The 144,179-nt window shown below is 42.8% G+C and overlaps 3 protein-coding genes and 1 pseudogene across 3 annotated transcripts; 3 read left to right on the top strand and 1 right to left on the bottom strand.

The window, feature by feature from the left end:
• Positions 1 to 3,567: 3,567 nt before the first annotated feature.
• Positions 3,568 to 4,056, top strand: LOC148896214 (hepcidin-like). Its single transcript, XM_088998146.1, has 3 exons — positions 3,568 to 3,726; positions 3,801 to 3,869; positions 3,946 to 4,056. The coding sequence occupies exons 1-3, from the start codon at positions 3,634 to 3,636 to the stop codon at positions 4,051 to 4,053; spliced, it is 270 nt and encodes an 89-aa protein (XP_088854272.1). The 5' UTR covers positions 3,568 to 3,633; the 3' UTR covers positions 4,054 to 4,056.
• Positions 4,057 to 12,020: 7,964 nt separating this feature from the next.
• Positions 12,021 to 13,009, top strand: LOC148896213 (hepcidin-like). Its single transcript, XM_088998145.1, has 3 exons — positions 12,021 to 12,197; positions 12,281 to 12,352; positions 12,831 to 13,009. Exons 1-3 carry the CDS (start codon positions 12,105 to 12,107, stop codon positions 12,939 to 12,941), a joined length of 276 nt encoding a protein of 91 aa, XP_088854271.1. The 5' UTR covers positions 12,021 to 12,104; the 3' UTR covers positions 12,942 to 13,009.
• A 22,716-nt stretch (positions 13,010 to 35,725) lies between these two features.
• On the bottom strand, positions 35,726 to 126,731 carry rspo2 (R-spondin 2). Its single transcript, XM_088998144.1, has 6 exons — positions 126,331 to 126,731; positions 125,819 to 126,133; positions 86,155 to 86,343; positions 71,850 to 71,993; positions 71,434 to 71,622; positions 35,726 to 38,178 (listed from the first exon to the last, which is right to left on the bottom strand). Exons 2-6 carry the CDS (start codon positions 125,916 to 125,918, stop codon positions 38,063 to 38,065), a joined length of 738 nt encoding a protein of 245 aa, XP_088854270.1. The 5' UTR covers positions 125,919 to 126,133; positions 126,331 to 126,731; the 3' UTR covers positions 35,726 to 38,062.
• An 11,689-nt stretch (positions 126,732 to 138,420) lies between these two features.
• Positions 138,421 to 139,732, top strand: LOC148896211 (uncharacterized; annotated as a pseudogene).
• Positions 139,733 to 144,179: the final 4,447 nt, after the last annotated feature.

The raw sequence follows: 144,179 nt of genomic DNA, 5'->3' as shown, positions 1-144,179 counted from the left end.
ATTATAGAGTGCAGTGTATTTCTTTCATTACAATACAATAACACATTTATTATACATAGAATAAGGTATTTTGTGTGTAGTTTTAAGGCTTATTTCGTTGAAAATTATATTTTATGGAGACCTGGGAATGGATTATTCCCATTTTAATGGTTTCCGATGGGAAATAAGAATAAGAATAAGAATAAGAATCGGATTGGATGGTTTGCATTGGATTGACCTTTATTCGCATTGGAGGAATTTACATTTCACAGCAGCAAACTTATGAAAGTAAGATGAAAGAAGTAGAAAAACAAAATACACGAGCTGCTGGAAAGGCAACCACTCACGCGACACAACCTTGAAGTGAAAAGAACATCCATCCATCCATCCGTTTAACGTACCGCTTATTCCTCATTAGGGTCGCGGGGGGTGCTGGAGCTTATCCCAGCTGTACTCTTGTTAATCATTAAACAAAAGTAGTGATAATAAAAGTTGATAACACTTGACTCAAACAAATAAAAGTGGGAAATCCAAAATTGGTCAACCAACATTTTTGAGTACATTAAAACATGGTGGATGAATTGGTATTCTTGTCACACTGATTTAAAATAACACATTTTCCTTTTCCTGCAAATACTCACGCTGAGGATCAGGATTCACTGAGACAGAAATGTAGAATAAATTCATGTTGCATCAGTGAGTCCATAATATGTTTTTTAATACCGGATCTGGAAATCATAGGAGTCTGACCAGCAGCTGCAGAGATCCCAACAGACTAATGGATGATATAAGACAGTATTTTCAATCATCAAGCAGGATGAGTGATAATTCCAAACAGTGTTCAAATGTGTGTTGTTCAAACAGGAGGCAGAAACGCTATTGTGGAACTTTTTCTGGAACTGCTGCAGTCATACGCATTTCTGTGCCTTTCGCTGCAAATGATAATTCTCAGAAGCATCTGCATTGTCAAATTAAAAAAAAAGTGTTAATTTTTATTCCGACTCTCAGCTATTTCATTTATTTGAATTAAACAAGGTAACATATTTGATGGTTTGACTATTTCAGAATCATCTTTATTGCCAAGTATGTAGAACACACAAGGAATTTGTTTCCGGTAGAACACGCTGCACTAGTATCGTCGTCAAAAAAAAAAAACTGCTAAGTGGCACTATACAGTTCCATTTTGGCTACTGTTGAAAGAGTTCAAAGAGTTCAAAGAGTTAATGGCTTGGGGGAAGAAGCTGTTTAAATGTCTGCTGGATTTGGTGCGCATGGATCGGTAGCGCCTGTCTGAGGGGAGTAGCTGGAAAAGGTGGTGGGCAGGGTGCGGAGGGTCCAGTAAGATTTTCCGCGCCCTAGTTTGGATTCTTGCAGTGTGCAAGTCCTCGAGAGTGGGTAGGGTGGTGCCAATGATTTTTTCCGCCGTCCTAACTGTCCGTTGAAGTCGGATTTTGTCCATTTTTGTGGCGGCCCCGAACCAAACGGTGATGGAAAGACAAAAAACATCTGAGTTTTCTCTTTCCGCAATAAATGTTGATACTCTGTATGTGTCAAAGTGTTGCTTGAGTCTTAAATAAAGCGCACAAATGACAAATGTAATCTAATCTGAAAATGAACTCTAATGTGAACGGAGATCCTTTGAAAGGAGGCCAGAATTGGAATTTTGTGATCTTTTTGTGATTTTTTTGTGATCCAAAAAAATAAAAATAAACTTGCTTATTGGGCAATTATTTTCTACCCATTGTGCTTAATGGTGGTGAATAAGATTTATATTTTTAAAAATAAATAAATAATAAGAACATCATAAGGTGTCAGAGTGGGTGACTGGGTCGCACATCCACCACAGAGGTCTAAAGAGTTTGATGGTTCTCTTTATTTGTAAGTAGGTTCGTTGTCAGATCCCCCAGCAAAAAAAAGATTTCCGTTCGTCTTAAACTTCTACTGTTTTCTGATAAATGCAGCAACAGTTGTTTCCCTCACACCAAACAACTTGCCAATTGTCCTGCAGCTCATCCTGGCCTTTTGCAACGCGACTATTTCAACGCTGATGTCCTCGCACGGATCTCTGGTCTTCGACATTGAGGAGAGGTTGGAGTGTGTTTGATTTGAGTGTGTGGACAAGTGGCTGATACAGGTAAGTTGTTCAAACAGATGAATTTAAGACAGTTAAATGAGAGGTCAATGGGAAGATTTCTTAAAAAAGAACAAATATATCTGTGGGGGCCTACTTCCTCACTGGTTGATACTTTGGGTTTTCAAATGCTTGTGGCAGGCAATAAAATGCCAATTGATGCTTTAAAACTGTGATTTTCAGGGGTTTTGTTTTAAATTCTGTCACTCATGGTTGAAGAGTATCTTTGATACAAATTACAGATCTCTGCGCATCACCTGCAACCCAGGCAGGTGATGCGCAGAGCTTGATTGCGGCGTGGAGTCGAGCAAGTCGTGCTGTGAGACTCCGTGCGATGCTGAGCAGGTCTCTGCGAGCTGTGTCTCTTTGAGGCTGTGAGTCCGAGATGAGTCTGAGATGATTCTGCCCCGTGGTTCGCCCCAATCTCTCTGTCCCGCGACAGCTCCTTTTATACAATTTTCAAGCGTGTGCTATGAGTCAGGGTGAGACGCACATCAAGGAGATCAAGGAATTGAAAGACATCAGAATCAGAATCAGAATCATCTTTATTGCCAAGTATGTAGGACACACAAGGAATTTGTTTCCGGTAGAACACGCTGCACTAGTAAAACATGATATGAAAGGATTGAAAGGCGCACTTCAAAATCATACACACGTGTGACGCCACAGGTCCAGGTTTGATTCTGGGCCGAGACTTCCTGTGTGAATTTTGCATGTTCTCCCTGTACACGCAGGGTGTTCTTTTCTTCTTTGATGGATGGAATAATAAAAACAGTAACACGGATAAAATGCCACACTTTCAAATACTTATTGTTTCATATCAAGCAACCTTTCATCAAGGCCAAAAGGTGGTCAGCTCATTCTCCTTCCAAGCTATAGGCCAACACCCAGTACACAAAAGCCAAGCTGCAACTGTGTCCCCAAAACAGCAAATGCCAGAGACGAAGAAACCCGCCCCATTTGGCAAAGCAAGGCACTCAAACATATGCAGGGTGGGAAGACTCCAAGAAATGCAGAACACATAGAGAATCACCATTCACTCTGGCTCTGGTTCCTACATTCTGGTTTATATGTGAGAACACTTCAAATATCAACAGTGTATCAAATGGTTGTTTTCGCCACTGTAAGGACAATGAGGATGATATGCTAAGCGTTGGGCCACTGTTGCAGCCCTATGTAATACAAAATATCAAAACATAACTTACACATACAACCTTTTAATCGTATGAGATTTGAGAGGTCGTCAGTCAGTCGGCGGCAGAAATTGCAATTGTTACATTTGTGCCGAAAACTGCACAGCAATACAAAAAATCCCCTTTCTTTTTCCAGCCACCATTTGTACAGGGACACAAAGTCCATATTAGAAATAGATGAATAGGGTAAATATTGCCCATCATGACGAAAGAGTCACCTTGGTCACCATACACTGTATATATAAACCAGTTCTTGCTACTTTCAACAAGATTAACTGTACAGAGCGAAAGAAGCTCAACAAAAATCGACAAACACCAGATCTCGAGAAAATGATGAAGCCCTTTAGTTTGTCTGTTGCCGTGATCATCATGCTTGCCTTCCTTTTTATTCAGGAGGGCTTTACCACCTCTCTTGATAATAGGGTAAGCATTAAAAAAATCTTTGTGATCTAACTTTTTTCTCAGACATCTTTTAATACCGAACTTGGAAATCATAGGAGTCTGAGCAGCATATGGTGGAAGCAAGAGATGATGCAGTTGCTGAGGTCCAGATGGACTTGTGGAAGGTATAAGACCGTATTTTCATCGAGCAGGATGAGTGATAATTCCAAACAGGGCTTAACGTTTGTGTTGTTCACACAGGTGGCAGACAACAAGAGACAGAAACGTGATACTCAGCGATGCAAATTTTGCTGCAACTGCTGCGGTCGTTTGAATTTCTGTGGCATGTGCTGCGAATGGAGATTCTAAAAATCAACTACATTGTCACATCAATCAAAAAAATCCTTTGTTCTCCCTGTAAGCAATTGTGCTTGGTAGAATGGAATATACTGATTTTGTACAACTTAGTGGTGGGACGCTTAGGACAGACAAAATAAATATTGAATGTCTCTACTCAATAAATGCCAATAAACACAGCAAGTATGAATGTGTTGGTTGAGTCATGATAAAAATGTGGAGATGACATTTTCATTTTTTTGCTCCTGTCATGGTATGTGAGTGGAAGAACAGAGATTTGTCACATCAACATAGCTGATATGAGAATGTTAAGTGATTGGACGAATGTGTCCAAATCTCAAGTCAACCTCATGGAAAACAACCACTGCTGCATTTAAAGTACTGCAAAAAAAGACAGTACTTTTGCCAAACAAAAACACAGTGAATACAATATCAGAGTGAAAATGTGTGTCAAAAACAGTTTTACAAATAATACAGACCTGGCTTGCTAAAGATTTCATGTAAAGATGATTCCTAAGAGAGGGACCAGAAACGGATAATGACAGAATGCTATGCTTAGTCTTTGGTACTCCAAAGAGCATCTGATGTGCTGACTTGAAAAAGAAGCTGTGTGCAGTGGTGGAGGAACTCAGAGTTATGGTGGGGTGAAAGTATTAAACATTTAACTGAAAAGAGGCCAAAGCTTTAGTTTTGTGCTCCTGTCATCTTTTAATCTCGTCATTTATCCGTACATTATCTGATCCACTTAACCTAACAAGGGCTGCGAGTCTTCTGCCCGATACATATGTTGGTGTGTAGACAGCGAGCACAATCTTCCAATAAAAAACACCAAGATGAGAATCCACCGTTTAGTATTTTTATGGAAGTCTTTCTTGTAAAACTGCACACAAACAGAAAAAAATAGAAATATTGTACAGCATCGAATTATACATATAAAATTACATTAATGTAACAGGCCTATTCTCTAGGTCAATCAACAATTATATGGTAAGCATGTGAAATGCTTAACTGATAAAATATTGATGTAGGCTTATAAATAACATGCACAACAATTTTCCCGTCGTCTTGATGGTGGCAATGCGCACGATGCCCATGGACCCCTCTCCGATCTTGATGTACTGGTCGAAATAGGTGCGCGGGTCGCCTGGATCCACCACCACCTGTAGAGCCGCCCGGAACTGCTCGTGGGACACGCTCTGCGGTCTCTCTGCGGGGAGCGGGTATCGGGCGGCGCCGGCGACAGGGCGGAGGGGGCCGGTAGACATGGGGCTGGCACGCTGGGGTGAGGCGTTTGTGAGTGTTGACCCGCTTCTGGCGTCAGACTGGGATGGGATGAGGTGTGGTGAGGGTGCAGCTTGCCAACGGAGGGCTTTTGGCCGGAATATCCTATGAGGGGCACGGAGAGGCTGTTTTGAGAGGATGACTCGTGGGGACGCGCTGGCGGCCCGATGGGGAACTTTAAACATGTTGAAGAAGGCGGACTTAGCGAGTGACAAATTACTCTGGTCATCCAGCATAATATACATTTTCTTCTGCTGTTCAGGATATCCTTTGGGATACACATTGACCAGACATATTTTGGAACATGACTTTCCATGCAAGCCCTCTCCACAAACTTCAGTGCAGCTGGATGTACTTACAGCCTGCTCCCTGTCGTCATCCTTGGAAGTAACGGCCTCCTTTGCTATCCAGGGAGCTGGACCATCATGGAGAGCTGAGATGTGACGATCACTGTCACACTCTGAACAGTGAACTGCAGTCTTACAGTCTTTGGTTCTATGGTTTGTGGACATACAGCATTTGAAACAAATGAAATGCTTTTTTAAGGAAGCTCTTCCTCTCTTCTAGGGTCTTCATTCTGAAACCCCTACACTTCCTGAGAGAGTGTAGTTTGTTATGAATGGGACAATGTATTTCCGGGTCTATAGGAGGAAGGTCACCACTTGAAAGTTTGGAGGCTTCAACCTCAGTTTTATTAGCGAAGATGAGAGTCCTGACCTTCCACTGGCTGGTGGGTGGTTTCTCATCTTTGTAGGGACCTGTGCTGGAGCCTTGGAGGGTAAAACTGGGGTCCGTCTTCATTTCTGCAAAACTGTTCACAAAGTTAATGAAAAATTACAATGGCGGATTATGGACAAAGTTATCTCCCTTGTATTTGGTCCCCTGAGTAACCCGTGTGTCCTGGAGGTATGGAAGGTATGGAAGCTTCTCAACAATTGAATTTATGCCCCTACATGAGTCGAGGAAACTGAGCCCAGGTAGCTAACCTTCATTCTTTGCAGCTTCCACCTCCAGAAGGTCAGCAAGCTCCTGAAGACGTCGGCTATCTTTGGGAGAGATTTTAGGCACATTGTCAAGACGTTTGAATAGTGAAGCTTCAATAACCTCTGTAGAACCATAAGTCTTTTCCAATCGTTGCCATAGCCTGTCGAGTCCAGCCGCTGGATCGTTGACATGCACTGCCCTGATCCGCTGGGCATAGTGAAGTGACTCCCCATCAAGCCACCTGGTTAGTAAGTCTAGATCCTTACTAGGTTCGAGATTCAAGCCGTCTATGGCATTGCAAAAGGCAGATCACCATGACATATAGTTCTCAGGCCGATTGTGAAACACCTTGAACCCTGCTATGAGGTCACGACAAGCGAGAAAGGCAGCAAGGTCAGAAACATCTGTAGACCTCGATGTAAGCCTGTCACTGACTTTATGTGGAGAGCTTGCTGCACTCTTGCCCTGCGGTGACTGGGATCTGAAGGCATTAACATTGGCATGAGGGAAGACTGCCCGCCATGTGGCCTGGGGTTGCTCCGAACGCTTGGTATTACGAGATGCTATAGGCTGCAACACGCTGGGGCTGTTATGAGAAATGGCGCTGTGGAGGGTATACTGATTTCCCTTTGTTATCACCTTTATCGTCACTTTGGGGGCTGAAGGGTCCGTCAACATTGGATTGGATTTGCCTTTATTAGTCTCACAGTGGAGAAATTTACATTTCACAGCAGCAAAGTGATGAAAGGAATGAAAGTAGAAAAACAAAATACATGAGCCGCTGGAAAGGCAGCCACTCTCGCGGCGCCGTCTCATCAACGTGTTGTTTTGGTATATCCGGCGATAGAGGAGGTCCGATAGCCAAGTCAGCTTTACTACTTTCATTTTCTGCTGCTGCTTCAAGCACCTTTGCTGCAGCTCGTGCACCTTCAGCTTCACCCTTTTCTTTAAGAGCATTCAATGTTGGATCAACGCGGGTTCGTTCAACCTCCATGTCAATTTTAAATTGAGCATATTCAGCTCTTTTGCGAGCAGCCTCTGCCTTTGCCCGTGCTGCTGCAGCAACCTGGCTTGAATTTGACTTGGAAGAGCGCTTGGAAGATCATGACTGGATAGCACTTGATGATTCACACACTGACCTAACTCCAGGTTAGACATTTCCTTGGGCTCTGACATTTTCAGTGACGTGCGGTGAGGTTCATGGCTGGTGAGGCACTGACGTCATCATAGTCAGATTTACAAACATATGAACTCTACAGAGTAGTTTATTCACCATTTGTTTGGCAACAGTTAACGTATTTTGTTTAAAATTTCATGTCAGCATTCTTTATATATACAAACTGTAGCATAGAAAAAAACAATAAAAAAAAAAAAACGTTTTTATCGTGTTACCTTTAGTCCATGCGCCGCTCCTTCTGAAGAAAGGCATCGATAACTTCTTTGTAGAAGCCTTCCTTATCTTTCTTCAGTTTTAAAAGCCTCTCCGTCTCAACGGAGATCACTGCCAGTGAAGAAAGTCGTCCTTGACTATATGTCGGCTATATGTTTTCAGTGCTGAGAATGACAATCTCGTCTACTTTTACACAACAAATGGGGCTGCACCGATCTCCTTTTTAATGTCATTTCTAATGACATCACCAACTGCTTCAATTAAATCGTTCTGTATTCTGTTTCACAGGCTAGAAAATATAGTGGATGTCCCAAAATGACTCGCTAGCCGGTCATCTTTCTGAGCGAAAGCATGTAATAGTTCAACATAGTTGCCACGATGAGCAGAGCATTTACTTTCATCATTTCCACGAAATGCCAGCTGTTGTTTGGCAAGGAAGCAGGTGGCATTGATGAGATCTTTTAAAATCTCCCGGTTCTCCTTTACCTTAGCATTGTGGATGCTGATGTTGAGTCTTCGCTCATTTTTGATGAGGCTCCGTTGTAAATTTTTCAGGTCGCAATATCCCATTTGAGTCCAGACATTGTCACAAGTTGAGAACAGAAGGCAGGAAAAGCAGAAAAGGCGGTTTCTTGCTGGACATCCACACAGCCAGCCTTTTCGTGTGTACCAGTCCGCCTGAAAAGAGCGATTATTGTGTCCCGTTGTCTGAAGCAAACCTTTTAGCTCCGGTGTTGGTCTTCCTTTAATTATTAGCTCCTGTTTCGATTGAAAGTCCAGTTTAGAAAATTCTTTCAATTTAGATATGTAATCCTCCATTCTGAAAGTGCGGCCAAGCAACACAAAAAATGACTGCAGGGTTGCACTTTACTTGCTAACTGTTTACTGTAGCTTTCTGTCTCTAATTCTATTATTCTGCGGACGTGGAGTAAGAAGTATCTCTGGAATCACAAGCGCCCCCTGCCTGTCATGAGGCGGGAGAAGTGTGTGCCTCACCTACGCACAGCGTTTTGATAAAAATAAAACAAAATAAACACTGTAGTACAGTGTTTATAATGTACAATGACTCTACATTATATACACCAGCTAAACTGTAGAAATTTAGTTCATATACTAAAAGTGTTTGAACGCTTTAATAGCGATATGCAGGAGGACAGCAATGCGGTCTCATTGCAGAGCAAGCCAGCACAGTAAGCATAGTGATTGCGCAATCCATGGTGAGGATCAGCCGGCTGGTGCCTCACTGCTCGTCTCTACTTAGTATTTGAACGTAAATGTGAAAATTCAGCGATTTTGAAAAAAATCCTAAAACGGTGAAGTTAAATGGACAAGAACTTTAAAGTGCAAATCACTAAATATATATAACTGTTTAATTTATTTTTTCATTTGATATTTCCATGAGAGCTTTCCATGATGACAGGTGAGGCACTGCCTCCCCTGCCTCCACTGACTGCACGTCACTGGACATTTTGCTTTTGAAGGAGATGTAATGTATATCCAATCCAGAGCTATGCTTTCGACGTATAGGCAATCTTTTTACTTTTCTGCCCTAACCATATGTTGGTGTGTAGACAGCGAGCTTAACTATCTTCCAATAAAAAACACGAAGATGAGAATCCACCGTTTAGTATTTTTATGGAAATCTTTCTTGTAAAACTGCATATAAACAGAAAAAAACAATAGGAATATTGTACTGCACTACACAGAACTCGCTGTGGATGCGCAACAGCGGGGATGGAAAACCAAGGTATATCCAATTGAAGTTGGATGCAGAGGGTTTGTGGCTTCCTCCACCATCAAGCTGCTAAAAGACCTGGGTATCCATGGACAGGCTCTGCGGCACACAGTTAGGTCACTCTCTGAAGCGGCAGAAAGAAGTAGCCACTGGATCTGGATGAAGAGGAAGGACCCTATCTCTATCTCTCTCTATCTCTCTATATCTCTATCTCTCTATATCTCTATTTCTATATCTCTCTAGCTCTAGCTCTATCTATCTATCTATCTATCTATCTATCTATCTCTATCTCTATCTCTATCTCTATCTGATAGAGTGTTTTATGCACATTAGTAAACATATTATGTTATTTCATGTTTAGCTTAGTACACATTATGATTATTGCACGTTTAATTTCAGTCTAATAGCATTATCAATCTTATTAGTTCAATAGTCGTTGCAAAGAAGCAACGGCTCCAACTTCAATCTAAGACCCTCCCAACACTGAGTTGTCCGTAGCTGATTGGACAACAGATCGCTGCTGTGGACATTCAAAAACTTGTCAGAGCGGGAGCTCGCTCTCTTTGTTTCCTATCTTTGTCCGTGTGCTCATGTCTTCGCTCCTACCTAGACGAGAGAGTGCTTTTTCTGTCTCACTAGAATAAAGTAGTTTTTGTTCACCATCTATCGTCGTTACTGATATTTTTATCACTGAACTTCTTTGAACACCGAACCAGGAAAGAAGCAAGAATTTAAACCGAACACTATCTCTATCTATCTATCTATCTATCTATCTATCTATCTATCTATCTATCTATCTATGTTTATCTCTACCTACCTCACTACCTACCTCTCTATCTCTCTACCTCTACCCTCTCTATCTTTACCCTCTATCTCTACCTCTATCTCTCTATCTATCTCTCTATCTCTCTATATTTCTATCTCTCTCTATCTCTCTCTCTTTATACATCTCTCTCTGTATCTCTCTCACTACTGACGATGGCACACTACTGACGATGTGTCCCAATTCACAACCTCCCATCCCTGAGGCACAGCTCCCACACCACTCTCAACATCAAGGCTAATCTCATGTGAGGACCATCCATTGGCACAAATGGACAGAATAACATCACGTCCAGTGTTTCATGATTCTCTCAGCATCCAATTATACATATAAAATTACAATAATCTAACAGGCCTATTCTCTAGCTCAATCAACAATTCTATGGTAAGCATGTGAAATGCTTAACTGTATAATGCTGTAAATGTATTGACAGATTGTGCCTGAACAAGTCAAAAGAAAGAGGATGGATGTGGATGTGATCACACCACTCCACTGTTTAGTGACGTGCGGTGAGGTTCATGGCTGGTGAGGCACTGACGTCATCACAGTCACATTTACAAACATATGAACTCCACAGAGTAGCGTATTCACCATTTGATTGGCAACAGTTAACGTGTTTTGTTTAAAATGTCATTCAGCATTCTTTATATACTGTGTACAAACTGTATGATAGAAAAAAAGAATTAAAAAAACATTATTGTGTTACCTTTACTTATAAATGAAGTCCAAGTCTCTCTGTCCCAATGTACAGTGACTGTACTTTATATACACCAGCTAAACTGTAGAAATTTAGTTCATATACTAAAGGTTTTTGAACACTTTAATAGCGATATGCACAGGGACAGCAGCGATTTTGAAAAAACAGTCCAAAAATGGTGAAGTTAAATGGAAAAGAACGTTAAAGTACAAATCAAAAAATAAATATTTCTGTTTAATTTATTTTGTCATTTGATATTTCCATGATGACAGGGGAGGCACACTTAACTGATTGTCAGCCAACTGCAGGGCACATTGAGACAAACAACCATCACACTCACATTTCTGCACAATTTGGAGTGTTCAATCAGCCTGCCATGCATGTTTTTGGAATGTGGGAAAAAAACCGCAGGACCCGGAGAACACCCATGCGGGCCTGAGGAGAACATGGAAACACAGGGAGGCCAGAGTGGGATTTGAACTCACGACCTCTGCACTGTGAAGTGTGCGTGCTAACCACTCGGCTACCGGGCCGCCCCATTAATATGATATATAAAAAAAGACGGGAAAATTAGCAACAACACAAATAAAATGAAGCATGTTACAGCTTTATTATTTTAATCTAAAACCTCCAGAAAAGGCGTGAAACTTTGCAAAACACAACCAGGCAAATACGGGCAAAAAACTATCAGACTCCTTTTGGGCTTGACCAGCACTGAATGTTACACAGGAAACTAGCATACCTAGAGAAAACCCAACAAGAGACCATATATACACCATTCAACGCCAGATAGCCCAGAATCAAAATCTCAACGATTAATTTGACATGCCAAGGGATCAAACTTTTTGATCCCATGACACACTGTAAATGAGAGTTCTTCAGTCGGTAAGCAGCAGAAATTGTATTTACTACATTTGTGCCAAAGACAGCTCAGCAACTCGAAAAATCCCCTTTCTTCTTCCAGTCACCAGTTGAAGTGAAACACAAAGTCCATATCAGAACTCTGTAAATATTGCCAGGCATGATGAAAGAGTCCACTTGGCAACGCTATATAAAAAGCAGTCTTTCCAGCTACGTTTGACAGAATTAACTAATCAGAGTTTCCGCAAAGAAGCGAAAGAAAAATCAACAAACATCATATACTCTCTGAAAGATGATGAAGACTTTCAGTTTGTCTGTTGCAGTGATCGTCATGCTTGCCTTCCTTCATATTCAGGAGGGTTCCACCACCTCTGTTGATAATAAGGTAAGAACATGAAATAATGGTGTTTCTTGTTTGATCCAACTTTTTTCAGAAACATCTTTTTATACCGGATATTGAAATCACAGGAGGCTCACCAGCATATGGTGGAAGGAAGAGATGAAGCGGTTGCTGAGACCCCAGAAGACCACCAATGGAAGGTATATTACAGTATTGTCTGTGTGTGTGTACGCGGGTGTGTGTGCATGTGTGTTTACACAACCTCACTCAGCCGCAATTTTCTTTATTAAATACCACTACTACGTTAAAGAATTTGGATTCTATATTTTTTGAAATGTAGCTATTTCAAAATATCTGGCAGCATTAAATAACACAGGGACAAAACACTTATTTTGTGACAAGCAGTGTGCTTGTGTTGTTCAAAAAAGCATTCAAAACTGTTCCAAACATCAGTCAGGTGAAAATGCAAAGTCCATTGGAAAAAGAGAGAGAGGCTGCCACTGATTAGGAAATACTTCACAATAAATGCCAGTATTTATCTGACAGGCAAAAGAGCCGAGCTGCTGAAAGTTTTCAGAACTTCAAAATTGCTGTCTACTACACAATCAAAACTGTGCAAGCACTGAAGATAAAGTTATTTAACTGTGCAGTGGCTCATTTCAGTTATTCTGCACACAGATGGACAGTGGCATACGACACAAACGTTTCATCAGTGGAAGGGACTGCCGCTGGTGCTGCGGTTGCTGTGGTCGGGAATCGACATGGTGTGGTCTCTGCTGTGATTGGTGATTCCTGGAATTTGTACTCCTGTACAGCGATCAATCTATGTTATCACAATAAACCATCCATCCATCTGTTATCTGATCCATTTGTTCGACATACGTTTGCATGCTGGAGCCTGTCCCAGAAGTTTTCAGGCCGAAGAGACACCTTAAACTTGTTGCGAGCAAATTGTAGAGACAAACAACCATCAGGACAAACGCTCACTCTTTGGGACAATTTGGAGTGTTACACATGAATGCTTTGGATTATGGGAGGATATTGTGCGCTATCATAGTCCATTTTGTTTTCTACTTTACCAAATTATAACATTCTCCGGTAACTTTTGTAATTTTTGTGTTACATATTTTGGCAAATTTCGTCATGGAAATATGTGTTTACGGCCGTGCATTTTACCTCATGTACATGGTGTTACAAACAAACCCTTAACAACATATTTACTGTTTATACTGTACAGAGAAACAACATCTTACAGGCTTTGGAAGAGTTACTCAAACATGAGGCTACATGTGGGCCAGGTTCAAGGTCAAATTACGACATAATCACTGGCAATATTTCATACTGAGGCTTTAGTATCAACAAGTATTTCATTCACTCAATCATTAGTTAAAAATAATGTTGGTGGGGACCCAAAAATAATTAGAAAAAAGAAGCCAGACGCATAAATTGAAGTGTGATCGGTGACTCGGGCCGGCTGAGACTTGTTGATATCTATGTGCTATCACTGGATTTGTGTGGAGTATTGATGGACAAAAAAAAATACAAAACATGAGCATAAATAAATGTGGCAGTAGAAGGCAGGACTTGATACTTGATTCAAATCACCCCTTGAAAACTTTAAGCGTGTGCAATGTTCATATTTACAAAATCTGCTAAATACCCTCACATATCCAAACGAGTGACTCCTTAATTCTTGCCTGCTGATACACGACACTAAGCAAAATAATTGCATAGCCTGGTGAAAATATCTGAGGCAGTTCCATCACCAGCAAACATTCGGCTGGAGTTGGCTACATTTTGAGTTGATATTTCAACTTGTCTAAAAGGCCTTTTAAACCTCACCATCTATACTTCCACACGAGGAATGAACATATACCTTTGACGCCTCTGCCTCTGACAAAAAAAAAAAAAAACTACAACAAACCACAACAATTCTTGTTAGCTCGGTTCTTAGCGGAGGTTGTGGATCAGCTGGTGCAGACCTGCTGATTTTGCAGCAAGGAACAAGAAAAAAAACAGTCAGAACACCAGCCTGCGAGGAACAGAATGGAAGACTCCTGACCTAAATGGTGTTGAACAGGCTTGAGTAATCATGGTAAATAATTCTCACAGGTTTGCTCCCTTGATCCGAGAAAGAGTGGGACAGCAGGCTCAGAATCGTATTATTCACTCCCACCTTCTCCTCTTGCGTAAACTGCAGGTGATGAAGATGCAAAGGTGACATGCGATCCAAAGTGGTGCAGCAGCAGTTGCTTCAATCTTCAAGGGATGATATAGGTCATTGTGAACAACATTGTCCAACAAACTGGACAACTTCCGACTAAATTCAATTACCAGTTGGCCTTACAGTGCAGAGGTGCAGGGTTTGATTCCAGCCTTCCTCTGCCACCTGCTGGGGACTAACAGAACAAATTAATGACGCTGTTGATTTTTGTGCCACGGAAAATAGCCCCCTAAGTGGCGACGACATCTCAGGCCTGCATTAAAAAAAAAACATTAAACACAGGAAAATAAAGTAAGTCACAACACGTAGATGCATATTTTTAGTAAAAAAAAAAAAAAAGAAATCAAATAAAGAAAACTGGTTTAACTTCAATTCCGTTTTGACTAAAACGTCCCAACATTTTCGCATACAACATTCATTTGCTCTCTTTTGGCTATAAACGAGTGAGTGGTCAGTCACTGTATTAAAGCTGTGTGCACATTTTGAGCATGGTGTCTTTGATCCACGATTCAAAGGACACTTTGATTCTCTCATTTTTCATCGCAAACTGCAATAAACAACAAAGTGTTTGAGGGAAAAGTGGTTTGGAATGCACAATTGTCCATGTTTTATCTTATGTATTATGTTATGTATTATTTTACTTTATACTAACTCTTTCGTTTTTAAGTGCTTTATTATAGCTTCAGCTGTGAAAGGACTGTTTAAATCAGGAAGTTATTGTGTTGTATTGTATTGTTTTTTTATTGTTTTGCATTGCATTGTATCATATACATGTGTAACGGAGTTGTGCGCTTAGATTATTAAATTATGAAGGAAGTGACGCAACGGCGCACAGTGTGGCACTATGTCCCGCCCATAGTTTCCAGAACAATCTCGAGGAGATTCAGGGTGAGTCGCAATTTTCTGTTGGTCTCGATTAACGCGCATTTTCATGACAATATCTTATTTTGTTTCCCCTTTTGTACTGTCTAGTGTTATCTAATTAGTTCCCTTATTCATTTCGAGTCCAGATTACTTTTTGTGTCATTATTTACTTTACGTTTTGTCGAGTGGAACTTTGGAGCGCATGTGCTTCATAGTGCTTTTCTATTGCGCAGTTAATCACAAGACGAAACCCATGCGACTTCACCCATCCCTTCTGCCATACTGTGTTGCAGGTAATAATTGTTTCATTTCGTTTTTATTGAACAATATTTAGTTTCTTGTGTCGTGTTTCATTTGCCCGTGAGTGTCCGTGGCTGGTTGAACTGTGCGCCAGCCATTACAAGCGCACCGCGTGTTCTGCCGAGTCTCCGCCCATGATGCGTTCAGGGACATCTTGTAAATAACAGTGAACTTGTGTTGTATTCTCTTTTTCTGTAAATAACCACTATACGATCACACGTTGTTAATTCTGTTTTGTTATCTACAATGTTTTGCATTTGAGAACAATCTCGAGGAGATTCAGGTTAATCACAAGACGAAACCCATGCGACTTCACCCATCCCTTCTGCCATACTGTGTTGCAGTGTTGCAGAAATAAAAGAAATAAAAAGACACATCCACGAGTCTCGTCTTCATTAATACAGCAGCATCGTGGAGATGAAGACAGTCACTGTTGTGACACCCGTCACATTGGTGCCGTGACCCGGATCACAAGTGACTCTCCACTTCGGACCGGGACCGCGATGCTGCACAATGAAGACGCTGTGCAGTCCCATCACTCGGTGGACGGTGTGTCGACCCCCGTTTTGAAAATACATGTAGTGTGTTAATTGTCTGACCTGCTGTTTTGCAATTAGTGTGTTTTTTTTCATGTATGTGTTTTTGTGTGTTAAGGCTAAGAATGAGCTCCTTACATGTAACAAGTAGCACACCTATGAATGAGTGTGTTGGTAGAGGTAGAGGCTTCCCAACCGTGTAACAGTTGTGTAGTGCAATCCAGAGTGGTGTAGGTTGCACAGAGGGGAATGGGCAGGTTCAAGCTGAGGCCACTTATGTTAGTGGGGACAGAGTTCCTTCCCAGACCCAGTGCAGTGCATCTACGACGAGCGCACAGACCACTGATACACCAGTAACAGATACCTTTCTCCAGTCTGTCACAGTTATGTAGTGCTATGCTGGGTGATATAGTTTGTACAGAGGGGAATGGGCAGGTGCGAGCTGAGGCCACTTATGTTAGTGGGGACAGAGTTCCTTCCCAGACCCAGTACAGTGCATCTCCGACGAGCACACAGACCCTGACACACCGGCGACAGATCCCTTACTCCAGTCACCTGACGTAGTTGGTCAGATGAGTGACATAATTAGACAGCATTTTTGTACATCCTTGCCCGATAAGCTTGTCTATTGTGCCTGTTGGTCTTTCTGTTGTCTTCCGTGTGTATGTTGCCTCACTTCTGCATAATTTAAGGGGGGTGTATGTAACGGAGTTTTGCGCTTAGATTATTAAATTATGAAGGAAGTGACGCAACGGCGCACAGTGTGGCACTATGTCCCGCCCATAGTTTCCAGAACAATCTCGAGGAGATTCAGGGTGAGTCGCAATTTTCTGTTGGTCTCGATTAACGCGCATTTTCATGACAATATCTTATTTTGTTTCCCCTTTTGTACTGTCTAGTGTTATCTAATTAGTTCCCTTATTCATTTCGAGTCCAGATTACTTTTTGTGTCATTATTTACTTCACGTTTTGTCGAGTGGAACTTTGGAGCGCATGTGCTTCATAGTGCTTTTCTATTGCGCAGTTAATCACAAGACGAAACCCATGCGACTTCACCCATCCCTTCTGCCATACTGTGTTGCAGGTAATAATTGTTTCATTTCGTTTTTATTGAACAATATTTAGTTTCTTGTGTCGTGTTTCATTTGCCCGTGAGTGTCCGTGGCTGGTTGAACTGTGCGCCAGCCATTACAAGCGCACCGCGTGTTCTGCCGAGTCTCCGCCCATGATGCGTTCAGGGACATCTTGTAAATAACAGTGAACTTGTGTTGTATTCTCTTTTTCTGTAAATAACCACTATACGATCACACGTTGTTAATTCTGTTTTGTTATCTACAATGTTTTGCATTTGAGAACAATCTCGAGGAGATTCAGGTTAATCACAAGACGAAACCCATGCGACTTCACCCATCCCTTCTGCCATACTGTGTTGCAGTGTTGCAGAAATAAAAGAAATAAAAAGACACATCCACGAGTCTCGTCTTCATTAATACAGCAGCATCGTGGAGATGAAGACAGTCACTGTTGTGACACCCGTCACACATGTATGTTCAAAGCAAATGTGGCTCCACACAATAACAATAAACGGTAAATATCTTTTTGTCATTTAGGAAATGGGAGTTAGTATTGATGTCTTTTTGAGCAGAAATCTAGAATCTTTGAATGAATGAACAATAATTATTTCATTAGGTCAAGTAGTAAGCATGTCCTTACAGGGCCGAGGTGCAGGGCTCCATTCTGGTACCGGCCTTTCTTTGTGGAGTTTGCGTGTTCTCCCAGAGCCTGCATGGTTTTTCTCCAGGTACTCTGGTTTCCTTCCACATTCCAAAATTACTCATGGCATACAATATCAGTTTGGAAAAAATTAAGTCAAATTCATCAGAAACACATTTATACGTGTGTTCTTTTTGTTCAGAAAAGAAACACATTGTCATTTCCCATTGACTCTGTGCCATATTCCTACAAAGGTTGATGAAAGATGGCATACATGTTAGGAAATGTTACTCTTTTGTCATTGTTTGGCTGGTTCTGTAACCTTTTCTTAGGTGTGACTTGTATACATTAAAATTAGTGGTTGAACTGGCACCCAAATCCTCGCACCCTAATTGTGTTGACTTTGTGTGCACAACCACCAACCCTTTTCCACTGGCAGTAATGAATCAAAAGCATAGGCCAAGCACTAAAAACAAAAGAAAAATGAACAAAATGCAAGCAGCAGGAACATGAAGAAGAATCATAGTCGTGTCATTATTGAATGACGGAACTATGACAAAACTTTGCTTTTCGCAGCATGACAAGATGCAATGACTGACCAGGATTTATCTTTGGCCACAGTTCGATGAGGTTCAAATGGAATCCTAGATAAGCCATTTTAAAGTACAAAGAAAATGTTCTGCATTGTTAGGTGTTTCATCCAACTGGAACGGTGTGCATTCGAAAAGTCACAACACCATTCTCTAACACCATTGTGCGGATGTTTATGTGTGGATTGAAAGAATTTGCTGCCCTCTACATTTCCAAACCCAGCCTATGAATAATCAATTTACATAAACAATCAAATAAATAAAACAAATAATTAAACAACCCCCCACCCCCAAAACAATCACAAGAGCAAAACCATAAAAAAACAATTAGACATAAGCACAGTTTGTCTTTGACAAACAGTTATCAAGGGTGATGTGTTGTCTCTGCTTTTGTTTAAAAAAATAAGTGATTAAAACGGAGCAGCGTTTCCTAAAAAAAGGTTTGGATCAATGGAGGATGCAGCTCTGCCGGCACATGGCTACCAGCATTGAAATAAACTGATTAAACACCGGGTGAGCGCAGTGCCCCTCTTGCCAGCGCCTCAATGATCATGAGGAACGACTTTGTTGTCATTGAACGATGCATTAACAACTGCTTGTGTTCTCACCGTATGTGTTTGGCATTGTCTACAATTGACCTAATCAAGGGTGTCATGATGCCAAAAGAAATGTTAAATAATTTTGTGTTTTCTGGATTTTGCATTGGGAGAAAGGTGCGCAGTTCTCCCCATCCAAAACAGTAGAGTTGGGCGACCACTAATTGACTCTGAGAAGGTGATTGCAACCACCTGGGAATGGCCAATTGCTGCTGGGACCTGATTGGCCAGAAGCTCAGGTGAAGCACCTTTAAAACCAGACTGAGCCAGTCACTTGGGGGAGAAAGAAGAGGGACAAAGGACATCCTGGAGAGCAGTGTTACCTGCGGTCTGCTGAAAACTGATATCAACCACAACTTCAAATAAAGAGAACTCACAATACCCTTCCTGCATCTGGCTGCAACTTTTATAATCTTTCCACCTGTTTGGTGTCGCGGCGCACAACAATTGGTGGCAGTGGTGGGATCGTTTCACCATGCATGAAGAAGGTGGGATCGTTACGCCTTGCTGAAGTGAAAAGATAGAAGGAAGCCGAGAGGAAGAAGGTGGGACGAGTAAGAAGTTGTGTAGCACGGGCCAACCAAACTGGACTGAAGAGTTCTGAAGGGGATCAAGGAAACCAGAAGCTTGAGTTGCCCCAAGAAGATGCTGTCGTTCTTTTCCATGAGGCGTCTGACAGTTGCCAAGCCAAGGATGGAACTGAGCAGAGTGAGATGGAACCAGTGGTGAAGCCTAAGACTCAGACAAGAGGTGATGTTGATTGAACAGATCAAGAGATCAGATACACCACAACAAGCAAGAATGGACATTTGACAGTCGATCTAGTCAACATTATCCTCCTCTGGGACCGCAGCCCTAGGGCGCTGACTCTCGAACATCCAGGCCAACGAACCTTCCTCCCGCACAAGAAACTCCCAAGTTGGGTTACCTAACATGCCCAACCTCCAGAGTTTCATCATCCAAGACAAGCTGCAATTCCCATGGTTTATGAACCCAGAATTCCAGAAAGAAATGGAAGATGCAGAACGTCATAAGCTGGAAGAGGATCTCCAGCGAGAATAACAGCAAGAATTTATCAGGGAGAGATTGGCACCCTGAACAGAAGGTGTTAATATTGTTGCATACAGGATCACGTAAGGTACTGGCAAAGTGGCAGGGCCCATACGCTGTGACTAGGAGAATAGGACCTGTCACATATGACATTCTCTGCCCTGACAACAAATGTTATTGCTGATTATTTGACAAGAATGTCTGAACTCTGAGGAGAGGGGGTGAATGATGTCATGATGCCAAAAGAAATGTTAAACAATTTTGTGTTTTCTGGATTTTGGATGGGAGAAAGGTGCACATTTCTCCCCATCCAAAACAGAGTTGGGCGAGCACTAATTGACTCTGAGAAGGTGATTGGAACCACCTGGGAATGGCCAATTGCCGCTGGGACCTGATTGGCCAGAAGCTCATGTGAAGCACCTTTAAAACCAGACTGAGCCAGTCACTTGGGGGAGGAAGAAGATGGACAAAGGACAACCTCGAGAGTGTTACCTGTGGTCAGCCAAAAACTGATATCCATTGCAACTTCAAATAAAGAAAACTCACAATACCCTTCCTGCATCTGGCTGCAACTTTTATCATCTTTCCACCTGCTTGCTGTCTCGCCACACAAGTGCAACAAAGTGGTATGTGACACAAACCACCATTTATCATATAATGTATACTAAAAACACCTTACTCTGTTGTAGCATCACATCTGTCAACCACCTTAAAGGACAACCGATGTCACTTTTTTGTTTCCTAACTGACATCAGAAAAACGTTTTATAGCATCTTTTTTAGGGTATAAGTACAGTAGGGGGAAAGGCGGGGGTCTCATTGTTCTGGAATGTTTTGCCTACCTACGTTTTATAGCTGTATGATATTTTTAGTCAAATGCAAAACACCAATACAAATGACTTAAAGTGTCTAAAAAGTACTTTGAAACATGGAGTGGCCATTTTCAGAAGGTCCCACCCCCATGTTCATGGTGTCACGGCAAGATGTCTTACCTTGTTTGAGAATCAAAACAATGGCTTCAGATTCGGAGAATATGCTTTCTTGTTACACATCCAGTTATGAATATGATTCAAATAGTTCTGAAGAAGAAAGCATACATGTTTGCAATCGATTAAAGAATTTATTCCGTGTCATTTTGAGGCATCAGGGGTGGGAAATGTCGCACCCAAAAAAGGCAGAACATGGCGACAAAGCCGTGTAAGGAATCAATCAGCCTGTTTCTACAGGCTGATTAATTCCTAATATGGAGCTTTGTCGCCCTCTTCTGCCTCTTTGTGGTCCTATATGGCGTTTTCAGACCAAAGTAGAGCAAAATGCATTGACGTGATGGAAGGACTGCTACAATGTGTCCTTTTTTTTTCGGTCAGGGGCGTTCCTTCAGTGACGTAACGTACGGACTCGTCACCACCTCAAAAACAAGACTTCCGGAATATTCATAATATATAATATATTCGGAATATAGCTATATGCGGTGGAATCTTTGTAAAATACGCTCAGTAGAAGTCATTTGAAGACATTTTACAAATTATGGACACAACTTGTCGGGAGACGTCGGTTTTCCTTTAATGTTAAATTGTGAGTGTGTTAAACTGCTCACAGTTTTTCTTCTGAGAACCAGTAATGAATGGATCTCTGACATCCTGAAATAGAACTTGGGAACTGATTTGGCTTGGCCTTCCCTTTGACTACAGCTGTTTCAGACTGTTAACCGACAAATGAGTCATCACCCTTGTACAGTTAATCATCCAAACCAGCACCAGGCGAGAGCTTAGCGGGAACCAAAGACCCCACCGCAGGTCAGACTCAGCAATAAAAGCTGTGATCCATCCGCCTCTGTGCACTCCTCCGTAAAGACACAATCAATGTCGCTAACATGAGGTCAAGACCCTTTGGCGGCTGAGTTGATGAGACATACTTGTCAACCCACAGTGACGAACACGCTGCTGTGTCGAAGATCATGACTTTTTGGGATAACCAGAACTCGATCCCAGCAATTGAGGTACAATAACCCGCTTTCTGAGTTGTACTTCCACCCACTTGAGATACGTCCTGTTCTATACTTGTAAATTTATGATTGGCTATTTCCACTTCAGACCCTTCAAATGAAGGCAAATGTTTCTGATTTATTGCTCTGCTTCATATGACTCTGAATGAATGGTGGTAGGCAAAACATTCCAGAACAATGAGATCCCCGCCTTTCCCCCTATTGTACTTATACCCTCTAAAATCTGCTCACCCACTATGCGACACTTGGCTCGAGTAAACAACACCCGGAGTACCTGTGCAAGTGTCAGCCAAGCTGCAAATACATTGCTTTCCTTGCCCTTAGTGAGCACATTATATCCTCTTCAAATGGTCTTAATATATTTTAATAAGACCTGTTTTTGATTATTTCTCCCTGGAAACCGGTAGTAACGCTACTCGGCGCATATAAAATTGAATGAATGGAGCAGATTTGCCAATGAGTCAGGAGGGTGAGTAAGAAAATTTAGGATTTGTCCACACCAGCCGGAGATGGAGCCCAATATAATACTTGTGCCCATGGTTCTGAAAGTACCACTATAATGAAATATATGCCCAGACCCTATTTATTTTAAGTTGTGCATGATTCAACTCAGACCATAAAGCACTCACATGTCACATCCTGTGTGGAAGGACATAGAGGCTCAATTTCCCTCATGGGAAAAAGGACAATGGTTAATGTGTTGTATTTACAACCCACATTTTAGAGTAACACGGGCCGAAAACTGATCACACTCATGGGAAAAAATACTATACCTGTTTGCCGAGAAAAGCCTGCAGCTATATAGATAGTTATTTAAAAACAATAATCTTCTTCTTTTCCTTTCGGCTTTTCCCTTCAAGGAGTCGCCACAGCAAATCAGTGGCCTACATCTTTAGAGGTTTGATCCGCATGTTTGCTTTGGCCAAGCTTTTACGTCGGATGCCCTTCCTGACACAACCCTCTGTATTTATCAGGGCTTGGGACCGGCACAAGAAGACATATGTCCCTTTGTGGCTACAGAACAAGCAACTCGCTCAGTAAAAGGCTCCCAAACACAAAATGGTAATCGGCACAGAAACATTCAAAAAAGCGAAAACTATACTCACCATTTGATGACAATGCTCTGATCTTAACGTGAAATGGGCATCTCTTTCCTTACATTACATTACAAACAGAACTCCAGTCCTTTAAGATGCTTTATCTTCCAGTCACAGTATATATATATCTAAATGATCTCTTTCCCAATATTACACAAACAGAACTTTAAAGTCCTTTAGGCACACAAAAGCTAAAAACTGCTAAATTAACACAAATAATAATAATAATAATAATAATAATAATAATAATAATAATAATAATAATAATAATAATAATAATAATAATAATAATAATAATAATAGCAGCGATATTACTATTACTACTACTACTAATAATAATAATGATAATAAGTACAATAGCTCTGATAAACACTACACATACGTAAAGTTATAAAGTAAACTACACACACACACACACACACACACACACACACACACACACACACACACATACACACACACACACAAACACACGCACACACGCACGCACACACACACACACACACACACCTCAGTGTCCCCAATGCACCTGTTGTTACCAAGTGGAGGTGAGAATACACTAAAACACATAAAAATGAATGATATACACTCCAAATCAAATTTATATTGGAACATTGCGAGGCCAATTCCATGATTTTTGCTGAAAATTCTTCCGTTGAGCATCAAGGGAAGAAAAACAAGTCAATTTCCTCAGATACTACTGAGTGTACGTGATACAAAATGTATACTATGTTTTCAGTTTTTCAGAAAACATAATCAAGCGAGAAAATGATGAGAACAGAACTAATTAAAACCAGGATGTTTGTGTTTTATTTTGAAAGAATGAGTCTCCTCTCTTTTCACGTCTCTTATCTTCCTCCTGTGTCACACTGATTGTTCTCACATGTTGCCGTTTACCTCGTCTTTAAAACGGCTGTGGGCAAATTATGGCCCGCGGGTCACATCCAGCTCGTTGGTCTTATTAATCCGGCCCGCCGGAGGTTGAGGTTTGAAATTAATGCTTGCATTCATTTAATTGGGATTTGTAATGACAGGCAAATCATTGCCAGGTGGCACAGTTCATATTGCAGAGAACAGGGAGGAAGGGGAAGTCGAAGCGAGGAGGGGAGAGATAGAGGAAGAAATATTATCTATACCCACAGCTTGCGGAACTCTGTCAAACACACACTGACAATAAAAGTTCAGTACATCATGTGTTGTTGTTGTTTTTTTTGTGAATAATTACTGTGTGTTGAATTTCAACTCCATCACTATAATCATTTCACAATTCACTAAAGCAAAGTAAAAACGTCTGATACTGTTTACTTTTAAAGGACAACCGACATCACTTTTTTGTTTCCTAACTGACATCAGAAAAACGTTTTATAGCATCTAAAATACCCAAAACACGCAGTATGATATTTTTATTCAAATGCAAAACACCAATAAAAATGACTTAAAGTGTCCAAAATCTGCAAAAAATTGAGCTGCGAATCGGGCATTTTCAGAAAGTCCCGCCCCCAGTTCGTGATGTCACGCCAAGACGTCTTGCATTGCTCGAGAATCAAAACAATGGCTTCAGATTTGGAGAATATGCTTTCTTGTTACACATCCAGTTATGAATATGATTCAAATAGTTCTGAAGAGGAAAGCAAACACATTTGCAATTGATTAAATAATTTATTCCGTGCCATTTTGAGGCAACATTGGGGGGAAATGTATCACCAAAAAAAGAGGCAGAAAATGGCGACCAAGCTCCGTGTGAGAAATTAATCAGCCTGTTTGCACAGGCTGATTATTTCCTTACATGGAGTTTTGACGCCCTCTTCTGCCTCTTTTTGGTGCAACAGAACGTTTTCAGACCAAATAAGTACAGCAAAATGCATTGACGTGATGCAAAGACTGCTACAACGTGTCCTTTTTTCGATCAGGGGCGTTCCTTCAGTGACATAGGGTGAGGACTCGTCGATTTTTTTTTATTTTTATTTTTTTTTGAGTTTTTATTAGTCGAGTTGAGTCTTTTTATAAAATCCTGGTTCAAGTGCAACCACTGGCTGGAAATAACCCAGTGGGCTCTGCAGTGGCGACAATCTACACTTTACAACAAGTCACAAGCGGTGTCATGCTTCAACAGCATGTAATGGAAGACAGGTGAAAGAATAAAGGGAGCTGCACTCTACTTTGCCTGTTCTGTATGTTTTATTATTTATTCTGATTACTGTATCCTGAATCACCTCTTAGCCTTTGAGTTGAAGGAAATTTGGGATCACATTGGTCAGCCACAGGGCCAAAACATAGTTGAAAAAACAGCACAAGAAAAAGAATAGGACAACTAAGAAAATTGATAAATTCCAAATTTATATAGTACTGTGTATTCTAATAAAAACGATTTCCACAAATATGTGATGCAGTTCTGGAAGGAAAGAAAACGTGTAGTAAGTATGTACCAGTCATGTAATATTGAGTCCATAGGGCAGCACGTTGAGCAGATGGTTCGGCATTCACATCTGCCCCACAGTACTGATTTTCAAGAATCAAATCACCGCATTTCTGTTTTCACTTTGCATGTTGTCTCCATGCTTACATGGGGTTTTATCCTTGTACTTTGCCATATACCCAAATTCCCCAAACATACAGATTAGTTTCATTAAAGAGTCAAAATTGTCCAAATGTGTGTGACTCTGCGTGTTCATGTCATGATTGGACTTTTGTTAAGTTGACTTCTTCCACACTTTAGATTTTTTTCCCAGTATAAAGACATGGTTGAAATACATTTCGCTGCTGACCAGTATCATCATTTTAAGTGTAACACGTGCAAAACATTTCATCACATCTTTAAAGGACAACCGACATCTCCGGACAAGTTGTGTCCATAATTTGTAAAATGGCTTCAAATGACTTCTACTGAGCGTATTTTAATAAGATTCCACCACATATAGCTATATTTTACGTTTTAAGACTTGCGCTGAATATTCAGGAAGTCTTGTTTTTGAGTTGGTGACAAGTCCGTACGTGACGTCACTAAAGGAACGCCCCTGACTGAAAAAAAGGTGCATTGTAGCGGTCCTTCCATCACGTCAATGTATTTTGCTGTAATGTTTGGTCTGGGGACCTCGTGTTGCACACAAAAGCCGCCAGAAGAGGGCTTCCAAGCTCCATATGAAGAATTTATCAGCCTGTGGAAACGGAGGTGGCCACAGGAGGTCGCCATTTTGTGCCTCCTTTTCGGTGAGAAATTTCCCCTCAATATTGCCTCAAAATTACAGGGAATAACTTCTTTAATCGATTGCAAACATGTATGATTTCCTCTTCAGAACTATTTGAATCATATTCATACCTGGATGTGTAACAAGAAAGCATATTCTCCGAATCTGAAGCATTGTTTTGATTCTCCAGCAATGCAAGATGTCTTGCAGTGACGTCACAAACTGGGGGCGGGACTTTCTGAAAATGCCCAATTCGCAGCTCAATTTTTGCCAGGCGCAGTCACGCAGAGCCATGCGCCGTCGCGTGCACGTGAGAGAGGGATCGCACTCACGCCCATGACGATCCGTGCTGCGTCTTCGTCCACCCCAGGCCGAGTCCCGTTCCCATCAGGCCGCCGCCCGTCGTATGCTGGAGAGGCAGCGGTTGCCCTCTCCACCGACCGTTCACTGGCGAGTGGACCTTTTGGGAGACTGTTGGGACTTTTGGAAGCAGCCCCTTGAAGGGGACGTACTGTCATTATCTGGTTGGCGACCAACGGGCGGCGCTGTCGGCCCCGCCTGCACCTGCACAGGTGCTGGTCGTCCCGATCAGATTGGCGACCAGCGGGTAGCGACGTCAGCCCTGCCGGCAGCCTCGCAGGTGCTCGTCGTTATAATCATTGACACTTAAAAGGACACCCGGCACGATCATCCGGTGCCGATTCATTGTTTGTTTGCTGCTTGGTTGCAGCATGCATTGTGTACGTGTTTGTTTAACCTTGGCGGACTTTTACACTTGGTTTTCTTTTGCTACTTTGTATTTTTTCCATTCAGATCATTTTGATGTTTTACATTTTGTTACTGCTGACCTTTATTTTAATACAATTTGTCAAACAACCTCCTGCTGCCTCCTGCCTGCTTTTTAGGATCCGAACCCGCCATCACCACCTCGCAAACCGTGACAGAATGAATCGGCCTACCATCTGATCCCGCAGGTACATCGGACCCGTCTCATTTCCACCCTGTGCCTGGCAATGCTACGTCCACGTTAGCGCAAGCCTCGTCGAGTTTGAATTGCGTCACTCGACGAGCCGCAACGTCCACGTAAACGTCCGGCCGAGACCTCCTTCCAGGTGGCCGTCCAGGGTGAAACTGGGTGACTGGCATTGCACGCCCACGTCCAGCCACGCTGTCGTCGTGCATGACGAATTGAGTCTCATCCACGACGAGCCGTGCAACGTCCGCGTCAACGTCAGTCCGAGACCCCACTCACCGCTGGATCCCGGAGCGGCTCTGGACTGGTCTCGTTCCCCCGGAGCCGGGCAGTTCACGCCCACGTCGGCGTCCGGCCGAGACCTGGTCCCATACGGCCGTACGGGGTGCCATTCTGCGCCTGGCAGTTCGACGTCCACGCAGAGCCATGCACCGTCGCATGAACGTGCGAGAGGGATCGCACTCACGCCCACGACGATCCGTGCCGCGTCTTCGTCCACCCCAGGCCGAGTCCCGTTCCCATCAGGCCGCCGCCCGTCCTATGCTGGAGAGGCAGCGGTTGCCCTCTCCACCGACCGTTCCCTGGCGAGTGGACCTTTTGGGAGACTGTTGGGACTTCTGGAAGCAGCCCCTTGAAGGGGGGGTACTGTCATGATCTGGTTGGCGACCAACGGGGGGCGCTGTCGGCTCCGCCTGCACCTGCACAGGTGCTGGTCATCCCGATCAGATTGGCGACCAGCGGGTAGCGACGTCAGCCCTGCCGGCAGCCTCGCAGGTGCTGGTCGTTATAATCATTGACACTTAAAAGGACACCCGGCACGATCATCCGGTGCCGATTCATTGTTTGTTTGCTGCTTGGTTGCAGCATGCATTGTGTACGTGTTTGTTTAACCTTGGCGGAGTTTTACACTTGGTTTTCTTTTGCTACTTTGTATTTTTTCCATTCAGATCATTTTGATGTTTTACATTTTGTTACTGCTGACCTTTATTTTAATACAATTTGTCAAACAACCTTGTTACACATCCAGTTATGAATATGATTCAAATAGTTCTGAAGAGGAAAGCAAACACATTTGCAATTGATTAAATAATTTATTCCGTGCCATTTTGAGGCAACATTGGGGGGAAATGTATCACCAAAAAAAGAGGCAGAAAATGGCGACCAAGCTCCGTGTGAGAAATTAATCAGCCTGTTTGCACAGGCTGATTATTTCCTTACATGGAGTTTTGACGCCCTCTTCTGCCTCTTTTGGTGCAACAGAACGTTTTCAGACCAAATAAGTACAGCAAAATGCATTGACGTGATGCAAAGACTGCTACAACGTGTCCTTTTTTCGATCAGGGGCGTTCCTTCAGTGACATAGGGTGAGGACTCGTCGATTTTTTTTTTATTTTTATTTTTTTTTTGAGTTTTTATTAGTCGAGTTGAGTCTTTTTATAAAATCCTAGTTCAAGTGCAACCACTGGCTGGAAATAACCCAGTGGGCTCTGCAGTGGCGACAATCTACACTTTACAACAAGTCACAAGCGGTGTCATGCTTCAACAGCATGTAATGGAAGACAGGTGAAAGAATAAAGGGAGCTGCACTCTACTTTGCCTGTTCTGTATGTTTTATTATTTATTCCGATTACTGTATCCTGAATCACCTCTTAGCCTTTGAGTTGAAGGAAATTTGGGATCACATTGGTCAGCCACAGGGCCAAAACATAGTTGAAAAAACAGCACAAGAAAAAGAATAGGACAACTAAGAAAATTGATAAATTCCAAATTTATATAGTACTGTGTATTCTAATAAAAACGATTTCCACAAATATGTGATGCAGTTCTGGAAGGAAAGAAAACGTGTAGTAAGTATGTACCAGTCATGTAATATTGAGTCCATAGGGCAGCACGTTGAGCAGATGGTTCGGCATTCACATCTGCCCCACAGTACTGATTTTCAAGAATCAAATCACCGCATTTCTGTTTTCACTTTGCATGTTGTCTCCATGCTTACATGGGGTTTTATCCTTGTACTTTGCCATATACCCAAATTCCCCAAACATACAGATTAGTTTCATTAAAGAGTCAAAATTGTCCAAATGTGTGTGACTCTGCGTGTTCATGTCATGATTGGACTTTTGTTAAGTTGACTTCTTCCACACTTTAGATTTTTTTCCCAGTATAAAGACATGGTTGAAATACATTTCGCTGCTGACCAGTATCATCATTTTAAGTGTAACACGTGCAAAACATTTCATCACATCTTTAAAGGACAACCGACATCTCCGGACAAGTTGTGTCCATAATTTGTAAAATGGCTTCAAATGACTTCTACTGAGCGTATTTTAATAAGATTCCACCACATATAGCTATATTTTACGTTTTAAGACTTGCGCTGAATATTCAGGAAGTCTTGTTTTTGAGTTGGTGACAAGTCCGTACGTGACGTCACTAAAGGAACGCCCCTGACTGAAAAAAAGGTGCATTGTAGCGGTCCTTCCATCACGTCAATGTATTTTGCTGTAATGTTTGGTCTGGGGACCTCGTGTTGCACACAAAAGCCGCCAGAAGAGGGCTTCCAAGCTCCATATGAAGAATTTATCAGCCTGTGGAAACGGAGGTGGCCACAGGAGGTCGCCATTTTGTGCCTCCTTTTCGGTGAGAAATTTCCCCTCAATATTGCCTCAAAATTACAGGGAATAACTTCTTTAATCGATTGCAAACATGTATGATTTCCTCTTCAGAACTATTTGAATCATATTCATACCTGGATGTGTAACAAGAAAGCATATTCTCCGAATCTGAAGCATTGTTTTGATTCTCCAGCAATGCAAGATGTCTTGCAGTGACGTCACAAACTGGGGGCGGGACTTTCTGAAAATGCCCAATTCGCAGCTCAATTTTTGCCAGGCGCAGTCACGCAGAGCCATGCGCCGTCGCGTGCACGTGAGAGAGGGATCGCACTCACGCCCATGACGATCCGTGCTGCGTCTTCGTCCACCCCAGGCCGAGTCCCGTTCCCATCAGGCCGCCGCCCGTCGTATGCTGGAGAGGCAGCGGTTGCCCTCTCCACCGACCGTTCACTGGCGAGTGGACCTTTTGGGAGACTGTTGGGACTTTTGGAAGCAGCCCCTTGAAGGGGACGTACTGTCATTATCTGGTTGGCGACCAACGGGCGGCGCTGTCGGCCCCGCCTGCACCTGCACAGGTGCTGGTCGTCCCGATCAGATTGGCGACCAGCGGGTAGCGACGTCAGCCCTGCCGGCAGCCTCGCAGGTGCTCGTCGTTATAATCATTGACACTTAAAAGGACACCCGGCACGATCATCCGGTGCCGATTCATTGTTTGTTTGCTGCTTGGTTGCAGCATGCATTGTGTACGTGTTTGTTTAACCTTGGCGGACTTTTACACTTGGTTTTCTTTTGCTACTTTGTATTTTTTCCATTCAGATCATTTTGATGTTTTACATTTTGTTACTGCTGACCTTTATTTTAATACAATTTGTCAAACAACCTCCTGCTGCCTCCTGCCACGCAGAGCCATGCGCCGTCGCGTGCACGTGAGAGAGGGATCGCACTCACGCCCATGACGATCCGTGCTGCGTCTTCGTCCACCCCAGGCCGAGTCCCGTTCCCATCAGGCCGCCGCCCGTCGTATGCTGGAGAGGCAGCGGTTGCCCTCTCCACCGACCGTTCACTGGCGAGTGGACCTTTTGGGAGACTGTTGGGACTTTTGGAAGCAGCCCCTTGAAGGGGACGTACTGTCATTATCTGGTTGGCGACCAACGGGGGGCGCTGTCGGCCCCGCCTGCACCTGCACAGGTGCTGGTCGTCCCGATCAGATTGGTGACCAGCGGGTAGCGACGTCAGCCCTGCCGGCAGCCTCGCAGGTGCTGGTCGTTATAATCATTGACACTTAAAAGGACACCCGGCACGATCATCCGGTGCCGATTCATTGTTTGTTTGCTGCTTGGTTGCAGCATGCATTGTGTACGTGTTTGTTTAACCTTGGCGGACTTTTACACTTGGTTTTCTTTTGCTACTTTGTATTTTTTCCATTCAGATCATTTTGATGTTTTACATTTTGTTACTGCTGACCTTTATTTTAATACAATTTGTCAAACAACCTCCTGCTGCCTCCTGCCTGCTTTTTGGGATCCGAACCCGCCATCACCACCTCGCAAACCGTGACAGAACCGGAGGGAACGAATCTCCCACCACATTCTCATTGGAAGCCACAGTAGGTTCACCCCCCAGGTAATCGTGCATATTAGCAACAATCATGGCGTGACTTTCTTTTGGACGACATACAGGAGGCAATGAAACAGTATTTTCACTTTCACATCCTGTAGTAGCAGCATTAAGGGGTACAGGGCTGACGTTAGCTTCGGTGTTAGCGTCTGTAGCCCTGCCTTTTCTTTTAGTCATTGTAGATCTTACCTGGTCTCAGATCAAGCAGAGACGATTAAACGTTATCTTGCAGTTGCTCACATGTATTCAGGGCTCATTTGGTGTTCAGCAGTCCTAATGAAAGGAAGCACTCAGGAGTGCATGTCCTCCTCCGTCGCACGTCGCACACGCACCGCTGCTACTGCTACAGGATGTTACGACAGGTCGAAAAGCAGCAATGACGTCACACCCGCAGGTAGATTAACATGGTGGCACAATAAAGACACAATAAAGACCTTGACTGGCAGCATTGAGTTTGGCCGTGCTTAGGACGTACGCGAGAGGGTTATTGTCCGTGTACACAGTGAATGTGGGTGCATAGTAGAGATAATCTCGAAATTTGTCGCAGATTGCCCACTTCAACGCCAGAAACTCAAGCTTTCCAGAATGGAGATGATAATTTTTCTCTGAAGGTGAGAGTGTTCTGGATCCATAAGCAACAATGCGAAGTTTATCTCCCTGCTGCTGATAAAGCACAGCCCCCAGACCTTCATTGGATGCGTCCGTATTTAACACAAAGGGCAGATTAAAGTCTGGGTAGGCTAAAATAGGTGGACCGGTCAATACATCTACCAGGCGGGAGACCACAGCACTGTGTTCGGGGCCCCACTGAACAGGGCTACCAGAGGGAAGCTGGCCTAACTTGGTGACTTTCCTTTGGCGTGCAGCGGTGTTGTGAACTGGCCTCTGGTCAGGCTGAGTGGCCCCCTCTACCAGTTTAAACAGCAGCCGTGCAATCCTGGCAAAGTCCTGTACGAAGGATCTATAGTAGCCCAAGAACCCCAATAGAGCTCTGACTTCCCCTACATTGCGTGGTTCTCTCTCTTTTAACGGCAAAACGGCTTCCAGGTCTTTAGGGTCTATGCGGACACCATCACTTGACACGAGACGACCCAAGTACCTCACTTGTCGTCTGAACAGTTCACATTTATTCGGACGTAGCTTGATGCCATGCTCCAGCAGCCGGTTAGGCACTTTCCTCAGGTCCTCTACGTGTTCATGAAATGATTTTGAAAAGCGGAGCACGTCATCCAGATAAGGAGAGCAGCATTCGTCCCTCAGGCCATCAAGAACGTCCTCCATACATCTTTGAAAGGCTGCTGGCGCATTAGTTAGGCCAAATGGGACCAGAGGCAAGGAGACTAGTACACAAATGGAATAGACTGAAACTGGACAAGGGGATTTTATACAGACAGGCGGGGAAATGGAAACAGCTCGTTCTCCCTAGTAAGCTGAAGTCGACGGTGCTTAAACACCTGCATGATGACATGGGTCATGTTGGAGGTGACAAGGTGATCAACCTTGCAAGGCAGAGGTTCTATTGGCCATTCATGCAGCACGAAATAGAAAACTACGTCATTCGCCAGTGTTCCTGCATTAAACAGAAACGACCCACCATTCCGGAAAAAGCACCCATGGGCAACATCACTACTAGTGCCCCATTTGAGGTCATTTCTATTGATTATCTCCATCTGGAGCCAAGTAAAGGAGGCTATGAGTATATTCTAGTCCTGGTAGACCACTTTACTCGTTTTGCACAACCCTACCCGACTAAGAATAAGACAGGCAAGGTTGCTGCTGAGAAAATCTTTAGTGATTTTATTCCACGGTTCGCTTATCCAGAGAGACTACATCATGATCAAGGTCGGGAGTTTGAAAACAGTCTATTCCAGCGGCTTCAACAGTTGTCTGGGATTGCACACTCCCGAACCACCCCATACCATCCGCAGAGCAACCCTGTAGAACGTCTGAATAGAACATTGTTACAGATGCTACGCACTCTCCAAGAAGAAAGGAAAGCTGAGTGGAAAGACTATTTGCCTCATGTAGTTCATGCGTACAACTGCACAAGACATGAGTCCCCTGGCTATTCACCGTTCTTCCTCCTCTATGGAAGGTCTCCCCGGTTGCCCATCGACTTAGTTTTTGGTCTGACAGCGGACGAAGAAGTAAAAAGCAGACAGGAATATGCACGTAAGTGGGCCTGTCGAATGCAAGATGCCTCCGAGAACAGTCAAAAGAGCTCTGAAAAAAGGAAGAAATACTATGACCGTGGTGTTAAAGGCATTGCACTCCAGCCAGGGGATCCTGTACTTGTCAGGAACCTATCTGAGAGGGGTGGACCTGGCAAGCTCCGGGCTTACTGGGAGGAAAAAGTCCACAGGGTCACTGAAAGAATGGGAGATGGACCAGTGTACAAGGTTCAGGCAGAAAACGGAGACAAAACTACCCGTGTGTTGCACCGTAATCTCCTAATGTATTTCAATGATTTGCCAGTTGAATAGCCAAATAAACAGAAAAAACAGCTAGACAGACAGGCAAATAAGCAGAAAAAACAGCTAGACAGACAGGCTTATAGCAGGGAAGCAGTTGGGCAGGAGTCTGGATATTCAGATGAAGAGGAGGGATGTTCATACAATCTCCGACGGTTACCTGTGTATACAAGGAAGACAGGCAGTCATCAGGTGTCTCAACCTGAACCGCACAATTTAAGAGCTGTGGCATCAGAATTCCACCCCCAGGCACAAACTACGGAACCAGAGGATGGGCTGTTTCCATTGGTCGTACCAGCATCATTACCAAAACCAACACCAGCTGACAGCCTGCCTGCTGAGGGAAGCCCGGAACAACTTGTAATGGATAATGAGGGTGATGCAGGAGCGCCGGCGGAGTTGGTGGAATCGGACACCGCGTCACAAAGTGGAATGGAATCGCTGCCACGAAGGTCTACTCGTACTCTAAGACCCAGAGAGATATTCACATATGAACACTTGGGTCATCCATCATACCAGGCCTGGAGACCTGGGGCAAATGTGTTGTTTACTTGCATGCCTTACCCCACGACTCATTATCTAGTGCGACCTGAACACTATTGCGCGTTTGGGAAGTGAGGGGCAGCGCATTTTTCATACACTCAGACCCGCGCAGAAATACAGGGATTGTGTCGCTTTGTTGAACAGACATTTCGCCCCACCGCAGAGCGTGATTGTCCGGCGGATTGCCTTCCGTCAACGACAGCAAGGAACAGGCGAGTCGGTACACCAGTACGTTGCCGACTTGCGGTGTTTAGCGGGCCTCTGTCAATTCGGCCACTTGGAGGAGGAAATGATTAGGGATCAACTCGCAGAGCACACGATTGATCCCAAGCTACGGGAGAAACTGTTATTGTCCCCTGACGACCTGCCACTATCGAAGGCTGTGGAGATGGCGTTCCAATTGGAGAACGCAGCACAATTAACGGCTCGGCTCGTGAACCCACCCACACACTCTCCCGCGTTGGCCCAGATTGTTTCTCCAACCCCGCCACTCCCAGACGCCACCTCCAGTTACGAATCCACCTCTAAATATGACGGTGCAGAGATAAATGTGGCCGACACATGCATGCCCTGTGCCAACTGTGGGTCTGCCTCGTACCCCACACGTGCGCCCACTTGCAGAGCCACCGGACAACGATGCCAACGCTGCGGGAAGATGAATCATTTCGCCAGGATGTGCCGCTCTGCTCCCACCTCCACCTAGGACGTTGCCGAGGTAAATGTCGTCAGACATCAAGGGGCCAACACACGCAGGCCGTGTGCCAACTGTGGGTCTGCCTGGCACCCCTCACACGCGCCAACTTGCAGAGCCATTGGACAGAGGTGCCAGCACTGCGGAAAGATGAACCACTTCGCCAGGATGTGCCGCGGCAAGTCATTCAAGTGGTGCACAGTGGAACTGGATGGAGTGAGCTTACCACTCCTGTTCGACACTGCAGCCTCCAGGTCACTGTTGAATGTCCACAGTTCGAGGTCTATTTCCTCATCTCCCGATCAATGCCAATGCTGAGGACTTGTTTGGCTATGGCCAAACTAAGATTGGCATGGTGGGCACTGCCACCTTCACAGTGTGCTATGGCTCAAGATGGCTCAAGGACTCTCCCCCCCTTCACCTTCCAAATATCCAGTCATGGCGCCAACCTCTTGGGCTTGGACTTGTTTTGTGCACTCGGCTTTTCGATCTCTGACAATGCGGGTGCCACAATTCACCCTCAGGCCAACGGGGGTGTAGAAAGCTCCAACCAAGCAGACGGCTTCCCTACTCTTCCTCAGCCAGCAGAGGGGCCAACGAGAAGCGCCGGACGAAGCGACCCACACTTACTGTGTCGGACTGGGTTGGCATTCGCCGCCGAGCTGCTCTCACAAATTGGACTCATTCTGGACAGCACCAGTCCAGATTACAGCCCAACTCGGACCGACCACCTTCTGTCTGGCTGACGGGTCGCGTTGGCATGCCAGCCGCCTAAGGAGAGTGGCAGCACTAACCCCTTCGAACGACAGGACTGTTGCAGATATGGGCTTCTCAGGCAAAGACTACTGACGTCCTGTCACACATCCGAGAACACCGGTGGGACGCCTTGAAGAGCGTGGTGAACCAGCCGTGCCCGTGGGGCCAAAGCCTCGGCCAGCTCGCGTTCGCCTTTGCCCTCGGTATTTGGACAATTAAATCACCGATTTCGAATATTCAGACCCTAGCCAGTGCTTAGCCTATCGCGTGGCAGAATAACCCACACGGCTAAGCAGGGAAACCGGCAGTCTACCCGGTTTCCCTTGTTTACAGAGTTTTCTGGTTCCTTCGGGGAGCGGAGGTAAATGTAGCATATATCGCACTGCTACAGAATGTTGTGACAGGTCGAAAAGCAGCGGTGAAGTCACGACCGCAGGTAGACTCACATGGTGGACCCAATCAAGACGTTGACAACGCAACTCTTCTCCTCTCATTCCTCCGGACACAACAGTATTGACACTTATATTCAAGATGGAAACAATAACAATTTTCATTCAGTCACACGAAATACTTTTTAATAAAACACAATGTACACATATGCAATCCGATGACCATACATTTGTCGGCATCTAATTATTAAACTTAGAATATATAAAAGCAGAGCTGTATACGTCGTTTTTTTCTTATTCTTTGAAACAGTGAAATCAGTAGATGTAATGGAACGGATGGAATACAACACGGAGCAATGCACGACATGAGATAACAATTTCTGGCAGATATGCACATTGTGTTGAACCCAAATAATTATGAAATCGTAAGAGAGTAACAGAATGAGGTGAAAAGAAATTTTCAAATAAAAACACACATTACAAAATTTAATCAATAAATAAATCAAATGTATACCCACTATATAAATGAAACTGCTATGCGATGGCGAGGTTATTGTTTTTAATCATTTTAATCTGCAGATTGGTATTACAGCCATTTAATTCTACATTTATAATGGTGAACAAGTCGAGACTGAAAATACAGCAAAAAACCTTCATTATTAGATCAACTATTTACATGTATGTCTCTTGCCATGCGAGTCAACCAAGCTCTGTTTTTTCTCTTTCTTTCTTTCTTTCTTTCTTTCTTTCTTTCTTTCTTTCTTTCTTTCTTTCTTTCTTTCTTTCTTTCTTTCTTTCTTTCTTTCTTTCTTTCTTTCTTTCTTTCTTTCTTCCTTTCTTTCTTTCTTTCTTACTTATGCACACAATACAGTGAAAGCATATGGCGAACTGAACGTAAACAGTTTCGTGCTGAGAATGAAAATACTTTGCAACGATGCATGGCCATTTATTTAATATTACTCTCAAAAATGTACAGAACATAAAGGCCACATGGAGCAGTCCATATCCATTCAGACAGACAGGTCAGGGTTATTTGGACATAAATATAGAAATGCGGAGACAAAATAAACTGTCTCTTTCAGCTCAAGGTGCCATCTTCTTGGCCGTCAACCTCCCTTTGCACGACCGAGTCTTGTACCTCTTCATCATCCTCCATCTTTTCCTAGTTTCCCCTTTTAGGGCAGCTTCATGAACCCTTGTACGCACCTCAATAATACAGCTGGCCAAGTGTCTGCCTGCCTTTCTCTTTAACCTCCCTCTCTTTGGCTTTCCTACCCTTCCCGTCTGTGGTTGCCCCTCCATCTTTAATCACCTTAGAGAGTTAATGATGTTGTTATTGAGAGAAAATGAGTTCAGTGAGGTCAAATGTTAAAGGTCCACAAGGCAAGGCATGGGGTGGGACCGCAGCACATTGAGTCAGCTAGCTGAACAACGCAGCCAATAGGAAGTAGCAACCAGCAGGTGTCTAGAAAGTATGATTTAGTATATCGGTAATGAAGTCGCATCGGAGACAAAACAATTTGCAGTGATTTACGAAACATGGCGCTGGAAGGTGATGGGGGGCCGGGATGTTATCGGAGGTCTGAGACGCAATCGAGGTTGACGGTGTTTATGATGTTTGTCAGTCAGAGCATGGTTGCAGCTAGCAGCTTTGCGTAGATTCTTTGTTCATCATTCAATGTCATCTTCTCAGTCTTCACTGACTGGAGCGTGCTGAGGCCAAGTGGTCGCTGTGCTGGTTCTGAGCCCAAAATCGCAGCCTCTTCTTCCCCTTCTTCTTTGGTTCTTTGGATCGATGCTTCACTGAGCCTCCTGAGGAAAAAAAAAAAACGGGAAAAATGTCAGCTCATCAATCAGCTCCTTTCTCTCTCTATCTCTCTTTTTTAATGGTTGTAAAACTCATAAAACCATGAAACTCTTATGGCTTCAGTCTGAAAAGTGAAATTGCACCGCTTGTCGACTGCAGGTTAACCTGATGAGACATAGTCTACTATCAAGGTTAAAGCAATTAGCTGCAAAGACTTGTTCATTTCATTATCTTTGTATTTCCCCCTAAAAGGAAAAAAACAGACATTTCCTGCCCTTTCTCCAAACTGACACGTGTTCCTTGCGCTTATCAAACAGGCACCACATCCAGCAGGACACGCCGATTTGTGGACCTGACTTTGTCCAATCGTTTGCCAAGATTCACAGCGCCTGCCGTTTCAAAGAGTTTCCATGGACTCCTTTGTCAAGTTTTCTCTTCACCGTGACATGATACCAAATACACATGAAACATGAAACGACTCAGCAGTATTTGTTGTAAGCTCCAATATTTGCGTCTGAACATGAGGTTTGAACTATGTGTTCACCCCCACACTTTCCAGTGCCAATGGAACAGAGATGGGAGAAAATGGCAGAAACTTGTGAAACTCAATTCTTAACAACTTCGTCCCTCAGCCTGAGGTTAATCTGACCCAGGTTTCCTCTCTGGGACAAGACATGCTGGAAACCGACGTGCGCTCTCATGAAAGCTTTTGTGGTGAAGGTTTTGCACCTTCAACTCTGTGACAGGGAAAATGCCAGTTACTAAACCGCAAGGCAACAATCTGCCTGCCAAGACCTTGACCCAGATAATGAAGTACATGCGTGTGTTTGTGTGTGTGTGCGTATGTGAGAAAGAGAGAGAGATAGAGAGAGAGAGAGAGAGAGAGAGAGAGAGAGAGAGAGAGAGAGAGAGAGAGAGAGAGAGAGATAGATTTATGTAATAGAGTACGTGTGGGGGGAACTTAAGGTAAAAGAAAATCTAATGCTGCAGAGAGAGGGGAGGACAATGAGACCAAAGATGAGGGTTCACACCATGGTTCATCTGGGAGTCGGGTGGGCTGTGGGAGGGATGCTCGAGAAAAATAAATATGTTGTCGGAAAGCTCTAAAAAGCTTATGGCTCTCATTATTGGACTTTTTCAACTCTTTCTTGCGGAAAGAAATAGGTAACTGTGTGTAAAATGGTATAATCTCTAAATGCCTTCTCATATGTTCTTAAACTTGGACTCCAAAGTGACCCAACAACACAGCCTGTGCCCATTCCTGGAGTATAATTTGCACTTGTTTAAGCTGTCATGCATGGGAAGGCGAGATATTGCTCCGCTAACAGGCTCTCTTGATGAATAATACAGATGCATGCAAACATCAAACCATCTCAGAGTCATTTCCTGCAATTAATCACAATTGGTTATTTTGAGCCACATTGCCAACTTAAGCCACGGCCATAAAGCTTCTCACAACTTTCCCTGTGAGAAGAACTTTCACATCACTTCCATCGAAACTGTATGCCCTGACATGGAAGAATGTGAGCGGAAAACTCTGTACACTTGCTTAACTGATGCCACTTTAGATTTTTAGCATGGCTTGCAGCGCGAGAATGTTTGCTGAAGCAAACCTGGACCTGAAAGGTATTTGGCTCACGGGAGAGTTTTCCGAGCCTTTTAAACAGGCCATTTTCATTCAAAACAGTGTTGCTAGGTGCCCGATAAACAACGCATTTAGTGAATCAACGTAATAACGTAAATTATATGTGACAACTATAAAAAAAAGCGGTGCACCAATAAAGTCATGTAACACGGAAAGCTCAATTACTTGGAAATAACATTACATTTCAGCCTTTTGTGTTAAAAATGTAAATAAAGATTCATTGAAAAAAAACTTCTCGTGTTGGGGTTGGGAACTTCTAACAATGAAGCGTTACATGTTTATACTTTGGTGAAATATCCACATCAAGCCTTTGCCTTCCAGAAGATGTCATAGGCAGAATGTCTCTTACAAACAATGAGAAATTACACACTTTTGCCAACTTGGTTTTCAAAAGGTAATTCTGCAGTTTGTTTCAGTTTTTGTTTTTTATTTCTCAGCCATTATAGCTTCCTACTCTGTTGCGATGGAAAAGCAAAACTATTGCAAAGAACAAAATAAACAAATATATTAATGATTAGTAATGTGCAGTTGACTGGTGAGTGCGTCAGCCTCACAGTGTAGAGGTACCGGGTTTGATTCCACCTCTGGCCTTCCAGTGTGGTGTTCTCCATAGGGCTTTTTGGGTTTTCTCCGGTAAATACGGATTCCTTCCACAGTCTAAAAAAACCTACATGGCAGGTTGAACATTTTAAATTGTCCCTTGGTGTGACTGTGTATGTTTTTTTTTATCTTTGTGTAACCTGTGATTATTTGGTAACTTGTTCAGGGTAGCACTCTCCGACTATCCCTGAGGATAAACGGATCAGAAAATAGATGGATATATAGATGATTAGTTATAGTGACTGATTAGTACTCGAGTAATTTATGAAAGCAATTACAAAGCAAATACATTCTACAAGCTCATCTCTGATGTTTCCCTGGCATCAAATTCAACCTTACCCATCTTTGCAGTATATTCAAACAGTGCATCCAGTGAGACTATTGTGTTATATTTCTTGCTCCAAACACTGCAAAGTGGCTAACACGCTACACGGAGATTGGTTGCCATTTTGAGCAGTGTAGTGAACTCCAACTTCTCAGTGGTGGCAGCAAGAGGGCAAAAAACATGCACAGAAGACTCTTGCTTGAGAGATAAACCATTACACGTCTCCAAAACCACCATTTCGTTTTTTCCCCGTAAAGGCACCATGCATCCTGTACCTTTCTATCATCTTCTGATTAAGTTAGAATTAAAGGACAACCGACGTCTCCAGACAAGTTGTGTCCATAATTTGTAAAATGGTGTCAAATGACTTCTACTGAGCGTATTTTAATAAGATTCCACCGCATATAGCTATATTTTACGTTTTAAGACTCGCGCTGAATATTCAGGAAGTCTTGTTTTTGAGTTGGTGACGAGTCCGTATGTGACGTCACTAAAGGAACGCCCCTGACCGAAAAAAAAAGACACATTGTAGCAGTCCTTCCATCACGTCAATGTGTTTTGCTGTACTTGTTTGGTCTGAAAACCTCGTGTTGCACCCAAAAGCCACCAGAAGAGGGTGTCCAAGCTCAATGGAAGGAATTTATCAGCCTGTGGAAACGGGCTGATTCATTCTTTACATGGAGCTCTGCCGCCATCTTCTGCATTTTCTGTGACACCACACGTCAGTCTTGAGCCATTAAAACGACCCAGAAAACCTTCTTTAATCGATTGCAAACATGTATGCTTTCCTCTTCAAAACTATTTGAATCATATTCATTACCGGATGTGTAACAAGAAAGCATATTCTCCGAATCTGAAGCCATTGTTTTGATTCTCCAGCAATGCAAGATGTCTTGGCGTGATGTCACGAACTGGGGGCGGGACTTTCTGAAAATGCCCAATTCGCAGCTCAATTTTTTTGCAGAGTTTGGACACTTTAAGTCATTTTTATTGGTGTTTTGCATTTGAATAAAAATATCACACTGCGTGTTTTGGGTATCTGATGTCAGTTAAGAAACAAAAAAGTGACGTCGGTTGTCCTTTAAAAATGATTGCAAAAGAGTCACAGAATAGGCTTTTCCATTGAGTCAAACTACAAACTTAAATTGATCACTGTTCCACATTCAAAATATATCCAAGAAATTTCGTCAGCAAACTATAGTCTTACTGGTAGATTAGGCCCTGCTCCCCCCAACCTGGGAGCAGGGACCTATCATAGCAGAGTCCGGCACCGCCAATGCCTGGACAGTAGGGATATATATATATATGTAGGGCCTAAACTACCAGTAAGACTTTTGTTTGCTGACGAAGTTTCTTGGATAAGAAGCGAAACTTCTGACACCTTCAAAGAAGTACAGATGACGGCTGAAGAAACCTTTTCATCGATGGACCACTCCTGTACGACTGAGAGCTTACACAGACGTATCACCAATGTTTAGTTTTCCTTTACAGATGCAATGTTTTTCTGCCAGCTTGACATTTGTATTTCAGCTGGAAATGAATGTGTATCAAATGAAAAAAAGCTGAAGTACAAATCAAAATGTTTTGTATTCAAAATCAGAAGCAGAGATTGTGGGGGACGGTTGTTTATTGCTGTCAGAAACGACATTTAGTGGAATTCTTTTATGTTCATTTGAGTGTGTGTGAGTGTATGTGTGTGCTTGTGTGTGTGTATATATGTGTGTGTGTGTGTGTCTGTGTGTGTGTGTGTGAGAGAGAGAGAGAGAGAGAGAGAGAGAGAGAGAGAGAGAGAGAGAGAGAGAGAGAGAGAGAGAGAGAGAGAGAGAGAGAGAGAGAGAGAGAGAGAGTTTGAAACAAACACATAACTATAATTCCTTCTATCCCACAGAGTATAAGATCCTATGTCATCTTCATAAACTTCTGAAATACATTGGAAAAGAATTAAACTTTTTTCTGCCCTTTACGAGAATATTTCTAATAATCGGGATACATGTATGGGGAAGAAGTTGCCATCTGTAACACTCATCATACTATTGGTTATGATGATGCTTATAGATGTACCACAAACCTTGAAAATAAACGGGGAAAAAATAAAAATAACGCTGGGAAATGATCTGGAAACAAGTGCCGAGCAAGAATGTGTTGTAAAAATCACATATATTTGTAGTTGCACATTTGTACATGGATTATGTTTATTTAATATTTCACGAAAAATGAGTACTGATTGAGGTCTGCAATTCCACAGTCCAATAACACAGCTGACACTTTGATAGGATGCATGTCATGCCTCAGATGTGGCTTCTGCACCATATGATTCAAGAACATGATTAATCTGTTTTGAAGGACAACCAATGGGGAAAAAAAGAAAACAAATCTTTGGCTGATGTAATTCTGCATCATTATTTTTTATTTCAGATACATGAAATAAGAAATCTGCTTTACACAAATGGAATACAAGAGGTAGCACTAAAGCTTTGGTATCATTTTAGGTACGTCGTCTGACCCCTATGTCATTTTCAGTGCATTATCGATCCAGTGTATATTATCGCAACATTTTAAATTATAGAAGTGAGGTTAAATTTCACAGTGATTTTTACATTTTTTAAAGAGTATGGCTTATTATCAATGGAATAGATTTAAAATGGGAGAATTTCAAGTCTTGTCAGGAGGTGTATTTAGTGTATTCTATATTGGGGACACAAAAAGAAAATAGTACAGTACAATATTATAATTTCCAATTTTGAAATTCTCATTGGAAGATATTTCTTACTCTGCAACTGATATATAAACATATAGAAATGCACTGACAACATGCACGGACCAAATTATTTCATGCACTAACAGTACTGGCAGTACCGCATGCATTTAAGGCCGAATCTTACCTCCGCTGCTTGCGGTTTGAAATAAATCGATGACTGAACTCAAGAAGGCATTAAGACATACGGTAAACGGGATTCTATTCTGCTGTCAAAAAAAAAAAAAAAAACTTTCCCCTCAGTGCGGGCTGCTAATTAATATCCGTTAGAGCACAGAAGAAGGGCTTGACATGTTGCAAATCATTAAATTTGTTGGGGTGGACTGAAGGTAAATTCATATTCCGCAGCTCAGCTCTTGCATAAGCAGGCCATAGTGCAGGCCATTATTTGTGATGGGGGACGGGGTGGAAGAGAACTACTGGCGCCAGTGAGATTTGATTTCAGTGGGAGGAATTGGATTAACAGCCATTAAGGGCCTCCTCACACGTACATTTGTAACTCTGTGAAGGAAAAAGAAGACATCACCAGGCAGTGTTGTCTTTACTTCCACACTAGCAGCTGTCTGAAAAAAAAAGTTGACCTATGGTTAATACTGATTTATCTTCAAACTGCTGCCACCGTTTCATTGGATTAATCTCTGGTTTTCGGCATGGATGACATCAGGTGAGTTCAACTTCAACAAGATGTCGTCCCAAACTGGATCCAAAGGATCAATTAAGTTTTCAGAGTGCAAATTATTTCCGGATATAAACATGCAAATCATATGCATGCATAATAGTGCACTATTTTCAAAATATGGACGCAAACAAATGCTGTGAAAAAGAAGTGATCGAGCCACATGACAGGGAGAACAATCATTTACAAGTCGCCCATCCTTCCAACCAACTGACAAGCGGTTCTCTGCACAGTGTCACTAAACTCTAACAAGGTTACTGTGCATTGCAGTCTTTCATTCACACTTACACTTTGTGCACCTCTTCTCCCTCCCATGCTCTGCTTCCTATCACCGTGCTGCTGGGCTGAAATGATTGAAAACATACACATTCCAATTCAAAAAGCTAACGTCAGGATTAGCTGGGTCATTATTTTCCCATCCAAAACCTGGTGCAGGATATGCAATTGGATTAAAACCGCGTTAGTTCAGCCATTCCCTCTTTGATGCTCTTTCTTACTGACAATAAATTGAAGTGAAAACCGACGTGGAGATTAACATCTCAAAGCGGAAAAATCCCAAATGAACATGCACGAATGACAATGTGATTAATATGGCCAATAGTCAGTACAGACAGCATGTTTTTCCCCTCTGAGAAGGTCCATTATAGCGGCAGGAATAAGCCGCAAATGGTCTACTAGGGCCAAAGAACAAAGGATGACCCTGCACATTAAAGTATCTATCAATCTTCTCAAAGTTTAACATGACACTTTAGTGCATTTCACAATATCCCGACATTCCCTTGTGATGTTTGGGTTACCATATCAGGCTCCAGTGTTTAAAGGTGGATTAATAAATTTGACTATGTGCTGAGACTGAAGGTTCATTGCCTTCCCTTACATACTTCATTGCTTCAAACTTTACAAGGACAGCTGTAAGCACTGGAACATCATGACAAAAAGCACTTTGTTGCTTGAAAGTTACAATATAACCTCGATATTAAAACCTCAAAAATAAATTCAGTTGAGGAAATCAAAACCATTCTGTCGTTTTAGCGAGTCTTTCTCTGGACATACAAAGACTGCAAGTAAAATAAATAATCGTATTTTATTCATGGCATAGAGAAGTTCTCTTCTCTTTAACCCGTTTTAAAGTGAGAATGTTTGGTGTGATTTGTTCATAGAGGCTTGCTTTCTTTTTGTCCCGAATTAACTAACAGTGGTCTAAACAAGCACGTTGATCGAGTAACAAGAGATTGAGTATCACCATGAAGGATATTTAAGTGTGTGAGCATCTCAAAGACAAACCAGAGACGACGCTGCCGTTACATCCAAGATAACCAGCTCACACAACTGACAATCAATGGCTGGCTCAACACTGTTCATGTAATGTCGTTCACAATGTAAATGAAAGTCTTCTGCTTTGCATAATCACTTTACATATGTACTTCTCGTGTATTACACCTTCACCGTGTTGAACCTAACCCTCTTGTGGAATAAACTTCACAAAATGAAAAAACGGGACAGTTCACACTGTTTTGTGTGACATTTAGTGGTAACAACATTCCGAGCAGTGTGTCTGTGTGTGTGTGTGTGTGTGTGTGTGTGTGTGTGTGTGTGTGTGTGTGTGTGTGTGGGTGTGTGTGTGTGTGTGTGTGTGCGCGTGTGTGTGTGTGAATCCTGGCATTTTTTCTGATGCTCACCCGCAGAAAAAACATCCTGTGACTGTAAGTTGTGCTTGAGAATTTGAAAGGTGCTTATAAACGAAACTTACTATTATTATTATTATCTCATCTTATCTCATTTTCCGTACCGCTTATTCCTCATTAGGGTCGCGGGGGTTGCTGGAGCTCTCAGCTGTCTTCGGGCACGAGGCGGGGGACACCCTGAATTGGTTGCCAGCCAATCGCAGGGCACACAAAGACATACAACAGTCACTCTCACACTCACACCTAGGGACAATTTGGAGTGGCAATCTGCCTGCCATGCATGTTTTTGGAGTGTGGGAGGGAACCGGAGGACCCGGAGAAAACCCACGCGGGTCCGGGGAGAACATGCAAACTCCACACAGGGAGGCTGGACCGGGACGCGAACCGGCGACCTCTTCACTGTGAAGCCGGTGTGCTCACCACTCGACCCCGTTACTATAATAGAAATATGATATATATATATATATATATATTTTTTTTTTCTATACAGTAAAGTCTCGTTATATCGATATCGTTTATATTGATAATACTGCTTATTACGACACTATTTTCATTTCCCGTGCAAATTTCTAATCTTTTTATGTATAATTAGTTCCGTTTAGTAGGATTCGTGGTTTTTACGATAATCCGGTTACTACGGTGCTCTTTTTCATCTCCCGCCGGCCATTTTGCTATGTTTATATCAATACAAAAGATATTTAAGATGAATCGATATTTGCTTAGGGGTTTCTATACAGTACCACAATTATCGAAATCTGTATCGGTCGCGCCAGTGGTCGACTTGGTCACGTGACTTGGTCATGTGAGTTTGTTACGTGACCAGCTCCCGTGTAGCAGACGCCAGCTCGTATGTAGCAGACGAGATTGAAGTGTTTGTGTTAAAAGGTAAAAATGGGAAGCAGAAGAAGATTGATGACTTTTTTAAATTGCATACATAATACAGTAAGATGTAAGCGTTGCAGTTTCCCTGTTGTGTTATGTACATGCCCACTGTACTGTATATGAATGCAATCGTTTTTTTGCAACAATGTTTCTTGTTTTGTTTTGGGGGGCGGGGCTTCCTCTCCCGGCCGTTTTCCACCTGCTGTCAATTCTCTAATCACGGACACGGGGCATTTATACGGTTCGAGATCACCTCGCCAATGCCGGATGATTGACTCACCTCGCCACCGTACCTGGACTCTTCCTTCGATGCGCGAGTGTCTCCGGTCCGAGGTATTCTCCCTGCATCCCGTAAATTTATGTCATCTTCCGGGATTGCATAATTTTGCACCCTCGTGTGCCATTTGCTTTTTGGCGTAGTAAGCGGGTCGGATCACCCCCTGCCTTCTTACTCGCTGTGTTTTCTTTGATTTGTGAATAAACATCCTGCTTGCGTAGTACGTGTCTGCTTTGGGGTCCCACACATTCCACTACGTTCCGACGAGTCAGCTGCCGTCACTCTTGTGACATCTACGGATGACTCGGCTACAGGATGTTCTTTTCTCTTCAAATATCTATCCAATGACACTTGCTCTCACTCCCACAGCCACATCACTAGATTTCACAGCCCCCTTATTCTTTAATATCGTACTGATCGTAGATTTCGCCATGCTGTATTCGCTAGCCAGATCAGACACTTGCACACCTCCTTCATTTTTTGCGATTACAGTAAAGTCTCGTTATATCGATATCGGATATATCGATAGTCCCGGTTATATCGATACTATTTCTATGCACGCACGGAGAAAATTACATGCAAACAGGGTCGGATATATCGATAGTCCCGGTTATATCGATATTTTTTCGGACTCCCTTGAATATCGATATAACGAGACTTTACTGTATTTCTTTCTTAAATGCAATAGTTGTACGCACTACTTTTCTTTTGTCACTTTAAGCAGCACTTACTTTCTTTGGAGGCATGATTAGGGGCTAAAACTCTTTGTACACCTATATTAAACGCTAGAGCAAAACGCAGCAGGTCCGCAAGCGACGACAGTTGGTCACGGAGAGAGCGATACACCCGTACGCCGCTCAGCACCCCACCCTCGCGTACGCACTCACGCGTCGTATTGGCGTTCGAACACCGATTGGTGTTCGAACTACGAAGCAAGAATATCTCGAATATTTTGTTCGAACTCCGATTTCGTCGAACTGTGAGACGTTCGAGAACCGAGGTACCACTGTGTGTGTGTGTATGTGTATATATATATATATATATATATATATATATATATATATATATATATATATATATATATATATATATATATATATATATATATATATATATATATATATATATATATATATATATATATATATATATAGGGAAAACACACGCACGCGCACACACACACAGATGCTAATTTGATCTTAGGAGATAGGTTGCTTAGGGCTTCATGCCCCTGACGGAGTAATGGATGGCAAGGACTGCTGTGATGGACGGGACAAAGCAAATGTCAAAAACCCCAATGATGAATACAATTAAAGTGTATTGTTTTGCCTAAAGTGGGAAGGCGGATCACCGAGACCTCCCTCCGCAGCCAGGCCAAGAGTTCTCGGGCTCAATGGCAAGTGAAGAGGTGGATAGACGTGTCCCTTGATTATCACATGGTGGTGTGTTGCCTCACAAGGTGCTGAAAAATACCACTTCAACCACAGTAGTCTTCATATAATATAATTTGGGTTCACGTTAGGAATGATTTTTGTTATCTGGAGAGTTATGAATGTGGGGCGCCTAATTTGATGTTTCGCCCCTGGTCGTGAGCCACATTTACAACATCCTTGACGTCAGAATGTTCTTAGCAACAACAAACAAATGACAGAGCTCGATGATGAATGTGATGAATGGCTATAAGTCTTTCATTGGATCAGTTAAAGGTTTAGTTGAAAAAGTATATTTCCTTCAGCTGCACCATGTGCCGTAACTGTAATTCTTACTGAGTTGGAGGTTAACATGGGCCTCACACAGGACCAGATGGTTTCTAATCAACCGATGCAAAGTTTATTCGTTGAAAGGTACTCTTGGCACAAATTACATTATGATGAAAAATAAACCTGTTTCTTTCATTAAGAAAAATAAAAAAAAATTAATAGAAAAGAATTTTAATTTGAGAGAAGTGTAGCAGGATTACTAAAGAAGCATCTACTCGATACAGTTTCCATTGATCTATTCAACGAAAGGAAATAAGTGAAGAAATACACCCTGATCTGTTCACAAGTCAATCACACATATTGACCATTTAGAGCTGAGGTGTAGCTGCAGAACTGCAGTAAAGGTTGTATCGTAATAACATCGTGATTAAGGGTTGGATTGATTCAGACAGAGCATTACTGTATAATGTTCCCTCTAAGCTGCGCGCGTGCGCAATTGCGCACTGCTTGCACAATCGCGCACTGCTTGCACATACTCAGCACAATAAAACAGAAACACATTACTTAATATCTAATTTTAGAACTGATATAATGTAGTTAATTAAACCATATATATATATATATATATATATATATATATATATATATATATATATATATATATATATATATATATATATATATATATATATATATGCCTCCTGCTCTTTTTGTCTTAAGTTTTGTCTTAAGCTCCTTGCTTGATTTGACACAGTCAGTCATTTCATCAGGGTTACCAGGCCGAGAACAGCCATTAACGACAGGCCGGCTCAGCCTGATGCACTTTAGACCGCAGGACTCCCGAGACCAGCGCAGCCCCCTTTGTGGTTTGCTATCTCTCGACTGACTCATCGACACATCTGGACTTAAGTACATGTGGCTCTCATGGTGCACGGGCACTTTGGCAAATGAGGGATAATTAGGCTTAGTCTTGACTTTAATGAATGACTTAATGTTGTGTTTCATTTCAGACGAGGGAAAATATAAAGCCCGACACTTTTCAAAAGGCAAGCCATATTGTTGCTCCTGAAGGCGTGTTGCTCTTGCGGGCTGAAAGTTTTGTCATTGTTGTATGGATGGGGTCAAGACAAAGTGAGCTGTAGATAGCAGCAGCTCACGAGGGAGTCGTTCAAATGTGACCACATATTTGAGGACTTGGAACACACAGGGATACACGGAAGCAAATTGATCATTCTCTCTGCAAAGTGACTACAGATGCAAACTTCTCAATGACTTGGCACTCCATGTGTATTTATTATACATCAGGTAAATATGAGTAAAGAGCCTTCGATTGTCTTGTAATATTTTATATTGCAGCAAAATGTCCCTAATGTTATGTGCAAAGCATTGAGTGGCCGTTTAGGGACACGTATGAGCCAAGAGAAGCAGTTTGAGTCAAAATAAGCAGAGTGAACATGTATCAAAAACATTTCTGGAACCCATCAGCCTGCTCTTTGTTTGGCTCACATAGATTCCCAAAACATTGTTGGCAATGGATGGCCATCTTATGCTTGTGGGCGGCTCACCTGCGTTTCCTCAAGAAAGATGCCCGGAGGAGTCAATTGTCATATCATATTTTGTTGCTTTGTCACTCCATCATCTGCCTATTTGTTTTTGTGACATTGTTACCTCACCAGTGGGCACTTTTTATTTTAGAGTCTTTACGTTTCTGATTGTGTCCCCAATATCTATTTTGTTTACGGTGGCTTCTTTGCTGTAGTTCTATGGGCACTCCATGTAGCAAGAGACAATACTTATAATAGATGATTCAGATTACATCTGCGTTCGACATGTTAGGATATAAGCAGAGTAATCGATGAACGACTTCATGAAAACTTATAAACAAAAAAGAATATACAGATATATATCAAACGAGAAAATAAAACAATGAAAAGAAATCACATAGTTTGTCAAGGACCACACCAACATAATACACCTAAATACAAATACACATATGATGTACATCATAGCCTCATGAAGTCATACTTTTACTTACATACACTGACTACTCCTTGTTGTGCACAGACCTAATCATTTGATATTTAATGGACATCTGATATTATATGCCTATTTTGAAAGTGGGTGGCATTTTGTTTTTCTCAGACTGCAATAATCATATTGCACATATCATAACATTGATTTTATTTATTGTTGGTCTTTTGACTTCAAGATGGCGCCGCAAGAGTGGCTGCCTTTCCAGCAGCTCCTGTATTTTGTTTTTCTACTTCTTCTTTTCCTTTCCTGTGAAATGAAGATTTCTTCACTGCGAGACGAATAAAGGCTAATCCAATCCAATCCAATCCAATCCAGTCCAACAAGTGAAAGACTACATATAATTGCTCTGCCAGATCTGTGATAATCAATATATAATGAACTACTACTACTAGTGCTATTACTTCTACTACTACTACTTCTACTACTACTATTACTACGACTACTACAACTTCTACTACAATTATTAATACTACTACTACTGCTACTATTACTACTACTACAACTACTGCAAAGACTCCTACTACTACTACTAATAATAATAATCATATGACTAATAATACAACTACTACTATTACTAATAATAATTATTATAAAAATACTATTAATACTACTACTACTACTACTACTACTACTGCCACGACTACTACAACTACCACGACTACTACTACTACTACTATGTCTATTATTATTACTACACTTACTTCATCGTGGTTCGGTAACTGAGGCTTTACTCTATCATGGATTTTCATTGTAAATGCTCCCCTCTTTTTAATTTCCAAACACAGACTATGTCCTCAACCAATCAGCATCATGCTTAAACTGTTTCCATCTGCACTGCCTGACACACTGGCATACCATGTCCCCCAAATGGAGCGTTTAGAGTGTGCACCAGCCCTCCATTTTGTTGCACTCTGAATAACTGAACGGCACATTTGAACAATGCTCTGAAATTGGGATGGTCCGAGTGGAAAGAACCAGTGCACGCTCAGATTATGTTTCCAATGACGCCTTACAGCTCATACATATAAACTGCTTCTCTCAGATCGTCAAATATATGTATATATATACAGTAAAGTCTCGTTATATCGATATCGGTTATATCGATAGTACTGCTTATTACGATACTATTTCTATGAACTCAAGGAAAAAATTACATTCCCGCAGGAGCGGATATATCAATAGTCCGGTTATATCGATATTTTTTCCGACTCCCGAGAATATCGATATAACGAGACTTTACTGTATATATATATATATATATATATATATATATATATATATATATATATATATATATCTTCGCCGGAAGCACACGACCGAACAGCACCAGACAAACACCTCAACTTACATAATAAGTACTATTTTCATAATACACACCCACCACGGCTGGCGGAGTGATCTTCGGCGAAAGCACACGACCGAACAGCACCAGAGGTTAAGTTACCAACAGTCCTTATGGAAGGTGACTCTCCTTCCATAAGCCATCAACGACCATCAAAAAGGTAAATAAAACTTTCTTTTACACCACAGTTTATTTCTTTAATAAATAATAATAATTCCTATTTAAAAAAAAATAAAAACAGCAATTCCCTTTGACCTTCGACCTCCAACGCCATTCCATCAAGCCATCAATGACCATCACAAATGTAAATAAAGTGACTTTATGATACAATGCAGTGTATTTCTTTCATTACAATACAATAGCACATTTATTATACATAGAATAAGATATGTTGTGTGTAGTTTTAAGGCTTATTTAGTTGAAAAGTATATTTTACGGAAACCCGGGAACGGATTATTGCCATTTTAATGGTTTCCTATGGGAATTTTTTTTTACATACACACTTTTCGCCTTACACACTCTGTCTCGGAACCAAATAAGTTCGTAAGTTGAGGTCTCACTGTATATATATATATATATATATATATATATATATATATATATATATATATATATATATATATATATATATATATATATATATATATATATATACAGTAAAGTCTCGTTATAGCGATATTCTTGGGAGTTAGAAAAGATGTCGATGTAACCGTACTGTCGATATATCCGTCCTGCACTGAACTGCATTAACAAAAGCCGCCAAAAGAGGGCATCCAAGCGCCATATACGAAACGGGCTGGCCATATGAGCTCACCATTTTGTGCCTTTTTTTTGGGTGAGAGATGTTCCCTCAATGTTGACTCAAAATGCTACATATAATTCTTTAATCGATTGCAAACATGTATGGTTTGTACTAAACAGAACTAATTATACATAAAAAGACTAGAAAAGTGCACGGGAATTAATTATTAGTATTATCAATATAAACGATATCGATATAATGAGACTTTACTATATATATATATATATATATATATATATATATATATATATATATATATATATATATATATATATATATATATATATATATATATATATATATATATATATATATATATATATATATATATATATATATATATATATATATATAGGTAACATCCGACTTACAACCAGCACCCGTATTTACGACCACGACTCCCAGACACCCCCCCCTCTTTTTTTTTATTGTAAGCCTGGCACCACTACGCGCTAGCAGCCTGGCAACGCTGTTGAGATCTGCAGCATGCTTGTGATGCATTTGGGAGAACAAAGATTGTCTTTTTTTTCCAAAACAATACAATATATCTTAAACATGGTATTTCCTTCCACTGCTACGCAGATATGTGTCCCACTGAGCCAAAAAGACACATTCTCATTAAGGCCGCTTCTCGCCTTCCTGGAGGAATACAAAACCGGGATGGCACAAAACTTATTGAACTTTGAAGAAGAGAAGACAACATTGATACTGTTCTGTTCTGTGCTGTGCTAGTGGCCCGTGTATATTCCATCCAGTAGACTTGGGCTATTATTTGTTTTAAAAAAATTAAATGACAGATGGAACGGTACAAGAATGAACTTTGAGCAATGACAACAATATGTAAACGACACCATGTGTGTTCCCTCCAAATATAGAATTTGCCTAAATGCCAAAATGTTACTAATACATGTGCATGCACAGTGTACATATTGATTATCGAATTCCACCTGGAGTACATTCCCCTGTTTTTCATGGGCCTTGCAGCAGAAAGGAGCGCAGTGGTTGACAGAACAGTCGCTCAAGACTGCAGGTCCCGACATACCAACCTGTGCACAGCCTGGATTGATTACAAGAAAGCATATGACTCGATGCCACACACATGGATCAATGAATGCTTGGAGTTGTATAAGGTCAACAGGACCCTGAGAGCCTTCGTTGCAAACTCGATGAGGATGTGGAAAACCACACTTGAAGCCAATGGCAAGCCACTAACGCAAGTGTCCATCAAATGTGGCATATACCAAGGTGATGCACTCTCCCCACTGCTGTTCTGCATAGGACTGAACCCCCTCAGCCAGATAATCGCCAAGACAGGCTATGGATACCGCCTCAGAAATGGAGCTACGATCAGTCACCTCCTCTACATGGATGACATCAAGCTGTATGCTAAGAGCGAAAGGGACATAGACTCCCTGATCCACACAACCAGGATCTACAGCAGTGATATCGGAATGTCATTCGGGCTGGAGAAATGTAGTCGGATGGTGACTAAGAGGGGCAAGGTAGTTCACACTGAAGGGGTCTCACTCCCTGAAGGAACAATAGCAGACATTGAAAACAGCTACAAGTACCTCGGTATACCACAGGCCAATGGCAACCTCGAATTAGCAACAAGGAAAGCGGCTACGACCAAATACCTCCAGCGGGTGAGGCAAGTCCTCAGAAGCCAGCTCAATGGCAAGAACAAGACCCGGGCAATAAATAGCTATGCCCTGCCAGTGATCAGATACCCTGCAGGAATAATAAGGTGGCCAAAGGAAGAGATTCAGACCACGGATGTTAAGACCCGAGAACTCCTCACCATGCACGGAGGGTTCCATCCCAAGTCCAGCACCCTGAGACTGTACACAAGCCGTAAGGAAGGAGGCCGGGGACTAGTGAGTGTGAGAGCCACTGTCCAGGATGAAACATCCAAGCTCCATGAATACATCAAAGAGAAGGCTCCAACGGATGATGTACTCAGAGAATGTCTCAGTCAATGGGGAACAGAGGATGAGGTGCTGGAAGAGGGACAATCATGGGAGGAAAAGCCCCTACACGGGATGTACCACCGAACCATAGCAGAAGTGGCTGATCTCAAGAAGTCCTATCAGTGGCTAGAGAGGGCTGGCCTAAAGGACAGCACAGAGGCACTCATCCTGGCTGCCCAAGAGCAGGCCCTGAACACCAGAGCCATAGAGGCAGGGATATACCACACCAGACAAGACCCAAGGTGTAGGTTGTGCAAAGAGGCACCTGAGACAATCCAACACGTAACTGCGGGGTGTAAGATGCTGGCAGGGAAAGCCTACATGGAGCGCCATAACCAGGTGGCTGGCATAGTCTACCGAAACATCTGTGCGGAGTATGGACTGGAAACCCCAAGGTCAAAATGGGAAACACCTCCCAAGGTGGTGGAGAATGACCGAGCAAAAATCCTGTGGGACTTCCAGATACAGACTGACAAGATGGTAATGGCCAACCAACCAGATATCGTGGTCATAGATAAAGGGGAAAGGAAAGCCGTTGTCGTGGATGTAGCGGTCCCGAGTGATGGGAACATCAGAAAGAAGGAACATGAGAAAATCGAGAAATACCAAGGGCTCAGAGAGGAGCTGGAGAGAGCCTGGAAGGTAAAGGTGACAGTCGTGCCTGTGGTGGTCGGAGCACTCGGGGCAGTGACCCCCAAACTCGACGAGTGGTTGCAACAGATCCCGGGAACAACATCGGATATCTCGGTCCAGAAAAGCGCAGTGCTGGGAACAGCACGGATACTGCGCAGAACCCTCAAGCTTCCTGGCCTCTGGTAGAGGACCCGAGCTGAAATGAGGACAGACACCACCCATGGTGGGTGAGACGAGGTATTTTTATTATTTTAGGTAACATCTGACTTACAACCAGCACCCGTATTTACGACCACGACTCCCAGACACCCCCCCCCCCCTCTTTTTTTTTTATTCTAAGCCTGGCACCACTACGCGCTAGCAGCCTGGCAACGCTGTTGAGATCTGCAGCATGCTTGTGATGCATTTGGGAGAACAAAGATTGTCTTTTTTTTCCAAAACAATACAATATATCTTAAACATGGTATTTCCTTCCACTGCTACGCAGATATGTGTCCCACTGAGTCAAAAAGACACATTCTCATTAAGGCCGCTTCTCGCCTTCCTGGAGGAATACAAAACCGGGATGGCACAAAACTTATTGAACTTTGAAGAAGAGAAGACAACATTGATACTGTTCTGTTCTGTGCTGTGCTAGTGGCCCGTGTATATTCCATCCAGTAGACTTGGGCTATTATTTGTTTAAAAAAAATTAAATGACAGATGGAACGGTACAAGAATGAACTTTGAGCAATGACAACAATATGTAAACGACACCATGTGTGTTCCCTCCAAATATAGAATTTGCCTAAATGCCAAAATGTTACTAATACATGTGCATGCACAGTGTACATATTGATTATCGAATTCCACCTGGAGTACATTCCCCTGTTTTTCATGGGCCTTGCAGCAGAAAGGAGCTCAGTATAGGAGGAAATTCTCCATCAGGCCTTTCATCTGTCTTTTTCTTGACTGCGAGATTTCATGAGGAAATCCTGCACATGCTTGGACATGGAGCACAACTGTCCCAAAACAAGACCAGACCCAAACAAGTGGGGAGCCAAACTAAGTCAGGCAGGCTTAGGCACTAAAACAGAGACAGGGGCCATCCGGATAAAACAGAGACCCCTCAGCAAGAGCTGGTGATGAGGGAATACGTGCATTCTTTTTGGCTTCCCTGATTGTTATACTAACTCTGGAAGGCTCTGCTCGGTGTCCCTTGGTGATCCAACACATATTGTTTGATAAAAATAGCTCAATAGTTCACAGACTTTTTGGAAGAAAGAAGAGCGTGTGTTTGATGTATCAGCAGAGCTGCTGCTGCACAGAGTAAAAGGAGAAGCCCATCCAGGAAGAGTCTGATCCTCTTTAAGGCCTGCACTCCATCAAACACTTGTCAAACACCGGGCAGATGAACAGCTGAAAGGCTACGACAGATCGGATCACAGAAAAGGGCCAACAAGAATCACTGTTGATCAGCTCATCTATCCAGACATAGCTTTCAAACTCCTGTCAATAATCCCCCTTGCATCTCACTCAAACACAAACAGAGGGCCGTATGCCAGACATTTTCTTGTCGGCTTTAGATGTGTATGATTACAGTGCAATTTCAACGGTCATTTCAAGGCCTCACCTCACTGAGGTTTGTGTAACCCTGAGTTACAATACCGGAAGGCGAAAATAATTAAATCAAAGTGAGACCCAAGATTCCATGAATCCAAGAGAAATGTCCAAGGTCAATTGAGGTAGCGGGCCTGAACCTGGCCAGCCACCCAGCAATAAATGATATTTGTGTTTTAAAGAAGTTTGATCTGGTGCACTGACAGAGTGCAGTTTCTTGACAGTAACCACCCAATTATGTCTTGGGTTTTGCTCATCATTCACTTATGCGGTTCTCCTGTCTCTATGGCCCCTCGGTGTGAATAACAATGCTGTCCAATGTTGTTATTCTCAGGGTCATATAATAAATAAAAACAAATGACTGGATAAAGCGGCTATTGCCATTATTCAGCTTGCGTCTATCGAAGCCAAATCAATCCATTAGTTGAGCTAAATATCCCAAGCTATGGCACTATATATTGTTCTGGCATACAGTGGCAAGATCGTGCAATGTCGTAGCTCGATTTAATAAATAAATAAAAAAATGACCAAAATGAATCGTTCCAAAAGTGTTTTGGCCCTAAAAAAATCACATTTAACTTATGTTAAATACTGATATTGACTAACCCAAATAACATTAAACAGTTCTAGTAAGGTGCAGCCCTGTAGTTGAGTGGTTAGCACATCGACTTCACGGTGCAGAAACACTGTGTTCAATTCCATCTCTTGGCCTCACTGTGTGGAGCTTGCCTTAATGGGCTTTCTCCAGGTCATCTGCTTTTTTCAAAAACATGCATGGCAGGCTGATTGAACACTCCAAATTTATTTAAGGTGTGAGTATGGTGTTGGTCGTTTCTGCCTTCCTGAGATTGGCGGCTGGGAACCGATTCACGGTGTTCCCCGCCTACTTCCTGCAGACAGCTGGAATACTCTCCCTGGTTCCTAAAATGAATGAATAACTTTTCATTCCCCTTTTTTTTACTTTGGCCTTGGCAGACTGCGCTCTCTCGGTTCATCTCCTTTTTGTGGTCACAGACACCAAATCAAAAAAAAAATAAAAGAAAAAAAGAATAGTATTTTCTTTCAAGTCAAACAAGGGAAGATTATCAGCTCTAAGAGCTTCATTGATGCAGGTCGGCCTCTTCTGTTTTATGTCATCAGAAAACCCATAAAAGCCACGTTTGTCTGCTAAAATTGCTAATGTGTGACATCAGCTTAACTGTGATAGTGGGAGTGCAGGGCTCTGCTTCATGCTCTCCACTTACCACCATAAAGGGTCTACTCTTAGTTGTGCCCTGTATTTGTTCCTGTGTAGTTCACCTAACACACCCTCCTAAGTAGAGAAAATCACAAAGATGTGCACAGATCCCAAGAAACCGTGCCTATACTTGTCACTTTGTTGTGTCTCAAAGTCTCCACCCTGGTTCATTGGTCATGGACATGATTGGGCCAAAAGCCAAAGTCTCGCTCTGAATCACTAGATATAATTAAACGCTATAATGTCTCTGTAAAACTGACAGCCAGATATAGCGATAGACATGGAAGAGTAGGGTGAAAAGAGGAGGGGAGCACAGAATGAGCTTCTGGTGGCTGAGTTTGAGTTTCTTCAACTGTGCACCAGATGTTGTCGGTCACCCTTGTTCATATTTCCTCCTTCTCTCCTCAAGTCAAGATCACTGGAAGCAGACAGCATGCCGAGCTGATCTCAACTATGTGCGCCACATCCTCCTCGATGACATCCATGTTTGTTCTTGAGGCCGCCTCGCTGAGTGAAACGTAGCAAGCAAGCTTGTGTTAAGTCCGATCTGAGACAGGAAATGAGTGGAAACAAGACCAAGCTAAAGTGCTGCCAATGTCGTGACTTACTCATCCTGTGAGGTCAATTTTATTGTTTCTTGGTGACTTTTACTTGTTTCTGACAGGCAGTTTCAGAATAGACACATATGATTCCTCATCCGTAAGGTGGGGGTTGTGATGAAAGTTGTGGCAGAGATCTGGAGTGCTCAGATGAGCTTGGGTTATCTAAATATGAAGTGAAAAACCCTGACATCGGATCTACTTAAGCCACGGTTACATTGATATACAGTCCGGTGACAAATTGAGGTGAGCAAGCAGCCAGAGCAGCGCTGGCATTTATTCCACAGATTTCTGGAAGTCTGTGGGAGTTATACCAAACCATTGTTCCGAAGATATTTTCTCTTTTGGTGGTGGAGAGTATTGTCTCCAAAGATGAGCCAAAATGTCCCAGTTAAATTGAATTCAACTCGTTTCACGTGACCATTCAACCATTAAGTGGTGCACGTTCTATTTCAAACCATCTGCATTTGTTTCTGCACTAATTTCTTTATGTCGTGTGCTTTTTTTTAATCAATCAGTGGATGATTTTAGTTTTTGGATGTGACCTTTTTTCTTCAAAATAACAACTTTAAAAATAACAATTTTGAAGTTTGAATGTTATTTGATCAACAGTTAAAAATAACAACTTTGAAGTTTGAATGTTATTTGATCAACAGTTCAGATCAACTACACACCAATACATCATATAGTTTTATTATCCTCATCATCATAACCAAGTTTTAGATTGAGAAATACTATTTCAACATGTTTGGCATTTCCTTTTATGATGATAAAACATGATGAATCACTTCCGCATTTGCTTTTTTTGTAATCAGTACAGCAGGCAAAACTCAAGTTAAAAAAATGTTCAATCAACGTGGATAAATAATTTTGGGAAAAATTGTTTTTTTCTTCTAATTTTATGATGGATGCTCATAACATCTTCATTTATTTGCCAAATCTACTCTAATTAATGTAAGTTGGCTGAACTAACATCAGAGCATTTAATTGGATTTTAGAATCTTCATTTTTACTGCACAGAGTACAACTGTTTTTGAGAATCATTGTGGATGCAGGCTATGTTCACTGTAAAAAAACTGACAGAGAGTAGCATTTAAAAATAATCAAAACATATGATGCTAAGCGCAAGAAAACCTGGCAGGCTTGAATTTGACGTAGTTGGTATGTGCAAAAGTTTAAACTGCTCATCAAGTAAAATACTCTTGTTATCGGTAATATCAGCCAAAATAATGCTAGGCCAGAGTCAAGGTCTCATTAGCCGTGTATGGCATAATGGAACCTTGTGTCTTTATCCCTTCTCAGGTTTGTTGCTACTTGAAGCGCCACATGGGTATTGATACGTGCCTCTAGAGCGTGAATTAGAGAATATGCCTCACTCTGAACAATATGGTTACATTTGTGAAGTCTGAGAATATGAAGGATCCACAAATTCAAAAGTGACACAATCAGATCAAAAATGTAAACATCAACCATTGATGATTTTTAACTTTTCCAACATAATCAGGACATATATCGTCCATTTATAAGGGCGGGTTTGGCCAAAGTATTACTTCCAACATTGGCATTATTTCAAAGAATAATCTAATTTCATTTCTTTTTCATACATGGGTCTGCAAGGGGACAATTAGCACAGGGGTCGGCATCCAAATGTCCATCATTCATTGTGGAACGGTATTTGGACTTAATGATCTTCATGTAGGAAAAGGCTGACTGACATAAATAAGTGGAGCCGAATAATGCAGTCAAGGAGGTAGCACATTTCCCCATGTTGGGGTACTTTTCCTGTGTGAGTAAGTTACAGAACTGTCCATGAGTGCTGGACTTCAGCAGTGAGAACGCTCACAATCTCCGATGTCTTTCCACATTTGCTGGGTTAAATCCTCAACCATGGCTTCACAGCGCCGTGTAACTGTATGTCTAGACAGCTGCAGAGCTTTGATTGAAGATAATATCTCTGCCTTATTTTTAAAGTCGCTTTAACTAATGCTTCTTTTACCATATCTCCGTCTTCGAAGGACTTATTGTTTTTAACGATGGCGTGACTCACCCGGAAAGATGCTTCGGTGGTGGAGTTCGCTTTTGAAGTATGTTGAGTGAAAAATGACAACTGGGATTTTAGTTCGTCCACTGTTCTCTTTCTCAGCTGGCTTTTCGGCGGGAAGTCAATGTCGTATTGAACAGTCCGAAAATGCTGTTCCACATTTTCCCAATCCGTATGAAAGTAATATATTTTGCCCCCTTACTTGGTCCCGTTGGTCCCGCTTTCTCACTCATTTTGATCACCATATGTTTTAGCAAGGTCTTAAAATCTGAGGTAATTCGCTGACTACGGCCCGCGGGCCACATACGGCCCGTTAGGCTTTTTAATCCGGCCCGCCGAATTTTTCCAAATTATAGTAAAAACAGTGTCTGAAACTCATGACAAAAAGTTAGCGGACAACAGGGCAGACAACTCTGAAAAGTTGCCTGCCCCATTTTCACAACTTGAAACACAATAAGACGACTAATCGCAAAAACAAAACATTGTTGCAAAGTATAAAGTTTTTGTAATTAAGGATGTACCTACCACAAATGCTACCTCACTTAATTTACGGTAAATGCCCATGGCTATAGATTTCGCTGCAGCAGTCATTTGTCATCATGGTGCACAATGCAATGTTTGCATTGCTTGCTACAAGCCACTAAGCCCCTTTCATAACACTCAAGTACACTTCACAGTCACGGTTTAATATAAGTTTATGTTTTGTAGCGTCACATATGTTGTTAGCTTCTTTTGAATCTTTCATCTGGGCTGAGGTTCTGTGCATCTATTTTGGAAAATGATATGCAAATGCTCGACCTTAGAACGCTTGCGAAAGTCCGGAAGAAAGAAGCAGGCTTATGATTGGCTGCCGTGCCGAGTATGCAAATTTCAACTGCAGGTAGCCTATGTCTGTGTGCTTGGCGACGGTACACGTGTACTGTTTGCGCGTGAAGGCGAGGGCGTCCGTGGAGAGTTTGTAGAGCAATCATCAGGACAATCTATCCATGATTTTACGGAATTTAACACAAGTAGGTATTATTGAGCTTGAATACAGTAAAGTCTCGTTATATCGATATTCAAGGGAGTCAGAAAAAAATATCGATATAACCGGGGCTATCGATATATATCCGACCCTGTTTGCATGTAATTTTCTCCGTGCGTGAATTAGAGAATATGCCTCACTCTGAACAATATGGTTACATTTGTGAAGTCTGAGAATATGAAGGATCCACAAATTCAAAAGTGACACAATCAGATCAAAAATGTAAACATCAACCATTGATGATTTTTAACTTTTCCAACATAATCAGGACATATATCGTCCATTTATAAGGGCGGGTTTGTCCAAAATATTACTTCCAACATTGGCATTATTTCAAAGAATAATCTAATTTCATTTCTTTTTCATACATGGGTCTGCAAGGGGACAATTAGCACAGGGGTCGGCAATCCAATGTGTTGAAAGAACCATACTGGACACCACCACCCAAAATAAATAAATAAATAAATAAATAAATAAATAAATAAATACGTCTGGAGCTGCAAAACAAAAGCCTCATAATGAAGGAAACATATGCTATATGTCTCTGAATAATGAAGATCTACTCTTCGATCAACAAAGCTGCTGCGATCGACCCGTTAACGTCTATGCACGCATACACACACACTTACACTCGCATGCCGTAATGAGCAACAGCTATAGTGAACAAGATGATAAAGGAGACACGGGAGACACTTTCACAGCATGATAACTATCGCAGGACATGGATACCATTTAAAACTGCTTCTGTCCGCCGCCCAGATTCCGATTCTTTGCAAGTACTCAGTGAATTGTAGCAGAAAGGCCAATATTTATTTATTTATGTATTTATTTACAGTGAGAGCTCAACTTACGAACTTAATTGGTTCCCAGACAGAGTGTGTAAGGCGAAAAGTGTGTATCTCAAAAAAAAAATCCCATAGGTAACGACTAAAATGGGAATAATCCGTTCCCGGGTTTCCATAAAATACACTTTTCAACTAAATAAGCGTTAAAACTACACACAACATACCTTACTCTATGTATAATAAATGTGCTATTGTATTGTAATGAAAGAAATACACTGCATTGTATCATAAAGTCACTTTATTTACATTTGTGATGGTCATTTATGGCTTGATGGAATGGTGTTGGAGGTCGAAGGTCAAAGGGAATTGCTGTTTGGAAAGAGAGGCGCATTACATGACGACTGTAATTAAAGAAATAAACTGTGCTGTAAAAGAAAGTTTTATTTGCCTTTTTGATGGTCGTTGATGGCTTATGGAAGGGGAGTCACCTTCCATAAGGACTGTTGGAAACTTAACCTCTGGTGCTGTTCGGTCGTGTGCTTCCGCCGAAGATCACTCCGCCAGCCGTGGTGGGTGTGTATTATGAAAATAGTGCTTATTATGTAAGTTGAGGTGTTGATCACCATATGTTTTAGCAAGGTCTTAAAATCTGAGGTAATTCGCTGACTACGGCCCGCGGGCCACATACGGCCCGTTAGGCTTTTTAATCCGGCCCGCCGAATTTTTCCAAATTATAGTAAAAACAGTGTCTGAAACTCATGACAAAAAGTTAGCGGACAACAGGGCAGACAACTCTGAAAAGTTGCCTGCCCCATTTTCACAACTTGAAACACAATAAGACGACTAATCGCAAAAACAAAACATTGTTGCAAAGTATAAAGTTTTTGTAATTAAGGATGTACCTACCACAAATGCTACCTCACTTAATTTACGGTAAATGCCCATGGCTATAGATTTCGCTGCAGCAGTCATTTGTCATCATGGTGCACAATGCAATGTTTGCATTGCTTGCTACAAGCCACTAAGCCCCTTTCATAACACTCAAGTACACTTCACAGTCACGGTTTAATATAAGTTTATGTTTTGTAGCGTCACATATGTTGTTAGCTTCTTTTGAATCTTTCATCTGGGCTGAGGTTCTGTGCATCTATTTTGGAAAATGATATGCAAATGCTCGACCTTAGAACGCTTGCGAAAGTCCGGAAGAAAGAAGCAGGCTTATGATTGGCTGCCGTGCCGAGTATGCAAATTTCAACTGCAGGTAGCCTATGTCTGTGTGCTTGGCGACGGTACACGTGTACTGTTTGCGCGTGAAGGCGAGGGCGTCCGTGGAGAGTTTGTAGAGCAATCATCAGGACAATCTATCCATGATTTTACGGAATTTAACACAAGTAGGTATTATTGAGCTTGAATACAGTAAAGTCTCGTTATATCGATATTCAAGGGAGTCAGAAAAAAATATCGATATAACCGGGGCTATCGATATATCCGACCCTGTTTGCATGTAATTTTCTCCGTGCGTGCATAGAAATAGTATCGATATAACCGGGACTATCGATATATCCGATATCGAAATAACGAGACTTTACTGTATTTCGTTGTGTAATAATATGGTTTGAATGTTGAAAGTGATTCCATTTTTCAATAAATGTTGATTTCTTCAACTTTGCACCTTCGATTGAAACGTATTAAAAACAGACGCAATCTTGATGAATCACAGTGCATATGTATTTTAATCTATTTCCATTTCCTCCTCCCAGTATCTGTGAAATAGTATGGCTCCGTTGGAAATGGGCTGATTTGTCAGCTGGGAATTTGTGTCAGCGAATATTAAATAGTTGTCTTGGTGCAACACACAACGATTCACCATCGCGTTATTTATGTGTTTTCCTTCTAATTTCGCCATCAACACGGATCTACACGAAGTTTTCAGACCAAACAAAGTATCGCAAAATCCATTGTGTGTCGCTTTCTCGGTCAGGGGCGGTCCAAACGTGACGTCACAAGGGGATCGTCATCTACTTGAAAACAAGACTTCATGAATATTCAGCGCAAGTCTTAAAACGTAAACTATAGCTATATGCTGTGAAATCCTTGTAAAATACGCTCAGTAGAAGTCATTTGAAGTGATTTTAAAAATTATGGACATAACTTGACCGGAGGCGTCGGTTGTCCTTTAATGCTTTAGGTTTAGTATTTCCGGCCCAAACACTCCCTCCAAATACTCCTGGCCCGACCCCTCTGTCAAATTTTAGAACCCATTGCGGCCCGCGAGTGAAAAAGTTTGCCCTCCCCTGGACTAGCTTGTAAATTTTGCTGCGTTTAGCGCCGTTGTTTACGCATGCACGGCCACCTAAAGGTAAAAATTCAGTCGTCATCTGAATGGTTGCCCTGTATGTCAATCAAGTGACGGGACGTTTGGTAGGCTGACAAATGTTTTTTTTTTACTGTCACGCTGCGATCGACCAGTACTTTGCAAGACCGCAAGGTATAGCAGTGAAAAAAAAGAGAGAGAGGACCTGAAACAACAAGATATTTTTGAGGCCTTCTAACACATGAAATTAAGGCATGGCTCCCTCAGTTGCAACAAGGGGCAGTTACACACACACAATCACTATGACAGGGCAACTGTCAATTGGTTCTCACATGCTGTCTTGGAGAAAGCATTTTTCATTTGGCCAGAGATAACCCTTGATCACCAGCCACCATTTTATTATGGAATAAATCAAAGCAGAACCTTCCGGGTTGAGTGAACGCTGGCGCCTGTGGCTGCCGCTGCTCACCCACAAGAAAACTTGTGATCCTGTGACTGAAAAGTGACCTTGAGAGTTTTGAAAGGCACTTAGAAATGTAATGTATTATTATTATTATTATTATTATTATTATTATTATTATTATTATTATTATTATTATTATTATTATTATTATTATTATTATTATTATTATTATTATTCATTTACGCACCCTGTCGTGTCTCAAATTTGACAAAGCCAATCAAATCATTTATTTGAATAAGATAAATACAAACAGTGGTGTTAATATTGGTGTTAATAACACTGAAAAGAGTGCTTTCTCTAACCCGAAACAGCTCCCCTGGTAATGAAATAGCTCCCTGCTACAGTGTGTGCCACACTATCAGTGCAATTTTCTTTTTTTCTTTTTAAGACACATTAATATAGAGGTCAAATTTGGTATTTGGTGTGTATATGTGTGTATGTGAATACGTGTATATATGTGTGTGTGTGTGTGTTTGTGTGTGTGTGTGTGTGTGTGTGTGTGTGTGTGTGTGTGTGTGTATGTGTGTGTATGTGAATACGTGTATATATGTGTGTGTGTGTGTTTGTGTGTGTGTGTGTGTGCGCGTGTGTGTGTGTGTGTGTGTGTGTGTGTGTGTGTGTGTGTGTGTGCGTGCGTGTGTGTGTGTCTGTGTGTGTGCGTGCGTACATGACAAGTAAAGATTTTTCTACCGGCGGAAGGATGTTTACTAATGCCTTTGTAGTGCTGCTGTGGTCACTGTTTCCTGCATTCATGACAAGAAGACTGCGCCCTGCCATCTGTTGGAACCTCTTGATAGCACACACACTTTCAAAATGGAAACAGAGAAGAGTATTATTCCACTGCACATGAGGACGTCCTTGATCATTTGCAAACACAACCAATTCCCACTAGGCAAAATCTACATTGACGGTGAGCCCAGAATGAGGATGGGTTTCTCAACTGGATCAAGATTGGCTAGGTTTAACTGTGTATCCCAATGGAAAGCAACGCAAGAGGATTGTGGTTTCTGGCTGTAATGTCAGTACCATCAACAGAAAATGTGTCTACTAACCTGCATGAACGTAAATTTAGTGTCTGAGTTGGCCATTAATATGGGTTATTAAAGAGCATTCCCTGTTTCTGTCACTTAAAAAAAATACAGTATCATAGTGAACAAAAAAATATACGATTCCATTTGTCTAATTGACCTTCGTCACATGAGGATTGACTTAAAAATCGGAATGTGTGCAACTTCTATTTGATACACAAAAAATGCAAGACACTAAAATGGCTTTGCGTTGTCATGGGGGGATATTTTGAAGCAGATGATTCGCAGACAATACTAGTCATGGGGGCACACAACTTTGGAGAGTCACCCCAGACCCAAACTAGCTTCAGACGGAGCCAGCATGGATTCCACGAGGCAAACAAAAGCTTATGGATACGGATTTACATGAGCCCTTGTGCCAGCCAGACTTCAGCAAAGTAAATAAACAAGTACCCTTCTCAAAGCAAGTACCCTTCTCAAAGCCAATGGACTTCAAAATGGTTTTATACATTGCCCTCTGGAGGAGTGATGGGGTAGTCATCAAAATATTTAAAGTTCTCTGAACAATGTGGCAAAATAATGTCATTATCTTAATCATAGCAGAGTTCATTGTCATGTTTATTAAGACCAATGCATGTTATGACAGAAATGATTTGTGGTGATAAAATATTGAAGCTCAAATAACAGACAATTGAATATGGGGAGATTTAGCCTGTTTTGAGGTCCATAGCAAAAAGACCGTCTCACTTAAAAAGTGCCGTGACTAAAGTTAACCGATTAAGTTCAAAATGGTTGCAGCAGCAAATTAGAAGTTACATTGCTTTTTACCAAGTCAAAGTGCATGTTTTGTTTGCACAAATCCAACATGCAACACCCGGTAAACTGTAATTAATGCTGAATGCACAATTATGACATTTTGAGGCTCATTTGTAGTTTCCAAATTGTTCCAAGACAAATATCAATGTCTATATTGACCACAAAAAAAATAAACAAAATCAGAACATAAGAGATTGTTTCAAATTAGCTGCTTCCATCAGTCGGCCCCTTCATCATTCAGTCTTTTTTTCCAATTTTATGCATAACATATGTCCGAAATGAGTTTGACATCTATGCAGCAAGGACACCGGGTGCCACTATGTAGATGGAAACATATTCCTCTAAGGCAGTGGTTGTTAATCTTGTTGGAGGCAGTTTCATATCCTCATTCACCGCACCCTTCTTTCAATGACTTGTGCCCACTAACTGCAGATGAGACTGAGGATTGGACCTCTGGAGCGGAGGATCCACCGAACCCCTGACACTGACTCACCAAACCGCGAGGGTTCGATCAAACCCAGTTTAAGAACCACTGCTTTAAGGCAACGGTGGACACAGTGTCTGATGGTGAGGTAATACAGTTTCCTGAATTGGGTGTGTGCCGTGTTTTATCGGTTGCCACCCACTCACGATGTGAATCTGGGTGAGAATTGTTGTTCATCTCTATATTTGATCTTCGATTGACTGGCAACCAGTTCACGGTGTAGTCCATCTTTTGCCCGAAGTCTGTTGGACTACTCTCCCGCGACCCTCTTCATCATAAGCGGTGTTCAAAATAGATAGAGGGATAGATGGATGGGACGGGGCAATAGCCCTGACAGAGCCGCATTAAGGTTAACTACCTGCCAGGGTGTCCACCATTTCTGCCACTTTTCACATTTAATAAATTCACTTTTAACATGCCAAAGAAAACCCTGATCAAAATCACCGGGAGTTATATGAACAACATTAACAAGGATTTCCTGCCACAATAATTGACTTTTATCATTAACTTATCAGGATAGTACCTTTGGATACCATATAATGCATGATTTCGGTTCGAGTAATGTGTTCTAAACTGGAAAGAAAGGCTTAAATGTAGTTGAGAGGTGGATGTTTCCTCCCGCGAGCTTTTCGTTTTGCGCAGTACGCCACGCTTACATTAATTTGTGAATGAGCATACCATTTAATTATCAGCTCATATTTCAACTGTTGACTTTTCTTGTACTGCCTGACACACTACTCTGAATGACCAAATGGCACATTTGAACAATGTTCTGAATTTCTTAATGGTCTGAGTGAAGCAGTGCGCTCCAAGTGTATTTCCAAATATAAATTGACATCTGGGGGCGGCCTCATGAATTGGATCACTATTTGGCCAATTTCTCCAATGACTGCCACTGAATAAAATGTATCATAATACATACTTATATTTGATGGAGACAAATCATGCTATCTCTCCTTTGCAATGCTGATTTTAAGGTAACTTGGGCCATAGCACCTTGTTCAAGAACACTGCAACAAGGCAAAGTCCTAACTGATCTGAACTGGCAAGGTGTTGGTCACCGGGCAAGCCGTTCCATCACCTGAGCCTGAGTAACCCAATCAATATGAAGTGGGAAGACTCAAAAGTTCAGGCAAACACAGCAAATTTATACAGGACTTTTATTCTGGGTATTTTTTTCAACAGAAGCCTAAAAAGCTGGTCTGTGTTGTCATACAAGTGGAAAGTTACAATTATCTATACCGTACTATATATTCCTCGAATAAGTACAAACAAGCCGACGGGAACACAATACATTCCCAAACTTCAAAAGTTGACTTCAATGCAGCTTGACAGTTGTATGAAAATAACATATGGTATGCTACCATATATTTTCTACATCTTCCACATAAAGGATGCACCCCCATCCTTCGTACAGAGTGAAGAATCAAGAAACCGTTATTGTGGCAACACTAGCTGAGAACAACTAATGAATCCCAGCAGTTTTAGCGATGTGAACTGTTTACACTGACCTGCAATTTATATGGATCACATCAGACACGGTTTACATAGCTCTTAACATGTGCTGTAAAAACAAGTTGCCTCTTGACATTATCGGCAGTTCTGCACTTTACTTTCCATGCTTGTGTCTAGTGCTCAAAGGGATGAGATAATTCCGGACATAAGGAAAAGAACACGATTGGCCACATTGTTCTTATATGTCTCGACTAAACTTAAAAATAGAGATGCATCAATACCGTTCAGCGTAATTCAGCTGCTTAGAAATGCATAAGTGACACATACTTACTTCTCTTCTGCTGATTTGTTTTAATTCCCTGTCTGTATAATGCACAAAATCCATATGGGGTTTTAGAATCCTCCACTTAACAAACACATTTGTGTATGGCATCGAGAGAATTACATCTAAGAAAATGTTCATTTTTGGATTACTTTCCACATTTGACCGCTATAAATCGTTTTTACAGATCCCAAAGCTTATATTTCAAGTTGGTCTACAGATGAATGGAGAGAGGGATGTTTTTTTTCTTCTTCTCCTTTTTCTGGTCAAACTGGCTGCAACATGCCTGCCTTGCAGCCCTCTCATGCAATATGACAAAAGCAGTATGTTGTGTGGAACGTGATGATTTTCCGATGCCAAGTGAAGTCTGTCTGTCTTTTTTGACTTCTACATCCTATCCAGCTTGTGCAGTTTACAATTTCTACATCGTATTTATTTCAAGGAAAGAGTGTTTGATTTCATTGGCTTTTGTCAAGTGGGGATTTTCACAGGCAGTTAAGCAGTGGGGAATCAAGAACACATGCCAGACCCTGAAATGTACAGTACCTCTATTAGACCATGTCACAAAGTTAGGAACTGCTGGGATGTACATTCAGTGACACACAGCTTTAAACACAGAAAACAGAGATGTTACTCAGTAAGGAATCATACTGAGAGATTTACAGGGAGCGTGTTAGTAGTGGAACAAGTCACTTAGTGAGGGATGAGGACAGGGAGCCCGTAACTTGTTTCCGGGAACTGAAAATATTTCTATGATTCAGACTTTATAGCAACGTTTTAATCAGTATATTTTATCTCAGAGATTGTTTACTGTCTTTTCCATGCATACAAAAAAATGCAAATTTAAAAGAGTGGTAAATTATCTTTGAAAGGTGAAGTAGGTATGGCAAACGGCATTGGGACGTATTTGGCAGTTGGGGAAAAATTTCCCAGAGAAACAGGACAAGATTCAAGAAATACATGTGCGGTCAAATCACAGTTTCCAGCAGCAAGATCAGTAGCAGCAACTTCTGTATCATTGAAATTTGAGAAACCAACAGGGATTATTGAGGCTCATTAACTCTTTCAACACTTCATTTTATCATGCCTTAAATTCGAAAGAGTACTTTCATTTGTCAACTAGGTGTTTTGTTTTCTTTACTCAAATGCACAAAATTATATCAACCAATGGAATTGCCTCCTTATTTGGCGCGAATTAAATATTGAAACTTGTCATATGCTAATGCAACGTTTACAAGGGAGTACATTAAGGTTTAGTACATGTATTTTAAAAGCAACTGTCGGAAACTAGAGCCACCACACCAAATAGTGTGTCGACGCATTAAAAAATGACTGCTTCAGATTTGACTTCCCATTTAATAGCCCAAGTGGGTTATTTTGTGGACCGCAAATGTCTCTCAAATTGACGAGTGGAAACAGAGGCAACCATTGAGGTAACCTGCACATCGTCCTTAAGGGTGGAGGGAGAGTGGTGGGGGGCATATACCTGAGAGAGAAAACTGTCTTGAAGGCCCCGATGGAAAATAACTGAAATGTCATCCATGGAAAAGTCATAGAAAGCTTAAATAGTCGGCGAAGAAAAAAAGAAACTGATTATAAAAAATAAAATGTGCCTTGTCAATGATTCATGAGACAAGTGGAATAGTGATATGGTGGACAAGGTATGTGTCCGGAATTCAAGTCATTTGTCTTTGTTTTTACTGTATTTGCAGCAAAAGCTTTTAATTGAATGTTAAGTACTTCAACGTCATTGTGTGAAATCCCTACCTTTTCTGCAGTGTCTCATGGCCATTTTGCACCTGCGCGACTCAGCAATGGTGGGACACGGTATTGTGTCCTTTGGTGGTTTCTTTACAATGTGCCGCGTCCGTGTCTCCAGACCCCACCTAAAGCCACAGGTTTTGTTTCTTCTGGTGCAAGCTCCCCAATCACTCCACTGCCCAACCTCACAGCCATCTATAAATAAATGCACAGAGTGGTGTTCAGGAGAAGCCACAGCAGTATGTCATTTGGAAGCAATCCACAGACCCCAGGTTAAGCTTTAGTACTGACTTTACTCGGATGACACGCATTTCTTGCTTGCGGTCTGCTTATTAGGATTTAGAGAGAAAAATTCAAGAGCATACAGCATATTTAAAACTTTGATGCGAACATGCACATGTTTTTCATACTTGTGCCGTTACCTCCACACTCCATGGTGTTCTCCAGTGGGGCAAAGCCCTCGGGGCACTTGTCAAAGCATCGCCCTTTGTTGAGGTAAAAACCTGACTTGCATTTGGTGCAGAAATCTTTACTGAAGCAAGACTCGCAGTTCTCTATCCTGCACCCTGGAGAGAGAAGGGAAGACATCAGGGTCCATCTGATATGTCGTCTCATCTGGAGTTGATCCAGAGTTTTAGGAATTGGGGAGTGATGTTCGTCAAAGGATTACAAAGTCAGTGCCTCAGAAAAAGCTGCCAGTGCCCTGTGAATCATTTCCCAGCAATGCACAGTAAATCTGGAGCTATTTTTCTTCTTTTGAGATAGCAAACAAATGGTTTACAGATAAGCAGAAACCTCAACCAAGTCCTGCATGTCCACCTGACCTACAGTTCATCAGCAGTTGCACCGGGATTTAACTGTTTGGACATAAAAGTCAAGTAACCATTAAATAATTCTGTACAGAACAGTGAAGTTCAGATGTCAACAGTATGATTCGGTAGAGTAAACATAGATCTGGCTTGCATATCCTCCACGGGAACGTGTGCCAGATTGTGGTTATGAATATAGCAAGTAGCGCAACATCAAACAAACAAAATTGTGTAGACAACCAATGAATTCAAGAAGAAAGTGGTACATACTACTGGAAACAAAGGCCAACACAAATTAAGATACATTTCAGTTATTCTTATTATATTTTTGTTTTTGCAAAGACCTGCTTAATTTCAGTTTGCTTTCAATGTCTCCCTCCTCCTCTGGTCGTGAAGCAAGTCCAGTTTACGGGAATATGCTGAAGTGTGTGTGTGTGCGTGTGCGTGTGTGTGTGTGTGCGTGCTTGGCTGTGCATGTGTGTGTGGGTGTGTATGTGTGTGTGTGTGTGTGTGCGTGTGTGTGTGTGTGTGTGTGTGTGTGTGTGTGTGTGTGTGTGTGTGTGTGTGTGTGTGTGTTTGGTAAACATAGTAAAGTGAATAGAACTTTCATTGAAAAACTGCTTTATCGGAAGTTCAGGTTTTGGACTCAGGATGCTGCAATAGAGCGCCCAAACACCTGTATTCATTATACAGGTGTTTGGGCTCTGAATTGTGTGCCACTGCTGCCAACAATGTCCATTTTTGATAACTGCCAATTTCCACCTATATCCGCTTCCTGGGTGGATAATTTTGTATCTCAAGAGATAAAAATGAAAACAATTGAATCTGACACCAGGTGAGGAAAATAATGGACACACTCTTGCAAAAGACACCGTGATGAATATGGTCATGATGAATTTTGTCTGGTGTGCAAGTCACGGGATAAAGAAGACAAATGTAAGACAATGCTTGACGCATGCAATATCTGAAAAAAATAAAAATAAAAAATATATTTGAGTTGTCATAAGTCACAACATGCTTTTAATAGCATGGTGTGTTCTTGGTATTTCATTTATGACACACACACAAGTCAGGTACATTGCCATCTGTCCCTTGTGACTTATATGTAAGTGGGCAGAAGCATGTCCGTTTCTTGCAGCTTTTAAACATTGTTACTGTGATTTCCCATAGTGTATGTGAAACCAATATACGCAGACGGTTGCACATTTACAGTATCTGTGACCTATACAGGGCCCAGGAAAAGAAATGCTCTCACAATCACACCCCTTAATTACACCATCTTCAGCTAACCATCAGGCCTCCTCCTCAACATTCCTCCAAAACGAGGAGTCCCTCCCCGCATTACTTTGAACCCCAAAGTATGGCCTTAGCCCACTGACTCTCGTCTCACGCTTTCCACAGCAGTCTAAACAAACCATAGACACACACATGCGCAAACACACAGAGCAATCAAGTTTGGTTTGACAACTGATTTGTTTGACAAAGTTTCATGATATACTGAAAAGTGTTGCAACACTAAATCAAGAACATCTTTGGTTATTTCATGTTTTCACACTGTTTTGTTGTGTTTGAAATTATAATTATAATTAAAGTGACTTTTTAAAAAATACAAAGCCACACACACAATAGAGCCAGATTTGAGTAGACGTGTAAACTTGAAGTAAGAACATATCTCGATCTCCCTCTCGGCTACTCACTATTCGGGGACTATTTGCATTAATAAATCACAAAACAATTAGAAAGCACAACACTGTATTTTACCCTTTTACCTAAGGCCCGTCATCATTCCTTTCAGCCCCCCCCCCCCCCCCCCCCAAAAAAAAAAAGAGGAATAATAAGAAAGAAGAGAACATCTGGCTATACTCTCCAGCACTTGCAGCCTGATATCAAATCCGGAGGTATTGACAGTCAAATAAAGCTCGAGGACACATTTACATGATAGTTTAAACTTGTAGTTGAATACCAAAACTAAAAAAAAAAGACAGCAACTGCATTTTACCAATGTAAAATTAAAGTGCTTGGACAGTTTGTTTTCGCAAATAAAAGATAGTTAAGAATGTTCCCCCACAGATGGATGAGGAAGATGGCACATCCATGAGCCTCCCTGGGATTTACAATGCCGAGAGGTAGAGCTTGATAGTCAGAGGTCATCAGAGAATGGAATGAGTAGGGAAGAGATCATTATGACAGAAACCTATCCTGCTGTCCAGTTATCAGGCAAAAGGCTATCTAGGACAGTGTAGGCTATCTTTTACACTGGAAAAGCTCCCACAGTGACCACCAGCAACTTGACGGGCCGAGTCAGTGGATTGTTCAGCAGCTCTAGAAACAGATACAGGGGAGCGGGTTCATTCTCCCAGTGGGATGAACCTCTGGACCACCTTTCAAAACTTCCTTGAGGTGCCTTTGGGAAACTAATGAGAAATAATGAGGTCATCAGATCTCACTGATTGTCTGGTGTTCCAAAGACTTAAAGATATTATCATCATTACCTTGGGCCTGCGAGTTAGAGCACGAAGGCAAGAAGATGTTGGCACTGTGAGAGGAAATTTGTCGCGGCGATAAGATTATTGCAATGTCACTGATGCTGCATAACATGATAAATGCATATTTAACTTGAGACATGAGTCATCAGGAGTCACTTGTCACACAGTAATAAATGCTTGTCAGAAGCACTTGCACCACTTCTACCAAGGACACGGAAAACCTCATGTCAGCTTTGGTCAATTTTTGTTCCTTTGCAGGCTAAAGCATCATGTATAATCATGTAGTTCATGTATATAAATCTGCACTACTGAGAGAAAGGGTGCTAACAATAAAAAGCATTGGAAAATAAAAAAAATTGATTGATTCATCTACACAGAATTTCAAAACAGGTTTTTAATACATCTGAGCAGGTTATGGTTCGTCATACTACTCATCTCAGAATCCTCCTGAAAGCCAACTTGACTTGATGGTTGCATAGCAGTAGTGTCCATTTCTTAAAAGACCTGGCAATAGGAAAGGAAAACAAGCCCTTTTTTCCATTCATTGCTTCCAAGATGAGCAGAACAGCTCTGACCTACTCTCATGGGCTGGGGTTTGGCTGACATGGAAGCTTTGGCTTGCTCACTGCCATTCAAGCATGACATGCACAGCTATGGATGGCAAGAGTTCATGGCAAAGGCCAAAGCTGCCATGTTCCTTCCAACTCTTCCCATCCTGTTTTTTCCCACATGTGTGCACCTCTGCATGCCACTGTCAAACTAAGTGAAGCAAAGATTGTGTTCCTTTCAATCACATTATCCTAGAGAGGAAAAAAAATCGCAGATATTGCAGATATTTTAGTGGCTCTGTTGTTTCCCCACGCAAAGAAATGGTCAATGATATAGCAAGATCTGCTCTTCACAGAGAGCTGTGAGACACACACAAACATGTCTGAGGTTCAGACAGTGGTCAAACACGCATTTATGGAGTCACACAGAAGTATGCTTGTTCAATTTTTCAAAACTTGCAACTGGCCGTTATGTTCTGGGTGAAGGGTTTGGTTTGATGGGATCACTGTATTATCTGCTAAATCTGAAATTGTGGTTAGTAAGGCTGCAATAATTAATTTGAAAAAAATATTTGGTCAGGCAATGCAGTGGAAATACCCGCAAACTTAATAATTCAATTGTCACGATTTGTGAGGTGGTGATGGTGGTGGACTCCAAAAGAGCAGACAGGAGGGAGGAGCAGGGTATATTTGACAAATTGTATTAAAATAAAGTCAGCAGGAACAAAATCTAAAATGTCAGTCGTCTAAACAGAAAAGTCTAATGTACCAAACAATCGTTCGTTTTTCTACTTTCATTCCTTTCATCACTTTGCTGCTGTGAAATGTAAATTTCTCCACTGTGAGACTAATAAAGGCATCCAATCCAATCCAATCCAATCCAATACCACAAGTAAAAATATGTGTTGGGTTCTAATTCTTGTTTCTCATCTGGTTCGGTGTTCAACGAAGTTCTGTGATGAAATACCAGCGGGGACGATAGATGGTGAACAAAAAAACTACTTTATTCTCGTGAAACAAAAGGAGCACACCTCTCGTCGGAGCGGGGAGCCAAGAGCACACGGACCGCTCAGACTAGTTTTGAAAGTACACAGCAGCGATCTGTTGTCCAATCAGCTACGGACAAGTATTGGAAGTCACACAGCAGTGATCTGTTGTCCAATCAGATACGGACAAGTATGTTGGGAGAACATTTAGACTGAAAGTTGATACTTGTTACATTCTGCTTTCACAACTATTCAACTAATAAGCTTCATAATTCCATGTAGTCTAAATTAAACATGCAATAACATAATATGTAATGATCTAAACATGAAATAACATAAAATGTTTACTAATCTAAGCATGAAATAACATAAAATGTTTACCAATGTGCATAAGCACTCTATCAATATGACAAGATGAAACAAACGTGACAGGGTGATACAAACAATGACTCGACATGGGATGGTCGTGCCGGGAGTCCTTTCAACTGCCACTGATTAAAACGACCAACACTGTGCAGATGCAGGCGGGGCCGACAGTGCCACCCGTTTGTCACCAACCGAAACGTGACATCAATTGCAAGAGGGCTTGAGAGATAATGATTCAAATGTGACTAAAACTCCATTGTTCCTAAAGCCAACAATCCGGTCTTTTGCAGTACACCTTCAGAATGCGTTTCACCGATTGCCCATGATGCATACCGTATTTTCACGACCATAAGGCGCATATAAACAATGTAGCCACAAGGGGGCACAAGCCAGTATCTTATTGTGCCGGTCCCAAGCCCGGATAAATACAGAGGGTTGTGTCAGGAAGGGCATCCGACGTAAAAAAAATTGCCAAAACAAATATGCGAATCAAACCTATGAATCGCATACCGGATCGGTCGAGGCCCGGGTTAACAACGGCCGCCATTGGTACTGTTGACCTTCAGGGTGCCAGTGGAAAATGGACTACTGTTGGTCGAAGAAGGAGAGGAGGGAGGTGTGCCCGGAGGAAAAGAGAGAAATGGAACACCAAGAGTATAGAACTAAGAGTAGGAAGTTTGAATGTAGGAACAATGACAGGTAAAGGTAGAGAGCTGGTTGACATGATGCAGAGAAGGAAGGTAGACATACTGTGTGTCCAGGAGACCAGGTGGAAAGGGAGCAAGGCTAGAAGCTTAGGGTCAGGGTTTAAGTTGTTCTATCATGGTGAAGACAGAAAGAGAAATGGAGTTGGGGTTATCTTAAAAGAGGAGTTTGTTAGGAATGTCTCAGAAGTAAAAAGAGTATCAGATAGAATGATGAGTCTGAAGCTAGAAATTGAAGGCGTGATGTTCAATGTTGTTTGTGGGTATGCCCCACAAGTAGGATGTGAGCTGGCGGAGAAGGAGACATTTTGGTTGGACTTTGATGAAGTCATACAGAACATCCCGAGAAGAGAGAGGGTTGTAATTGGTGGAGACTTCAATGGACATGTTGGCGCAGGAAACAAAGATGATGAGGAGGTGATGGGCAGGTTTGGACTCCAGATTAGGAACGCTGAAGGACAGATGGTGGTTGACTTTGCAAAGAGAATGCAAATGGCTATTGTGAATACTTTCTTTCAGAAGAGACAGGAACGTAGGGTGACCTATAAGAGTGGGGGCAGAAGTACACAGGTAGACTACATTTTATGTCAACGGCGAAATCTAAAGGAAATCAGTGACTGTAAAGTAGTGGTTGGTGAGAGTGTAGCCAGACAGCATAGGTTGGTGGTGTGTAGGATGACGCTGGCAGTGAGGAAGATGAAGAAACCAAAGGCTGAAGTGAGGACAAAATGGTGGAAGTTGAAAAAGAAAGAGTGTTGCATGACATTTAGGAAGGAGGTAAGACAAGCACTGGGTGGGCAAGTGGTCCTTCCAGATGACTGGCAAACTACAGCGAACATAATCAGAGACACAGGTCGGAAAGTACTTGGTGTATCGAGTGGAAGAAAGGTAGAAAGGAGACTTGGTGGTGGAATGGGGAGGTGCAGGAGTGTATACAGAGAAAGAGGCTATCAAAGAAGAAGTGGGACACTGAGAGGACGGACGAGAGTAGACAGCAGTACAAAGAGATGCAGCGCACGGTTAAAGTAAAGGTGGCAAAGGCCAAACAAGAGGCCTATGATGACTTGTATGCTCGGCTGGACAGCAAGGAAGGTGAGACTGATCTTTACAGGCTGGCGAGACAGAGAGACAAAGATGGTAAGGACCTGCAGCAGGTTCGGGTGATTAAGGATAGAGATGGCAATGTATTAACAGGTGCCAGTAGTGTGATGGCAAGATGGAAAGAGTACTTTGAAGAATTGATGAATGAGGAAAATGAGAAGGAACAAAGAGTAGAAGACGTGACTGTTGTGGACCAAGACGTAGCAAGCATTAGCAAGGATGAAGTGAGGAGGGTGCTGAAGAGGATGAAGGGGGGAAAGGCACTTGGGGCTGATGATTTACCAATCGAGGTATGGAAGTGTCTTGGAGAGGTGGCGGTGGTGTTCCTGACTGGGTTATTCAACAAGATCTTAGATGGTGAACCGATGCCTGAAGAATGGAGGCAAAGTGTACTCTTGCCCATTTTTAAGAACAAAGGAGATGTGCAGAGTTGTACTAATTACAGAGGAATAAAGTTGATGAGTTTTACAATGAAACTCTGGGAAATAGTAGTTGAAGCTAGACGAAGAGCAGAAGTGAACATTTGTGAGCAGCAGTATGGCTTCATGCCAAAAAAAGAGTACGACAGATGCAGTGTTTGCTTTAAGAATGCTGAGAGAGAAGTACGGAGAAGGTCAGAAGGAATTGCATTGTGTCTTTGTAGATCTGGAGAAAGCGTACGACAGGGTGCCCAGAGAAGAGCTATGGTATTGGAATCTCAGTTTAAACTGAAGGCTATCAGCTACCCCGAGGAACATGGGAATCGAGCCGCCGTGACATAATACGCGGACATAAGGCAAGGTGGAGGAAAAGTTGGAGGAAAGATTCGAGCAATGGATCGCCGAGATAAGAGCGAGCGGAAGGAGCGTTTCGACTGTCACCATCCCACTCAGAGCAGTAACGCTAGCGGATGAAATGAAAATTGAACATTTCCAAGGAGGTCCGTCTTGGTGCTGGCGTTTTATGAAACTGTGCCATTTTCCCATCCGGACCAGGACTTCTGTAGTGCAGCAACGGACAGCGAATTATTCTGGAAAGCTGGCGAAAAGGCTTCGTTTCCTGTTTTGCTTGGCTGCCATGCTAACGGAGAGAAACTCCCGCCGATTGTGATTTTTTAAAAGAAAGACGTTGCCTAAAAAGACATTTCCAGCAGGCGTTATTATTAAGGCAAACGAAAAGGGCTGGATGTTGCCACAGTTTTCCAATGGATTGTGGTTGCTTGGGCGAACGTGTCTGCTGGCACGGTGGTTCGAGCTTTCGGAAAAGTCGGTACCGGTAATGTGCTCTTTTTTTACCATGCCGACCCCTATTGAGTGATGATTACAAAATGTTATCAGTTTGTAATTAATAAATAAAGCACTACCAAACTCAGCTTTGCTCCCGATCTGTTTTTTTAAATACGCACACTTGTATGCCTGTGTGTTGTAGAGGATATGTACCGGTATATAAAATTTGCGCCCTATCAGCCGGTGCGCTCAATGTGTATGTTAAATACAGAAATGGCACACATAAATGAGACTGCGCCTTTTCACACGGTGCACCCTTTGGTCGTGAAAATACGGTAAATGAAATTCAGCATAAACACAAGACAGTGACCTAAAATTTGAATGTTTAAAATCAATACCCAAAAAGACACATCGATTTCTGTGTTGGGCTCATGTGTTTTCAAACTTTAAAACACTCTTTCATTTAAGCTGCCTCCAATTTGTTAGTGATGCTGAGGGCAGTGAGCATACAGTATCTCCACAAAGGCAAAAAGAGAGACACTGAATTTATTTTGTGTGGCGTCATAGAATTTCACAGAAAACAAAGAGTCCAACCACTCTTCCAAGATGTTGACAACCCTGTACCCTGATCAAACTGGATGATGGTTGGCAGTTGAATAGTTGAGGTTTTTGTGGCGTTACTAAACACTAGAAAGGGGCAAAACCAACTATGTTCGTGGCCAGCCTATACAGTATGTGGATGTGAATAGCGTCCCGGGGGCGGGGGGTCTATGGAAATGTTCCCCATGATAACCTTTTGACAGACGTTGTTTAGTGCAGGGGTGGTCAACCAGTCAGAGATGAGGAGCCATTTTTTTAATTATCTTACTGCAAAGAGCCGCACGCGCACGCACATGCACACGCACACGCGCACGCACACGCGCACGCACGCACGCACACACACGCACGCACACATATATCCAAACTCACACTTACAATGCGACGCACAACACATGCAGACACACACATGCGCAGAGACGAAAACACACACACACACACAAAACCATGCACACACGAACATTGCATGCATGACGAGCAAAAGCAACAGGTCCTTGGGTGCTTTGTAAATTTTCGGAAAAACTATCTGCTTTTCTGTCTGACTTTTCAAAGTGAGCAACTTGTGCTTGCGCAGTTAAATCCCTTTTGGAAATTCCTGGTCGTTGTTAGCATGGGGTGAGCTAAAGTGGTGCTGAAGATTTGAAGCTTTGAAATGTGCTAATGACGCCTGACATATAAGGCAGAATGGCTTGCTATTACGTGCAACAAAAAAATATAAACACTGCCATTTTGAGAGCAAACTTGACAAAAATTGTTTACGACTCAAATGATTGATTTTCATCTCACGCACATGCGTGTTGACGTCACCTGGTCAGCTTGCTACCGTCTTTTCACGACTGTAAGTCTCCAATGTCCTCCAAAATGTGCAGTCGTGAAAATATGGTACATAGCGACTGAATGGTGTCACGTTCCGAATGAGGCAGAAAGTAACTGACTCGTAGAAACGAAGTGGGATGTTTGGATCCCCAAGCAGGCGACAGAGACAGAAGATCATTGCAGGGTGTTTACTAACGTAACAAATGGTGCTGGTCCAAAAACAGGTGAACCAGCGGAATTGTAAGAAATAAACTAACCGGCGGTGGTGCAAAAGTAGGCACAATCCCGAAAGAAGATAGACATTTCAGGGACGTGGGGGGGGGGGAAATTCGGACCGGATCAACACACACACACCGAAGCTGAGAAATGATACGGGCGAGATACGAGCTGAACATCAATAATCCGGTGCTAGCGAGATAACTGCGAACCGTATAAATACACAGTGTCTGTCGATGAGGGGATTGACAGCAAGTGGTGGAAGCGGGGAGGCACGGCCCCGCCCCCTGCTGTCAATCCGCACGTGAAAAACGAAAACGGCAGCGCCAAATATTTTTGACGCTCGTCATGTGAAAGCCCTTGAAGAGGCGCATGAAATGGGCCAAAGAGCCGCATGAGGTTCGCGAGCCGCGGGTTGGCCGGGCCTGGTTTAGTGTTTTTAAAGGACACATTTTATATACACACACCCACAGTGTGACAATTTTTCCAAAATTAAATGTTTTCTGGGGGTTATTGGATGGACACGCACAGACACGGGTGTGTGGTTGTCTCTGCACCAATGGGATACTATTATTATTACCGGTATTTCTATCCCTATGCTGCTAAAATACACAATTGCAAAGCAAGCATCCACAATAAATTCAGTACACAGGTAGCTATAAATAAGGCATCAAAAGTAACTTTGTAGGAGCATGTATTGAGCCTCTGGAATGAAATCTGTGGATAATTTTGAGTGTTTCATTAACCTGCAATGCATGTTTTTGAAATGTGGGAGGAAATCAAATTGCCTGGAGCAATCCCACACATGCACAAGGACAACACTCTTTGCACAGGAACGTCGGAGCCGGAATCGAACCCTGCTCCGATGTACTGTGAGGCAGACATGCTCACATTTGTAAATCAGGTTCAGCCTCTATTTATTTGAAAACACTAGTAATACAACATTTATAATGTTCAAACAGATAAATGCCATTGGTTCAAGTAAATAATCATTAACTTAGAATTTAATGACTGCAACAATGTCACTTGCAACTTTTGCCAAGCTCCTGCCAGTCCATGTGTAATATACATTTACACTGAGCCAACTGCAAATACAATATCAATTTACTGTATATATGGAGCACAAATGAGGAGTGTGGGTGAACTAGGAAATTTGATCAGACAGACATGAGTGAAGCCGTGATCACAGCAAACTTGGCCTCAGTCAATCATTACAATTTCATGAGGGTGAATGGAATTTAAAATACCTTAACTTGTTTTTTTACTTTGTGACATACACATAGAGTAGCGACCAGATGAACTTGTTTTGGCCGAGCTTTTACGTCGGATGCCCTTCCTGACACATAATGGCCACGCCACACATCCATTAGAAAGTTTAGGGATGAGGTGGTTGTTACGGATGAGGGTATTGGCGGTTGTAAAGGAAAGCCAAATGTCCAATTGGTAGGAGTGTGGGCAAAGCAAGGAAGGGGTGCAAGATGCACTCTAATAAAAATAATTTGTTTCCCAAGATAAAAAGTCAAACAAGGCTTGTGGAAAGTATGCACATGAACCACACATGAACCACACATGAACCACGAGAAAATACATAACATGAGACAAAACTAAACAATTTCAATAACAATCTTACTGTAACAAGCACTATGGCCATGCTGATTTATTATGTGGCGACCTTAATGTAGTTTGCTCTATTTTGTTTTTGCCAGAACAATCCATAGTGGGACAATTTTGCTTTTGATCATGAAATCTCTGCAAATATTTTTATTGGGAAACATTCACTCCTGACCTTTGAAGATTTTGGTTAATGTCTATAGCTTGAGGTCTTTTGAAGTCAGCATGGTTTGGTAAAAACATTGAAAAACCTTCCAACGATAACTAGATTACAGTATTGTGTCTAAAGGTTTTGGCTTCATTTTAGTATGCCGGCAATGAGTTTGTCTATGAGAACCATGACTTCAAATTCCTCACTTTTTTTCATAAGAAATACTCAGCCAACACCTCTTGCCCCATGTAAACTAATAAAGGATCACTCTCATGCTGTTGCTTAACCCCTCTCTCTCTCTCTCTCTCTCTCTCTCTCTCTCTCTCTCTCTCTCTCTCTCTCTCTCTCTCTCTCTCTCTCTCTCTCTCTCTCCCTCTCCCTCCCTCTTAAAATTGTGATTGGAACAGGGTGCTATATGAGGAGGTGAGGTAGACATTCCATTAATTGGCAAGTGACTAATCCTCAGTGAACTCTGCTTCTTGGCCAAAGTCAACTGGGCTAATCTCCAGCACACCTGCAACCAAAGTGTGAATAAACTGTATAGAAGATGGATGGACACACTATTTAACAAGAGTTACTGACATTTGAAATGAGATATGTTATTGTTATAGAGTTGGAGACCTAAATAAAATACAACACGTGGAAGAATTTTCATTTGCGCAATAAAAATAGATTCCAAACAAAATGATGACAACAGTCAATGTTCAAGTAAAGTAATTATTATATTATACGGTTTGTATAATAATAATAATAATAATAATAATAATAATAATAATAATAATAATAATAATACGAGGGGCGGCCCGGTAGCCGAGTGGTTAGCACACCGGCTTCACAGTGCAGAGGTCGCCGGTTCGCGTCCCGGTCTGGCCTCCCTGTGTGGAGTTTGCATGTTCTCCTCGGGCCCGCGTGGGTTTTCTCCAGGTCCTCCGGTTTCCTCCCACACTCCAAAAACATGCATGGCAGGCAGATTGACCACTCCAAATTGTCCCTAGGTGTGAGTGTGAGAGTGACTGTTGTATGTCTTTGTGTGCCCTGCGATTGGCTGGCAATCAATTCAGGGTGTCCCCCGCCTCGTGCCCAAAGACAGCTGAGATAGGCTCCAGCAACCCCCGCGACCCTAATGAGGAATAAGCGGTACGGAAAATGAGATGAGATGAGATGAGATATTAATACGTTTGTGTAAGCTCTCAGTCGTACAGGAGTGGTCCATCGATGAGAAGGTCTCTTCAGCCGTCATCTGTACAATTTTCAAAATAATAATAATAATAATAATACATTACATTTTAAGCCCCTTTCAAAGCTCTCAAATCTCTCTTTGTGGGCCTATCGTGTTGCTCTGTGACTGGGGAATTGGATTGGATTGGATTGGATTTGCCTTTATTAGTCTCGCAGTGGAGAAATTTACATTTCACAGCAGCAAAGTTATGAAAGAAATGAAAGTAGAAAAGCAAAACATAGGAGCTGCTGGAAAGGCATTTAATTTCTTTAAATATAGGATGACTCATTTAAACAGCATTATCACTCTGCAGTTACTGCTTTATCAAACAGTAGTCAAAATGTGTCTTATGGAGTGGAATCTGCATAAGTCAGCTGCATGTATTTTCACTGTGTACTCCAGTTTCCTCCCACATTCCAAAATCATTCTTGACAGGTTATTGGAGCAATCCAAAAAAATGTTGTTCGTCAATATGTGTCCTGTGACTGACCAGTTCAAGGTGTACTCTGCCAACTGCCCAAAGACAGCTGAAAAAAATTTTTTTTTTCATTTTCCAAACCACTTTATCTTCAATGAGGTCACAGGGGTGCTGTAGTCTATCCCAGCTGTCATTGGGCAGGGGATAGCCTGCCATACATATGCATGTTTTAGAATGTAAGAGGAAAGGGTAGGACCCAGAGAAAACCCACGCAAGCATGGGGAGAGCATGCAAACATCAGAAAGCCACAGCTCGAATTGAACCCAGTACATCTGCACTGTGAAATCAACGTGCTAACCGCTCGACTACCGTGCTGCCCATACGCACAGACACACACACATACACGGAGAGAGAGGGGGAGGGAAAGAGAGAGAGAGGTAAAGAGAGACAGAATGAGAGAGAAAGAGAGAAAGAGAGAGAGAGAGAGAGAGAGAGAGAGAGAGAGAGAGAGAGAGAGAGAGAGAGAGAGAGAGAGAGAGAGAGAGAGAGAGAGAGAGAGAGAGAGAGAGAGAGAGAGAGAGAGAGACAGAGGGAGAGAGGGAGAGAGAAAGATAGAATAAAACCTGTTTATTACTGGATGCTGAACAGATCATGATCATGTTTGAGATGCTCTGGATTGGTCTAATATATTGCGTGTTCAAGTTCCTACCAATGTCCACTAACTTTATACAGCCATTGAATGGTGAGTGATGTAGTGGTGGTTAATTCTAGAGAAGGCTTGGATTGGATTTGGATTTGCCATTATTAGAGAAATTTACATTTCACAGCAGCAAAGTGATGAAAGGAATGAAAGTAGAAAAACAAAATACATGAGCTGCTGGAAAGGCAGCCACTCTCGCTTGCAGGACTAATAATAAATTGGACAATATCATTCTAAGTTTATTGCTCGCAGATGCCGCTCCAGGTGCAATTTTATTTGTTACATTCTCTCTTAATCCGCTCAACAGTTTCAGGGTGTCTTCAGCGTGCCTCTTCTAATCATTGGGTCTTAATTATGAATGTCTAATTCATAACTCCGACAATCAATGTTCAATGTCATCTAACCCAAAAGAAAAAAGGTCCCAATCACTCTTTACTCCTAAAGCCTTTTTTCCAATTTGAGCATTAGTCACTCCAGTACTGTGAACCGCAAGATAAAACATTTTAAAGAACTTTGAAGTTCTGTTTGTGATCTAATGTAGGGAAAGAGATGCCCATTTCACGGTAAGATCAGAGCATTGTCATCAAATGGTTAACATAGTATCGTTTTGCTTTGCTTGAATGCTGCTGCGCCGATGACCATTTTGTGTCTGGGAGGTTGTGTCAGGAAGGGCATCCGACGAAAAAGCTTGGCCAAAACCAACATGCGAATCAAATTTGAAGATGGAGGACACTGATTCGCTATGGCGACGCCTTGGGAAAAGCCGAAAGGAAAAGAACAGGGAGATCACTTACTGGAGCACATATTGAGTTCGGGGCTACGCATGCCGTAGTAACCAGCTGGACAGTCATGAAGGCATTCGCCATACTGTCTCATCCTTTCTCTCCGTAGAAACAGGAAAAGTTTAGGCTGGCAGTTTACACAGCCGTTGTCTCTGGAGCACACTGAGCAGCCTTTACAGATGGGGTATGCTCCATAGCTAGCTGCAAGACAAAAAGGAGATGCAATCAGTAAAGGAGAACCAAAATCCCACAAACTCTCACCAGCTGAAAGTACAAAGATTTAAAAGAACATTAATGGTCATAGGGCGGCCCAGTAGTCAAGTGGTTAGCATGCTGGCTTCACAGTGCAGAAGTCGTGAGTTCAAGACACGGTCTGGCCTCCCTGTGTGGAGTTTACATGTTCTCCCCGGACCCGCATGGGCTTTCTCCGGGTCCTGCGATTCCCTCCCATATTATGGTCTAACTGTGCCTAGGTTTGAGTGTGACAGTGACTGGTTGTTTGTCTCTGCGTGCCCTGTGATTGGCTGGCAATCAATTCAGGCTGTCCCCCACCTAGTGCCCGAAGACGGCTGGGATAAGCTCCAGCATCCTTCCAACTCCCTCGCGCGACCCTAATGAGGATAAAGCGGTCTGGAAAATGGATGGATTCATGTTCATCATTTAACACAGCTTACATGTTCAAAGGGAACTCGGAACACACTTAAAGTTTTAAAGTTTTATAATCGTACCATTTGTTCTTATCTTATGATTTGTTTTATATTAATTCAATAATAGGTAATTTGTGTTGTATACCCTATATAACATATAAACCTCAACTATACAAAAGTACTGACATATGGCAACATCATATGCACATGCAGAGAGCCTTGAGTAACGGCACGAGTGAAAGGCAGGTTTAACGTAACGGCACATGATTTGAAGGAGAGTTCAGATAGCAAATGGCGATACTTGTTTAACGGTGTTGTAAAATATGTTTGTGTTCATTAGTTATTTAGCTAGAACACTTTTAAGATCTGTAATGTAAATATGTCAAAGTCATGATGTGGGACATTTTCTCAATTGACAAAGTTATGTAATTGTAATATCGACCTTGTTCAACCAAGAGTGCCAAGTGTCTGAGTTCATCTATTTTATGTCTTCACGATTGGATTGAAACATGTTTTACAGGTATCTTGTAATGTTGTGTTTTGTGAGTCCTTTCAACTATTTTATTGCATTTTGTCCTACCTTTGACACATTACCGTCTCTCATATTATCCATCTGCCGTAATAATATTGGATTTACACAACTGGATGCTAAAATAATATTGCACTGAATGGAACTGAAAGATATCTTGGCAAAAGTAATGAACTGTGTGGCTGGAAAACTCATTATGTAGCTTATTTTGGGCTGCTCAAACCTATTAATATCGCCTGTGTGCTATCAATAGAACTATTAAAATAATAGAGAAATTACAGACATGGGTGCTCATCTACAATCAAATAAAACATTTTACAATGGATGCATTTCAATCTGTATTTTGAAAAAAAAAAAAAAACAATACAAAACAAAATAAATATGTGTATGTGACCTATCATTGGACCGCTCTGTGAATTTGAATTTGAAGGTATGCTATGTTTGATCCTGTGCAGCTGATCTCATGTTCTCAATTGAGTATGTTAGTGGGCAAAAAAAGAATGGCTGGATAGAGTGGAGACAACCTTGATTGCTGATCTTGGGAGATTAGGTTCTATTTTTCTGTGGAAAAGGTTTGAGGTTGAGGCCACAGGTATGTCTTAAAGGAGGCCATATTTCATTGTCTGGAGCTGCGCTGTCTATGTCTGCTAAGAATGCCAGACAGTGTACACAAATCCACATCAGGCTTCTGCAATTGTAACATATAAACTGCTTGGAAATGTAAGTTAACCAGTGATCTCAAAACTGTATAGTTGAGCCACCTTGATGTGTTTTACAACATTTGTGAGTTGCAACTAAGACGAGATGAGAGGCGAGAAAGTCAAGTAAGCAGCTGATGTTGCATTTAGGATGACTGACCTAAACTGGCAGGAATGTGTTCTTTTAATGTGTCATCCATTGGATGCGGTCTTTTCCTCTTGTACAGTACACTTTTTTTTCAAAATGACTTTTTCATTTTGACACATGCATCCCTTTGTTTTGTCTACATCGTGTCATGCAGCGCGTCTTTCATGTTTGTTTTGTTTTTGTTTTCCTCTGCCAGTCATATTGAAATACAAGTGACTTAATTCTACAGAACGCGTGTAATGATTTTTTTGTGTGCGTGTGTGTGATTGTGTGAGTGTGTGTGTGTGTGTGTGTGTGCGTGAGTGTGTGTGTGTGTGTGTGTGTGTGTGTGTGTGTGTGTGTGCGTGTGTGTGTGTGTGTGTGTGTGTGTGTGTGTGTGTGTGTGTGTGTGTGTGTGTGCGTGTGTGTGTGTGTGTGTGTGTGTGTGTGTGTGTGTGTGTGTGTGTGTGTGTGTGTGTGTGTGTGTGTGTGTGTGTGTGTGTGTGTGTGTGTGTGAATGTGAGATTATGTTTTGCGGTTTACCATATTGAACATGTTCAAAACTAGATTGAGGCTCACATGCCATTTGAAGAGGCCCTCCCCATATTCGATAAAGTGGATCGTTTTTGGTTTCAGCCACAGAATACATATAATGTGGAGCAAAACAAGTCCACATTTCCCACTTCTAACATTCAAAGTGAAAATTCCACTGATCCCTAAAGCGCTGTATTTATGAAAAGACAGGGACCATGCAGTCATGGCAAACTTCAGTGAAGAACCCCTCGTGAAGATTTCTTACTCAGTGTGACAGGCCTGCAAGGCAAAGTAACTATTATATAAGGCCACTGGTCTTCAGGAAGCAAATTAAAACATTTTCAAATATCCTCTGCATCACCCATCAACAATCCATTATGACAGTTCCATTCTGAATTAATGTAGTGTGCTGAAGACAGATTATGTTTGACGTTGGATTTACAAAGGAACATGTATTCAATATGCACAAAACATTTGAATACAACAGGTCAGCATCTTTAGTCTTGCTTGTTGTGTTTGAGATTTATGAATTGTAATAAAATATTGAGCAAGTCAAATTAGCTTTTAATGATGATGATAAGCAGGCCGCTTCAAAAGAATAGAAACAATGACCAAATCCTGTATTTGTGTTCTTGAGGTCAATATGCAAGTGGCGATCAGTATTACTGTTTTATTACCAAGTAATTCAATAAGGATCTGATAAAAGTTATGATTGAAGCGTTAGGTGGGCAAAAGCGAATTATGTAAGCCTTCGGCGGCCACATGACATCATTGTCATTCTTAATTTATCAATGTTTGGGGTTTCACCTGTTATTTTTTTCAGTCAGTGGTAGTTGGGGATCAGTGACGTGCAGTCAGGTGAGGCAGGTGAGGCTGTGCCTCACCTGTCATCATGGAAATCTCATCTCATCTCATTTTCCGTACCGCTTATTCCTCATTAGGGTCGCGGGGGTTGCTGGAGCCTATCTCAGCTGTCTTCGGGCACGAGGCGGGGGACACCCTGAATTGGTTGCCAGCCAATCGCAGGGCACACAAAGACATACAACAGTCACTCTCACACTCACACCTAGGGACAATTTGGAGTGGACAATGTGGTTTTTGGAGTGTGGGAGGAAACCGGAGGAGCCGGAGAAAACCCACGCGGGTCCGGGGAGAACATGCAAACTCCACACAGGGAGGCCGGACCGGGACGGGAACCGGCGACCTCTGCACTGTTAGCCGGTGTGCTAACCACTCGACTACCGGGCCGCCCCATCATGGAAATGTCAAATGAAAAAATAAATTAAACAGTTATATTTAGTTGGTGATTTGTACTTTAAAGTTATTTTCCATTTAACTTGTTTTGATTTTTTTTTTCAAAATCACTGAATTTTCACATTCACTGTTGAAATACTAAACTCGAGACGAGCGGTGAGGCAGCAGCCGGCTGAGCCTCACCATGGATTGCGCAATGACTATGCTAACTGTGCTGGCTTGCTTTGCAGTGAGACCACATTGCTGTCCCTCTGCATAACGCTATTAAAGTGTTCAAAAAATTTGTAGTATATGAACTACATTTCTACACTTTAGCTGGTGTATATAATGTACAGTCACTGTACATTATAAACACTGTACAACAAATTTTTATCAAAACTGTGTGCATAAGTGAGGCACACAGTTCTCCTGCCTCATGACAGGGGGCGCTGGTGATTCCAGAGATTCTTCTTGCAACTCCTCGGCTGCAGAATAGAATTAGTGACAACAAGCTACAGTAAACAGTTAGCAAGTTAAGTGCAACCATCCAGTCATTTTTTTCGTGTTGCTTGGCCTTATTTTCAGAATGGAGAATTTTCTAAACTGGACTTTCAATCAAAGCAGGAGATAATTAAAGGAAGACCAACACCGGACTCACAAACGGTGAGGGATGGATGTAAATCTCCTGGTCAGCTTCTCAGCTTTTTGGCACAGAAGGATCTCATTGAAACTATTCCTGGGGCGACAAAGTTGCTCCAGCTCGTGCTCCCTGTTCCAGTGACTACAGCATCAGTGGAGCGGTCATTCTCAGCACTGAAAAGACTGAAAACATACAGTCGGAACAGGACTGATCAACGACGACTTTCTTCACTGGTAGTGATCTCCATTCAGACAGAGACTTTTAAAACTGAAGAAAGATCAGGAAGGCTTCTACAAATAAGTTATCGATGCCTTTCTTCAGAAGCAGCGGCGCATGGACTTCATTTATAAGTAAAGGTAACACGATAATATGTTTTAAATTATTTTTTCGACGCTAGAGTTTGTATATATAAAGAATGCTGACATGACATTTTAAACAAAACACGTTATCTGTTGCCAATCAAATGGTGAATAAGCTACTCTGTTGAGTTCATATGTTTGTAAATCTGACTGTGATGGGCAAGACCCTTCAGTGTGTAGGCTAATGCCTACCTCATACAATGGTGAGAGACAATAAATCGAATGACATGCCGGCTCAGACGTCGCCCGGCCAAACAAGGTCTGCGTCAGGTGATGAGGAACCAGAGCACCTTGATGGAAAATGGGCTACTCGAGCAAAGCGGAGATGGACGAGATGCAATAACATGGCTCTGTTGGAATGCTACTACTCAAGCAACCCTAGTCAGAGGGGTTACATGCGGAGAATGGAGGCTGAATGGTTACTTCGAAAGCCACAGTCACGGTTGACGACGAAACAACTAGTAGCACAGTGTTCCAATATCCACAAACGGCAATTGCTATCACAACTTGAGTTGAGGTCCAACACAAATTCCAAGGAGAACGGCCCCAGGCTGCCACATCAGTGGAAGAGATGAAAAGGTTTCTTCAGCCGTCAACTGTACTTCTTTGAATGAAGTACAGATGACGGCTGAAGAAACCTTTTCATCGATGGACCACTCCTGTACGACTGAGAGCTTACACAGACATATCAGAGGAAGAGGTTAGACCAGAGATTGGGAGGCAAGCCCCAATTAATGATGAGATTGGGAAGCCAGCCCGAATGAATGAAATGCTGAGTGAAGCAGCAACTGACCTGAGAGATAAGATCATGGCAAGAATGAAAACTGGGCAACCAAGAAACCAATTATAACGGCTATGTGAAGTACCACCTGAAAGTCTCACGGAAACTGTGAATGCAGCACTGAGAGCGATCCCGACCGGAACGATCACGAAAAACCAATGAGCTGATATGCGCTTCAGCATCAGTGATCCTAGAGATGCTTGGCTGCAAGAGCAACCGTGAGAGCCACGATATTCGTTACCCACCATGGAAAAGACGGTTGGTGGCTAAGATCAAGGCGGCTCGGAAAGATGTGAGTTAATTGACGGAGACCCAGAGAGGTGTGAATAAAAGGCCAATACCCTAGAGGTGCATGCAGATAACCATACCTGAAGTACTCGAAACTGCCAAACAAAGGCTCCAGGCCTTGTCCAGTTGCCTAAAGACGTACACGAAAGAGATGAGGCCAGAGGAAGAAAAGGCTGTTCACAACACAACCTGCGAAAGTGTACGCTCAGTGGCAGGGTTCTAATAGCAGAGCAGACCCTCCTCGGCTGGAAACTGAAAGATACTGGAAAGGCATATGGGAGAAGGAGGTTGCACAGAACAGCAGTGCACAATGGCTGGTGACTCTGAAAGAGGAGCACAGCAACCTCACTGAACATGACCCAGTTACCATCACAGCGGAAGACATACAAGAAAAAGTCTCATGTCTGAAAAACTGGATGGCAACAGGCCCGGATATGGTCCACATCTACTGGCTAAAGAAACTTACAGCACTCCACGAGCGCCTAGCAGCACAAATGAACCAGTTGCTGATGGATGGGACCCACCCAGCATGTCTAACCGAAAGGCGTGTTTTCTTTGGATTTACCATTTGATGTCTGTTACTTGGCACACCGGCGGTTTAATTCTTCTCTAGGCAGCACCAAATGACTGAACTAGCTATGGCCATTTTTCAAGCAATTGCTTTGATAGGTATTCCATTTCATCTCAGTTTCATAACTGCTCATTTTTCACCCATAGGCAAGTCTGATTTTTATGTTAGTTGTGACAAGTTACACTACAACTATAAAATGTAGTCTTTAAAAGCAAAACCTGTGTCCGTCATATTGTTTGGATGGTTCATGTAATAAGAAATCATACAAAATAGCAAAACAAACCAAATGTTCTAATACTTTAGTTCATGTGAAACATTGGTGTGTTCAAGTGGTGCGAGAAAGTGCTATCCTGTAAGATCTGCATACAATCCCAATACAAATAAACAGGAAAGCAAATATTCATTTCTTTCTACACATCTTTGGATGTCAAAACACTCACACGATGACAAACGGAAAGTAAAATGTATTATTGTTCCAATACATTTGCTGTGAACCACAATTATATAAAAGTGTAAAGCAGTGGTACACTATAAAATATTGTTGGATGATTTCTTAAGGACTCATGGCATTACACAGACCCAGTGACGTGCGGTGAGGTTCATGGCTGGTGGGCACTGACGTCATCACAGTCAGATTTACAAACATGGACTCCACAGAGTAGCTTATTCACCATTTGATTGGCAACAGTTAAAGTGTTATGTTTAAAATGTCATGTCAGCATTCTCTATATACTGTATACAAACTGTAGCATAGAAAAAAGAATTTAAAAAATGTTATTATCGTGTTACCTTTACTTGATGACTTGAAATGAAGTCCAAATCTCTCTGTCTCAATGAAGATCACTGCCAGTGAAGAAAGTCGTCCTTGATCAGTCCTATTCCGACTGTATGTTTTCAGTCTTTTGTGCTGAGAATGACCGCTCCACTGATGCATGAGTAGCTGGAACAGTGAGCACGAGCTGGTGCAAATTTGTCGCCTCAGGAATAGTTTCAATGAGATCCTTCTGGGCCCAAAAGCTGAGAAGCTGTCCAGGAGATTTAAATCCATCCCTCACCGTTTGTGAGCTATACAGTCCGTTGTTGGTCTTCCTTTAAGTATTATTTCCTGCTTCGATTGAAAGTCCAGTTTAGAAAAATATTTCAATTTAGATATGTAATCCACCATTCTGAAAATAAGGCCAAGCAACACGAAAAAATGACTGTGTTGTTGCACTTAACTCGCTAACTGTTTACTGTAGCTTGCTGTCACTAATTCTATTATTCTGCAGCTGAGGAGTCGCAAGAAGAATCTCTAATCACCAGCGCCCCCTGTCATGCGGTAGGAGAACTGTGTGCCTCACCTATGCACACAGTGTTGATCAAAATAAAATAAAATAAACACTGTAATACAGTGTTTATAATGTACAGTCACTGTACATTATACACACCAGCTAAACTGTAGAAATTTAGTTCATATACTAAAAGTGTTTGAACACTTTAATAGCGATATGCAGAGGGACAGCAATGGGGTCTCACTGCAGAGCAAGCCAGCACAGTTAGTATAGTTATTGTGTAATCCATGGTGAGGCTCAGCCGGCTGGTGCCTCACCGCTCGTCTCTACTTAGTATTTGAACGGTAAATGTGAAAATTCAGCGATTTTGAAAAAACATCCAAAAATGGTGAAGTTAAATGGAAAAGAACGTTAAAGTACAAATAACTAAATAAATTGGCTATCTAGCTAGTTAGCTAACTGTCTAGCTGGCTATCCATTAGCTATCTTTTAGCTAGCTGGCTGGCTTTCTATCTATTTGAGTTACTTTTGGGTTGAGTGAACGTTGGCGCATGTGGCTGCCGCTGCTCACCCACAGAAAAAAAACGATCCTGTGACTGTAAAGTGACCTTGAGAGTTTTGAAAGGTGCTTAGAAATGAAATGGATGATGATAATAACCGTTTCATTTGTCATTTGATGTTTCCATGATGACAGGTGAGGCACAGCCTCACCTGCCTCCCCTGACTGCACGTCACTGCACAGAGCCAATCTCCTATGAGCAATTCATTTCGAAACCCTAATAAAAAAGTATTGACTTTCTCAAAAGAAAATATTTGCAGAATATTTATATATTTTTTTTTTTTTCATAAAAATGACACCTTATTCATTGGGAGGCTCCTATTCTGAAGTATATATTTCAATAATCATGTTGGAATTGGTTTCCTATAAAGGTCATCTTCCAGTATAAGGTATATATATATTTTTTTCTCACTGTTTGATTCATAACACGTGTAAATATGAGTCTGTGACATGATTTAAGGTTGATATCTGTGATGTTTGTCATTAGCATGGAATAGTCTTTGATAATCGAAAGCATGTAGAAACGAACGGGTTTGAATTTGGTACTGTTGTGGCATCCGTTTGTGACTCATTATCCAAGTGCGTGCATTTTGTTTGCTCCCCGCCCATTCAACTCAGGCAAAATGACTCACGGTTAGACCACATGCAACTGAAATTGTGCATCAGCTGCCAATCTCAAATGATTTTGCAGATGAAATGATGCAATTCGTCTTTTCATTAAAAAAAAAAAAAAAAACCCAAAGATTTACAAACCAAAGTGTTCCACGTTGCGGAACTATTAGTGTAAATCAACAGTCTTTCTGTCATAGTTTGAGAGGTGGTGGATGGTTGCGGTCCCCAAAAAATCAGGCAGGGGGGAGCAGAAGGGTGAATTTGACAAATTGTATTAAAATAAAGTTAGCAGGAAACAAATCTAAAACATCGAAGTCATCAGAACAGAAAAGAACAAAGTATCAAAGAAAACCATGAGTACAAATCTGCCAAAATGAAACAAACCTGACAGGGTGAAGAAAACACAATGACCTGACATCGAATGGTCGTGCCGGGAGTCCTTTTAACTGCCACTGATTGAAATGACCAACACCCGTGCAGGTGCAGGCGGGGCCGACAGCGCCACCCGTTGGTTGCCAGCCAGAATGTGACAGTCTGCCACTGATTGAAACGGCCGACACCTGTGCAGGTGCAGGCGGGGGTGACACCGCCACCTGTTGGTCGCCAACCAGAATGTGACACTTTCACAAAATCTACCAATAGTTTCACCTTTTTACCAAGGGCAGCATTGTAGTTACGGTGTCCTCTTGGCAGCCATTATGAATTTGGTGAAACCATTCGAGTGTTTAATCCCCTTGACATACTACATATAGAGCACATGACAAATTAATGAATAACTAGTTTTCAAGTTTGAAGTCAAAGACAAAGACTGTCAGTGTGGTTCTCATGGGAATATTTGAAATGTTGGTTCAGTCGTTAGAAAGCTTCGTGGAATTTCACAAGTTTGATTTGCTTTCGCAGCCCAAATAAAATGATGGGGCGGGCCAGATTTGGCCCCCGTATCTTGACTTTGACACCTGTGATCTAAATACACATTCACATACTCTTTGATCTGTTTCCTTTGGCAGTTGTGAGGTTGAGCAGAATCACGATGTAGGTTGGGCTGGTATAAAAAAAATAATACATAAGTAAATACATAAATAAGTAAATAAATAAATAGATACATAAATACATACATACGTAAATAAATAAATAAGCAAACAAGTGCAGCAGACTCCATTAGCCATGAAGGGAATGTGGCTTTGTTCACAATTCTCAGACCTCCTTGGCAGGCTCTTTTGGTGACCGTGATTTTGCCCGGTGTCACGATCCATTCGCCACCAATCATCGTTCTCCCGGGCAAGCGTTTGGGTGCACTGAGGCCATCCACCAATCGGCCAATGTACCGGTCCCATTGGAGGATTTTATTTTTTTACTCTTTTACTGGTCAAGTCAGGTGGCCTTACAGCTGCCCAGACTGACCACTGTGGAGTCCTAGCTCGTCTCTGGCTGGCTCTCAGATGTATTTTTTTTTTAATTCAGCTCCATGGTCACCCTGTGCGACCTTACAGAGGGTGCTGACCAATGTGTGTGTATGTGTAGCTGTGTCGCTTAAAATCTGGAAAAGTATTTGCGGTGTGTGTGAAAGCTTACGTTGATGAAGCCATCCTCCAGGAGATGCGCCAAAAACAGCACGATTCTGGCTCACTGCATTTCAATGGAGCCAACAAAATGAAGAGACGGTGGCCACAAGACGCCCACATATCGGGAACTAATCAATCAGAGAAAAGCTGTTTTCCATATCAAATTAAGGCGAACGCAGGCCCAATAGGAGCAGTGGGTCTTTAACTCTTCATATGAGCATCAATTACATTGGATTGGATTGGACTTGCCATTATTAGTCTCGCAGTGGAGAAATTTACATTTCACAGCAGCAAAGTTATGAAAGAAATGAAAGTAGAAAAGCAAAACATAGGAGCTCCTGGAAAGGCAGCCATTCTCGCGGCGCCGTCTTGAAATCAAAAGAACAAAAAAAACTAAATAACAAATAACATGACAACACAAAGACAGAGACATTCGTTCTTAAGCACTTTATGTACCCGCTTTGTTACATAAAGCAGTTCCAGATGAAAGAGGAGAGGGTCAAAGCGTCTCTTCACCAGTGGATCAGGGACATCATGGTGGAATGTGCACGTCGACTACAAGCTAAATGTTTAAAGCAAAAACATTCTGTGTCTTGGTGATTTTCTACGATTCCTGATTTCAATTGATGGTCGTGCACTTCAAGCTTGCACGTAGTACAGAAAGATTGAAATTCCTCAGTGGTAAAACTTCAGCTCAGTGAAAGTGAATGAATGACTCAGCATGAAAGCACATCAGTCCACTGGTTAGCACGCTCGTCTCAGAGTACGGAGGTTCAGGATTTGATTCCTGGCTCTCACATTCCAAAAACATGCATCCTTAAATGTAGAGACACACCGATTTAAATAATTGAAAGTTGAAAAAAAAAATATTTGAAAACAGATTATGTCTCCACATCTTTGAAGTTAACTAATTTCATAAAACTGAACATAGTGTTAAAGTAATGGGTATGATGTTAATAAAATACTTTGAGACTAAAAGGTACACACATGATCGTTTCTGCAGTTTTCCCATATGTCTTCCATTTTTACTTGCCAGCTAAACATGATGCAAGTGAGAACATTACATTCTATGACCTTTATTACTTTTCCGTCAGTTGAAGCATCAAATACTTTGAAGTTGTTTATTCAAAGTGCTTTAAAAATTGCTGAGAGGTAGAAAATACTTTATTTTTTTGTTATTGCTAAAACACTGATGAACTTTTTTCACCAGTCATTCTTTCTCACAGAGACTATGCCAGCTCTCTTTGGGCTAGGCACGGCACATCCATATATGTCGGGGCAATCAGATAAACAACATTTCTCACCTGGGAACTATTTAGAGCATTCAATCAACCTAACATGCTTTTTTGGAGGCTGGGGGGTGGATGTGGTAAGAAACAGGAGTACCTGGAGAAAACCCACACAGGCATGCAGAGAAAATGCAAAATCCAAACAGGAAGGCCAACCGAACCCACATCTGCACTGTGAGCTAACAACTCACTAATTATTTTTAAATCAAAACATTTTTTGAAAACTAAAATTTCTAATTGTTGTTGTGACAGTACGCAGTCATGAATCATGCAGCAATAAATTTCATTGACCCAAAACATGTTTTTTTCTGTTTTTACTTATTCCTTGCACACCGAATCAAGACACGGAATCAAGCAAAGTTGGGTCAACCAAGTTGGTTGCTTTTTGGGTTAAAATCAACCAAACAAATGGATAAAACAAAAGCACCACGAGATAAAGAGTGACGTTAAATAACAAAACTATACGTTCTTAATGGTTTAATGTTTGGTCAATGTCTGACAGTCAGAATCGGGTAAAATGGCCACGCTTCAGGTGAAAGATTTTGATTCTTTGTGAAAAGCTTTACAGAATTATACCCTTTCTCAGAGTCAATTATTGTTTCTCCAACTGCCTTGTTAAATGATGGTATGAATTAACTGGTGCTCCAGTTTAGAGGAAAATGAGAGAGTCAGATAAAGACCACATTGCCCCTCCCAGCCACTGAAGACAGACGAAACCAAGCCAAAGTAAACCAAAACAAACCATTACCATCGTGCAAACTTGTGAAAAGATGCAGAAAAAAAGTCTTTGAACTGATAACCGCTACGAAATACTTAACTAAAAAATATATGGTGGCAAAAAAATGAGTTTTATAGTAGTTAGGCATAATGAAGGGAAATGTATTTACCAATTTAGCAAAAAAACATGTTCGATCCTTCCCATATGTAAATAGTCTGGTTCTATGGACTGAGTCTTTTAACTGGTTATCTTGTAAGCACATGTTTATAATTTTGGATTGTTCTGCTGCTCAATGGAGTGGGAATAAATTAAGAAAACGCATTGGGTGTGAGAAATATTTCTCAGGCCAACTAAATCCTGTAATCTAGTGGGTGAGGTTTGACAAAGAGCAGCCAGTCAGTGCTGAAAAAGCCACGCATGTGCAAAATATGGGCTAAATTACAATTTATTGAGCATGTTATAACAGAAGCGCAAGGGAAGTTGGTTGGTTTTATGCATTGATTTGTTACGAATCATATGCATGTGTAAAAAATCCGATGGACGGACAAAATCTTAATGTTGTGCTTCACTGAGCTCATTGTGTGGGAGCTAAAATTTAAAATGTAAACCCCCCCCCAAAAAAAAAAAAAAAAATCTCGAATTGTCGCTTGTTCATCTCAATCTGTCATCAATCTATAAACTTGTTCGTCAACTTTCGTCGATTTCGACAAAAATGTCTTCTTTTTCATTCATCTTTTGTTTTACGACAGCAGCTTGTCAAGAGAAGTATGCCAGCATTCAGCATGCACTTTTCATCCTTGCAATAGGTATCACCGCAACATATATTGTATTTGGACAGAGCAGGTGTAGGAGCACTTTATGACACTGTACACTTGAAGCACAGTAGGGGTTATCTCATGACTTATGATGGCAGACAATCTCTCTCTCTCTCTCTCTCTCTCTCTCTCTCTCTCTCTCTCTCTCTCTCTCTCTCTCTCTCTCTCTCTCTCTTTCACTATCTATCTGGGTAGAAACAAACATGTGGTTTGATTCTTTCCAATTATTCCCTTCTTTTGCCCATACATCTTTATTCAATCTCTCTTATAAAAGAAGAAAACAGATGTTCCAGTGATCTGGCCCGGTTGAAAGCCCGCAAAAACTATAAATCAGCTGTTCAGTCAATACAAAAAACACATTTTCGTCAATAAAGATGATACATTTCAAACGTAAGTTATTGCTGTATGAAATTTTATATTATGACTCAATGTGGAAATGTGTCCAAAACACCGTCAGGGGAGTTCAGAACTCCTGAAGGCTCCATTTGGAAATTATTATTAGTTCAGCTGTTCAGTCGGTCTTTGCAAAATACAGTCACTCTGTCACACAATTTTAAGTGATGTGGAACTTCATTACAGCAAACCAAGCAAAGATAAGGGACTGATATCCTCAAACAAGATCCCAAATGGGGGCTCTTGACTTGCACATTTATTTACTCTAACAGATTTCTCAGACTACAACAGGTTTAAAAGTGGTGTTGACAGGCTCAATGAAACGAGGAAGGTTTGCCCGTTTTGGCATGGCAGCTCTGATAGTTGTTTGCGACAAAATTTGGAGGGTTAATCAGTTTCGAGAAAAAAATGTTTATTGTGAGTCACTCATGGTGTTATTGTACACTTGCCTGACTTGTGTCCGGGTAGCCTGGAAATGGTTCCCACTAAGTAAAGGTGTGAACATGCATGTATATAGTTGTTTGCCTCTACGTGTGCCCTGTGACTGACCGGTGACCAGTTCAGGGTCATTTATTCCGCCTATTAGCCGAGGTCTGCTAAAACAGGTTTTCGCAATTCCCGCGACTCTCTTCAGGAGAAACGATGTTGAAAACTGATGTATGGATGGAAATTGTCTCTCGGCATTTTAGTTTGTATTGACCTGGCTTAAGAAGGATTTTAAATTAAATTAAAGAAAGAGGAAATCATTTACAGTCTTTCTGTACTCTCGTAAAATTCAAGTTTTGCGTCTGACACATCCTCTGTCATTACGGAACGGTTTTGGTGGATAAATGGGATGCAAAAGTACAGAGCATACATTTTATATTTGAAAATTTTCATCCGGGATGCTTCCCCAAATCTACGCCAACTGCGAATGAAATGAATTTCCCTCCATTTGAGGGATAAGTCCATGGGTGGAGTTGCTCTGATTAGGCCACGTGTTGGCAACTCACCACACATAAAACCCACACCTAATTTTCACACACGCAGCAAGCACAATGCACACTAACAATATGTGTCTTATGATTCACTCACTCACTCACTCACTCACTCACTCACTCACTCACTCACTCACTCACTCACTCACTCACTCACTCACTCACTCACTCACTCACTCACTCACTCACGCAGGCGACTGTCTCTTCTTTGGGTTAGCTTCATGTCGGGCCGCAGTCAGTACATCACAGGAGTGGAGCAGCAAACTGATGGGCATGCTCTGAATATTTGCACTCCATGTTGCCTTGCTGTCTTTCACACCAAAGGTGCCGATCGTGCTGTGTACCATTTGTCATAGCGTTGACCAAACATCCAACTCACATCTGATGACCAAAAGGTGTTAGATGTGGATCTTTCCGACATGCCAAAAAGTGCTAGCTCCAGTTGGGAGAGATATGTCTTCTGAGCTGGTGACTCATGAAATCAGATTGCGGATCATCAAACGAAAAACAAAAAAAAGGCCATAGAAGTATCAGATGCAGCCAAATGTATGAAATTATAAATGATTTCATGGGCTCACATATTTATTGGAAGTGAAGAAAAATGGTGATACAAACAAGAGGGGAGCATTTCTCTTTTCTTCCATGGTAGCGCTTTGTTCCGGCTTCAGCTGTTGTTAAAGCACTATATAAACCAATATGTATGTACTACATTGTATTTTGGACAGCCGCCCGCGTTTCAAGCTCGTAAACCTCCAGACCCATATATTTTAGGAATTAACTCTTTCCTTCTGATGTAAGAAGAGGGTCTACGGTTTCTTATGCTGCATTAATGTTAATGTAGTCCTAAAACTCAATATTCTGTGGGTCCTGGAATTCGAGTGACAATGACAAAAACCCGGACACGTCTGACAGTGAATAAATTAATCTGAGTGACTGCCATGTTGCAGAATGAATCATGTGATTATCTCGATTTTAAAGCCGTGATTATTAAAAACCTCACATTGCGGCTTCGATGATAAGTGCACATCCCAGTGCACGTCTCAAAAAGTCAATCCGCGAGAAAATTGCTGAACAATGCAATGATTTATAATTCAGCATTTATGATTAATGACTGTTTATATCTATTCAACAACATCAAAGCCTCTCTGTGCCAACTGTGTTCATATCTTGGGCACTATTTGTACTTTTATTCAAGTCTCACTTGTAAGTATTTCATTCTAGAGTTTCGAATCTCCACTCACAATACAAATGGATGACTTAAACTACAAATGAGGAACACTGATTCAACGAGAGCCATATCCACACTGTTCCAGACCCCCTACTAAAATAAGCCTGATTGAAACAATCAGCGCATCAGCAAGCTATGTAGAAGCTTGAAACAATCAATTGAATAGGTGGCACTGATGTAGGAAGAGCTAAAAAACAAGCAGGATATGGCTCACGAGGAGTTACCTACCCCTGAATTAATCTATATACTCCCACCACACTTGTGATAAACAAATTGTATCCACACATCAATCGATGAGAAGGTTTCTTCAGCCGTCATCTGTACAATTTTGAAGGTTTCGGACGTTTCGCCTCCTATCCAAGAGGCTTCGTCAGATGAGAAGGTTTCTTCAGCCGTCATCTGTACAATTGTGAAGGTTTCGGACGTTTCGCCTCCTATCCAAGAGGCTTCGTCAGCGCTGACGAAGCCTCGTCCGAAACCTTCAAAATTGTACAGATGACGGCTGAAGAAACCTTCTCATCGATGGACCACTCCTGTACGACTGAGAGCTTACACAGACGTATCCACACATCAAGCAAGTTCCTGGTGCTCTGTCATCTGGCTTCACTGTACATAATTTCATTCGTACAAAACTGTTTCTTAATGGTGGGCACTACTCGGGCATTGTACCAGCAAATGAATTGTGTTGGTGCTCCAAGGATGTGTGTGAGTGTGTGGCGTCACCCTGAGGCAGACCACCCTCACGGAACATCAGAGGTACGCAGCCTTGAGGCAAGCGCTGCATGAGGAAACAGAAGAAGGGAAAGCGTGGAGGTATAATGGTGGGCACTACTCGGGCATTGTACCAGCAAATGAATTGTGTTGGCGCTCCAAGGATGTGTGTGAGTGTGTGGCGTCACCCTGAGGCAGACCACCCTCACGGAACATCAGAGGTACGCAGCCTTGAGGTACAGGCTCCTTCGGGCTCAGAACGCTGCCTACAAAGCTGGCGATGAGCTGGGCCTGAGAACAGCCAGGGCCAACCTGTCACGTGGCATCAGGATGGCCAAGAGACAGCACTCCAGGAGGATCGCCAACCACTTCAGAGACAGTAGAGACACTAGGAACCTGTGGCGTGGGATACAGACCATCACAGACTACAAGCCCTCTCCACAGACCTGTGAGAACTCCACCACTCTGCTGAATCAGCTGAACGACTTCTTCGCCCGCTTCGAGGCAGACAACAGCACTCCAGCACAGAAGACCCCACCACCTCCCGGCGAACAGGTGCTGACACTGTCCCAGGACAGCGTGAGGCGATCCCTCAGAGGGACCAACTCACGAAAAACCCCGGGTCCCGACGGCATTCCTGGCCGTGTTCTGAGAGACTGCGCTGTGGAGCTCACAGATGTCTTCACGGACATCTTCAACACATCTCTGAGCCAGGCTGTTGTGCCCACTTGCCTCAAAGTGCATTAATGTTAATGTAGTCCTAAAACTCAATATTCTGTGGGTCCTGGAATTCGAGTGACAATGACAAAAACCCGGACACGTCTGACAGTGAATAAATTAATCTGAGTGACTGCCATGTTGCAGAATGAATCATGTGATTATCTCGATTTTAAAGCCGTGATTATTAAAAACCTCACATTGCGGCTTCGATGATAAGTGCACATCCCAGTGCACGTCTCAAAAAGTCAATCCGCGAGAAAATTGCTGAACAATGCAATGATTTATAATTCAGCATTTATGATTAATGACTGTTTATATCTATTCAACAACATCAAAGCCTCTCTGTGCCAACTGTGTTCATATCTTGGGCACTATTTGTACTTTTATTCAAGTCTCACTTGTAAGTATTTCATTCTAGAGTTTCGAATCTCCACTCACAATACAAATGGATGACTTAAACTACAAATGAGGAACACTGATTCAACGAGAGCCATATCCACACTGTTCCAGACCCCCTACTAAAATAAGCCTGATTGAAACAATCAGCGCATCAGCAAGCTATGTAGAAGCTTGAAACAATCAATTGAATAGGTGGCACTGATGTAGGAAGAGCTAAAAAACAAGCAGGATATGGCTCACGAGGAGTTACCTACCCCTGAATTAATCTATATACTCCCACCACACTTGTGATAAACAAATTGTATCCACACATCAATCGATGAGAAGGTTTCTTCAGCCGTCATCTGTACAATTTTGAAGGTTTCGGACGTTTCGCCTCCTATCCAAGAGGCTTCGTCAGATGAGAAGGTTTCTTCAGCCGTCATCTGTACAATTGTGAAGGTTTCGGACGTTTCGCCTCCTATCCAAGAGGCTTCGTCAGCGCTGACGAAGCCTCGTCCGAAACCTTCAAAACTGTACAGATGACGGCTGAAGAAACCTTCTCATCGATGGACCACTCCTGTACGACTGAGAGCTTACACAGACGTATCCACACATCAAGCAAGTTCCTGGTGCTCTGTCATCTGGCTTCACTGTACATAATTTCATTCGTACAAAACTGTTTCTTAATGGTGGGCACTACTCGGGCATTGTACCAGCAAATGAATTGTGTTGGCGCTCCAAGGATGTGTGTGAGTGTGTGGCGTCACCCTGAGGCAGACCACCCTCACGGAACATCAGAGGTACGCAGCCTTGAGGTATGAGGTCGAGCTGGGGGACAGCCGGCCCTCCCAGCTCCTGCAACGCCTCGAGACGGTGGCGGGCAACAGCCTCAGGGACCAGAGTTTCCTGCGGCATGTCTTCATAGAGAAGATGCCCCCGATGATCCAAGCAGTCCTGGCAACCCACACCACCCGACTCCACCTTGCAGGAGTTGGCCGCCCTCGCCGAAAAAGTTGCGGAGGCGTACGCGGGGCAGCCTACCGATTCTGCCATGCAGCGTCCTCCGACGCCAGGGCCCTCGACTGATGCTCTCCAACTGCTCGTCGACGAGATGCGTGCCCTGCGAACCGAAATCCAGGAACGCAGCCACAGTTGAGAACGCCGCCGTAGTCACGGACGGCGCCCCATTCAAGAGCGCAGCCCAAGCCGCAACCGGCTTTTTTTTTTTTCCAAGATGGCGGCGCGTGCACACGCAGCGGCTCCTCTCTCTCCCGGCAAATTGTTTTTTTTGTGTTTATTATGTTTGTCTCACTCGTGTAAATGTCCGTCTCCGTCTGCCTCGCTACACCCGAGGCGTACCTACTCCCGTGAGGTTCTGCTCGACATCGGCAGTTCATTTTTAAAACCAAAACCAGCTGAAGCAGAAGTGCTACGCAAGCATGGATTGCTCAGAGAGTCGGCTCGTCCACTAACCCCCACTCTTCCACCGACCCCCACTGCTGTACCCAACCCAGAGTGGAGGCGCCACAAGCGCTGCATGATGACACAAAAGAGGGGAAAGCGTGGAGGTATCCGCATTAGGCTCGCGGCTAGCCCTCACCGGCCGTCCATCCCTACCATTACGCTGGCGAACGTGCGCTCGCTGGACAATAAAATGGACTACATCAGACTTCTCCGCTCAACTTCCAAGACCGTGGGTGAGTGTTGTGCCCTTGTGTTTGTGGAAACATGGCTGACCGACAGCATACCGGACAGTGCCATCCAGCTATCCCAGCTAACGAGCTTCCGGGCAGACAGAGCGCTCATCGAGGGGGGGAAGACTCGCGGCGGGGGACTCTGTGTCTACATCAGTGATGCCTGGTGCCGCAACGCTGTTGTGGTATGCAAACACTGTTCACCACTGATGGAGCTTATGGTCATAAAATGTCGGCCATTCTACCTGCCGAGGGAATTTAGTGCCATACTGCTGGTAGCAGTTTACACCCCCCCGAGCTCAATTAACAACAGGAGCATGGCATTGAATGAACTCTACCAACACATCAGCGAGCAACAGACAGCCCACCCAGATGCTTTCCTTATCTTGGCTGGCGATTTCAACCATGCCAACCCGAAAAGCGTTTTTCCACAACTCCATGGACACATTAACTTTCCGACTAGAGGTAACAACATTCTGGACAATGTCTTCACCACACACAAAGGAGCCTACAAAGCCTACCCCCTCCCCCACCTAGGAGCTTCGGACCACTCCACTATTATGTTAATGCCCGCATACAGGCAATAAAGCTGACTTTGACTTTGAACCCGGCTGCTGACATCAGCGTTCTGCTACTTTCTCCTGCAGAGCGCCGGAACCCCGACGCTGGAGTGTCCTTGCAAGCTGCCAACTGCACCACTATCAAGACGTATGGCCAACGGTTTCTCAACCTCGACTTGGGCCTACGTCACTCCTTCCCTTTTATCTTCACCATTGCCGATGTTCCTCACCCCATCCTTGGCGCGAACTTCCTGCACAAGTTTGACCTGTCCGTCAACATCCGCAGGAAGAGGTTGACTGATGAGACGACCGGCCTGTCTGTGCACGGTAGGACGGCCAACCCTGCGCTTCTTCATCTCTCGCATGTAGCATCTCCTTCATCTTCTCCATTTCACACGCTCCTTCGATGATTCCCCGACCTGACCAACCCCAGTCGGACGACCCTACCTGCCCCCGACATTGTTCACCACATTGTGACCACTGGTCCCGCGAAGTTTGGATTGGATTGGATTGGATTGGATTGGATATGCCTTTATTAGTCTCACAGTGGAGAAATTTACATTTCACAGCAGCAAAGTGATGAAAGGAATGAAAGTAGAAAAACGAAATACATGAGCTGCTGGAAAGGCAGCCACTCTCGCGGCGCCGTCTTGAAGTCAAAAGAACAAAAAAAAAACAACGTTTCAACGTATTCGCCGCCTTGCCCCGGAAAAACAACGGATTGCTGAAGCCGAATTCAACCACATGCTTCAGCTTGGTATTATCCGTCCATCGGACAGCAAATGGGCCTCCCCGCTGCACATGGTCCCCAAGGCAAAGGCAGGCGACTGGCGTCCCTGCGGTGACTACCGAGCGCTGAATTTCGTCACAGTTCCTGACCGCTAACCTCTTCCTCACATCCACGACTGTGTCCTTCCTCCACAGACAAACAGTGTTCTCCACCATCGATCTGGTAAGAGCCTACCACCAGATTCCTGTCGCGAAAGAGGATGTTTCGAAGACGGCCGTCACCACCCCATTTGGCTCGTTTGAGTTGCTCCGCATGCCATTTGGCCTCCGGAACGCCGCTCAGACTTTTCAACGCTTCATCGACTCTGTCCTGCGCGGTCTTGACTTCTGCTGTACCTACATCGATGACATCCTCATCGACATCAACTCCCAAGACGAGCACCTGCAGCACCTGGAAACGGTCTTCAAGCGTCTGGACGAGCACGGCCTGGTCGTCAAGTCCGACAAGTGCGTTTTTGGCCAACTCAAGATCAAGTTCCTTGGCCACCTAGTCGATGGCAAAGGAGTGTGCCCTCTACCCGGCAAGGTGCAGGCCGTCCGTGACTTTCCCACACCAGAGACGGTAACTCAATTACAACGATTCCTTGGGATGGTAAACTTCTACCGACGCTTCATCCCGAACTGTGCCGAGGTTGCCCTGCTACTAAACTCGCTGACTGGCAACAAGAAGAAGCATGTTCCCGTCGACCTCTCCTCCGAGCAATTGGAGGCCTTTCAACGGCTGAAGGATCTCGTTGCCGATGCAACACTCCTAGCTCACCCAAGTCCCGATGGCCAGTTGTCTCTCATGGTTGACGCCTCCACGGTTGCAATCGGTGCGGTTCTCCACGATGGCCTTAATGGTGACTCTGGAACCATCGCCTTCTTCTTCAAGGCCCTCCAGCCGGCCGAACGCCGATACTCCACCTTTGGCAGGGAACTTCTTGGTGTCTACCTCAGCGTGAAGCACTTCCGGCACTTCATCGAGGGTGGACACGTCATCATCTATACCGACCACAAGCCACTCCTCTCCGCCATCCCCTCGGCATCGACGCAGTACCTGGAGCGAGAAGTTCGCCACTTGGACTACCTCTCGCAATTTGACCTTGAGTTTCGCCACGTCCAGGGGGCTCAGAACAAGGTCGCAGACACCCTTCCTCGAGTTGAGATCAACGCGATCCAGTTCCCCGACGGTCTTGACTACGATGAGATTGCAGCAGCCCAGGTACAAGAAGGTCTGGCCGACCATGCCAATGACTCCTACATCATCGCTGTCCCTCTCCCTAACTCTGGCTGCACAATCCTGTGCGTCCAGTCCGACGTCGTCCCTCGACCACTGGTTCCCAACTCCTTTCGGCGAAAGGTGTTCGACTCTCTGCACAGTCTCTCTCATCCTGGAATTTGTGGCACGACCAAGATGCTGGCGAAAAGGTTTTCCTGGAAGGGACTGCAAAGAGACGTGCGAGACTGGGTGTGCGGCTGTCTACGATGCCAACGCTCAAAGGTCCAGCGCCATACGAGGTCACCCATAGGAATTTTTGACACGCCGGACGTCCGGTTCAGTCACGTCCACATAGATCTTGTCAGACCCCTCCCCCCTTTCCCGTGGCTTTCGGTACTTGTTGACTTGCGTTGACCGCTTCACCCGATGGTGCGAAGCCCTTCCCTTGTCCGACTGCGGGTCCGAAGCTGTTGTCGGTGCCTTCCTCCAACATTGGGTCGCCCGCTTTGGATCACCGAAGGCCATCACCACCGATCGTGGAGCCCAGTTCGAGTCTGCACTATTTGGCAAGCTGTGCCATTTTCTGGGATGTGAACGAAACCGGATGACTGCCTACCACCCAGCTGTGAATGGCATGGTGGAACGCCTCCATCGCCAACTGAAGGCCTCCCTGATAATCTGCCTCTGGTGTTGCTGGGCATCCGCTCCACGCTAAAGCCCGACATCAACTCGACTCCAGCGGAGCTGGTGTACGGCACCAGTTTACGCCTGCCTGGTGAGCTGCTCAACCCGACCAACCCTACGACTGTTGACGTCAATGATCTGCTCACCCGCCTCCGTCAGTTTGCGCTGGCTCTGCGGCCCCGTCCACCGCGAACATCGTACCAGCCGACGCACGTGGATCCTGCACTCCTAACATGTACGAATGCCTTCTTGCGGTGTGATTGGGTGCGTAAGCCCCTCCAGCCCCCTTACGATGGCCCGTATCCCGTCCTCTCCCGCAGTGAGAAGACGTTCCAGATTCAAATCAACGGCCGCGAGAATACAGTCTCCATCGACCGACTCAAACCGGCAGTCGTAGAGCACACGTTGCCGTGGTCCCGAACACCGACGTCGGCCACCCCACCAACAACGTCCCCCATGTCCGGTGGTCGACCTTCTTCGTGCCTGACCTCTCCATGTAGCCGAACGACCCGGAGCGGCAGACGTGTGCACTTCCCAGAACGTCTCACCTTCTACTGGCTCTTCTGAGCGCGTCCAGCTCGTTCTTTTTCCTGAGTCGCCTTCCCCGACTTCAGATCCAGGAGGGGAGCCCTGTGGCGTCACCGGTGCGCACCGCAGCTTGGAAGCCTTTCAAGCCCTTGATCTCCTTGATGTGCGTCACACCCTGACGCATCCCACACGCTTGAAAATGGTATAAAAGGAGCTGTCGCGAGACAGAGAGAATCAGACTCATCTCGGACTCAGACCCAGCATCGCACGGAGTTTCACAGCACGACTTGCTCGATCGACTCCACGCCACGATCAAGCTCTGCGCGTCACCTGCCTGGGAGATCTGACAACGAACCTACTTACAAATAAAGAGAACCATCAAACTCTTTAAGTGTTTATGTGTGCGTGTGCGTGTGCGAGTGTGTGTGTATGTGTGTATGTGTGTATGTGTGTGTGCGTGCGTGCGTGCGTGTCTGTGCGTGTGTGTGTGCGTGCGTGCGTGCGTGCGTGCGTGTCTGTGCGTGTGTGTGTGCGTGCGTGCGTGCGTGTGCGTGTGCGTGTGTGTGTGTGTGTGTGTGTGTGTGTGTGTGTGTGTGTGTGTGTGCACGCGCATCTTTTCATCTGTGCCATGTGGAAATAGACTCTTAGGACAAATGCCATGAGGCAGGAGTGTCCAAAAAAGTCCTAATGGATCACATCAAGCAAAATGAAAACAATGATGTGCTAAGTTAATTTCCTCTCAAGAAAATTACTATGATTCTGGGTGTAGAAAAGTAAAAGGCTGCCACAATAAATAATTCAGTTTAAGCGTCATAAAGTGTGTGCAGACACACGATGTCCTTGTGAAAATGTCATTTCCAATCATGTGAAATTCAAGTAATATTAGTAATTGCTTGAATTGGAGTATTTTTCCAACATTTTTTTTCCAACCACATGTTGCTACGCTATCATAAGGACATAAAAAAACTGAACTCGTTCATAAAATGGTGTATCATTAAGGTTCTGATTGGAATGCTTTGCTGAGGGCTCTTTATAGTGGGTGTATGATGTAAAAAAAGAGGAAAACATGTTTTCATTTCACAGGACTCGGTGTGGTCTAGATTTGCATAGAACTTTCATTTGCCATTTTAGCAGATGCCTGTACCTTAATGCAACATGGTTTAATTGATTTATTGCCGTTTTGTACAGTTGTGCCGCCAACTTAATTAAACTTATTCCGTACAACACAATACTCCATAGCTTGGCAATGGCCAGGGGTTGATTGTAAAAATATATTACTGATGATAATGATAACACAATTGATTCATTTTTGTTACATTTATTCAGAGCAGAGTCGACAAACTCCGGTCCTGTAGATCCCACGTTAGACTTACCGTACATGCCCCGGGGTTCCAGCTGGTTTAGGATTTCAATGAATTTCTGCCACTAAAATCTCACAATCATTGGGCTCATGAGATTGGAAATGTGTCAAAGATATACCATATCCACAAACAACCAATCAAGATTAACTTATTTTTAAGTTCGAGTGCAGTTGCGTCATTTATGAAAATAAGGCCTTGTATGTCTTTCTTTCATGAGGGTACTTCATGATTTTATTTTTATTTATTTTTTATTACAAATCTATCACAGAGTCAGATACTGTGACCCTTCTGTGCCTTTGGACCATAGTTAATTATTCTCACATCATCATGCGCAAGAGAAGACAGTCCTCGCTACCCATAAAGATTGATGTACGCACGCACTTGCTAATCAGTCCCACATTGTCAGCTGCACTTCACTTCTGTCCACGACCACAACAAAGTCAGTCAACATGTAAACTCCACCAGTATTCTCTGAAGATAGCCAAACCATGTGACTGCTGCAGCTAACAACTGTTTATTTAACCAGGGATGTTGCTTGTGTCAACTGTCCCCAATCCATTCATTCATTCATTTTCTCTAGCATTTTATCCTCACTAGGATTGCGAGGGGTGCTAGAGCCTACTTTCGGGAGTAGGCGGGAGAAATCCTGAGAGTAGCATTGTCTCCATAGTGCAACATGCAAAATTTCATTTCATTCAATCTTGTATGGACACACAGGCTTGATTCCACAGCTCGACAGCATATAAAGTACTTTGACTATACTATTTTCACAAAGACAGCATTAATGACAATAGGTATTTCAGCGTCATTCACTCACTACACGTACATGAAATGAAATTAATTACATTTTCAAAAGCAAACTTTTAGTGCCATCATTCGGTGTTGAGGCAGTGTGCTGCAGAACTACTTCAAAGCTTGTTTATTTATTTTTTTCTTCTTCATGTGTGGATCTCATCTGGGGGGATTATTGTGTCAGATACTGAGGCTGTTTTTAATGGAAAGTCAGTGTTGAACACAATACAACAATGATGTATCACTTTGGAGCTCATTAAGTCACCCTATCTCCTCAGTTGTTTCCTTTAGTTTACCGTGCATCTGTTGCTTATTTCAATTGTGCAACTACAACAGCTGCATTACTATTAAAATGTGTGACTTTTTTTGTCACGGAGGGATTATCCTCGATTATATAAAGAATTCTTGACATACGAATATATCCCATATTTTATACTTTAAAATTATTTTGGTTTGAGTCAAGTTTCTGGCTACTTAAAAACCTTTTCACTCAACTCTACTCACCCATGTTATGTTCACCAGATGGTTGTGATCTTTTGCTTGCTGTTTTGGTTTCCATATGACAATATATTCTTTATTTATTTATTTTTTTACTAATAACGGACATCCAAAACAATAGACTCAATTTGAGTGACAATCTCCAGTGACAATCCAGTTTAAGAGACGACTCTCATGACACGTTTTCAGTCGTGATCTCCTGCTTATATGAAGTACTTTTTAACAAGCAGTTATCTTGTTTTGGCTGATATGATTCAGATGAATTTTAAGCAATGATTATGGGGAAATCTGCTCAGAAAGAAAGAGGACAAGATGATACACTATATATTATGCCGTATATCCGCTATATTATATATTTCATAACTGCTGCTGTGAAATGTCAATGTCTCCACTGCGGGACTAATAAAGGTAAATCCAATCCAATATTATATTCCAAACATCTGATTACATTATTGATCCAACAATCTTGGTTGGTGCCTCTTCAAGAGAAGCCTGTCAAACTCAATTTGACTCAGGTGACATTGTTATTGGGGTTCACTTCAGATCAGTTGTGACTGGGGAAAACAAAAAAAAAAATGTATGCTCAACTTACAATATTGCAAATACAAAACAAATTGATCACTATACTGTACATTATTTTTTTGTCAAATAAGATGCCAAAAAATAGCTTGCACTTCAATTTAAAGTGAGGTTTGCTAACACAAAGGATTCTTATACAATCCAAACATATAAAAAGTGAAGACATTTTGAAATGGTGATAGCGATTTCTCACAAAAAAAAAACATATTGTCGACACACACACAAAGACCTTGAGTTTGATACTGGGCTGTGTGTTAATTAGACTGAGGCAAACCCCGTCAATTGATTCTGCCACTGATATGGCCTTTACATAATAACTTACACTCCCAATATGCCTTTTATTACAACCACTTAAAGCTACAGCAAATGACCCTCCAAGACCTCTTTACATCTGACAAGCACGCTACGTTTCCCCTTTCTGTTACCCGCCCACCCCCACTTACTCACTGAGAGACAATGAGCTCAGCATCAAGGCCCAGTAATGATTCCCAGCCCGAGTCCTGATTAGAAACATGCCGGGTGCTTCTGCACTCCGCAGGCAGCCATGAGACCTTTTCACAACACAACACACATGAGCGTTGAGACTAGAGCTCAAGTAGATGTGTGAACCTCTCCTACTATTTCATTTATTGCTCCTCAAATAACTAGTCCTACACAAAATCAACAGACAAGCTTTCAAAGGTGCCCTGATTCCAACATAAACCTCAAACTGTCGTAAACATGACATAGACTTGAAAGAGGCTGCTTGCAGTCCCTAGTTGTTATTATGAAAACTAGTAGTAGTAGTAGTAGTAGTAGTAGTAGTAGTAGTAGTCGTAGTAGTAGTGGTGGTGGTAGTGGTAGTGGTAGTAGTAGTAGTAGTAGTAGTAGTAGTAGTAGGGGTCATCGTTGTCATCGTAGTAGTAATATTAGAAGAAGAATAATGACTAGTTTTCCATTAACCCCATCCTGCTTTTAGATTAGTGAAGGCTCACACTATGAGCAAGTCACACAGGTATAAAGTCATTGTTTCACTTCATTTGAAGGATTTATCACGTCTCCATTTGTGTATCTGCTCCATTAGACATCAAGTGGGCAGCGATGGATAATGTGCACTTACCTTCCTTAAAGGCCATATTTGTTTCACAAAATTACAGGCAAGCCGTGCTAAGAGATGCTTTATTGCCTCTGACCAACTAACTTCCTGACAATAACAAAAGCATTGCATGCTGAGCTGTATTTTGATGTGGTGTGTCAGCATAATTAGAGCTCCCATGAAGTCAGGGAGATGGGGGGGTGAAAGGGAGTCATGTCCATCTGTCAAGTGTTAGGGAGGTGGGCAGGGAGTTTAGTAACCAGTGTCCAATTGTTCACTGTTTTTAGGGCAGTCGTAACTGAACTGACATGATTATTCTTTCTTACACACACTGCCAATGTGTGAATGTGAGTGTGCATCCGTGCGGGTCTGAGTGTGTTGTGTGTTTGTGTTTCTACACATGTTGATGCAATGTCTCAAGGAACTTCACGAAGTTTACAACGACCTTACCCGACTGATTAATGAGGAATGGTTAGTTACCTGCGTGCACAGAGAAAAACACAATACAAAAAAACAAGTGTTGTTAGAAACATTTAGCACTAAAGGTATGAGTTACTTATGCTGGTAACTCGTATTTTTTTCTATGGAACTCATTCTCAGTTATTCGCTGAAAAGTCATCTATTCGCTTGACTCACTTTCAATAAACTACTCCTTGAAGATGCCATAAGAGGGTGCCAAAGTAGTCATCATGTCAAGCACGTAGATTGAAGTGATACATCTGTCGAAAACACTAACATCTCTGTATGATGGGGAGGAGCTTAGCTTTAGTTTAGATTGTGAGAGGAAGGTATGCGAGAGGAGTCTTCACCACATGAGCTTGTACTGGAAATGTACACGTATAGGCAGTTTGAAATCAACTGGTGGAACACAGTGCCCACAGTGATACACTCACACTCTCTGATGAAATCTGATCTGATTACTTATTCAAGGATGAGTGCTCAGGTAATGCTGAGAATTCTAAACTTGACAAGGAAGCCAAAAGACAGAAAAGGTGGGCACAGAAAAGAATCTTCACAACGTCCTCACAATACTACCTGATGGGTGTTATATCCATAAAATGTATTGACTGCTTTCTTTGTTGGAGTCAAGCCTAACTGTAGCCTGCTGGGTGCATCATGGATTGGCCAGCAGTCAATCTCAGGGCACATATAAACATAAAGAAAACATCTACAATAACATAAACTCTACAGTAAACCTGACCTGTATGTTGGGAGATTTTTTTGAGAGGGTGGACGGTTTATCTGATTTCTGTCTAATTTACATGTATTTCCACAGGATGATGCTGGCACACGATGTTGTTTGACGGTGTAAATTTGGAAGAAAGAGAATGTAACATCTTTTTCAGTTTATTTTGGATTGAATTGGATTTACTTTGATTAGTCTTGCAGCGGAGACATTTACATTTCACAGCTGCAAAGTTATGAAAGGTAGAGGAAAGGAAAGAAAAAAGTCAGAAAGCAAAATAGAGGAGCTACTGGAAAGGCAGCCACTCTGGCGGCACCATATTGAAGTCAAAAGAACCAAAAAACTGAATAACAAATAATACGATTTGATCAATCCCATTTTTCTGATAATTTTTCAATTTCTCTTTCCTTGTAATCCTGCTTTTTATGCCTGCAAAAAGTGACAGCTGTATTTTAATGTATATTTTTATTTTTTTATTTTTGTACATACCAAAATAGGTATATAAAAAATAGGAAAAAAGAAGAAAAGACAGGAAGCAGAGCTGGCGGTAGCAGAGATGAAGATGTTGAGGTTTTCTTTGGGGGTGACAAGGTTGGATAGAATCAGGAATGAATATATCAGAGGGACAACTCACGTTAGAGGCTTTGGAGAGAAAGTCAGAGAGGCCGGACTGAGATGGTTTGGACATGTCCAGAGGAGAGAGAGTGACTATATCGGGAGAAGGATGCTGAGCCTTGTACAGCCAGGCAGGAGACAGAGAGGAAGACCAAAGAGGAGGTTTATGGATGTTGTCAAAGAGGACATGAAGGTAGCTGGTGTGAGAGAAGAGGATGCACAAAACTGGGTTAGATGGAGAACACTATTTTGCTGTGGTGACCCCAGCAGGGAAAAGCTGAAAGGAAAAAAGATTTTTTTATATACAGTGAGACCTCAGCTTACGAACACCTTATCTTACGAACTTTTCATCTTACGAACGTCAAATTTAGGAAAATTAAACCTTGAAATATGCACTATTTTCATGTTACACACCCACCACGGCTGGTGGAGTAATCTTCGGTGGAAGAACAGCAAAGCACACGACCTTCGGATCTGGCGGAGTGATCTTCGACGGAAGCATACGACCAAACAGCGCTCCAGCCGGCGCTACTTTCCACACCCCCTCTCATTGAATGCACACGTCGATCGCCTCCTTGGAGCTTTTTGCTGATAATTTTACTATTATGGGAGCGAAAAAAAAACCACCACAGGCTCGTGTTCAGCCCAAAAAGACACAAAATAAAATCACCGTCGCTGAGAAGAAGGAGATAATTGAAAAACGTGAACGGGTGTGCGTTTGTGTGATTTAGTAGCCAAGCACGGCTATGCTAAGTCAACCATTGCTACCATTCTCCGGAACAGAGAAGCCATCAAAGGTGCGTCTGTTGCAATAGGTGTTTCCATGCTCTCAAAGTGACGTTCTCGGGCAATCGAAGAAGTCGAAAAACGTCTGTTAATTTGGATTAACGAAAAACAGCTATCCTGCGACAGCGTGAGTGAAGCTATTTTATGCGAGAAAGCACGGCTAATTCACGCCGATATCGCCATGCGCCAACCTGGAAGTTCGGCGCTGATTGAGGATTTTAAAGCCAGCAACGGATGGAGGAGGAGATAGCTGCAGCATCAAGTGAGCTCATAAAGGCAATGTTGGCAAAGTGGAATGATGTGCAGGCTATTACCGAACAGTTCCATCCAGAAAAGACTGTGGCTATGACAATCATCTACATGATGAACGATAATGTGATGTCTCAGCTTCGCAAGACCTTACAAGTCAGAAAGCAACAGGTGTTAATTAAGAGGTTTTTAATCAGCAAAAATGATGAGGAGTCTCCAAAGAAGCAAAGAAGATAAGTTATCAACAGTCCTTATGGAAGGTGACTCTCCATAAGCCATCGACGACCATCAAAAAGGTAAATAAAACTTTATTTTACAGCACAGTTTATTTCTTTAATTACAGTCCTCATGTAATGTGTCTCTCTTTCAAAACAGCAATTCCCTCTGACCTTCGACCTCCAACACCATTCCATCAAGCCATCAATGACCATCATAAAGATAAATAAAACGACTTTATTTTATAGCACAGTTTATTTCTTTAATTACAGTCCTTATGGAATGTGACTCCTTCCAAACAGCAATTCCCTTTGACCTCAGACCTCCAACGCCATTCAGTTTTTCTAGTACCTTCAGGGAGGGGGGTAAATGTAGCATATGTCATAATGCTACAGGAAGTTCCGACAGGTCAAAAAGCAGCGGTGACGTCACGACCGCAGGTAGACTAACATGGTGGCACAATAAAGACGTTGACAAAGCAACTCTTCTCTCATTCTCCGGACACAACACCATCGATCCGTCTTTACATCTGACATGCACACAACATGTTCCCTTTTTCGTAATCGTTGTACTAAGTTTATCCTGTCTACTTGATATCTAATTTTAAGCAGATTCTTTACTTACAGACAGTGTAGGTGTTCAAATAGAATCAGAATCAGAATCAGAATCATCTTTATTGCCAAGTATGTAGAACACACAAGGAATTTGTTTCCGGTAGAACACGCTGCACTAGTATCGTCGTCAAAAAAACTGCTAAGTGGCACTATACAGTTCCATTTTGGCTACTGTTGAAGAGTTCAAAGAGTTAATGGCTTGGGGGAAGAAGCTGTTTAAATGTCTGCTGTATTTGGTGCGCATGGATCGGTAGCGCCTGCCGGAGGGGAGTAGCTGGAAAAGGTGGTGGGCAGGGTGCGTAGGGTCCAGTAGGATTTTCCGCGCCCTTGTTCGGATTCTTGCAGTGTGCAAGTCCTCGAGAGTGGGTAGGGCGGTGCCAATGATTTTTTCCGCCGTCCTAACTGTCCGTTGAAGTCGGGTTTTGTCCATTTTTGTGGCGGCCCCGAACCAAACGGTGATGGAAGAACACAGGATGGATTCGATGACAGCCGTGTAGAAATGTTGCAGCACCTCCTGTGGAAGGCCATGCTTCTTTAGCAGCCTCAGGAAGTACATTCTCTGTTGGGCCTTTTTCAAAATAGAGTTGGTGTTGACCTCCCACTTCATGTCCTGGGAGACTGTGATTCCCAGAAACTTGAAGGTCTGAACGGTTGACACAAGGCAGTTGGATAGTGTGAGGGGTAGCTGTGGTGATGGATGTTTCCTGAAGTCCATGATCATCTCAACTGTCTTGAGCGTGTTCAGCTCCAGGTTGTGACGGCTGCACCAGAGCTCCAGCTGCTCCACTTGTTGTCGGTACGCACACTCGTCGCCGTCTTTGATGACCGTGGTGTCGTCTGCGAACTTTATGAATTTGACAGCTGGGTGCGTTGAGGTGCAGTCGTTTGTGTAGAGAGAGAAGAGCAATGGAGAGAGGACGCATCCCTGCGGGGCTCCAGTGCTCGTGGTTCGTGTTGTGGATGATATATTTCCCAGTCTAACATGTTTCGGCGACTACTTCCACGCGGAAGTCGTCGCCGAAACATGTCAGCTATTTGAACACCTACACTGTCTGTAAGTAAAGAATCTGCTTAAAATGATATGTTCCCTTTTTGTTCCCCCCCTCTTCAAGATTACAACCCATGTCTCCCAACAGTGAGGAAGACAAGTCATCCACTGCTCAACCATGGTGCCTGAGGTATGCTCCTTATGGAGTCAAATTAATTACACTATGGCTAACTGAAATCTTGTCCATATATGGACCCATATATGGACCTTGTCCAACTTCAGGACCTTCCTGAAGTTGTCAGGCAACTGCTTGTGACCTCATAATTGGCAATATGTTTTTGGCCTTGTATAAGAATCAGACTACAGCTGCATCTCATTTTTTACAGTCAAAGTTGTTATCTTGACACACGTTATTTTGGCCGGAAAGCGAAAAGTATTTATGTTCTTAGTTTGGGCCAGGTGCGTATTTAATAAACAGCAAAATAGTGGAAATTGGATGATTTAAACAATTCCCGCGAAGAGCTTAATTGATGGAAAACACAAGGCAGCCTATTGTATCACCATTACCTTTGCACAGCTCGTCCCTGAATTCTTTTTGAGTTGTGTATTTGTAATGTGAGAGCAAAGAAGTGTGGAAGTGCCTTTCACTACAAGCCTGAGGCCTTCGGGCAGCTCTCCTACCTGTGAAACACTTGTATGACTCATTTTTTTTCCCCAAAAATACGCATTTTGTGTTGTTATTTTATGTGTTAGTAATGATCCATGCATTAGAAATTTTACGGCCCAATAAACTGGTGACATTGGAACCAAATTGGCTGGTCGTACTTAGTTGCTTTATGGGGAAAATTTTTGAGGTGTAACTGCCTCAAGGGAGCACACACTTGAGGGAGCAATATACACAAAGTGAGAGTGAAGCAAATCATCTTGCTTTCAACGGGGCCCCTGAACTTCTGTCATTACAGTTTGTAATTGCCACATTAATATGTGGGCCACGTTAGTGTTTGCATAATGTTCACAATAATATAATGTCCAACAAATTCTGGTTTACACTGTACACTACACTGTAAAATATCACTTGAAACAAACATCTGTTTGGCACTGATCTTGAGGCTGCATATGGAATCCTGTCATGAAATTGATTAACAGTGGAGGTTAAAATCCTGCTGTGTACGTTCTCCACCCTCCCAAGATTGGATTGGATTGGATTGGAATGGATTGGATTTGCCTTTATTAGTCTCGCAGTGGAGAAATTTACATTTCACAGCAGCAAAGTTATGAAAGCAATGAAAGTAGAAAAACAAAATACATGAGCTGCTAGATAGGGAAGATAGGGAAGAAATATAACCATGTACTGTTTTCGATCTAAATTTGTACTTTGCAGTCAGGTAAGGATTGATTCAGCTGTATTGTTGCATTTTATTAAATTATATGTCCTGTATTTTCTGGTGTATAAGGCACAGCACCAATGAATAGTGTATTTTAAAACTTGTTCAATATAGAAGGCGCCCCGGAATATAAGGCACACCTTCAATTAATGAAAAACGTTTTCCAAATATAATACAGTGGGACCTTGGTTTACGAACTTAATTGGTTCCTGGACAGTGTGTAAGGCGAAAAGTGTGTATTCCAAAAAATAATTTCCCATAGGAAACCATTAAAATCTGAATAATCCGTTCCCAGGTCCCCTTAAAACCTAATTTTCTACTTTCTAATTTTCTAAGCCTTAAAACTACACAAAATATACCTTACTTTATGTATAATAAATGTGCTATAGCGGGCGTACAACTTTGACATCTTTCAAAACGTCTCAGCCATCGGGCCAACAACTTCTTCAAGAAAAAAGAAACAACTTTTTTCAAATAAAACTTTTGTTTTATTCAATAACGCAAAAGCCACAAACAGGCTGCTGATTGGCTGCCGGTGCCGCGTATGCAAATTGCCAAACGAACGTTCGTTTGGCAATGAGCATCTCTTTCACCATCTTGAGGAATGATCCCTTGTAGGTGCTTTCTCTGTGATAATTGTATCTAGTTCTTCAGCAATTGTGATCTGTTTAGCTGGGTTGATAGCTTTTTGCATCAAGGGCACAGGTGACTTGTGCAGGTTATTTGTGGTGCCTGATTGATGGGATATTTTAACTGTTTTCTATCCATTTTCTCACTATTCTCACACTCTTACACTTTTTTTTTTTTTTTTTTTTCAAGCTCTGTCACCTCCATTTCGTGTGTGTTTTCTCACTCTCTCTGTCTGCCTGTCTCTTTAATGTTTACCACCCCCCCCCCCCTGCTGGGTTCTTGACCAATCATGCGGCTTTAACTGAAGACGGCATTTTGTTTTTTGGAGGACGGCCTCACTCTCTCTCTGTCTGTAACTGCTGTGTTCTTGACCAATCACGTGGCTTTAACCGAAGTCTGCGGGGAATAGAAGACAAAAACAGTGGCCACCATTTTCTTGTTAGGAGAACGGGCTCGTTCGCGAACGACACATCACTCTTTGTGGCAGCTCCATATGTCTCCCGATAAATAATTCGTATGCCAAGGTAAAATGTTCATAAATGTAACGTTCGTAAACCAAAGGGTTCGTAAGCCAAGGGGTTCGTAAACAGAGTTTTCACTGTATATGAATATATAAAGGTTTTCCAATTAAAAATCACACCACATTATGAGGCGCTACAATGGAGGCTGTTACGCACTACTTCTTCTACGGGGGAAATGGAGTTGGTGGCTGCTGACAGCAGTTGCGAGTCCTGTTTCGGCTGAATTTTACTTCACATATAAGGCGCAAGTGTGTAAAAGGCGTAGGGTCGTCTTTTAATGAAAATCAAGTCTTTTGGGTGTGCCTTATACACCAGAAAATACGGTACCTATTGTTATAACCAGTAAGGGTATCCTGCCTGATTGCAGGGCAACTGCCAAAGGTACCCATTTGAATCTTCTTCTATCTCCCGCTCCAACATGAATACGTTTTGTCTATTTAATTTGATTAGTACGGAAGAAGATTAGGGCCACTGAAGAAAAAAATATGGTTGGCAATATTCTGACTTTACATTTTTTAAGTGAGAATTCTGACTTTCTCAAAATTCTGAGAATAAAGTCAAAATTCTGACTTTAAAGAATTCTGAGATTAAAGTCAGAATATTGCCAACCATATTTTTTTCTTCAGTGGCCCTAATCCTCTTCCATAGATTAGACATAATTTTATTAATGAAGAAAAATGGCACAATGGTTATTTATTTATAATGGCCATCAAGAATCTCTGTCACTCTCCCTCATAGATAATTCATACAACTGCTTACTTTTGCTACTGCCAGGACTTTCAGCAGTGTAGTCTAGCATGAGCACACTGAGGAACCTTTCACCAGTTTCATCTGATATGCTGTGACTCCAAGCAGGAGCTGACGCCACAGATGCGGTCGACATGTGCGGGTTAGTATAGGTCAAACAAGGAGCTATAGTCTTTTGACAGAGTTCGGAGGCAGGGTCAGACTAATGTGATTTATCAATACAGCACAAAAGTGATTCATTGTGCATCATATCGACTGATAATTCGCAAAATAGGCTATGTCCATCATCGCCTAATGAGTGAGGAGGTGTCTGGGAAGATGAATGGGGTACTTGTTCGGGAAAGTGTGCATCATTGTTCTGGGCACCAAGAATATGCACCTGCAAAATGACCTTATATTTGTCAGCTGTTCCGCAAGTGCTTCATTCTCTTACAAACACACACACGCTCACACGCGGACACATGCACGCACACACACACACACACACACACACACACACACACACACACACACACACACACACACACACACACACACACACACACACACACACACACACACACACACACGGATTAATGGAGGGGCCTGAGAAAAGAAACGCTGTAGTTGGAACTTGGTTTCAGGTCATGACTGCGCTGTGTAATCCCTCTCAGGTGATGCTGTCCACATTCAGCTCGTTCCTACTGATCAGCTTAAATATGCCTTCCTCAACCCATAAAACTCCTCCACCGTCTTCTCACCAGCAAGGACGATGAGAGTGAGGGAGGGCTGCTGCTCTTATTCACCCATCAAAACCTCAGATCATTCTTCAGCCTTTCTGCAAAGCCATCAATGTGTCAGTTAGCTGGTGCCACACAAGAATAAAGTCAACAAAGCTTGACAGTATAGTGGAAAGAAGAAGGTTAGTATGCAGGGCTCACATCACCTGGATTAGACGTGCGTCATGTGAGAGAGCAGTGTCAATAGACATGACATTTGAAGGGCTGCCTTCCCTTTTTCCAAAAGCTACAGTGGCAATGTGGGTTATAAAGCAGCCACTTGGAGCATTCCCGCGCTCATCAAAAGATTATATTGCACAGAAGTCCCGGGTTCCAACATTAACACTGCCAACCACAAACTGGGGAATTTGTGGAAGCTTTCAGCACACATAGGCTTGGTTTGCTAGGCCAGGATGGAGAAAAGATTTGATAATGTAGTGTACGTCTCCAGCCTTCTCTTATCAAGCCATTATACTGGCAGAACTTTCAGGGGTAAGAAGAATAAAATAAAAACAAGTGAAAGCATTTCCAACTCTAATGATTGTCTCACGTCTGCCCTTATTTTTCTTTGTTGAAATAAGGGCTTATTCAACTTCATGTCATCACCATTTTCTGTGGACTTTGGCATCAAAACACATCCCGCAATCCATGTTCTGACTGTCATCAGTGGTACAGTATGGCATGCATTTCTGACGTTGCTCCCTGCATCCTGCTAGGCCACAATTGATTCATCTAAACCCTTTCAATCCTTAAACATCTGGAGAGGTGGTTCAGCAACACATCACTGTGAATTGACCATGAAAAGATTGCAAATTAGCTGCAGACGTTTGGTAATTCAAATTCGATGCAGATTCAAAGGGGTTAACAGTATCACATGGCACCTTTTCACCACTCGGGCTGCTAGTACATATTCATTACCTGCTCAACAGCTGTGTGTTGCTCCTGGCGGTGCTACTCAAGTGTGATTTTATGTAGTCAGCAGGTGGCATCATTAGCCAGCAAATAGAAATAACAACTCTTGTCTTGTCAATCACCCACTCTCTAAGGGGCAGAATAAGATGCTAGTTATTTACTTGACAAAACAATCACTAAATATAAAGAAGAGATACAATACCAGCCATAATGTATCAAACAGCATGCATTCAAAGCTAATCATGCTCAATGTTGACAAGCTCAGAAAGCTTTAAACATATGAATGTGCAGTTTGTATGTAAGTAGAATACAAGAGACACCGCTCAGTATGATACAGTAAAGTTTGCCACAAACGCAATAATTTTGGCAAAACACACATTGATTGTTGTGATAAATTGTTTACATTAAAACCATCTATCCATCCATTTGTATCGCACCTCACCAGTGCTGTGCGTGTGCTGCAGCCGATGCCAGGGGAAGTTTGGACAAGAGACAGGGTACACCACAAACTAGTCAGCAGTCAATCTCAGAGCAGATATAAACAAAACAGCGTGATTGTATAAAACATAGACACACAGAATGTTGTATCATGCAGCATACGAGCTCCAAAATATTTGAAATCAAAAAGATCCCAATCACTTGACTAAATTTAAAACAATCATCTGGTCTTATTGAAATCCTCACAAAATTGCTCAGAACAGAACACCACTCACACCTCACTTGGTTATGTTGATACATGCATGCCTCACATCAGTGGCAAAACATTTGCATGCGTGTTCCAAAAGGCATGAGTGTTGTGATTGTTAAACAGAAAACAGTTGTGCTCAGCGAGAACAGTATTGCCAAATTGAGTTTCAAGTGTGTCTGGGACTCAACACTGCTGAACGATTTGGATAGCTCCTCGTACATGCCAGACAGACTGTGTACAAACCTGTCAAAAGAACGTGGAGGATTACAAAAATACTTGAGATTTTTTTTCTTTTTTTGGACTGGACAATGATCTTATCCACCTCTCCTTGGTGCAGTGGTCAAGAAAAATAGGAGGCAAAAATTCAATGTTTGAGAAGACTTTTGCAAAAGGTGCTTTGGCTGCCGTGTTCTGCCAAGACACCTTGGGGGAATAATAATTCCCAATAGTTTTTAAAATTGGAATCACCTGATGTACCTAAATCATGATGTACCTACAGAGTCAAACTGTCTTGACCTCATCTCCAATGCACCTCCCCTCACCGTCTCAGTCATTTGCACCCCCCCCTCCCAATATACCCTCACACACATACACTCGCACACATGGGTTTTGCAAGTGGGGGAAAGTGCAGATTTTTTTAAGGGCCCATATGACGGACGCACAGACGAGAATACAGTATTTTCAGGCAGAGGGATCTCAAAGGTGTACTTTTTCCCCACAGAGTCCCAAATTTCCAATAATTCCCCAACACGCAAAAGCAGACTGTAAAGCAAAGATGAAGATGTTCTGCCATTCAACATTGTTAGAATGTTCGAACAGCGCAAAAATACAAACATAACTCTAAAACGCTACCTAACAGTCATTCAAGACAGCAGTCTAAAAATGTGTGTGCGTGTGTGCCAGCACCCTGCAGTGCTTCGCTGATTATTTGCAGATGGACAGTGGAGGGCTTTCAGAGTGTGGAGGTTCCCCCTGGCACGTAGTGCATATGATTAAATGTGTGATTCTCATACAATGTACAAGAAGCAACCCCCTGCCCTGACATTGAATAACTTCTCTAGAACATTAACACACAGCGAGGACCAAACCGGTTGCCTAAAAGTTGCCATAAAATTAAACAACAACAACAACAATAAACACCACCCTCAGCCTACAACCATTGGGTGCCCAAATGATTAGATGAGTTATGTCACAGGTCTAAAGAAGACCTGGTTGGGGCCAACTATCTTTATTCTATTATTATTATCTGTCTCCTCGTCCATTGAGAGTACAGAGCTGTGTTTACAAAGAAGCTGATCCCCTAATCAACTGTGCCTCCGCTGAGCGATTGTTATGCGGGTTTCCTACCAACTGTTCAAAGTGGTGATGAGATCAATTAAAACCAGCTTAGGATGCTTGAGAGGAGATGTGCGATTCACATGTCGGGGTAAAGGAATTCCGTGACCATTCATGAAATAACCATAAGTACCCCCTCTATCCACATTGAGATGTAACTATGCAACCTTCGCACCGGCAACTTTTTGGACATATTCACTTTTAGTCATCATCGCAGGTCGTTTTTCTTTTATTAGCGATGTATATTTAAACACATTATTCACTCAACATCACAACCTTTGCAGCTACACGTGCCCGGTATATTTGCGCACATTTAACGCATACCGACAGCGAAAAACCGGATCTTCATGCTTTCAATCACGCTTTTGTACGATTACACAATGATAGATGACGTTATGTTTGAGTTTATGTTCGTTGTCGTTTATTCTAACACTGCGGAATGTTTCTTGGCGTCGTTTATGCCAAAACGCACCCGAGTGTTGTCAGAAAAAGAAACAAATACTATACAACGTTGGGCTACTTTTTGAAGGACCCCCGTTTTAAAAGGCGCGTGCAAAACACTAAACCGCGCTGATATAACAGTGTGTGCGTCCAACCAGTAGTCAGTATCTGGATGCTACTGTACGAAGCTGTAACTTTTACCTCTTTTGTTTCTCCTCCAGCGTTGTGACGGCGCCTGACAGCTGCTGTACTCCATACAGTTCAATACTATCAGGGCAAATGAGAAGAGTCGAAACTGCATCTGGACGGCTATTAAGTTGTCCGGACCCCGATTTAAAAAAAAAAGGGGGGGGGGGTGATGAATTCTTTGTCAATCTTCTCCTGTGTTTCCTTTTAGTCGAGCAGCAAATCTGTCAAACATTAGATGAGATGCGAAATATCGGGTCGCCAATTGGGATCATTTTTTTGAGCAAGATGATCCTCCGCAGACTATGAGTGTCCTTCCTCGTCGGTGAGCTGTAGAGATAATCACAACCGCGATTAGTGTGACGAACCCAACACCTTGACCGAACAAATGAATGTGATTTGCGTGATAATTTGGTGAAATGGTGACAGATAGACCAACAGAGACAAACGCCCCTTCCAGGACCTTCGCGCAATAGCGCGTAAAAGTGAACAAACCGCTCGGTGACGTAAACCTCCAATCAAATTACCTTTCTGCGAAAGAAATGTCCCTCTGCTCCGGTTTTAGGTTCCCCTGGAGTGCAAGTGCGGCTTGGGAACAGGCAGCATCACTCCTTGTGTGACAAAACTTCTGTTTCCAATAAGAGGGCTGAGGGCCAACAGCTACGAACGCGTCGCAGCGTGCATGAAGTGAAAGCGAGGCAGAATTTCCCCCCTTTGTGTAAAAGTCTTGAAGTCCGTTCACCTGTGTTTCTTCAAAGTTTGTCACGAAGAAAGAACAACGGATACAAAACCACGCGTGTTTATACTTGTACGGATTGAGAGCCGCAAATACGATGCATGTGCGTTTATGCGTGCTGCTGAGGTTGAGCGCCGACAGACTCCAGATTGGTCCTGATGCTTTCTGACTCCTTCCTCATATAGAGCCGGGCTGATGTCACGCGTGGAGACTTGTAGTTTTCGCCTTCTTCTTATTTATGATGCTAAAGACAACATGTCGTATATTCGCTCCCATCCAGCCACCCAACCCACTTGTCTGTCAGGCAAACGGATGGATGCAAATTTGTTTATGGGTGCTAGTGGGCGTAAACGAGATTTTTGAGCCTCTTGATGTAAGACAGTTGAAGAGGAAAAAAAAGTCGATTTGGGGCTGGCAGGAGTTGGAATAGTGACTGCGGGAACAATTTACATTTTTCCTGTACAATCACCGATATCCCAAAGAAGATCCCACTTCCTCAATGCTAAATTCGAGCCAATACCTTCCCCTGAAGTTAATACGGATCAAAAATGAAATAATGACATCGTTTTCAGACTAAAATTTGTCCTGGTGTTAATTAGAAGTTGGATGTATTAAAAAATACGAAGGATGTGCCTAATGTGCGTAATGAGATGAGTCTGCCAGTCTCGCCACTTCGTTTTATTGCGCGACTAAATCGGCCACCCGTCCCCGAAATTAATGTAAATCGTTCGTGAGACTCAAGTAGTTGTTGCACGTGCATAAATCATCCTGTAATTTCAGGGTTTTCTTCAGTTCAGGCATTTAAAGCTGACCCGTGTGACCTCATAAATGGATACAATCTCGGGCGTTCAGCTTCTCCTTCAGCCAACCCTACCTTGATGAGGTAGGGTTGGCACTATGCTGGCTGGCACTCATCTGCTTTCCAATGACATTCACACTCTGGCAACTTGTCAACTTTGAAACTCTTTCAAGGAAAAATGTGACTCACTCACTGGTAGTGTCTCACACTCGTGTAATGGAAGATAGTAACATAACCTTTCAATTTACAAAGCTTAAAATAAATGCATGGGTAAACAAAAAGGTCATCTTGTTTGAGCAAACCGAGGAATTGCAGTTGTCTGACAAACGGATGGGGCAAAGGGGAGGGGGCGCAAAGGTAAATAATGCTATACCCAATTCACCCACTAGGTGTGGCACTTAATCTTTCATGCATTTCAAGGGATGAAACGCGTTTACAATACCTTCACGTCACCACTCTATCCAAAAAAGCAGTTTGTTGATAAATAATGAATAAATATTGACAGATTAATTCAAAATAGATAAAAAAAATATGACAAATTTTTAAACAAGAAAATCAGTGGGAATTGAGATTTCTCTTCAAAGGCAATAAAATACGAGGACAGTATGTTCACTGGGACAAATGAAAATAACATGAACCCCTCTAACAGTACATTAAATATAAGACCCATAGATTTTTCCTTGCCAAAGCCTATAGTGAACTTTGTTCGATCTTTATTTATTCTTTCACAGAGCTCTAACGGACATTGTGGTTAGGGGGCCTGTTTTAGCTGCAGGCTGTGTGATTAGGTTGGGTTCCTCACTAAAATAACATCTGAAAATGCTTTGTTAAGGTGAACGTGATAATTTATGCCTCGGGCACTTTTTATTTTCATGATGTGTCACTGAGACGGGGGATGGCAAACCAATCACTTTAGTCTCCTTTTTCCTTCTTAGCTCTGCAACCTCCTCCCTCTCTTTGCAGTCGACAGATAAATGGAGATGACGTCAGCATTTGGAAGATCTGGCTCCAAGCCCTTTCTGCCATCACAGCAATGACGTAAACTGCTGTATATTTTCATCAGAAAAAAAAGACACAATGCGTGTGTGTGTCTGTGTGTGTGCGTGTGTGTGTGTGTGGGGGGGGGGTGCGTGTGTGTGTGTGTGTGTGTGGGGGGGTGTGTGTGTGTGTGTGTGCGTGTGTGTGTGTGGGGGGGGGGGTGCGTGTGTGTGTGTGTGTGTGGGGGTGTGTGTGTGTGTGTGTGTGTGTTTGCGTGTGTGTGTGGTGAGTCTGTTTTCACATAGGGTCGACACTAAATCTATTTGCCAATTATAACAATTATTATAACTGAGAAGTTTTATCTGATGCTGTACTTAAAAGTCGTTTTAAACAGTTTTGCAAAAAAAAAGTATTCTTACAAAGACTCCCCAGCAAACTCAGATGTTTACGGTGGCTATTAAAAGATGGCATGGTGATCTACTAGTTAGCACATACTCCCCGCAGTGCAGAGGTCATGGGTTCGAATCCAGCCACGGCATTCCTGTGTGGAATTTGCATGTTCTCCCGTTGTCTGCATGGGCTTTCTCTTGAGTGCTCTGGTCTCCTTCCACATTCCAAAACCATGCGTGGTAGGTTAATTGGAGACTCTAAACTGTCCTTTGGTGTGATTGTTAGTGTGAATGGTTGTTTATACGTGTGTGCCATGCAATTGGCAGGCAACCAGTTCATGGTGTCCACAACCCTCGTGAGGTTGAATGGATCAGCTAAAGGAGGATGGATAGGTATTGCAAGTCCATACATGCCTGTTTAAATGCCATTTTAAAAAGTTAAAATGATATATTTTTGAGCAATATCTTGGATTTTTGTGAGGACGTGACTGTTTTCAGAATTCGCCACCAACCACAGTCAACCACAGACAAATTACCTTCATGACCTAAACACAAAACAGTCAGCAAGCAAGCAAGAAATTATAGGTGATTGCAGAGCAAACTGTAAGGGAAACAGCATAGTGTTAAGCTTCATTCTCTCTGGATGTGAATGCTGAATCTACAAACATAAAAACAGTAGTGAACGACATCGAGCTATGGGGTAGAAGTTCTTAATAACTTATCTTATAGCTGCCAAGTGCAGTTTATCATAGTCATAGTCTGATATATGTATATGTAAAGTGACCTTGAGCGTTTTGAAAGGCGCTTATATATGAAATGTGTATATGTATATGTATATGTTATATCGATAGTACTGCTTATTACGATACTATTTCTATGAACGCAAGGAGAAAATTTACATGCCGCAGGATCGGATATATCGATAGTCCGGTTATATCGATATAACGAGACTTTACTGTATATATATATATATATATATATATATGTACTGTACTTAAAAGTCGTTTTAAACAGTTTTGCAAAAAAAAAGTAGTCTTACAAAGACTCCCCAGCAAACTCAGATGTTTACGGTGGCTATTAAAAGATGGCATGGTGATCTACTAGTTAGCACATACTCCCCGCAGTGCAGAGGTCATGGGTTCGAATCCAGCCACGGCATTCCTGTGTGGAATTTGCATGTATGTATATATGTATATGTAAAGTGACCTTGAGCGTTTTGAAAGGCGCTTATATATGAAATGTGTATATGTATATGTATATGTTATATCGATAGTACTGCTTATTACGATACTATTTCTATGAACGCAATGAGAAAATTTACATGCCGCAGGATCGGATATATCGATAGTCCGGTTATATCGATATAACGAGACTTTACTGTATATATATATATATATATATATATATATATATATATACAATGATACCTTGGCTTACAAACTTAATTGGTTCCCAGACAAAGTGTGTCAGAAGAAAAGTGTATATCCCCTAATATTTTTTCCCATAGGAAACCATTAAAATGAGAATAATCAGTTCCCAGGTCTCCATAAAATATAATTTTCAACTAAATAAGCCCTAAAACTACACACAACATACCTTATTCTATGTATAATAAATGTGGCGTTGTATTGTAATGAAAGAAATATCTGCACTGTATAATAAAGTCACTTTATTTAGATTTGTGATGGTCGTTGATGGCTCATAATTGACATATGTTGCTTTCTGACTTCTAAGGTCTTATGAAACTGAGGCATCATTTTATCATTCATCATGTTGATGATTCTCATAGCCTGTTCTGGATGGAACTGTTCAATAAAAGCCTGCACATCAACTCCTGAATGGTCTGTTTCTGCTTGTCCTCTTGAAGGCAAATCAAATCCCTTGTGTTGAGGACCTCATGATAGTCAGCAACAAGCTTCTCGATGTCATCTGCATCCACTTCGAGTCCCGTAGGTGCTGGCAGATATTTTATTACAATAAAAGGCGCGAGTCGGATGATTCCACGGACCCGGAATAAAACGCGACAAAAGAAGGAGGACGGGGGCGATCCGTCCAGCCTGTCAAGCTAGCTAAAATAAAATGGCACAATCGCGATCCCGGAAAGCAACAAACTTACGCGATCGCGGCTAACAATCACCAAACTCTAGTGCTGGCAAGTCCAAGACACTGGCCAGGCGCAATGCGTCATAATCATGTCACTGGTGAGGTGACAGCGACTCGTTGAAATGTCCCAGTATCGGTGATTAGGGGATCAACACGCACACCTCGTTCGTGTTTCTCAATGAGCTCCTTCTTCGCCTCGACTGTAATTTTGTTTTGTGTCCTCTTCGGGTGGCGGAGGTCGGGAGCGGCGCCCCCGCCCCAGCTGTCAACTCGCACGTGACAATTTTGGTGTCATTAGTCATGTGAAAGCATCGACTAAATATCGCCTTTGTGTCAAGCTTTTTGCGAAGGAGGGTAGCAATGGTGGATGGTACCGGGCTCTTTAGTTGTAGAATGGTAGTAGAAAGTTACTCTCAGGGAAGTGACACACAGCGTGGGAGATGTGTCAGGCTGAGATTCACATGACAGCCGCGGTGCACACATGTGGTGCCACAAACGCACACTTCGTTCGCATTTCTCAATGATCTCCTTCTTCTCCTCGACTGTAATGTTGTTTTGTGTCTTCTTTGGCTGAACACGAGCCTGTGGTGGGATCTTTTTCGGTCCCATAACGGCAAAAGTATCGTTGAAGGCGATCGACGTGTGCACTCATAGAAAGAGGGTGTGGAAAGGTAGGCCGGCTGGTACGCTGTTCGGTCATGTGCTTTTGTGTTCTTCCGCCGAAGATTACTCCGCCAGCCGTGGTGGGGGGTGTGTATCGCGAAAATAGTGCGTATGCCAAGGTTTAATTTTTATAAATGTAACGTTCGTAAACCGAAAAGTTCGTAAGGCAAGAGTGTATAAGGTATAAGGTTCCAAATTTTTGACGAAGTCTCATAGGTGTAATCTCAATATAATCAAAATATTGTGCTTAAATACGATGTATGGGGTTGTGGTGGGAGTGGTTGGAGGGAGGAATGTGAAAGACTTGCCAGTTTTAGGGAAATTGCGATAAAGAGAGAGGGAGTGAGAAGCAGAAGGCTGAGTTATGAGAAGGTCAGTTGTAGGGAAACGCGGGGGTGGTGGGGCCGGCATTAAAAAGATTGTGACCGTCTGGCTAATGGTTCTTTATGACTCCCTCATGTCCTCAGATGGGCAGAATGACTGGCAGAGATTATGACCAGTGGTAACTGAACATCACATCTCTGTGCCCCTTCAACTCATGTCCAACTCAAGGGCACTGCCACTGACGGTAAGTGTACCACTTGAACACCATAAAACCAATAGACTAAACAGCCATTCATCATTGCAGCTCATACACGCAGACACACGCACACACACATGCACACACACACGCACACACACCAAGTGTATCCAACACAAGACATTTAAGCGGCCCACTGAATGACTCATATGCATGTAAATTCCTCATCAGGTATAACTGTTGCAGGAATTTCTAAAAGCTCAAACTTAAACGGCATAGTTAAATGTCCAGAAATAAGAAATAATCATTGCGTGAATATGCTTTGTTGATTTCGTCCAATCAGTGTTTTGAGAAGAAGCCAATCACCTTCAGGTGTGGGTGGGGTGGGAGTGGGAGTGGGTCGGAAGCGGCACAATCATTAGGAAACATTTGTCTTTGAGCAACAAAAGATTTCCTGACCTGGCAACTTTGTGTCTGGAAGAAAACAAATCATCAAATTAAACAATTTGGAGATCAAACCAATGTTTTTGTTTTTGATCGTGGGAAATGTCAATAAGTAACAAATGTGCAAGCAGTTAAGCGCTGACATGTTCCTTGTGTGTGTATAATGCGTGTGTTCTGTTGGTCAGCTCTGGGTGGCTGTGGATTGACATACACCTAGAGCAGCTGGCAGGAAGTTAATGTTTTCTATACAGCGTGTAAGTGATTTGTTGCTTAAAGGACACATGGACATAGTGGTGGGCTGTGTTGTGCACACAAAGACATACAACAGTCACTCTCACACTCACACCTAGGGACAATTTGGAGTGGTCAATCTGCCTGCCATGCATGTTTTTGGAGTGTGGGAGGAAACCGGAGGACCCGGAGAAAACCCACGCGGGTCCGGGGAGAACATGCAAACTCCACACAGGGAGGGCGGACCGGGACGAGAACCGGCGACCTCTGCACTGTGAAGCCGGTGTGCTAACCACTCGACTACTGGGCCACCCTTATATATATATATATATATATATAATATATATATATGCATAGATGCATGTGAGACATTGAGACCTCGGCTTCCGAACACATTACCTTACGAACTTTTCGGTTTACGAGCGTCAAATTTATGAAAATTAAACCATGGAATACGTACTACTTTTCACGATACACACCCACCATGGCTGGCAGAGTGATCTTCGGATCTGGCGGAGTGATCTTCAGATCTTTGACGGAAGCACACGACCGAACAACGCTCCAGCCGGCGCACCTTTCCACACCCCCTCTCTCTGAATTCACACGTCGAACGCCTCCGAGGAGCTTTTTGCAGATAATTTTACTCTTAGGAAATGAATGCAAGATGATACCCTAATAATCTCTGTCGAGGAGAAGAAGGAGATCATTGAGAAACACGAACGAGTTGTGCGTTTGTGGCATCACATGTGCGCACCGCGGCTGTCATGTGAATCTCAGCCTGACACATCTCTCACGCTGTGTGTCAATTCCCTGTTCCCTGAGAGGAACTTTCTACAACCATTCGACAAATAAAGAGCCCGTTACCGTCCACCATTGCTACATCCATCGCCTAAAAGCTTTACTCAAAGGCGTTATTTAGTTGATGCTTTCATGTGACTAATGACACCGAAATTGTCACGTGCGAGTTGACAGCTGGGGAGAGGCCGCCGCTCGCGACCTCCGCCAGCCGAAGAAGACACTTAAATTTCATTTCATTTCAACGAGTCGCTGTCACCTCCCCAGTGACATGATTACGATGCCTCGCACCTCGCTGTGTGTTGTGCTGGCAGGTCCAAGAATTTGCTTTGCCCGAGGTGATTGTTAGTCACAATCAATGTGCGTGGTGGGCGTGTTGATCCCCTCATCACCAATACTGGGACATTTCAACGAGTCACTGTCACCTCACTAGTTACATGATTACGACACCTCGCGCCTCACTTTGTCTTGTGCTGGCAAGTTCAAGAGTTTGCTTTGCCCGGGGTGATTGTTAGCCGCGATCGCCTAAGTTTGGTGCTTTCGGGGATCGCGAATGTGCTGGATGGATCGCCTCGCCCGCCTTCTTTTGTCACGTTTTATTCCGCGTCCGTGGAATCATCGGACTCGCGCCTTTTGTTGTAATAAAATCTCTTCTCGCACCTACGGGACTCCAAGTGGATGCAGATGACATCGAGGAGCTTTTTGCTGACCATAATGAGGTCCTTAATACAGAGGATTAAATTTGTCTTCAAGAGGATAAGCAGAAGTGGGCTATTCAGGAGTTGATGTGCAGTCTTTTGGAATATTCACGCCCAAATATATGATTGTGTGTAGTTTTAAGACTTATTTAGTTGAAAATTATATTTTATGGAGACCTGGGAACGGATTATTCTCATTTTAATGGTTTCCTATGGGAAATTATTTTTTGGGGATACACACTCTTCGCCAATTAAGTTTGTAAGCCAAGGTCTCACTATATGTTATCACGGTTTGCAAGGTAGTGATGGCATATGTGGATCCAAAAAAGCAGGCAGGAGGGAGGAGCAGGTTGTATTTGAGAAATTGTCCGCGACCCTAATGAGGAATAAGCGCTACGGAAAATGAGATGAGATGAGTATAAAGTAAACAGGAACAGAATCTAAAATATAAAAATTTTTCAAACAGAAAAATACAAAGTATCAAAATAAAGACCAAGATTAAAAGTCTGCCAAGATGAAACAAACGCATGCACAGCATACAATGCAAATAACATGCATCAATAATGACCCGACACCGGATGGTCGTGCCGGGAGTCCTTTTAAGTGTCACTGATTGTAACGACCAGCACCTGCGAGGCAGCAGGCAGGGATGACAGCGCTACCCGGTGGTCGCCATGCCGAACGTGGCAGTCCACCAAGGCTTGGGACGACCAGCACCTGTGCAGGTGCAGGCGGGGCCGACAGCGCCACCCATTGGTCGCCAACCAGATCATGACAGTACCCCCCCTTCAAGGGACTGCTTCCAGAAGTCCCAACAGTCGCCCAAAAGGTCCACTCGCCCGAGAACAATGGTGGAGACGGCAACCGCTGCCTCGGGACTCGACCTGAAGTGGACGTGGGCGCGGCACGGATCGTCGTGGGCGTGAGTGCGATCCCTCTCGCATGTTCACGCGACGACGCATGGCTCAACGCAGACGTCGAACTGTCAGGCGCAGAGTGGCACCCCGGACGGACCCGGACCCCGGATGGCTGAGTGTCAAGTAAGTGTACTCTCATTCCAGAGTTTTTGTAATTAGATAATACATGCTGTAAACAACACAGCCCACCACTATGTCCATGTGTCCTTTAGGCAACAAATCACTTACACACTGTATAGAAAACACTATCTTCCTGCCATCTGGGCCAGCTGCTCTAGGTCTCTGTCAATCCACAGCCACCCAGAGCTGACCAACAGAACACTGGATGGTCATGCCGGGAGTCCTTTTAAAGATCCCTTTCGCATGTTCACGCGACGACGCATGGCTCAACGCGGATGCAGACTCGTCGAGTGACGCAAGTCAAACTCGACGAGGCGTGGGCTAACGTGGACATTGCACTGCCAGGCACAGGGTGGAAATGAGACTGGTTCGGTTTTAAGTGTCACTGATTGTATCGACCAGCACCTGCGAGGCAGCAGGCAGGGCTAACAGCGCCACCCGTTGGCCGCCAAGCAGATCATGACATATATATATATATATATATATAGATAGATAGATAGATAGATAGATAGATAGATAGATAGAGAGAGAGAGAGAGAGAGAGAGAGAGAGAGAGAGAGAGAGAGAGAGAGAGAGAGAGAGAGAGAGAGAGAGAGCGAGAGCGAGAGCGAGCGAGAGAGAGAGAGAGAGAGAGAGAGAGAGAGAGAGAGAGAGAGAGATAGACAGAGACAGAGATAGAGATAGAGATAGAGATAGAGATAGAGATAGAGATAGAGATAGAGATAGAGAGAGATAGATATAAGATGGAGATGGAGATGGAGATATATATAGAGATATAGAGTGACGTGCAGTGAAGTTCATGGCTGGTGAGGCACTGACATCATCACAGTCAGATTTAGAAACATGAACTCTACAGAGTATCTTATTCCCCATTTGATTGGCAACAGTTAACATGTTTTGTTTCAAATGTCATGGCAGCATTTTTTATATAAACTGTAGCATAGAAAAAAAGAATTTTAAAAAGTTATTATCGTGTTACCTTTACTGACAAATGAAGTCCATGCGCCGCTCCTTCTGAAGAAAGGCATCTATACCTTCTTTGTAGAAGCCTACCTACACTTTCTTCAGTTTTAAAAGTCTCTCTATTTCTTTCAATTTAGATATGTAATCCTCCATTCTGAAAATAAGGCCAAGCAACACGAAAAAATTACTGGATGGTTGCACTTAACTTGATGAGAAGGTTTCTTCAGCCGTCATCTGTACAAATTTGAAGGTTTCGGACGTTTCGCCTCCTATCTAAGAGGCTTCGTCAGCGAACTAAAGTCTGACTGGTCGTATCGGCCCTATTTATATATCCCTAATGTCCAGCCATGGCGGCAGGCTATTGTATGAACGATCCAAATTGAACCTCACCCCACCAGACCGGTTTAAGGGTGAGGTTCAATTTGGATCGTTCATACAATAGCCTGCTTAGGCAAAACAGGTTAGGCAACATTCATAATGCTGATCAGGTGATACCGGTGGGAGTGGGGGAAATGGGCCAGTCATTAGTCAGGAATGTAGGAACAATCAGTGGGGCCACAGGGAGTGGTCCTCTGCTCCCCCCAACCTGAGAGTAGGGACCTATCATAGCTGTGTCCGGCGCCACCATGGCTGGACATTAGGGATATATAAATAGGCCCGATACGACCAGTCAGACTTTAGTTCGCTGACGAAGCCTCTTGGATAGGAGGCGAAACGTCCGAAACCTTCAAATATGTACAGATAACTGTACGACTGAGAGCTTACACAGACGTGCACTTAATTTGCTAACTGTTTACTGTAGCTTTCTCTCACTAATTCTATTATTCTGAAGCCGAGGAGGCGCAAGAAGAATCTCTGTAATCACACGCGCCCCCTGTCATGAGGCTGGAGAACTGTGTGCCTCACGTGTACACACAGTTTTGATTAAAAATAAAAAAGAATAAACACTGTAGTACAGTGTTTGTAATGTAAAGTGACTCTACATTATGTACACCAGCTAAACTGTAGAACTTTAGTTCATACTCAAAGTGAACACTTTAATAGTGACATGCAGAGGGACAACAATGCGGTCTCACTGCAGAGCAAGCCAGCAAAGTGCGCACAGTCATTGCGCAATCCATGGTGAGTCTAAGCCGGCTGCTGCCTCACCGCTCGTCTCTACTTCGTATTTGAACGGTAAATGTGAAAATTGAGCGATTTTGAAAAAAACAATTCAAAAACGGTGAAGTTAAATGCAAAATAACTTTAAAGTACAAATCACTAAACAAATATAACTGTTTAATTTATTTTTCCATTTGATATATGCATGATGACAGGTGAGGCATTGCCTCACCTGCCTCCCCTGACTGCACGTCATTGGAGATACAGTAAAGTCTCGTTATATCAATATCGGATATATCGATAGTCCCGGTTATATCGATACTATTTCTATGCACGCACGGAGAAAATTACATGCAAACAGGGTCGGATATATCGATAGTCCCGGTTATATCGATATTTTTTCGGACTCCCTTGAATATCAATATAACGAGACTTTACTGTATATATAGATATGGAATATGGATGGGACTCACCTAGGATGGCTAACAATCCTGATCATGAAGGATTCCTCAAAGGGTGCAGTTCCTTCCTACTTTCGGCCAATAACCTGTCTCTCCACAACATGGAAGCTCATGTCAGGCATCATTGCAGCTAAAATAAGTGAGATAAGATAATCAATACATGAGCAAAGCACATAAAGGCATTGGTAGAGATACTAGTGGTGCCAAACATCAGCTGCTGGTTGACAGAACCGGCGCACAACACTGCAGGTCCCGACATACCAACTTGTGCACAACCTGGATTGATTACAAGAAAGCATATGACTCGATGCCACACACATGGATCACTGAATGCTTGGAGTTGTATAAGGTCAATAGGACCCTGAGAGCCTTCGTTGCAAACTCGATGAGGATGTGGAAAACCATACTTGAAGCCACTGGCCAGCCACTAACGCAAGTGTCCATCAAATGTGGCATATACCAAGGTGATGCACTCTCCCCACTGCTGGTCTGCATAGGTCTGAACACCCTCAGCCAAATAATCGCCAAGACAGGCTATGTATATCGCCTCAGAAATGAAGCTAGAATCAGTCACTTCCTCTACATGGATGACATAAAGCTGTATGCTCAGGGCAAAGGGACATAGACTCCCTGACCCACACAACCAGGATTTACAGCAGTGACATCGGGATGTCATTCGGGCTGGAAAAATGAAGTCGGATGGTGACTAAGAGGGGCAAGGTAGTCCACACTGAAGGGGTCTCACTACCTGAAGGAACAATAGCAGACATTGAAAACAGCTACAAGTACCTTGGTATACCACAGGCCAATGGCAACCTCGAACTAGCAACAAGGAAAGCGGCTACGACCAAATACCTCCAGAGGGTGAGGCAAGTCCGAAGAAGCCAGCTCAATGGCAAGAACAAGACTCGGGCAATAAACAGCTATGCCCTGCCAGTGATCAGATACCCTGCAGGAATAATAAGGTGACCAAAGGAAGAGATTCAGACCACGGATGTTAAGACCCGAAAACTCCTCACCATGCATGGAGAGTTCCATCCCAAATCCAGCACCCTGAGACTGTACACAAGCCGTAAGGAAGGAGGCCGGGGACTAGTGAGTGTGAGAACCACTGTCCAAGATGAAATATACAAGCTCAATGAATACATCAAAGAAAGGTTCCAACAGATAATATACTCAGAGAATGTCTCAGACAATGGGGAACAGAGGATGAGGTGCTGGAAGAGTGACAATCGTGGGAGAAAAGCCCCTACGCGGGATTTAGCACCGAACCCCATAACTGAAGTGGCTGATATCAAGAAGTCCTATCAGTGGCTAGAGAGAGCTGGCCTAAAGGAAAGCACAGAGGCACTCATCCTGTCTGCTTAAGAGCAGGCCCTGAGCACCAGAGCCGTAGAGGCACAAATGCACCACACCAGACAATATCCAAAGTGTAGTTTGTGCAAAGATGCACCTGAGACAATTCAACACATAACTGCAGGATGTAAGATGCTGGCAGGGAGAGCCTACATGGAGCGCCATAACCACGTGGCTGGCATATTTTACCTAAACATCTGTGCGGAGAATGTACTTGAAATTCCAAGGTCAAAATGGGAAACGCCTCCAAATTTGGTAGAGAATGATCGAGCAAAGATCCTGTGGGACTTCCAGATACAGACTGAAAATATGGTAATGGCCTACTTACCTGGTATTGTGGTCTTAGATAAAGGGCAGAGCAAAGTCGTTGTCGTGGATGTAGCGGTCCCAAGTGATGGGAACATCTGAGAGAAGGAACAGTAGAGAAATACCAGAGAAATAGAGAAATACCAAGGGCTCAGAGAGTAGCTGGAGAGAGCCTGGAAGATGAAGGTGACAGTCGTGCCTGTCGTGGTCGGAGCACTCGGGGCAGTGACCCCCAAACTAGACGAGTGGTTGAAACAGAACAACATCGGATATCTCGGTCCAGAAAAGCACAGTGCTGGTAACAGCACAGATACTGCGCAGAAGTCTCTAGCTTCCTGGCCTTTGGTAGAGGACTTGAGTTGATTACTTGAACTTAAACAACCCATCAATCTTCTTTAACACATGCCTGTTTTCAGTGTTGGGGTTGTGTGAAATAACAAGTCTCGTCTCAAATTCAGAGTATGAGCATGATTATGATATTCTGGATAGTTGCAGTACTTGGAACACTGTTACATATACCACGAGAAAAGAGAAGGCCAACATCAAAAACACAACAGTGGGATGACGGGACCCTGAACCACCCATTTGCCCTAAGTGCAGAGGACTCTCAGCATTGAGTACTGTGCACCAAAGCCATTGTGGTGGTCCACCTTATTTACATTTCTGAGCTGAGTCACTGTGCTCCAGTCTCATTTTAAGGTTGCCTGGTTTCTACCTTGTCATTAGGCCTTTGAAGAGCAACAGGGGGGATGAAAGCATTAGCACTGTTAAACTTGCCCCGACTAGCTTATTTCATGCAAGGAGCTTTTGTTGATGGTTAATCAACATTCTTTTGCCTTTTCTGAAACGACCGCGAGGAGCACCTAATCGAGTGTTTAGCATAGCATGTGTATGGTATATCTAATTTACCTTGTTGTTACAATATATCCACTTTCTCAATGAACTTGATGGCCAATATTTAGCTGTGAAATCAATGTATTGTTGTTCCCCATTGATCTGAAATACATCCTTCTGTAAAGATAAGACGGTGACTTCACGAGTCCATCTCATAGGAACGGCAGGTAGTTCGAGGTAATTAATGATGACATGATTTACTGATGACATAGTACTTGGACCAATCACAGCATGAAGACATGAACCAAACATGGGAAGATCGTCAAACATTATGACTTTAAAATCACACTTGTCTTCGGCATATTAATTCAGGTCCTGTGACAGGTCAAGTTAAATCATATTATTAATGCAATCAAGTGTAAAAGGTCAGCCAGTTCAAATAATTACATTTTTCCCACTATCATTCAAATAGGAAATGGCACGTTGCGGGAGGGCATTACCAGGAATTGGCGGTGTTCAACATGGTTACCCGATAACCTGAGTTTAAGCGGTGCGGTGATGCGGGTAACCTTGGCCAGTCGTCGACCATCGAGGTCAAGAATCTCCTTGGGGGTCTGGAGATTCTCTAAATCGCAGCCCAATGATTCGGCCAGTTGGGGATCGATGAAGCACCCATCGGCCCCCGAATCCACTAGCGCCCGTATAGTCTGGAGCTGGACGGGCCAATTAATTCGCCGTCCAATTCCAATCGCGTAACGGATGCCGTGCTAGCCGCCTCCAGAGGTCCCCGCGGTCGCCGTTTAGACCGGGACTTACAGGAGATGGAGGTCTTCGGCTGGGGGCCTTGGGTGCTACGAGCCCCGGGGTTGGTTCGATCGCTCCCTCCTCCCATCTGCATGGATTCGGGGGACCCCTCCAGGCGCCACGACCGCTCGTGGCCGTCGGGTGTGGTCGTCCGCAGCTTGCTTCCGGGTTCGTTGGGCCGCTGGTTGCCTTGCTCCCGCTGCCTCTCCCGAAGGCGATGGTCCAGGCTGATGACGATGTCGATCATTTCGCCAAGGGTGGTGAGTGTCGCGGGTGGCCAACTTGTCTTTGAGAGCGGCGCTCAATCCGCGACGAAATACTCCCCTCAGCGCTCGATGTAGCCACTGCCAGCAGCCTGGATGCGGAAGGCGATCGAGTATTCCGTGGCCGAACGAGAACCCTGGACGCAGTCGTGGAGGAGCCCCTCTGCCTCGACTTCCGTAACCGGGTGATGGAAGACCTGGCACAGCTCGGCCACGAAGTCTGGATATGAAGCACACAGTTCAGGTCGGGACTCCCGGACGGCCAGCACCCAGGTCTCTGCCTGACCCGTGAGCAGACTGGTGACGAAGGCTACCTTAACGTAGGCGTAGGGTTGTTGATCGAACACGAGCCAGCACTGCATCAGAAACTGAGCGCAGCGCCCGGGTTCGCCTGCGTAGAGTGAGGGGTGAGGTAAGGGTAGCTCGCGCCTACGCACGGGATGGGAGGAAGGGGCCGTAAGGGTGGCGAGGCGTGTCTCTACCTCCTGTAAGCGTTGAACCAGCGTGGACACGGTTTAGTGGACTTCCGCGATCGCTTGAGCCAGCTGGCTCGAACGCTCCGCCTGATGGGAAAGGGCAGCTAAGAATTTGTCTCCACCGGCGAGATCCATGGTTGGTCGGTGTGTTATGTCACGTCCGCTTGAGGAGTGACGGGGAACTTCCTGGAATACAACGACAACAACAGAACGGTAAGGGTGGCTTTTATAGCCAGAAGGCACAATTAAGGAAATGGAGAACAGGTGCGTGAGTCCGGAGAGCCAGGAAGGGAGGGGCCCGCTCCAGGAGCAGAGGAGGAAGAGACAGGAGGGGAGGGGCACGCTCCTGGCATCGACGAGGATGTGACACACCCACCCCAGTTGTCTATCTCGTTGATCCCATTTTGACAACAGTGCCATAAAATCTGATTGCCCGGGCTGCCATCAACATTGTAGCATTGTTGTTAGTTGGTATGCCCCACAATTATTGTAGCATTGGCAGCCCAAAGGCCAAAGACAGACAGAGGTTACAGACAGATTTATCAATACCATAATTTTAGCTCACCTGCTACAACCGGTTCAGTCAGGGCATTAAAACATGTGGAAACTGATGTATTACAGCAAAATAGCTACAAAGGATCATTATTGGGGACTGAAGAAGAAGAAACGTGCCAGCTGTTAATAAATGTGTAGTCAATTCTGATTCAGATTTAATGATTGCTGTGTTTTGTTTGTCAAATTAGGAAAGTGGGGGGGCACATGTCAGTCAAGTCCAGGTCAAATACGATGATCAAAACAAACACGATCTGATGTCCTCACAGGGGAGTCCAAGATCACCCCTAACCTCTCGACATGTGAGCTCCAATGCATCAGACTTGAACACAGAATGCCCCAAAGTGCCCTAGGCCTTGGCCTGTGCAAACACATATTCCTGTAATTTAATTTATATGAAGTCTGGCAATGTTTTACTCCCAGGAAGAACTTTAGGTTGCTTTATGTCATTGTTTCGGAAAATGCTGAACTAACAGCCCCATTTAGATTTGGACCTCACAGTAAAAACTTTCAGCAAGAGGTGGATAAACGAAAAACCGAAAAATAGCATCTTGTGAGAGGGAGCAAGGAATGGTTAAGAAACGACACGACTGACATTTATTTGCCCTTAAGCCAAGCAGAAGGCCTCCATTACAGGTTTTGTTTTACAAAACCATGATCCTCTTCCTTAGGGGAGAGGAGATAATTTTCATTTCGACCTCTTAAATACTCCGGAGCTTTTGACTGCAGGCACGGGCAGTCCAGTTAGTCTCAATGCAAACCTCACACATAGAGAAAAGGGTCAGACATTGGGATCTAATTCTGTTAAAAGAGAGAAGTACTTGGAGCATCCATATCTGAAAATAATCCCCCCTCGGCACGCCTGGTCTGAAATTAATGCATTGATAAACACTAACATATGATATTCTTCGGAGTAATTCAAGCCATTTGGAGCAACCCCACTTTTAGCTTGGGTTACAATTGATTTTTTCAGGGAAACTGAAATGATAATGCAGTCTTTTTCTACTGACTCAGATGTTAGGTGGAAATATCTTCTGAATTATTTCCAAATACACAATATATACACAAGACAATTTCTCAAACTCTTTGTGATGTATTTCTGGGAGGGGGAAATTAAAAACTAGGTCTGAAGCATTTCCTTCAGAATAAAATTTTTGAAAGGGCATCAAGCATGCTTTGAGGTCACAGCAAGCTCTTGCCAATTATTTAATTGGGGTAAACGAATGTTTGATTTCAAACATGGATGCAAAACTTGAAATTTGAAATTTGAAACAAATGACGGAAACTGAAAAGTCAAAGACAAAGGGTACGTGTGGGTCTAGTATTTAACTGAACAAAATAACTCACATGAACTTGTGGTTTACAATATTTAAAGCTACAGGCAATCGACATCTTTGAAAGCATCAGACTCAACAGCTGAAAAAATACCCACATTAAAACACTCATCTAGTCATTAGTAGTTTTTTGGGTGTAGAGGGCTTCGGTTGTGGGTTGGTCACGAGTAGTTGTTCGTTTATGTGTGCCCACACATTGACTCGCAATTGGTTCAGTGTCCCTTGCCTACCTCCCGAAGACAGCTGGCATAGGGTCCAGCACCCCCGCGCAACTCTCTTGAAAAAAAGGGACTGGCGGTCATGGTTGTAAGTCAGCTGTTGCCGGTATATACATTTTTGGGACAAAAGAACAGTCTAGGGAATTTTCAGCTAAAATAGGCTTAACGGTGGCATTGATTGCAGTTACAGTAAAGTCTCGTTATATCGATATCGGTTATATCGATAGTACCGCTTATTACGATACTATTTTCATTTCCCTTGCACATTTCTAGTCTTTTTATGTATAATTAGTACCGTTTAGTACGATACCCGGT

This window comes from Hippocampus bargibanti, linkage group LG06, assembly GCF_051943395.1.
Source record: "Hippocampus bargibanti isolate YZ-2025 linkage group LG06, ASM5194339v1, whole genome shotgun sequence".
Classification (NCBI taxonomy): Eukaryota; Metazoa; Chordata; class Actinopteri; order Syngnathiformes; family Syngnathidae; genus Hippocampus; species Hippocampus bargibanti.
The sequence above is the reverse complement of the archived record's forward strand: the minus strand, read 5'-3'. Positions and strand labels throughout refer to the sequence as shown.

Bases quoted from the DNA above. Each gene is read 5' to 3' on its own strand.
- rspo2 (XM_088998144.1), bottom strand. From the start codon at position 125,918: ATGCAGTTTCGACTCTTCTCATTTGCCCTGATAGTATTGAACTGTATG. The intron at 86,344-125,818 runs GTAAAAGTTACA...TTTGTCTTGCAG, and splicing joins CTGGAGGAGAAACAAAAGAG to CTAGCTATGGAGCATACCCC. The intron at 71,994-86,154 runs GTAAGTGATCTC...TTCTCTCTCCAG, and splicing joins CGAACTCAATATGTGCTCCA to GGTGCAGGATAGAGAACTGC.
- LOC148896214 (XM_088998146.1), top strand. From the start codon at position 3,634: ATGATGAAGCCCTTTAGTTTGTCTGTTGCCGTGATCATCATGCTTGCC. The intron at 3,727-3,800 runs GTAAGCATTAAA...TGGAAATCATAG, and splicing joins CCACCTCTCTTGATAATAGG to GAGTCTGAGCAGCATATGGT. The intron at 3,870-3,945 runs GTATAAGACCGT...TTGTTCACACAG, and splicing joins TCCAGATGGACTTGTGGAAG to GTGGCAGACAACAAGAGACA.
- LOC148896213 (XM_088998145.1), top strand. From the start codon at position 12,105: ATGATGAAGACTTTCAGTTTGTCTGTTGCAGTGATCGTCATGCTTGCC. The intron at 12,198-12,280 runs GTAAGAACATGA...TTGAAATCACAG, and splicing joins CCACCTCTGTTGATAATAAG to GAGGCTCACCAGCATATGGT. The intron at 12,353-12,830 runs GTATATTACAGT...TTCTGCACACAG, and splicing joins CAGAAGACCACCAATGGAAG to ATGGACAGTGGCATACGACA.